At 43.9% G+C, this 144,179-nt stretch overlaps 1 protein-coding gene and 1 pseudogene across 13 annotated transcripts; both read right to left on the reverse strand.

The window, feature by feature from the left end:
• Positions 1-7,436: 7,436 nt before the first annotated feature.
• Positions 7,437-112,472, reverse strand: ZFP64 (ZFP64 zinc finger protein). 13 transcript variants are annotated; one of them, XM_003953776.5, is made up of 9 exons: positions 111,708-112,460; positions 106,940-107,179; positions 86,201-86,362; positions 85,020-85,082; positions 80,414-80,665; positions 21,854-22,003; positions 20,789-20,851; positions 11,817-12,068; positions 7,437-8,692 (listed from the first exon to the last, which is right to left on the reverse strand). In XM_003953776.5, exons 1-9 carry the CDS (start codon positions 111,751-111,753, stop codon positions 7,983-7,985), a joined length of 1,938 nt encoding a protein of 645 aa, XP_003953825.1. In that variant the 5' UTR covers positions 111,754-112,460; the 3' UTR covers positions 7,437-7,982. The 13 variants fall into 13 exon arrangements, with proteins under 13 accessions (XP_003953825.1, XP_054530628.1, XP_054530629.1 ...); XM_054674653.2 differs by having other exon boundaries at positions 106,940-107,173; positions 111,708-111,901; XM_054674654.2 differs by lacking the exon at positions 86,201-86,362 and having other exon boundaries at positions 111,708-111,896.
• LOC104003632 (endoplasmic reticulum resident protein 29-like) lies at positions 30,627-31,600 on the reverse strand (annotated as a pseudogene).
• Positions 112,473-144,179: the final 31,707 nt, after the last annotated feature.

Genomic DNA, 144,179 nt, shown 5'->3' on the forward strand with positions numbered 1-144,179 from the left:
GGGTTTTTATTTTTTTATAAAGATGAGGTCCCACTATGCTACCCAGGCTGGTCTCCAACTCCTGAGCTCAAGGGATCCTCTCACCTTGGCTTCCCAAAGTGCTGGGATTATAGGCATGAGCCACTGTACCCGGCCCAAAGGTTGTTTTTGTTTTTTTTTTAATGTGGGGGGAATAAGTATTCAAATGCTGGTTCTACTTGTTCTGGTTAAGACGGAAGCAATCGCAAGTCATTTTTTTTTTTTTTTCGGAGACAGAGTCTCGCTCTCTCACCCAGGCTGGAGTGCAGTGGCACGATCTCGGCTCACTGCAAGCTCCGCCTCCCGGGTTCACGCCATTCTCCTGCCTCAGCCTCCCGAATACCTGGGACTACGGGTGCCCGCCACTACGCCAGGCTAATTTTTTGTATTTTTAGTAGAGACAGGGTTTCATCATGTTAGCCAGGATGGTCTCGATCTCCTGACCTCGTGATCCGCCTGCCTCTGCCTCCCAAAGTGCTGGGATTACAGGCATCAGCCACCGCGCCCGGCCAAGTCAAAATTTTACTAAGAAAACTGGACCCCAGAAACTCCTTTAATATCAGACTTTTTTTTTTTTTTTTTTGAGACAGAGCCTTGCTCTGTCACCCAGGCTGGAGTGCAGTGGTGTGATCTCAGCTCACTGCAACCTCCAAGTCCTTGGTTCAAGCAATTCTCGTGCCTCAGCCTCCTGAGTAGCAGGGATTATAGGCACATGCCACTATGCCTGGCTAATTTTTGTATGTCTAGGAGAGACAGGGTTTCACCATGTTGGCCAGGCTGGTCTCGAACTCCTGGCCTCAAATGATCTGCCCTCCTCGGCCTCCTAAAGTACTGGGGTTATAGGTGTGAGTCACCGTGCCCAGCCTTAACATCAGAGATCTAATGTGAGGTGAGGGGGACAGTGTATGGAATTTTGCAAGTCCAGGAACTTAGGTGTGAAAATCTTTTATTTTTAAAAATTTTGTGTAGAGACAGGGTCTCACTCTGTTGCCTAGGATGGTCTCAAACTCCTGGCCTTCCGTGATCTGCCCACCTTGGCCTCCCAAAGTACTTAGGTTACAGGCACGAGCCACTGCACCTGGCCAGAAAATGAATCTTTAGTTTCACCAGCCTCTGAACGAAATCCAGTATTTCTGCCAATTTTGGATGTAGGCACCAAATCACAGTAGCATTAGACAACCTGTGCTTTAGTCAACAAAATAAATTGGATATTTTCGTATAACATCATGGCCATTGTAGATTGCTACTTCAAAATAAAAGTAGTTACTAGATCTGCTGATAGATCTTGTATTTAGTGTTAACAAAAACACACTTAACAATTTAAAAATATTTTGATAACTATTATTTTAATGGCAGTTTCCTTTTGCAAACCTATGTATTTTATTCTTTTAAACATCACTGAGCAGATTCACAGATTTCATCGAATTGCCAAAGGGGTCCATGACTCAGAATGCACTGTGTCTTAAAGCAGGTCCTCCTAAGCAAGGGGTATTGAAAGGGGATCCACCTCAGAGACCTAAGACGCAGGTTCTAATCCTGACAAGTTGCTTGACCTCAAACAGGCTTCTGTCTCTCATGCCTTCACTTTTATCTCTATTAAAATACAAGTGGGCCAGGTGCAGTGGCTCACAGCTGTAAAAAGCACTTAGGGAGGCCAAGGGGGGAGGATAGCTTGAGGCCAGGAGTTGAGACCAGCCTGGGCAACAAAGCAAGAACCCATCTCTACAAAAAAAAAAAAAAAAAAAAAAAAGCAGCATCTGAAGCAGCATGTGGGGAGCAAACGAGATACAATTGTGAATGTCTCCTGACAGCAGCTTCTCAAGCTCAGGTGGCCACTTAAACTCACATAAATCCATGTTTGGTTACCAAAGATAAGCATTTAAGCAACATTTATAATTTCGTAACCTGCCTATGTTGGGGGAATGCAACATTGGTCATTCCTGCAATACTTGCCCTAGCACACAGGCAGCCCAGGGACGTTTTTCCAACCTAATGATGCTCACATTTGAAATTTTTTCCCACCCTACTATAGACCTCACTATTCTTGCAAAGAAGACTTTGTTCTATCTCAACACTTAGAACTCATGATTCTGTTCCTGAGCTGCCCACCTCTGCCAGTGAGAGACACCCTAGACTAAGGTGAGAGGTTAAGGAAGCTAGTGGAAGGCTGGGCGTGGTGGCTCACACCTCTAATCCCAGCACTTTGGGAGGCCGAAGTGGGAGGATCACTTGAGGTCAGGAGTTCAAGACCAGCCTGGGCAACATGGTGAAACCGTCTCTACTGAAAATACAAAAATTAGCCAGGCATGGTGACATGTGCCTATAATCCCAGCTACTCGGGAGGCTGAGGTGGGATAATTGCTTGAACCTGGGGGGCAGAGGCTGCAGTGAGTACTGCTGCACTCCAGCCTGGGTGACAGAGCAAGACTCCGCCTCAAAAAAAAAAAAAAAAAAAAAAAAAAAAAGGAAGCTAGTGGAGAAAGACTGCAGGTGCCAGAGTTCAGCACAGCAGGTTTGACTCCCCTGTATCAGCTGCATGATGCTGAGCAAGTTAACATCTCTGAAGAGCAATTTTCCCTTGCAAAGATGAAGGCAAATGCCTTCCATTGTGAGGAACCATCAAAATAATGGAGGGGATACTAGTGAATGTTAGTGGGCGCCAGTGCTTGTTCCTCCCATCCAGAGACCTGGTCCCCCCTATCCAGGAGTCTTGATTTCAATGGTCGAAGGCCCTTCCCACAGCTTTCCAGTGATGCAGACAGGCTTAGGTATGCCCTTTTCTTCAGAAAACTGGCTGTTATTTGCAAAGCCCGATGCAAAATATTTTCAAAATTGCTATTAAAAAAATTAAGAATTTAAAGTCGATGACAGAACATGCAACCAAACAGGGGGCCTCCTGACTATGGGGCCCTTTGTGACAGCACAGCCTATGAAGATGGTCTGTCTCCAACTCACATGGCTCTTCCCACCCTGGTTCCACACTACAATCACCTGCAGAACTTTAGAAAGTAGAGATGCCCTTGTACCTCCCCCGAGAGATTTCAAACACCAAAGAGGCCCCCAGGGGACCGCAGCAGGCAGGCACGGTGGAGAGCTACTGGAGTAGAGCCTTAGGATGCCTTGGAAGACTGTCATGGCCCAACATCCACAAGCAGCAGGCAAAATTGTCCCCATAAAGCCCAGATAAGACAAATGCTTGCAAATGTAACACCTCAGGGTCTTTAGGACCCGTATCACGTGCCCCATGGAAAAAGCTATTAATACCTCCCACCCCTATGAGCCTGCCTTACTGTGCGGACAGCAGAGGATGCTCATGAGTTCAGCATCTCCCCTTCCAGGTTTTCACCGGCACAGCCCACTCCAGAGGAACCTGCTTCCCCGTGTCCTTTGTAGAGCTATGGTGTGTGACTAGGTTGGGGAGGCAAGCAGCAGCTTATGTGCGACTTCCCAGCGGTGTTAAGGACATGACCTTCTGTCCTAGTTGGCGCTTAAGGTGTCATCTGGGACTATGTGTTGAAGATGTGTGTGGCGGGGGGCATGGGAAGATAGAAATCATGATCCCTGCTGATCATAAGGCCACAGTACCTAGATCTTGGTTATTCCTCCTCCCCCTACAAAAGAAAAAAAGCAAGCAGGGCTCAGGGGGTGGGGGAGACAGAGGGAAGCCAACTTCTCTTAAGTCAGTAGATTGTATCATTAGGCCAAATGCCTGACATGACCCATTTTACAGAAGAGTAAAATAGACTCAGATGACATCCCTCTAGCTGAACGAGGCAGGGATTTCCCATCTTCAACTGCATTCGCTTATAACTAAAAAAAAGGTGGCTTCTCAGAGTAGAAGGATGGTTGCCAGGAGTTGGGGGAAACGGGGAGATGTTGATCAAAGGGCACAATCTTTGTCATGACATGAACAAATTTTGGGTTGTAAGGCACAGCATGAGTGGTGGCAGCTGTGTTAATCTGTGGTAGTCATTACACGATGCTTAGGTATTTCCAATCAACACATTATAGACACTGAATATATACAGTCTTTGTCTGTTAAATATTTAAAAGAGGCAGCTTTTGGCCAGGCACGGTGGCTCACACCTATAATCCCAGCACTTTGGGAGGCCGAGGCAGGTGGATCACGAGGTCAGGAGTTCGAGACCAGCCTGGCCAATATAGTGAAACCCTGTCTCTACTAAAAATACAAAAAATTAGCAGGTCATGATGGCAGGCGTATGTAATTCCAGTTACTTGGGAGGCTGAGGCAGGAGAATTGCTTGAACCCAGGAGGCAGAGGTTGCAGTGAGCTGAGATCGCGCCATTGGACTCCAGCCTGGGCGACAAGCGTGAAACTCCATCTCAAGGAAACAAGAGACAGCTTCTAGGATGTCACCACCCTGCCCCAATTTATTACTGGGTCATATTGTTTTAGGAAGTTTCTTCCCCTTATCCTTTAGTTTCTGCATTTGAAGAGGGACAGGGGCTAGGTGGGGTGGGAGAGGCCATGGCCTCAGGCACACATTTAAGGTGGTATCCCAAATCTCAGCTGATCAAGGTAAATACCATAACCCAACTTTTTAAAAACCAAAATGAATGCAAAAGAAACCTACAATGAACAGGATGTCAGAACTCTAAACACGGGATCCAACTCTGCTTGCACAGCCCTGACTTGCCCTAATCCCAGGCCAACTTTCCACAGAACTACGAAAACAAAGCAGATGACCTGTGGGGCCACCGTTTGCCAATCTGCATTAAAATATTTTTTGGCGACTGAGTTCTCGGCACTCCCTTAAGTCTCATGTCCCAGGCAAGTGCCTCACCCTATCCCAGCTCTGGGTAGCACCTGGGAGAAAAACACCTGCAGACAGGTAAAGTTCTTAGTGCAGTGCCTGGCTCAGTCATGATGGCAACTTGAATTGAGGCTCATCTGCTTTCTTAGAAGAGGTTAAATACAGGGAGACAAACAAGCTATTTGTGTTCTGTAGTGTCTAGAAGGCAGCAAGAAACCTTAAGCAGAGGGGCGGGAGATCGCCTTGATTTCTGTTCTTCAGTGGAGATTTTACAAGCTGATCTGAGTAAAGATCAAAAGGATCCAGTTTTCCCCAATACCTAACCGGAAACTCATCTGTCTGTGGCAGGGAGCAACACCTTCCTTAAAGTGGCCCCACGAAATTTTTCTAAAGATGGAGTCGCATTGCTACCCAGGCTCGACTTGAACTCTTGGGCTCAAATAGTTCTTCCTAGCTCAGTCTCCCAAGTAGCTGGGACCATAGACACTCATTACTGATGCTGGCTCAATTTCATGTTAACATTTCCCCCTTGCCTTTTATCCAAGGCCAATCACCCTGTTGCTTGTACTTAGGGGTTAACAGACTGGCCTTCCAAATCATGTCCTTTTTATAAATAAAGTTTTATTGGCCCACAGCTAAACTTATTTCCTTCCCTATTCTCTGTAGCTGCATTACAGTGGCCGAGTTGGAACCTCTGTGCTACAACAGCAGTGGCAACAGAGCTGATAACAAGTAGGACCAGCAAAGCTCAAAACATTTACTATCTGGCCCTTAACTGAAAAAGTTTGCGGATCCCTGGGGCTCAGGTGAAGTCAAACTGCAAACATTCTCAGTTTCCTCTTCCAGATCCAGAGGGCTCTGCAAATCAAGGCTGGTGTAAGAATTGCCATTCTGGTCTGTGCCATGTCAGCTGCTCCTTTCTATTAAGGCTGTTTTATTTGGTTATTACCTGTACATTTTAAGTCTCATTCTAGCAGGTTTAGCCAGTTCAGCCCCCAATTCCGAATGATTTAACCCCATCCACTGCCATCTTCTAATTTCCTAGAAATGGTAAGGTAAGACTATCCCTACTCCTACAAGTTTCCTGGTCCTAGACTTCCCTCTTAGCCTACTTTTCTCTGAATCTTGGAATTCTTATCAGTCTCAAAAATTCTTTTAAGTTACCCAAATTTTTTTTAATACTCATTCAGCCTTATTCTCTTGAACTACACTCTCAGCTTTGTGCAAATCCCATTTGTGTCTCTGCCAGAAAATTTGGTATCTTTTAGTGTGTTTTACAAGTCACACTTGCCAGTTCAGAGCAAAGTACTCTGCAGGAGGGCTTGCTACATTCTAAGACCATGGGCCAAATCTAGCCTGCCACCTGTTTTTGTAAAGTTTTATTGGAACACAGACACATTTGTTTTTTCTTGCAATCTATGGTTGCTTTTGCACTAAAACCATAGAGCTGAGTAGTTGCAAAAAACTTTATGGCCCCACCCACTGCCTGAAGTAAATATTGGGTTCACAGCTTTTTACTCACCTCTGCTCTATTGGGAATCCAAGTTTGCTGGGTGATACCAGCTTGGATATAAAATCCTTAAAGTCCATACAGCTGTTAAGAAAAAATGCCTTCTAAAAAGGCTGATATCTTTCCTCTTTGTCTAAAGAGCTATAACAAGAAGTACAAGGAACGTTTATGTGATTTCAATCTATGTGTTCCCACTTGAAAGGTTAACACCCTTCTAGAACAGAAACGCAGATCAGACTCACGACAAATAGCAGAAAGGTAACAATAGCAACTGTACAATAGCACCAGCATTCAGTAACCAAACACTTTTCTGATCAAAACGATCATCTCCAAAGAGACTAATTCTATCCTGGGTCTCTGTCATCATTTTAATCTTTTCTTCTTACAATAGAGATTCAGCAGTACACCATCACCTACCTGATGTAAAACTTAAACGGAGTCAGATTTGCGCAAACTACCACCATTCACAAAATAAACTAGGTACCTCTATTTCACAAGTGAAATAGTCCCTTCTACACAACCTATAAAATCTTACGTCCTTTTTTCTTAGTTTACCAGGAACAATGGATCTACTTAATCTGTTTCAATTCCAGAGATGTTCAGCTTGATGAGGGCACACAAGACTTTATATTTAAAAAGAGTATTTGAAGGAAAGATGCCAAAAGTAGAAACCAAGCAACTTTGGGTAAGTATTATATCCACTGAGATTTCATAACCTCCTAAGGGTCCATCTATGAGAAGAGGTTGGATTTTCAGTAGTTTGTGGGTTCAGCAAACACTAAATGCTTTCCGTGATGAAACAGATGCTGGTGTGAGGCTGTCCCACGTATCACATATCCCAGCACCCAGCACCAAGCTCAGGGCCCACTGGGCCCCTAGACTTTTCTCTCCAAATAGAATTAAACAGAATTTTGAATTCCACAACAGACAAGCACAGGCTGGGCTAGTTAGCTTGATCTTTGGCGCCACCTCCAGATCAAACTGCATTTCGTTTTACTACAGTAGGAACTCATTGAGAAATCCAATGTGCGTTTATAATTAAGTTACTGAATGGGGCGCGGGCTGGGGATGGAGAACCTTCTACCGTAACTGTCTGTGGAGGGCTGCAAAATTGAGTATTCCTTACATCATGCTACCATGAGTCTGCCTTTTTTATTGTAAGACAACAGGTAAAAGAAACCACACAAACATATAAGGCAAACACTCTTAGAACGATCACCCAGGTTATGAAATAGAAGTTTTCCAGCAACCCCAGACCCTTCATGTACACCTTCCTCACTTTAACCCTTTCCACTCTAGAGATTAGTTTTAGTTTTCTATATCGTCTAAGTTTAATAATTCCATCAGAGATGGATCAGTTTTAAAATTGGAATCCGTTACGTAGAAGCTATCCCCATTGGATAGAGCAGGGCTTGGCAGACCCCGCCTTTGAACGAACAAGTCGACTTGCTTAGATAATCCTTGGAGGGAAGAGACAAATGCGAGGAGTGTCTCCACAGCCCTGCTTTGCTTTGCTTTCGTCACTGTCGCCCAGCCATCTCCTCTGGAGGCCTGTGAAGTTGGAGCGGCCAGCCCCAGAAGTGGTGCCCAAAGCCTGTCTCTCAGTGGCCTCACCTCTGAAGGGCTGGGCAACAGCACTGGTCAGAAGTTCCGACAGCTGACCACCCTCTTCGGCTGAGCTAGAGGTCTTGGCTGGGCTCTAGGGGAGCCTCGAGCTGCCCCACGGAGACCAGGGTGCTGAGCTGTCCCGAGGCACCGCTTTCCGGTGGGAAGGTGACCAAGTCTGAGTTCTTGTTCTCACTCTGATCACTGTGCTGCTTCTTGTGGCATCTGAGAGAGTCATCCCTGACGAAGGAGGCGCCGCAGGTCTCACAGCGGAAGGCCCTCTGCGTCACGATCTTGGCCACGTGCTGGGAGCTGCCCTCTCTGAGCCCTTCCTTGCCCAGAGGGGCCCGGTTCTCCGTCTTGGCCTCGTCCCTGTGCACCTTGTCGACGTGCTTGGCCAGGCTGCTGGGCCGCTTCGTGTCGAAGCTGCAGAAGTCACACTTGAAGGGACGGTCCTTACAGTGGACTCTGCTGTGCACGCGCAGGGCGGCCGCGCTGGAGCAGGAGTAGCTGCACTCTGGACACTTCTCCGGGTGGTCGGCCTGGTGCAGCCGGCTGTGCTCCAGGAGGTCAGCCCGGTCCCGGCCCTGGAAGGCACAGTGCAGACATTTGAAGGTGTGCTTGATGCGGATGTGCGATTTGAGATTCGCCTTCATGGTGCAGCGGACGTCGCAGAACTCGCACTTGAAAGGCTTCTCCCCCGAGTGCACGATCATGTGCCTTTTCAAGTCCGAGCTGATTTTGAACTTGGCGCTACAGAGCCAGCACTGGAAGGGGGTATCCCCTAGCAATGGAAGGTGTGTTTCCATTAGAACAGGCAGGCAAAACAGACCCTCCCACCCCAACCTGCCTCAGCACACTTGGCCGCCATGAGATGGTTGGGTTTTGTGAACTCTAAACCCAACCTCCTAATGACAACACTTGTTGTGCATATTAATGCAATCCTCACAACAATCCTATGAGTCGGTACTATTACCCCCACTTTACAGATGGGACAACTGAGGCTCAGAGAGGTCAAGTTACTTGACTCAGGTCAAACAGCAGGGATTTGGAACCCAGGCACTATGGCACTCAAGTCCATACTCTTGATGACCCCTTCAGTTTCAAATCTAAACTCCCATTTAACTTGACATCCCAGAATTGAATGTGGAAGAAGAGGTGAGATTTAAATTACAAACAACTGCTTCAAATCAAGCTAAGACCTGTGAAGATGCTTACTATAGTGTTTAATCTATATGACATCAGTTATTGAGCTTGTATTTCAAGTTAAAGTTTCTTACTAACTACAGGCTAAATTTTATTTATAATATTAATGCATAATTATGGCAGCAGGGGACAAATAATAAAGAGCCATGGTCTTTAGAGTCCCATTCCCTGGAGACATTGCTAAGGGTTTCTAGTTGTTTTTGGAGGTTGCTGCTTTAAACGTCAGTTGAATATACACAAAGATAAGCATCTTATTCTACACACCCATCCTTTCCCTAACCTCTCCCCTGCATTCTGGTGGTTGTGACTTTTACACTTTTAAGCTGAGTAGTAGCCTCACATTTTAGTCCATCAGCTTCTGAGGTTTTTTGAGGATTCACTCCCCTTCTCCACACTTAACTCCTCACTCGTTAGAAGTAGCTTTCTTTTCACCTTTAAGTAAAAAAATATTTCCATTCTGTCTGGTGAATTCTCATACTTTAATCATTTTCAGATTTCAAGTTCAGAAGCCAACTATAAATAATTTAAATGGTGACTGGGAATGTGATATTCATCGGAGCCAAACACTGCACCAGGATTACAATCACTTCCTTATAAGTCTGCTGTCACACTCGGGCCAGTGGATGGCGTAACCACCCATCAATATAATTTTGTTTTCTTTTCTTATGTGTTGCTCATTTGGGGGCACATTTTAACTTGCTTCTTGATTAGACTGTGTTTCTTGAAAAAAGGAATCTCAGTTTCAGAAGTCATCCACTCTCATAATTTTGTAACTTTCACAAGGAATTTTTTTTTTTTTTTTGATACAGAGTCTCACTCTGTCGCCCAGGCTGGAGTGCAGTGATGCAATCTCAGCTCACTGCAAGCTCCGCCTCCCAGGTTCATGCCATTCTCCTGCCTCAGCCTCCCGAGTAGCTGGGACTACAGGTGCCCGCCACCACGCCCAGCTAATTTTTTTGTATTTTTAGTAGAGACGGGGTTTCACCATGTTAGCCAGGATGGCTTCGATCTCCTGACCTCGTGATCTGCCTGCCTCAGCCTCCCAAAGTGCTTGGATTACAGGCTTGAGCCACCGCGCCCGGCCCTTTCACAAGGAATTTTTAAAATGGATTTTTAAAACTTCTGATTTAGTTTCTCTTGACTTTCTATACAAGTATCAGCCTGATATTCTCTTTGCTGCAATCCCAGTTAGCCGTATTCAGGTATTCACATATCAAATATATCATGCCAGATGTTTCCTCCCTTCCTTTGCTAGAGTTTATCTTCTAGTAACTCCCACTAGCATGGTGGCTGGGAGTAAAATCTTGAGTCCTTGCACATCATTCTATTTTGCTCTCATACTTGAGATAGTTTGGCTGGGTATAGAATTCTAAGTTCAAAATCATTTCCCAACTCTTGAGGGCACTGTTCCATTGTCTCCTAGAAGCCAATACTACCCAGACATATTTCTAGATATAGACGTCCCCTGTCCACTCCCTTCCATCCTGATTGGAATCCTGTGAGCACTTTTACTCTCCTGGCCCCTTAGAATTGTGGACTTCATTTCTCATTTGATTTTCTATTTTCACTCTATTTTCTTCTCACTTCCATTTTCTTTTCTTCCTAGACCTGGTCAGAAACCAGACTTCAGGACTGGCTCTTATTCTCAGTTCACTCACCCAATTTTTTTCCCCGTAATCTCTGGGAAATTAATTTTATAGCTAGCAATCCTATAAAATCCTATACTTCTTTGTTCTCATTATCTCTTCATAGGTCTCTATTTGGATGCAACATTTCTGCCAGTGGGTAGACACCAATTAGAATGTGAAAATTACCCAAGTACTCTTACTTCCAGGATTAGTTATTGACTTGGCTCATTTTATTCCATTCATTTCCTATAAATGACTCATGATCCTTGGTGGACTATATTTGGGAAAGTAGACTGGTTTAATGATTAGACATGGATGCCAGAGGTTTCACCTGCTACTGGGTTGGTTGGGCAGTTTTGCCAGGCCTTGGCTAGTCCCCCAAGCTTTGTGGCCCTGGCTGTCTACATGCTTGTTCCAAGCCCAGAGCCCTCAGGGCACTTGGATATTGGCTGGAAACATTGGCTTCCAACTGTACAGCTGCCTCCCATTTGTCTGCTGGGACACAGCTTTCTATACTCAGTTTTAAACGTCACTATGTTCCTGTCTGCTCACCATTTTCCAGGAATTCATTGAAAATTTTCAACTTATGAGCATCTTTATGAATATCTCAAACCCCATTTTTCCATGCCACGATGAGTTGGTCCTATCATTATTTCAGTAGGGTCCCATAAAGGAAGTTCCTAAGATTAAAAGTTTGTGATTTTTAATTATACTTAATGGATCCTGCTACATTCCAAATTTAGCCATGCAATCAGTGTATACATTTACTGAAACATCTAGTTTATAGGTCTGACTTGAGATACATCCTTGGCTTCTTGGCAGTTATATAGTGTGTATCTACTCCCAGCTGGATTCTATATAGTCAAGATATAAAACCCAGCTGTCAGTCATATTTTACCAAAAGTTGTTGTTCCGGCAACAGAAAAATGACAAATCTCACAATTATCACAGAATTTCCAAATTCTTGTACTTCTACCATACCAAGTCATTTAAGTTGCTTGTGTTGTTAAGTAAATGAAGGTTAAGAAATTAGAGAAAAAGTAAGGGATTGAGGTTTCCTGGTCAGGGACTCACCCGTGTGAGATCGCAGGTGGACGGTGAGCTGGCTGGAGTTGCGGCTGGCATAGGGGCAGAGCTGGCATTTGTACGGCCGCTCATCAGAGTGGATCCGCAGGTGCTTCTTGAGGCTACTGCTGTCCACGGCAGCGTAGTCACACAGGTGACACTTGTGTGGCTTCACACTGGTGTGGCACCGCATGTGCATGGTCAGGTTGTCCTTCCGGCTGAAGCACTTGTCACAGAACTCACACTTGTGCGGTTTGTCTCCTTCAAACACATAAGGAGTCAAAGTTAAGGGTTTTTTGGTCAAGATGGCTACAAAGATTTGACCAAGATGATAGCCTGGGCATATGGGTGTGCCGCCTCCTCCTGTCCAAATACTGAGAGAGAAAGATACTGAAGTCTACATCAGCATATTGGGAAACAAGAATGTGTATCATTCATTGATAGTTCAGAAATCCTAAGGGAAAGATGACATAAAAATCTGATTGATGGAGAAAATTACAGGCCAAACCCTGTTTGGGAAAAATGGCAGTGGTTATAGAAGTACTCAGGATAAGAAGTGGCAGCTGTAGGGATCTTGGACAGCTTCATGAACCACATGGAGAATGGTCAGGTGGACCCCTTCCTCTCACTTCTTCCAAACAGCAAGCAGCACGGCATCTCCCCCTAGGCTGTTGGTCAAAGGGTGCTGAGGTCAGAAAAAGAATACAAGGGCCTGGTAGTTAGAGATGCCAGGGACAGCAGAAGACCACATACCCAGAACACTTCCATCCAGCCATGTTTCATCACTACCCCCTAGCCCAACCCTTCCAGGCTGATCATATCCAAATAAAATTAGTTTACCCAATAAACAAATGCTTGGGGAAAGCCAGAACCAGAAAGACACGCCCAAGTCAAGAACTTAGTTACTAAAGCAAAGGGAGGAAATGAAATTAGAGAAATGAAAACTATGGAAATCAAAATAAAAGTTCTAATAAGTTGACCAGCAAAAAGGGTGTCGAATGACAGCTATTGGTGGATGTAGGTCATCATACATTTGTCCACACCCACAGAATGTACAACATCAAGAGTGAACCTTGGCCAGGTGCGGTGGCTCACACCTGTAATTCCAGTGCTTTGGGGGGCTGAGGTGGGTGGATCGCTTGAGCCCAGGAGTTTGAGACCAGACTGGGCAACATGGCAAAACCCTGTCTCTACACAAAAAATACAAAATATTAGCTGGATGTGGTGGTGCATGCCTGTAGTTCCAGCTACTTGGGAGGCAGAGGTGGGAAGATCACCTGAGCCCAGGAGGTTGAGGTTGTGAGCACAGATCGTGCCACTGCACTCTAGCCTGGGTGACAGAGCAAGACACTGTCTCAAAAAAAAAAAAAAAAAAAAAAAAGAACCTTACTGTAAACTATGGTCTTTGGTTGAGAATGTTGTGTCAGTGCAGGTTCATCTATGGTAAAAATGCACTATTCAAATGTCATGTTGGTAATGGGGAAGGCTGTGCATGCGCAGGAGCAGGGAGCATGTGGGAAATATCTGTATCTTCTTGTCTTTAGGTTCACTTTTGCCGTGAACCTAAAACTGCTCTTATAAAAACAAAACAAAAAGAAAAAGCCACCTATTAAGAAAAATCTTAGAAATGGAAGATACAGCTAAATAATCTCCCAAAAGGACAAGGGGGAAAAGACGCCAAAAGGTAAGACACGAAAGCTCATTCTAGATGGTCCAGGATAGAACTGAGAAGAATTATTTCCCAACACTAAAGACAGCCATGCATCTTATTTAGAAGCAGGGTGGTCCAATTTCAGAACCCTAAGAAGGGTGAGATCTGGAAGCTTCCAGAAAGAAAACCACCAGCAAAATGCTCACATCAGCATAAAGCTCCTCAGAACAGTGGATGCTAGCAAGACAGGAACAGGATCTTCAACTTTCTAGAGAAACTGTTTTAATAGAATCTTATACTTGAATTAGCATTCAGTGAGAGAAGATAGTTGATATATGACTTGGTATCACACTTAAACACTGTACACCAGAATAAAAAATAAGGGTGATGGTGAAGGTAAGATGGGAATATGAGAAAATAGTACAATGGAAAAAGTATAGCTTTCAGACAAGAGAAAAACAACCATCAAAAGACTTGGTTGGGGCGACTGGGCATGGTGGCTCACACCTGTAATCCCAGCACTTTGGGGGGTCAAGGTGGGCAGATCATGAAGTCAGGAGTTCGAGACCAGCCTGGCCAACATGGTGAAATCCTGTCTCTACTAAAAATACAAAAATTAGCTGGGCTTGGTGATGCACACCTGTAATCCCAACTACTGGGGAGGCTGAGGCAGGAGAATGGCTTGAACCCAGGAGGAGGAGGTTGCAGTGAGCCGAGATCGTGCCACTGCACTCCAACCTGGGTGACAGAGCAAGATTTTTTTTTTTTTTTTTTTTTTTGAGACAGACTTGGTTGGGCACAATGGCTCACATCTGTAATCCCAACACTTTTGAGAGGATCACTTAAGTCCAGAAGTTCTAGACCAGCCTGGGCAACACAGTGAGACCCTGACTCTACCAATAAAAAAAAAAAAAAAAAAAAGGATTTGCTACGTGTGGTGGTATACCCTTGTAGTCCCAGCTACTTGGGAGGCTCAGGTGGGAGGATCACATGAGCCCAGAAGGTGAGCTCTGATCATACCACTGCACTCTAGCCTAGGTGGCAGAACAAGAACTCGTCTCTATGAAATGAAAAAACCAAACAGCACAAAATAAAAATCACATCAAATAACTAGATGTAAAAGTAAATATTATAAACAAAAACGTATTACATTTCCCTCTTAAAGATTTAAGTTATAGGTCAGGTGCTGTGGCTAACGCCAGTAATCCCAGCACACTGGGAGGCCAAGGCAGGAGGATTGCTTGAGGCCGGAAGGTTGAGACCAACCTGGGCAACACAGGGAGAACTCATCTCTACTTTAATAAAAGTTAAAAATATGTTTAAGTTAAATTAAGAAAAAAAGCCACTAAATGCTCTGAAGATACCTAAATCAAAGTGATAGGAACAGAATAGAAATTCTAGAAAGATGCTTAAAAAAAGTAGGAATATCAATTTTAGCATCAGGCAAAATAGAAATCATGGTGAAATCCATTAAAAATTTCATATGGATGAGAGAGTTCAGTATGTAGATAAAAGTCAAACTTTTATGAGTGTAACATGGCTTCACAAATGGTTTTTCAAAAATGTCATCTTGGAAGTTTTAGAATGTCTTTTAGGACAGTTTTTGTCAAAATTAGATTACAAACTCCAGAAACAGATAAGTTTCCTATTTCAAAACCTATGGCTGTGGCTGGGCGCGGTGGCTCACGTCTGTAATCCCAGCACTTTGGGAAGCCGAGGCAGGCAGATCACCTGAGCTTGGGAGTTCGAGACCAACCTGACCAACATGGAGAAACCCCGTCTCTACTAAAAATACAAAAAAATTAGCTAGACGTGGTGGCACATGCCTGTAATCCCAGCTACTTGGGAAGCTGAGGCAGGAGAATCGCTTGAACCCAGGAGGTGGAGGTTGCGGTGAGCCAAGATTGCACCATTGCATTCCAGCCTGGGCAACAAGAGCGAAACTCCGTCTCAAAACAGAACCAAACAAAAAACCTATAGTCTATAATGGCTTTAAAGTAGTTTGTAGATTTAAGTTCGCTTCTAACAAAATGCTGAAATCAAGTGCACAGTATGCAATTCAAGAAACCAAAAGAAAGAAGTGAGGCTACGTATAGCTCTTGATCAATAAAAGTAAAAATGGTGCTTAAGAAGGAAGGCTTAGCTCAAAAAGAGAGGATACCAACAGATCAGGGTTCTTCATCTCAACACTATTGGAAATTCTCTGCTGTTTGGTGCTTTCCTCTGCATTGTAAGATGTTTAGCGGCATCCCTGGCCTCCACCCACCAGATGCCAGGAGAACCCTTCCTTCTCCAGTTGTAACAATCGAAGATGTCTCCAGACAGTGTTCCCTTGGGGGGTGAAATCGTACCTAGTTGAAAACCATTCCAATAGACTTTGGAAAAGCAGAAGGGGACTACAGATACACAAAGTCAATCGTGACTATTAAGTAGAACTTTATACCCCAATAAACTTAGAAGACTCAATAAGATGGGTGATGGTCCAGGAAGATGTAAAATTGCGAAGTCTGGATTAAAAGATCGAAAACAGTCCGGGTGCAGTGGCTCACACCTGCAATCCCAACACTTTGGGAGGCCAAGGCAGGCGGATCCGCCTTGACTTGAGGTCAGGAGTTTGAGACCTGCCTGGCCAAGGTGAAACAGCATCTCCACTGTAAAAATACAAAAATTAGCCAGGCATGGTGGTGCACAGCTATAATCCCAGCTACTCAGGAGGCTGAGGCACGAGAATCACTTGAACCAGGGAGACATAAGTTGCAGTAAGCCAAGAGTGCACCACTGTACTCCAGCCTGGGTAAGAGGAAGACTGTCTCTCAAAAACAAAACAAAACAAAACAAAAAAACTGAAACAAAACAGATCGATAACAATGACAAATTATGCTAAAGATCTACTCTCTAAGGTAAACTGTTTATTGTTCACAAGTATTTGCTGTAACTTATGGGGAGAATTATGTTTCCCTGTCCCAATAGCCTCTGGTTTGGACATGACGTAGTCTGGCTAATGAAATATGACACAAAGTGACAAGAATTGTTGTCAAGGGCCACTGTGTGGTTCCTCACACTTGTTTCTCTTGCTCAAGATACACTGTTCCAAAATCAGGAGATTAAAAAAAAAATTTTTTTTTTTTTAATAGACAGAGCCTCACTCTGTCCCCAAGGCTGGAGTGCAGTGGCATGATTTTGGTTCACTGCAACCTGTGCCTCCCAGGTTCAAGCGATTCTCCTGCCTCAGCCTCCTAAGTAGCTGGGATTACAGGCAGCCACCACCACGCCTGGCTAATATTTGTATTTTTAGTAGAGATGGGTTTCACCATGTTGGCCAGGCTGGTCTTGAACTCCTGACCTCAGTTGATCTGCCTGCCTCAGCCTCTGAAAGTGCTGGGATTACAGGCGTGAGCCACTGCGCCCAGCCATCAGGAGATTTTTATCTGGGGTCTGTGTATAAAATTTCAGGAGTCTAACATCTTATATGGGAAATGATTACATTTTTATCTTCCCTACCTTAACTACTGTTTAGCATTGCCTTCAATTATGGATGTAGGCAATAAACCACACTAATAACAGTGCTGGAGACCCTCGTCAATGGACATGAAATGTGGTCGTACCACATTACACTCACTGTAGTTCTCCAAGTTATCACTTATGCTCACTTTTGCAATTAGGGTAGTTAATATGCTAGCCACTAGCTCCTGACATTAAATGCAGGGCTTCTCTGGGACTACTGTGCATATTAACCACCCGGGCTTGGGAGCATCTCATTAAGATGCAGATTCTGATTCAGTAGGTCTACGGTGCAGCCTGGGTTCCTGCATTTTGATCTACCAAGCTCCCAGCTGATGTGGACACTTCTGGTCTTTGTACCAGTTTGGGTAGCAAGGGCTTAAAGTATGAAAATTGCACATTTAACATTGATGATTATATCACAATATGATTTTTTTTAATGTGATATATCTTATTAGATTTAAAGACATCTTTTTGAGAAGAGTCCATCCAAATTGCCAAGAGTGCATAGCACAACAAAGGTCAAGAACGCCTTCATCTGGCTGTTCCGGACAGAGGCAGATCTACCAACTGGGTCCTGGAGAGAAGACCACAAGGAATGCAGCTGGGGTGACTGTGGGGGACAGTGGCATATATGGAGCAGTCATCAGTTGTCACTGAGGTTGACAGTGCTATCTCAGCCTAATCCATCCTCCTTCTATGCTCCTAAGGATTGGAGCAGAGAGGGGATTGTGTGCACGTTCTACCAAACTTTCAAGGAAAGTCGTTTCTGTAGTCAACTGTTTCAGAGCGTAGAGAAAGATTTTGCTTCAGTTCACTTTATAACAGCTACCTGATACCAATGCCAAATGAAGAAATACAAAGTGGGATAAAAATACAAACATAAATCAGTCTCCTTTACGAAGCTAAATAAATGCCACAGGACCATCTTAAACTAGCAATATAGGGCTAGGGGGGAAGGGTGGCTCACGCCTGTAATCCCAGCACTTTGGAAGGCCGAGGCAGGAAGATCACTTGAGGCCAGGAGTTTGAGACTAGCCTTGACAATAGTGAGACCTCGTCACTACAAAATAAAATAAAATTAGCTGGGCGAAATGGGGCATGCCTGCAGCCCCAGCTATTCGAGAAGCAGAGGCATGAGGATCACTTGAACCTGATTGCACTACTGCATTCCAGCCTGGGTGACAGAGCAAGAGAAGACCCTGTCTCAAAATAAATAAATAAATAAAAGGAAAATGCAATACATTTGAAATACAACCACTATTCCCAGTTAAACACACACCTCAGTATTCCTAGCCTTCTGAGCTTGGTTTTAACTTGAATGTGATAAGTGATCTCAACCAAAATCCCAGGGGTTCTAACCCTACAATGATGGTGACCTTGAAGCATGCCCAAAGCATGCCCATGACGGGGAATAAGACAGATGGTTTGAGTTGACTGCTACTCTTCAATTTGAACTGAAGCACCAAAGCCAAGACACACAAGGTCAAATACAAAGTCAGAAAGAGAAAACTTATTTGCATATGTTAATTTACTTAAGCAATCCAAAAGAACCACAGGTTAGAATCCCTGCCTCCCACTTACAACTGGGTCAGAGACACACCCTGACCTTTCCCCTCTCCTCTTGGTAACAGAACCTTCTTTGCAGCTGGGCACACAACCGCACAGGAGAAACTTCCTTTTCCCAGCCATTTCCACAGCTGGGGGTGGCCATGGGATTCAGTTCTGGCCAAACAGATGAGCTCGAGTGGTGTGCCTTTAAGGTGGCAGGAGGCCATTGTGGAGCAGGCTAATGAGAGCTGTACCCTTGGGATGACAACGCAAAGCAACAGCCTGGGTCCCTGAAACCACCGGGCCAGTGCCACACCAGCCTGATCACTTACACCTGGAACATCATGGTGCAGAAATACTTTGGCTTTAAACCACCATTACTTGAGTCCCAGAAGTGACAAAGGATGCTACTTCTGGGTCATGCCCCAAGGGAGGAATACCGTGAGGCCTCCATGCCTTTTCTCCTACTTTCCATTAGTTAAATTCAGAGAACTAAAGCAGTCACCTGGGGCCCAGAGAAGTGGCCTAAGTTTGCTTACACTAGGGAGGCGCGTCTGCTTACCTGACTCGAGAACAAGGCCTTATCTTATATGTCCTGGATCCCCAGCATGCTCTGCGGTACCTCAAGAAAACATTAATCCAGCCCCTGTACATCTCTTGGGGTCGAACCCAGCACTGTGGATGTTCCAGGCCTTTAATTCTTGTGAAGGTTATGTTGTGAATTTTAAGATTTTTGGCCTCCACCCACTGAATGGCAGTAGCCTAGCCCCAGTTGAGAACAAGCACTCAAGTTATTTTCAGGATAAAGTCACCCACTCTGAGATTCCTCAAACTGAGCTGCCTCGTCTTTCCTCAAAGGGCTCCTGAATCTGCATGCTTTCACTGACATCGTCATCCTGGTAGCCTGTCTTCCAAGGTGAAGATCAAACATTTCCTTGCTAACATGCTTGTCATGATCCACTGTCCCCAGGCAAAAGTGGCCCTCTATTATAGCACAGTGCCCATCTTTCTGGACAGAGACCACCATCTTTGTCCAGAAATCTCTGTCCTCTCAGTGAAGGGGCTCCAGAGGCTCATCTGGCCATGTGTTGCCCCTCTTAAAACCATCCCTCAGGCCCCCTTGATACTCGGTGTGGCCATGACTAAGTCCCGCTCATGTTCCCCTAGGTCACAAGGGCCGCTGCTTCTGGGTCACAGCCCAAGGGAGGCATGCCACGGGCTCCCTGGCCTGCTTCCATTGCCTGCTGGCTAAGCGATGCAGAGAACTACAGCAGCTGCCTCAGACCCAGAGGCTAAGCCACATGTTCAGGATGGCAGAGCCATTGGACCAGCTGTGGACTCTATGCCTCTGAAGATGTACTCAAGAAATAAACTGGATTACGTTTAAGCCACCGAGACTGGTTTCTGAAAGAACAAACCAATATTCTCGCTCAAACATGCAAGTATAGGATTTGTACCACAGATTAAGGGTTGGCAAAGTGTTTTGTAAAGGGCTAAGTAGTATTTTAGGCAGGATGGGCATGGTGGCTCATGCCTGTAATTCCAGCACTTTAGGGGGCCAAGGCAGGTGGATCACCTGAGGTCAGGAGTTCGAGACCAGCCTGGCCAACATGGCAAAACCCCGTCTCTACTAAAAATAGAAAAATTAGCTGGGCAAGGTGGCAGGCGCCTGTAATCCTAGCTATTCAGGAGGCTGGGGCAGGAGAATCACTTGAACCTGGGAGGCAGGGGTCGCAATGAACTGAGATTGCACCACTGCATTCTAGCCTGGGTGACAGAGCAGGACTCTGTCTCAGAGAAAAAAACAAAACAAAAAGATAGTATTTTAGGCTTTGTGCACCCTACAGTCCCTGTAACAACTACCTCTTGTAAGGCCAGAAAGCTGCAAGCAATAGGTAAATGAAGGAGCATGCCAACAGGCTGAGTTGCCCATGGGCTGCAGTTTGTAATCCTGGCATAGATTATGGCACTCCTTTGCTTCAGCATGTCTTATTTCTCTTCTCAGCAGCTGGCTGCCCTAAAAAAAAAAGCACCTTTAAGAAGCCACCTTATTGCTCTAAGATTACTATAGCCACAGGCTCTGTGTAGCTCCTCCTGGCAATCACTTCATCTTCATGTCACAGCCCTTTTGCTCCTTCTCCCAAGCCCACCCCACTAGACTGAGTTTCATGAGGCAGATGAGGCAGAGACTGTCCTGTTCATTACTGTGTCCCTAGCGCTTAATTCACATTCACGTCCCATCTTTCTTACTGAGCTGTTGAACAGGATGGATACCTACCCGTGTGGATTCTGAGATGGCGGTCCAAGTCTTTCATGCCATGGACAGTTTTGAAGTGGCAACCTAGAAAAGAAAAATAGATTTTTTTTTTTTTTTTTTGGAGACAGAGTTTTGCTCTGTCACCCAGGCTGGAGTACAGTGGCTCCATCTCGGCTCACTGCAACCTCCGCCTCCCGGGTTCAAGAGATGACCCTGTTTCAGCCTCCTGAGTAGCTGGGACTACAGGCACCTGCCACCACGCCTGGCTAATTTTTGTATTTTTGATAGAGATGGGGTTTCACCATGTTGGCCAGGCTGGTCTGGTCTCAAACTCCTGAACTCAGGTGATCTGCCCGCCCCGGCTTCCCAAAGTGCTGGGATTATAGGTGTGAGCCACCACGCCTGGCCTGAAGAATACAATTCTTAGAAGAACCTCAGTTGAGTGTGGTGGCCCACGCCTGCCATCCCCGAGCTTGGGAGACCAAGGTGGGAGGATCACTGGAGGCCAGAAGTTTGAGACCAGCCTGGGTAACATAGAGACCCCCGCCCCCTATTTAAAAAAAAAATTAGCCAGACATGGTGGTGCATGCCTGTAGTCCCAACTACTCAGGGGGCGGATGAGGGAAGATCACATGCACCTAGTGAGTTGAAGGCTGCAGTGAGTTATGATCACACCACTATACTCCAGCCTTAACAGAGCAAGACCTTGTCTTGGGAGGCTGAGGCAGGAGAATTGCTAGAACCCGAGAGGCGGAGGTTGCAGTGAGCCGAGATCACACCATTGCACTCCAGCCTGGGCAACAAGAGTGAAACTGTCTCCAAAAAAAAAAAAAAAAAAGGGTCCATATATGTATAACCTCAGGGTGGAAGCTACTATGAATCCAATGTTCTGGTGAGTCCCACGCTGAGCTCTGGATGCTACAGGACTCTTAGGCCCCCCAGGGAAGGCTGTTGTGTGCTGATGTAGATACTGGCGTGTTGTCAGCAAACAAGAGTAACATGAGCAGGCAGCTCAGAGATTCACGTAGGGCTTGCAGATCAGTGCTTGGCTCAGAAGCGGCTCAGCACGCCGGGTTTTATTCTTACCTGGGTAGCAACAGTTGAACGTCCTCTCTCCAAGGGTGGCCATTTGTTCCCTTGCCTCTGAGGGAAGAGTGATGACAGGGGCCTTCGGAGTGTCAGTGCTTTCAGTGGAGAGACAGTTTGCTTTTGGAACATCATCATCAAGTTCTGAAGCTGAAATTGAGGCATAGTTTTGCTTAGTTTCTCATTTATAACCACCATGCTAAGTCTTAGAATACAGTAGGTTTGGGCTTATTTCACCTCCCTTCACCTTTCCAGAAAAAATTTTAAAAAAATGAAAGCCATGTGACCAGGCGGGGTGGCTCATGCCTGTAATCCCAGCACTTTGGGAGGCTGAGGTTGGTGGAGCACGAGTTCAGGAGTTCGAGACCAGCCTGGCCAATATGGTGAAACCCTGTCTCTACTAAAAATACAAGAATCAGCCAGGCATGGTGGCATGTGCCTGTAGTCCCAACTACTCAGGAGACTGAGGCAGGAGAATCGCTTGAACCTGTGGGGCAGAGGTTGCAGTGAGCCCAGATTGTGCCACTGCACTCCAGCCTGGTGAGAGTAACTCCATCTCCAAAAAAAAAAAGCAGAGTCTCAGACCCTACTCCAGACTTACAGAACCAATCTGTACTTTAGCCAGATCCCCAGGTGATTCCTGAGCACAGCATATTACAATTTGAGAAGCACAGCTCACAGCCAGTGGTTCTCAGACGTCAGCGTGTATCAGAATTGCCTAGAAGGCTACTTAAAACACAGGTGGCAGGGGCTCCCATTTGGAGTTCCTGATTGAGTAGGTATGGGGTGGAGCCTGCGATTTTTCACTTCTAACAAGTTCCCAGTTGATGCCGATGCTGGTCTGGGAACCATACTTTTGAGTCTCTTGCTCTGTGAGCAAGAAACTGGCTCAGATGCTCAAGGTTGCAGGACTGGAAGTTTTCAGCTCATTGGAACCCACACTTGCCAGATCTGCAACCCATCCTATGTCCCTCAGGGACAGACACAAACAAAGCCTCATTACATAGCAACTCACATACTAGAAGAGAAAACCATTAAACTCTTGAGGGTTTTAATTCCACAGAAGTCAAGCAAGACTGAAAACAAATCTAAGTGAGGCACTGTATAACACAGTGGTTTGGGGAACAGACTGGGAAACCAGCTGATAAGTTTCAATTCCAGTTTTACCATTAGCTGTGTCCCACTGGATAAGCTACTCAACTTCCCCGTTCCTCAGTTTCCACATCTGTGAAATAGGTATTATGGCCGTCTCATTAGCTTAGATGAAGTTCTTCAGTATATGTAAGAGAACCTCATGTATTAGTCAATACTGTATAAATGCTATTAGTGTTATTCACTGATATACACACGTAAGATTCTACCAGATTCTCAGGGGGAGAAAGATGCATGTTTTCAACGCAAACTAGAAAAGTCAGAGAGAGGTGGGTTAAAGGATGACCCAGACAGAGCCTCTGATGGGGAGGTGTGAGGGGCCTCCGATTTCTTTCACGTTTAGACACCCAGGAAACCAAAGGAGGCCTGAAGCCCACTCTCCTGGGAAAGGTGCAGCTGGGGGAGACCCTCTGCCTCTGGAAGTGGGGGTGGGCCGCATTTGACTATTAGAAACCAGGTTAGCATGGCGAGGGTTTTAACTCCTGGGGAAACGGATGATGTTCCCTCACTAAGGTTCCTCCGGCCCCTCCGTCATTTTACTGGTGGTGACAGGAAGTCCACTAATTACTTTCCATTTTATTTTCCTCCAAAAGCTACTTGAGTTGCAAAGACACTTGCAAATTAAGAGTGGCCCAACCTTCGTAAAAAAATGAACCCCCTTGCCAGTGTCGCAGACCAAAGGTACCTAGGATAAAACGTCAGTTGGAAGACGGTTTTTTCTCCGAAGTGGTGGCTGAGGCTGAGGCACACTGCTGGGCCGGCAGAGTTTGCGTCCTGCTCCCACAGAAGGCACCTCAGTACTCCAGGACGCACGACACCCTCCCCATGCCCGAAACACTGGGTGCGGCTCCAGAAGGCGCCTCGCAGCGCTGGCTGCAGGAATCCAAAGTAGCTCAGTGCACAGACTTTCAACTCCAGCCTGGGGTTACTCAGCAATTCTCTTCTATAAACACCTCCCCCAAAAGACTCAGCATCCCCAGTACCTCCCCAACATCCCCAAGGCGCAGAGGTCAGCAAGAGCCCCGCCCCTCGACCCAGGGGACGGGATCCTGTAAGTCTCACCTGCCTATCTCCATCCCAGGCCTCGGGCACGAGGGTGGTTATACTATTCTGGTTATGGTAGCTCCACCCGAGCAAGCTTTATTTTAACATATAAGCTATTCGTTTAGTGGAGGCTTCATTAAACTACTCCCCTCCACCACCTCCTCGGGAAGTTGTGGTCAAAACCCACCAGACCGACTGTGGTGGAAGTTGATGCGGAAGCTGGAGAGCCCGCGCCTCTGGAGGGGTGAGCCGCCCCGGAGAGGGGACCCATCCTCCTTTCCGCGCCAGGAAAGAGCGGGGGAGAAGAGGAAGTCCAGTTACAACTCCTTTCCTCAGCCCCTTAAAGGAAAGGTATCGGCTAACCACGGGGAGCTGGCAGCCGAAGAGAAAGTAGGAACCTGCAATCTCTTAATCTAAGCACAAGATAAGCAAAAAGGGAAGCGCCTTAGAAATGCAGATTCCCCAACCCCACCCCTGAGATTCCAGTGGAGGCGGGGGATGGGGGGATCCCTAACTTGCAGGAAGAATTTGGCGAGCGAGAAAAGGTCCCCTCCCGCAGGCTCTTCTGAAGCGGAGGATCCCGGGACGAGAAATGCTGCCCAGGGGGCTTAAGGTAGCCGACGATCTCCTTGCTACATCCTGTGTCCACGTGGCAGCCGAGGATCGGGTGTGGGGGCCGCCTGTTAAGTGCGACAGCACCACTGCTCTATCCCCACCACGGCTCCCACTTCGCTCAGATAAAATACAGAACTCTTACCAAGGCTCACGGCCGTCCCCCGCCCCCCACCGTCTGCCTCCATCACCTCTCGGGCCTCCCGTGACCTCTCGGGCTACAGCAGCGCTGACGCCCTGGGTCCCTGCGCTTCTGTTCCCTCGGCCTGGAATGCTCTTCCCCCGGGTACCTGCACAGCTCGCTCCCTCCCATTCTTCGGGTCTTCGCTCGAACGTCCGCTCCTCGGTGAGGCCTTCCCTGGACAACGCATTTGAAACGTAACCCCAAGGCAAGAAGCCACCTTCCAGGCGCGCAGCCGAAGCCCAGTGCCAAGGAGGCCGGGGACTCGGGTGCCCGCGCACCCCGAAAACAGCCTCTGAGGGGTCCTCTGAGCATCCTTCCAGCGTGTTTGGGAAGCAAACTCGTTGACTAGCTCTTGAGAGGAGTGGCTAGAGGAATCCAGGCTGGGAAGGGGACGGTGGACTCCAGGAGAGTGTAATTTACAAAGGCGGGGGGCGGGGACGCCCAGGTCCGAGTCCCAGGACTCTGCGCCGGACGCTTCGCCCGCCCTTTCAGGTCCCCTGCCCGGTCCTCGTACCCGCGCGGGTCCGGAGAACCTCTGAGCACCAGCCCCCAGCCCCCGGGCGGGGCTCCAGCGGCGCTACTCACCCGGCTCCCCCGCCACCTGCGGGGCCACCTCCGCACACTCCCGGCGCGCAGGCCGCGGCTCCTCGGAGTTGAGGTGCTGGGGCTTGGCCTGCTTGCGCCGCGACATGGCGCGAGGACCGGGCTCCCCGCGCGTCCCTAGGAGTGGCCTACTTCACACAACGAATTCCCGGAGTTCGGAAATTACCCCCCTTCGGCCGGAACGCGCATGTCCCGGCAATTCTGCTCATCAGCCGAGCAGGGCGATTTATCAAGAGTCCTGACGGCTGATTGGCCTGGAGCCAAGACCCCAGGAGTCCCGCGGACTTGCGGTCCGCGCCCGGGCAGCCCGCGCCACCTGGGAGCTCGTTAGAAATGCAGACTCTCGGGCTCTACCCCAGACCCGCTGAATCAGAATCTGCATTTTAACGAGATCCCCAGGTGATTCGCATGCACATTAAAGTTTGAGAAACCGTGTCTGCATTTTAACGAGATCCCCAGGTGATTCGTTTGCCCATTAAAATTTCAGAAGCGCAGCTCTCCTCCAACTTTAATGTGCGCACGAGTCACTGGGGATCTCGTTAAAATGCAGATTCTGACTCAGTGGGTCTGGGGTGGGGCCTGAGCTCCTGTATTTCTAACGAGCTCCCAGGTGGCGCTGTGGCTGCCGCGCTGCACAGGCTGCGCTTTTAGATTCGGACTTAATTGGTCTGGGCTGGGACCGGGGCACTGGGATATTTTTTTTAAAAAGCCGTCTCCCTCCCTCACCATCCCCATCACACACACAGGTCATTCTGATGTGCATCCACGCTGAGAAGCACGACCTCCACTCCTGGTTCTCAACCCTGCTGCATACCGAAATTTAAATTTTAAATGAGGAGTGTCTCCAACTGCAGGGAGAAATGCACATTCCGAAAGTTCTGGATTCAGGTGGCCGAGGCCAGGAATGTGTGTTTTTATATAGCACGCGCCCGCTCCCGCCCCGTGACTCGGGCGCACCGGCTCTTGGACCACACAGGAGTGCTTTTGGGGCCAACCTGGCGCCGGCCCCGCCCAGCAGGTGACGGAGGCGTGGTCCTCGGGGGGTTGAGCTAATTAGCGTTCATGCTCAGACTGGCTGGGACCTCGATGAGACCCGAGGGAGACCCCTCCTTGCGCCGCGTAATTGACATCCAATGGGAAGCAAGAAAGCCACCTACATCCCCCAGGTGTTTACTTTCTTCAAATTGGGGAGTTACTTAAGACTGGGTTGTGCCCCAAGCTTGCCCGAACCTGAGAATCACGTGGGGGCCCTTGTTTCAAAAAGACCCAGCCAGGCTCATCTCCGAGTTTTTGGGGCGGGGCCTGAGAATCTGTATTTTTAACAGCGCCGCGTATGAGTTTTACGGGGTGGTCCTGTGGGGTTAGCAGCATCTGTAACGAGCCTTCTGTGAGGTTACCGTTGGCGAACCCCACGGCAGGGCCTGCGAGAACGGCATTTTTGCTTAATTGTTTCCATTTCTCAAAAGCTGACCTGTTTTCCTCAAACTTCCCCTTGATTTTCAGGTTGTGAATCGACTTGGGAATATTTGTGTAATGCCCGGTGAAGTCACGTCAGGTTAAATTTCCGAGACTTAAACTTCTTAAAAAACACAACGCTTCAAGTCTTCTTTGGGATGTATGTGTAGTTACACGGATCTGTAAAGACATTTGAAAATATATACACGTGGCCGGGTGCGGTAGCTCACTCCTGTAATCCCAGCACTTTGGGAGGCCGAGGTGGGCGGATCACATGAGGTTAGGAGTTCTAGACCAGCCTGGCCAACATGATGGAACCTTGTCTCTACTAAAAATACAAAAAATTAGCCGGGCATGGTGGCGGACGCCTGTAATCCCAGCTCCTGGGGAAGCTGAGGCAGGAGAATCACTTGAACCCGGGAGGTGGAGCCGAGATCGCGCCACTGCACTCCAGCCTGGGCGACAGAGTGAGACTCCATCTCACGCAAACAAACAAAAAGATATATATGTATATATACACACACATGTTTATCATGTCTCCTTTTGAGGATAAACAGTGGTTGCCTCTGGGGAAGTTGAAAGAGGGGTGCATGGGGGGATGGGAGACATCTGATACCCTCTTATACTGCTTGAGGTGTGTACATGTGTTTGCATTTGCTTTGTTGTTATTTCACCTCAGGTGTACACAATCAATTATTGGTACATGAGGCATTATTACTGGCCTATTGTTAGCCTACACTTGCCTACATTTTTTAGGCTGCTTGCTTGCACCTCTGTTTATTATGATATATTAAGTACTAGGGAACCTACTGCCCCAAAGTAGGACCTTAACCACAACCTACATCTCTCTTTATGTGGCCTCCTGATGTCCCCTCCCCTCCTCTGCCCTACAACTTAAGAATCATCAGCCTGACTCCTACAGATCTCATTCATTTGCTTTTTCTCTTTAGCAAGTTTTATTGTACCTACATGTATTCCTTAAAAAAACAATTTTAATATTTAAAGAATATAAAAAGGGTATGTAATCTTCCAAGAATAACTTTTTTCACTTAATATTATTTTGCTAAGATCATCCAAATTGCTGTCATTGTTTATTGATTTCGACTGCTCTGTAAATATTCCACTGTGTGAAAATGCCAGTTTCTTCACCTACTCTCCTGTTGATGGGCACTTGGGCCTTTGCCAGGTCTCTGCCATTGTGAACAGTGCTGCTATGATCTTTCTAAAAAGTGTCAGAGTTTCTCGTGAGTGAATGTGTACCTGGGGGTGGTATAAGAGATAATGCCAAAATGATTGTATTAACTTACACTTCCCTAGCAAGGTATAAGAAATAACGTAGGTCAGTCTCAGTGGCTCATGCCTGTAGTTCTGGCACTTTGGGAAGCTGAGGTTGGTGGATCACTTGAGCTCAGGAGTTTGAGACCAGCCTGGGCGACATGGCAAAACTCTGTTTCTACAAAAAATATACAAAAATTAGCTGGGCGGGTGACACACACCTATGCTCCCAGCTACTCTGGAAACTGAGGCAGGAGGAAGCTGACCCTTGGAGGCTGAGGCAGTGAGCCATGGTTGTGCCACTGCACTCCAGCCTGGGCAACAGAGTAAGAACCTGTCTTGAAAACAAACAAACAAAACCCAAAATGTGAAGCCCATTCTTTCTCACACTCAGGATTATAAAATGTCTTGATTTTTGCCAACTATATTGATATAAAATGGGATCTCGGTATAGTCTTTTCTTGCATTTTCCATGTAGGTATAATTGCAGCCAAAAACAAAGTGAAAATGATAAATGTGTTCCACAAATATAATGACAACTGATTAGTCTTATTTTTGAAAAAAATTGTTTTTACTCTTTTGCAAAACATCCAATCAGAGTTCTAGTCCTAAATTAAGTTTATTACCTTTTTTTTTTTTTTTCTTTTGAGACGAAGTTTCACTCTTGTTGCCCAGGCTGGAGTGCAATGGCACGATCTCAGCTCACTGCAACCTCCACCTCCTGGGTTCAAGCAATTCTCCTTTCTTAGCTTCCTGAGTAGCTGGGATTACAGACAGCCACCACCATGCCCGACAATTTTTTTTTATTTTTAGTAGAGATGGGTTTTCACCATGTCGGCCAGGCTGGTCTCGAACCCTGGCCTCAAGCAATCCACCTGCCTCAGCCTTCCAAAGTGCTGGGATTACAGGTGTGAGCCACTGCGCCCGGCCATCATGTTTGGTTTTAATGGCTTTATTTCAAGGCTCAAAATTGAAAATCTGAAAAAATAAATAAATACACACACACACACACACACACACACACAAACTTACAGGGTCTACAGATATAAATGAAAGCAAAGTATCATTGGCCATGCGTAATCAGTCATGATTCTCCTCTTTCAATCCCATTTGCCTATTACACAGGTTGACTATTCTGTTGAAATCCAGCTAGAAAATTTTAATCTTCCCTCATAATCAGGAGCTTCTGCAAATTAAGTGAAGAAGACACATTACTATATTGTACCTGGAACAAATGGATTTCAAACCCAGGGAAGCTCTTTTTTTTAGAAGATTTTTTTTTTTCTTTGAGACGAGTCTCACTTTGTCGCCCAGGCTGGAGTGCAGTGGCACGATCTTGGCTCACGATCTTGGCTCACTGCAAGCTCCGCCTCCCGGGTTCATGCAATTCTCCTGCCTCAGCCTCCCGAGTAGCTAGGACTACAGGCACCCACCACCATGCCTGACTAATTTTTGTATTTTTAGTAGAGACGGGGTTTCACCATATTAGCGAGGATGGTCTTGATCTCCTGACCTCGTGATCTGCCCGCCTCGGCCTCCCAAAGTGCTGGGATTACAGGTGTGAGCCACCGTGCCTGGCCAGAAGATGTTTAAACAGGCTACAAAAATCTGTTGCTGGCTGAGTGCGGTGGCTCATGCCTGTAACCCCAGAATTTGGGAGGCCAAGGCAGGTGGATCACCTGAGGTCAGGAGTTCGAGACCAGCTTCGCCAACATGTTGAAACCCCATCTCTACTAAAAATAAATAAAAATTAGCTGGGTGTGGTGGCACATGCCTGTAATCCTAGCTACATGGGAGGCTGAGGCTGTAGAACTGCTTGAACTCAGGAGGCGGAGGTTGCAGTGAGCTGAGATCATGCCACTGTACTCCAGCCTGGGTGACACAGCGAAATTCTACCTCAAAAAAAAAAAAAGAAAAAAAAAAAGAAAAAAATTTGTTGCTAATTTTAAACACGTAGACTGAGGTTCTTATAGGTGACAACTTTTGATTGTTTTCAGCAACAATATCACATAACAAGGGAATCATGGCCAAACATGCATTTAAAAGTACTTTCTGCATGGGATGTTTCTGTTGAAAACTAGTTACTTCTTCATTCTTCATATATTGCCTTTGTCCTGATTTTTTTTTTTTCCACTTAACCAAAATACTGAAACTTTAATTGAATCCAAATTACACCTGTCAAGGACCTGGGCCGTACACTCCTCAGTCTTCTCTATAGCACCAATTCCTTCTGAGGGGTCATTTCACCAGCCACCTGAGAAGTGCTCCAGCTATCCCCACGCCAGCTAGAGACATCCCAAGCATGGCTACATCGGCATCAACGTCCAGGCATACTCAGAGCTCAGAATTGTAGGTTAGTACCACTTTTCCCACCAACCCCTTATATTTCACAAAGGACTCACAGCCAGCAGGTTAACTCTCCCCTCCCCACCCCTACCAAACCCTGGAAAACCATAGAGAGCCTTTTTACAACTCCTCTTTCTCAGCCCCCTTCTTCTGGAAGGCAGTTAGGATGTTTAAGCTCTTCTGGAGCTCCTCCTTCTTCCCGTCATTCAACTTGTTCTCAATCAGCCTGGAGATCCATGTCATCTCTATGCTGGGAAGTCCTCTGCTTGGTCTAAGATCTTCCCTGTGATCTTCAGGTATTGCTCGGCCCAGTTCTTCTCAGTCTCCTTCACACTTGAGAGGTGGTCCTGCCGCTGCTTCCAGAGGGCCCAGCAGGCATCCACGCCAGAGGCCCTGATGAACTCCTGGCCAGGGTGTCCTATGCAGCTGGCCACCAGGCCACCTGGCACAGCTAGCTAGACCCCTTGCCCCTTCAGCCAGCGCTGGATGGCTCCAACCTTAACTGCCCCAGTACATGGGACTGGGTTCTCAAAGTCCCCCTCCCGGGAGAGGTAGAAGACTGGGTAGCTCTCTTTGAGCAGCTTGTATTTCTCACTCAGCTCCATGTTCAGCTTGTCACCATAATCTGAGATCCCCACCTCTGCCACCAAGAGATCATCGCTGGAAGCCGAGTTTTCAGCAAGACGCCTGAACTCATCCTGCTTCTCACCGTAGCGGTACTGGGTGTTGAACTTCACCAAGACGAACCTGCTTTTGGGAATGACCTTGTAGAAAGTGACCGTATCCAGGGGAAGGGCGCGCTTGGTGTGCAGGCCGCTGCCGCCATGCGGAGCGGAGAGGAGCAGGAAGCCCAGGAGAAGGGGAAGCAGCAGGGAGAGAGACGCGGAGCGGGGCACGGCGGCAGCCACATCCCCGGGTTCCGCGATGGGGAGGTGGGGAAGCCGTAGTGGAGAACGCCCCAAGTCAGTGGTCAATTTTTTTTTTTTTTTTGAGACGGAGTTTCGCTCTGAGTTTTGCTCTTGTTGCCCAGGCTGGAGTGCAATGGCGCGATCTCGGCTCATCGCAACCTCCACCTCCCGCGTTCAAGTGATTCTCCTGCCTCAGCCTCCCGAGTAGCTGGGATTATAAGTATGCACCACCACGCCCGGCTAATTTTGTATTTTTAGTAGAGACGGGTTTCTCCATGTTGGTCAGGCTGGTCTTGAACTCCCAACCTCAGGTGATCTGCCTGCTTCAGCCTCCCAAAGTGCTGGGATTACAGGCGTGAGCCACCTTGCCCAGCCTCCGATTTTTTTTTTAATAGTTGTTAGATAATCCCCTTTGTTCACACAGAAAGTTAATAAATTTTCAAACGTTGTCGCTTTGTAGAAGAAAAATAGAGAATATCTGTAATTCTCGCAACTCTTAAGTATTTTGCCAAGAGATAAACAGCATACTTCTGAATTATACAACAGATTCTCCTGGTTACTCTACCTCTCTTTACAAACATTATAAAGATGCCAGAGGCAGGATAATGTAGTAACTAAAAGCACAGTTTGGAGCCAACCTGAGTTAGAATCCTGGCTCTGGCTGGGCGCAGTGGCTTACACCTGTAATCCCAGCACTTTGGGAGGCCAAGGCGGGTGGATCACCTGAGGTCAGAAGTTTGAGACCAGCCTGGACAACGTGGTGAAACCCCATCTCCACTAAAAATACAAAAAATTAGCTGGGAGTGGTGGTGGGCACCTGTAATTCAGCTACTCAGAAGGCTGAGGCACGAGAATCGCTTGAACCCAGGAGGCAGAGGTTTCAGTGAGCCAAAATCGTGCCACTGCACTCCAGCCTGGGCAACAGAGCGAGACTCCATCTCCAAAAACAAAACAAAACAAAACAAAACAAAAAACCAAGAATCCCAGCTCCTGGCTCTGTTCACATCCCACCTGTGTGATCTCAAGAAAGGTGTTCTGTGTCCCATTTTTCTCATTAATAAAATGGCAATGCCAAGGGTGGCTTGAGGATTAGTGAATTTATATATGTAAACAGGTACAGAACAACATCTAGTACATAGATACTACTCTAAATATTAACAGTTATTTATGATAATGGAGTAAGAGTTATAGTTATCTACGAAAGTAGCACTCATCTGTAATTGGTTATTCCACTTAACTAGGCAGAGTTACTGTTTTACATGGAAATATATTTGAAGCAAACAAGCATGTGTGACCTTACTCAACTCTTCTGAGTTGCAGAATTCCCATGCTTTCATAGTTTCAATCCATATATTAAATGGGGAAAGCTTACTCTTCTTTTTAAAGAGAAAGAGACAAAAACAAAGTATCAACACAATGTTGTTTCTGATTGTCCTGGGCCTCTGGGGATGCGGGCACCCTGGTTGTGTTCTCCTTCCCTTTTTTTTTTCTTTGTTGGGACAGAGTCTTTCTCTGTTACCCAGGCTGGAGTGCAGTGGCGTGATCTTGGCTCACGCAGTCTCAACTTTCAGGTCTCAAGCGATCCTCCCATCTTAGCCTCCCGAGTGGCTGGGACTACAGGCACATGCCACCATACCCAGGCTAATTTTTGTATTTTTTTATAGAGAATGTGTTTCACCATGTTGCCCAGGCTGGTCTTGAACTCCTGGGCTCAAGTGATCCTCCCACCTCGGCCTCCCAAAGTACTGGGATTACAGGCATGAGCCACCGTGCCTGGCTGGGTTCTCCTTCCTAAGCATCCTCATTAAACTTGTATCATTAATACTACCATTCTCTACTATGAATACCAGAATGAACAAATAAATGTTTATCCAGGCACAAATGATTCCCCAAAGAGGTATAAAACTAGACAGGAGGCAGGGCGCGGTGGCTCACGCCTGTAATCCCAGCACTTTGGGAGGCTGAGGCAGGCAGATCACGAGGTCAAGAGATCCAGACCATCCTGGTTAACACGGTGAAACCCCATCTCTACTAAAAATACAAAAAATTAGCCAGGCGTGGTTGCGGGCGCCTGTAGTCCCAGCTACTCGGGAGGCTGAGGCAGGAGAATGACGTGAACCCGGGAGGCGGAGCTTGCAGTGAGCCGCGAATGCGCCACTGTACTCCAGCCTGGATGACAGAGCAAGACTCCGCCTCAAAAAAAAAAAAAAGAAAGAAAACTAGACAGGAACAAATCTTATTTATTGATCATTACCCTTGTACCCTTGCCAGGAATTCTTTTTTTTTTTTTTTTTTTTTGAGACCAAGTCTCGCTCTGGTGCCCTGGCTAGGGTGCAGTGGCACGATCTCGGCTCACTGCATCCTTTGTCTCCTGCGTTCAATCGATTTTCCTGCCCCAGCCTCCCAAGTAGCTGAGATTACAAGGCACCCGCCACCATACCTGGCTTTTTTTTTTTTTCTTTCATTTTTAGGAGAGACAGGGTTTTACCATGTTGGCCAGGCTGGTCTCGAACTCCTGAACTCAAGTGATCCACCTGCCTCGGCCTCCCAAAGTGCTGGGATTATAGGCATGAGCCACCATTAGTTCATCTGATAACAATTCTTTGAGCCCACTTTATTGCCTGGCTCTGTTCTAGGCTGGAGATAGAGTGATAAAGACAGGCAAGATCCAGAAGGGATTCAGAGAAGTAACCAGAGAATGTACAAGGTCACTTTAGAGGGCAATAGGTGCTGTGATGAACATACTGTGGTAGCGTGATCGGGAGTGACTGGGTGGTAGTGGTGGGTACCTGATTTTGGCTAGAAGTGACCTTTGAGCTAAAACACAAATGTAATAGCCAGCCATGGAAAGAACCAGGGAGACAGCGTTCCCGGGGGAGGGAGGAGCAACAGCAAAGACTCTTTTAAGCGCCCAACTTTGGTATGTTTGAAGCAAACTAAGGAGATTCAGGGACTAGGTAGCTCCCAGATAAGAAAAACATGATATGTAAAAATTTGAAAAAAAATGTTCAAGGTCACTTATGATTACAGAAATGTTAGTTCAAGTAAATGGAAACACTGATTTTCACCTGTCCCCATAGAAAAGATTAAACACACACACATGCTGAGCGTGAGCCAGCTATTCCATGCCTATGCTGTATTTGTGAAACTCACTGTGCAGAGAAGTCACCTGGGGATCTTGTTAAAATGCAGATTCTGATGCCAGTGTGTCTCAAAATGTAACATGTATACAGATCACCTGGGGACCTTGTTAAAAGTCAGATTCTGATTTCAGTGCTTCTCAAACTTTGATGTACAGAGGAATCACCCGGGGACCTTGTTAAATGCAGATTCAGGGCAACAAACATGGAAGGGATGTTCCATCTTACTAATTATAAGGGAATGGCTAGTAAAGCCCGTTCCCACTGTTCTTTTCACCTATCAGATCAATAAAAATTTAAAACACTCAGAACATCTACTGTTAGGAAGAGTACAGGGAAATTGGTTTTCTAATGCATTGCTAGTGAGAGCATGAATGTTTATAGCCACTTTTGAGGGCAATTTGGCAATACGTTTTTAAATATGTCCTGCCAATCTATCAATTCTGCTTTCCATCTTTTCTCCTCCAGAGAAACATTTGCACAGGCGCACAAGGGAGAATGTCCAAGAATGTTTGTTGCAAGTCATTGTTGTAGCAAAAAAAAAATGAAGAAACATCCTCAATGTCCAACAATAGGCAAGTGGCTACATTAAACTGAGGTTTAGCCAGATCATGAAATACCAGGCCAGGCCGGGCACGGTGGCTCATGCCTGTAATCCCAGCACTTTGGGAGGCCGAGGCAGGCGGATCATGAGGTCAGGAGATCAAGACCATCCTGGCTAACACTGTGAAACACTGTCTCTACTAAAAATACAAAAAAAAAAAAAAAAAATTAGCCGGGTATGGTGGTGGGCGCCTGTAGTCCCAGCTACTGGGAGGCTGAGGCAGGAGAATGGCATGAACCCGGGAGGCAGAGCTTGCAGTGAGCCAAGATCACGCCACTGCACTCCAGCCTGGGTAACAGAGTGAGTCTCAAAAAAAAAAAAAAAAAAAAAAAGAAATACCAGGCTGGATTTATGAATACTAGCATGCTTAGAGCTCTAAGATATATTGCATTAAAGAAAAAAAAGCAAGGACCACATAGATATATAGATCTAAACACATATTCAAATATATACATATTTTCAATGGTGAAATATATATTCACATAAATCCAGTGAAAAAAGTACTGGAAGAATACATGCTCGCTACAGCTTTTTTTTTTTTTTTTTTTTTTTGGAGACAGGGTCTCACTCTGTCACCCAGGCTGGAGTGCCGTGGCATGATCATGGCCCACTGAAACCTTGACTTCCCAGGCTCCAGTGATCCTCAAGCTTCAGCCTCCCGAGTAGCTGGGACTACAGGCACATGCTATCACACCTGGGTAATTTTTGTATTTTTAGTAGAGACGGGGTTTCACCATGTTGGCCAGGCCGGTCTTGAATTTCTGGGCTCAGGTGATGCGCTGACCTTGGCCTCCCAAAGTGCTGGGATTACAGGTGTGAGACACGGCACCCAGCCTGTACTGGCTACATCTTAAGCAAGAAAAGCGTAGAAGTTTGGAGGAAGGAAGATTGGAGAGCCTAAATTTCTCTCTCTCTCTCTGTGTGTGAACATTATGCATAGTAATATTTCTTTCTTTCTCTTTTTTAGATGGAGTTTTGCTCTTGCTGCCCAGGCTGGAATGCATTGGTGCGATCTTGGCTCACGGCAGCCTCCATCTCCCGGATTTAAGCGATTCTCCTGCTTCAGCCTCCCAGGTAGCTGGGATTACAGGCATGCGCCACCATGCCTGGCTAATATTGTACTTTTAGTAGAGACAGGGTTTCTCCATGTTGGTCAGTCTGGTCTCGAACTCCCGACCTCAGGTGATCTGCCCGCCTCATCCTCCCAAAGTGCTGGGATTATAGGCATGAGCCACAGCACCACGTCAATATTTCTTTTTTTTTTTTGAGATGGAGTCTCGCTCTGTCACCCAGGCTGGAGTGCAGTGGTGCGATCTTGGCTTACTGTAACTTCCGCCTCCCAGGTTGCAGCGATTCTCCTGCCTCAGCCTCCCGAGTAGCTGGGATTACAGGCATGCATCACCATGCACGGCTTATTTTTGTATTTTTAATAGAGACAGGGTTTCCCCATGTTGGCCAGGCTGGTCTCGAACTCCTGACCTCAGGTGATCCGCATGCCTCGGCCTCCCAAAGTGTTGGGATTACAGGCATGAGCCACCGCGCCTGGCCATATTTCTTTCTTTTTTTTTTTTTTTTTAAAGAAAATAAGGAATGTAGTCATATACTACTTTATAGTTAAGAATTAACTAAAATAAATAATGATATCATACTTTCATACAATAGAATTCTATTAAACTATAAAAAATAATGCATTTCTATGTGCATTCATATGGAATATTTTTTATGATATATTAAGTGAAACATCCAAAAGACAAAGTGTACAAATTATGCTGTTAGGCATATGTATACATACACATATATACACATACACATATATACACATATGCCCAATAACATAATTTGCATTATACATAATATGTATAACATAATTTGTATAACATCATCTCTATATACATTTTAACACGAGGCTGGGTGCAGTGGCTCACGCCTGTAATCCCAGCACTTTGGGAGGCTGAGGCGGGCAGATCACCTGAGGTCAAGAGATCGAGACCTTCCTGGCCAACAGGGTGAAACCCTGCCTCTACTAAAGATACAAAAATTAGCTGGGCATGGTGGTGCAGGCCGGTAGTCCCAGCTACTCAGGAGGCTGAGGCAGAAGAATCTCTTGAACCTGGGAGGCCGAGAGGTTGCAGTGAGCCGAGATCGTGCCATTGCACTCCAGCCTGGTGACAGAGCAAGACTCCGTCTCACACACACACGCGCGCACACACACACACACACAAATTATGAATGTTGTAGCTGTTAGCATTCTTGCTTGCACTGCTTTCCTGATTCACATGTGAAAGTTTCTGTATGTCTAGAACCTGTATTTAACAAGATCCTCAGGTGATTCTTCTATAGTTTAAAATGATCTGCTGAAATCAGAATGGGCTTTTAATAAGGTCCCCAGGTGATCCATATGCATGTTACCTTTGAGACACACTGGCATCAGAATCTGCATTTTGAAAAGATCCCCAGGTGAGCTGGGCATGGTGGCTCACACCTGTAGTCCCAGCACTTTGGGAGGCCAAGGCAGGAAGATCACCTGAGGTCAGGACTTTGCGATCTGCCTGCCCAACATGGTGAAACCTCCTCTCTACTAAAAACTAAAAAATCAGCTAGGCATGGTGGTGGGCACCTGTAATCCCAGCTACTCGGGAGGCTGAGGCAGGAGAATCACTTGAACCCAGGAGGTGGAGGTTGTGGTGAGCTGAGATCGCGCCATTGCACTCTAGCCTGGGCGACAGAGCGAAACTCTGTCTCAAAACAAAACAAAACAAAACACAAAAAAGAAGATTCCCATGTGACTTCTTCTATGAACAGTAAGTTTGAGAAGTGCAGCACGGGTGTGGACCAGCTGGGCCATAGAATAGGTTTGCATTCAACTTGCCTAGAAATGCCAAGCTATACCATCATCATAAATTACATTTTATGATTATTATTCTTTTTGAGATGGAGTCTCCCTCTGCTTGCTCTGTCACTCAGGCTGGAGTACAGTGGTGCGATCACAGCTCACTGCAGTCTCAACCCCCCAGCCTTAAGCCATCCTCCTGCCTCAGCTTCCTGCGTAGCTGGAACTACAAGTGCACACCACAGCACCCAGCATTTTTTTTTTTTGGTTTGGGAGAGACAAGGTCTCACTACATTGCCCAGGCTGGTCTTGAATTCCAGGGCTCAAGCAATCCTCCTGCCCAGACCTCCCAAAATGCTGGGATTACAGGCGTGAGGCACCATGCCTGGACTATATTATTTTTTAAATGAAAAAGAAACTAGTTAAGTTACTAGTGCACAAACTCAGTTGAAAAGGGAAATAACCCCTCTACAAATCTTAGCTTCTTCCTCCTCTTTCCCCTCTGCTCCCACACCCCACCCACCCCTTCACGGCTTAAAACTGGAAATGAAATGTTGGTGGAGGAGGATTCTGTTTGGGCAACAACATGGATCCAAGTCTTTATTTATAAAGAAAACAAACAGCCTCTAATTCACCTGCTGGCCCCTACTGGTTTGAAAGCTCCTGAGCTGTAGCAGATGTTCTTCAAGAATAAGAATTCTAAGCTTCCAGACTCCAGGGCAGGGTGTGGCAGGCCTGGAGTGGTCAGTGTCTTGCCTACTCCTGAGAAGAATGAATTCCCCATCCTTTGTGGCAGGAGTGAAATCACACCAATTGCTGTTTTCAGGTTCCACTAGTGTCTCCTTATCTTATGCCACAGTCGGCCTGCCTGACATTTTCTACTAGGGCATGTCCTGAAGCTATTCATTTGTTTAACAAACATTAATTGGGTTGCCACTGGGGGCAAGGCTTTGCTAACCTTTGGGAATATGAAAACAAGTCTTTAAAGAAGTTGCAGAGCAATCAGGAGGATAAATAAGTAAACAGCTATAGTACAGTGTGATAAATATATGATAAAGGTTCTCACAGAGTGGGCAGGTAAAGCTTCCTCAGACAGGTGGATTTGTAGCCCTGGCTATGTAGGATGAGATCTTGGGCAGGTAAAGAAGTGAAGTAGGTTGGGTGCAGTGGCTCGCGCCTGTAATGCCAACACATTGGGAGGCCAAAGTGAATGGACTGCTTCCGGCCAGGAGTTAGAGGCTGGCTGGGGCAACATAGTGAAACCCCGTCTCTACAAAAAATACAGTAATTAGCTGGGTGTGGTGGTGTGTGCCTGTGGTGGCAGCTATCAAAAAAGGTCGAGGGCAGGAGGATTGCTTGAGCCTGGGAGCTCGAGGCTGCAATGAACTATGATCATGCCATTGCATTCCAGCCTGGGTGACAGAGCAAGACCCTGTCTCAAAAATAAAGTAAAATAAATAAAAGTAAAAAAGAAGTGAGTTGAAGTGGGTTTCAGGTAGGGGGACAGCTTGTACAAAGACCAGGAGGGAAGCTGGGTTCGGTGGTTCACGCCTGTAATCCCAGCACTTTGCGAGGCTGAGGTGGGTGGATCACCTGAGGTCAGGAGTTCAAGATCAGCAGGCCAACATGTTGAAACCCCAACTCTACTAAAAATACAAAAATTAGCCAGGCATGGTGGTGCACAGCTGTAATCCCAGCTACTCAACTACTCAGGAGGCTGAGGCAGGAGAATCGCTTGAACCCAGGAGGCAGAGGTTGCAGTCAGCCAAGACTGTCACTTCACTCTAGCCTGGGAAACAGAGTGAGACTTCATCTAAAAAAAAAAAAAAAATATATATATATATATATATATATACACACACACACACACACACAACACACACACACATACATACACACACACACACACACATATACACACACAAAAATTAGTCGGGCATGGTGGTGTGCACCTGTAGTCCCAGCTACTCTGGAGGCTGAAGCAGGAGACTTGCTTGAACCTGGGAGGCGGAGGTTGCAGTGACAGAGAAAGACTCTGTCTCAAAACAAACAAAAAAATCAACCAAACAAAAAACAACCCCTCCCCACTCACTACAAAGACCAGGAGGCAAAGAGATGGCACTTTTGAGAAACCTTAGTCTGACTAGAGGTGCAGGGAGTACAGGAGATAAGGTGAAGGAGTTGGGTGGGGAGCAGGTGTGAAGGGTTTCATATGGCAAAAAGAATATGATTAAATAATTTCCTATTTTTCCTTTCCCCTGTGAATGTTTGTGCCTCCCCACAATTCATATGTTGAAATCCTAACCCCCACATGATGGTATTAAGAACACGGCTTTGGGCAGGTGTTTGGGTCACGGAGCTGGAACTCTCCTGGAAGGAATTAGTGCCCTTATAAAAGAGGCATCAGAGAGCTGCCTTCCCCTTCCACCATGTGTGGACACAGCTAGAAGGTGCCATTTATGAGAAAGTGGGGTCCTTGCCAGACACCGAATCTGTCAGTGCCTTGATCTTGGACTTTCCAGCCTCTAGAACTGCAAGAAATAAATTTTTGTTGTGTGTAAGCTACCCAGTCTACGGCACTTTGTTATAGCAGTTAGAGGGTGTCTGGGACACCCTCTTTCCCCTGTTAAACCTCAGGCACATCCAGAGGCAAATCTCAGGCCTGGTTTGGGAAGGTGCCTGAGAGCCAATGAAGGAGAATGATGATCCTCGTCGTGGTAATGACTATGAGGATGGAAAGAGGGCACCGATAGATGGCTCACCATGTGCGTATACGCCACTTTATCGCATGTCACAGACACTGTGTGTTTTTTTCTTTTTTTACAAGTTGAAGGTTTGTGTCAACCCTGCATCCAGCAAGTGTATCAGCTTCATTTTTCCAATGGCATGTGCTCACTTTGTGTTTCTGTGTCATGTTGAGATAATTCTTGCAATATTTCAAACTTTATCATTTATTATATCTGTTAATGTGATCAGTGATCTTTTTTTTTTTTTTTTTTTGAGACGGAGTCTTGCTCTGTCACCCAGGCTGGAGTGCAGTGGCGTGATCTCGGCTCACTGCAACCTCCATCTTCCAGGTTCAAGAGATTCTCCAGCCTCAGCCTCCCTAGTAGCTGGGATTACAGGCATGTGCCACCATGCCCAGATAATTCTTGTAATTTTAGTACAGATGGGGTTTCGCCATGTTGGCCAGGCTGGCCTCAAACTCCTGACATCAGGTGATCTGCCCGCCTTGGCCTCCTAAAGTGCTGGGATTGCAGGCATTAGCCACCTCACCCAGTCCATGATCAGTGATATTTGATGCTACCCTCGTAACTGTTTTAGGGTGCCATGAACTGTGCCCATGTAAGACGGGAACTTAATTGACAAGTGTTGTGTGTGTTCTGACTGCTCCACTGACCAGCCAGTCCCTTCTCTCTCCCTTTCTTCGAGCCTTTCTATTCCCTGAGACACAACATTGAAATTAGGCCAATTAATAACCCCACAGTGACCTATAAGTGTTCATGTGAAAGGGAGGGTGGTGCATCTCTCACTTTAAACCACAAGCTGGCAATGATTAAGCTTAGTGAGAAAGGCATGTCAAAAGCCAAGGCAGGCTGAAAGCTGGGCCTTTTGAGTCCAACAGCCAAGTCAAGGATGCAAAGGAAAAGTTCTTGGGGGAAGTTAAAAGTGCTACTCCAGTGAACACATGAGTGATAAAAAAGTGAACCAGCCTGATTTTTGATATGGTGAAACTTTTAGTCATCTGGACGGAGGGTCAAACCAGCTACAACATGCTTCTATGCCAAAGCCTAATTCAGAGCAGGGCCCTACCTCTACTTAAGTCTATGAAGGCTGAGAGAGGTGAGGAAGCTGCAGAGGAAAAGAGAAAAGTTGGAAGGTAAGAGGTTGGCTCTTGAGGTTTAAGGAAAGACACTGTCTTCATAACATAAAAGTGCAAGGTGAAGCAGCAGGTGCTGATGGAGAAGCTGCAGCAAGTTCTCCAGAAGATGCAGCTAAGATCACTGATGAAGGAGGCTACACTGAGCAACAGATTTCCAATGCAGATGAAACAGCCCCTACTGGAGGAAGATGCCATTTAGGACATTCATAGCTAGAGAGGAGAAGTCAATGTCTGGCTTCAAAGTTTCAAAGGACAGGCTGATTTTCTTGTTAGGGGCTAATGTAGCTGGTGACTTGAAGTTGAAGCCAGTGCTCATTTACCATTCCAAAAATCCTAAGGCCCTTAAGAATGATGCTACATCTACTCCACCTGTGCTCTAGAAATGGAACCATGAAGGCTGGATGACAGCACCTCTGTTTACAGCATGGTTTACTGAATATTTAAAGCCCACTGTTGAAACCTACTGCTCAGAAAACAAAATTTCTTTCAAAAGATTACTGCTCATTGACAATGCACCTAGTCACCCAAGAGCTCTGATGTAGATGTACAAGGAGATGAATGTTGTTTTCATGCCTGCTGACACAACCTCCATTCTACAGTACATGGACCAAGGAGTAATTTTAGTTTTCAAGTCTTATTATTTAAGAAATACATTTTACTCACGCCTGTAATCCTAGCACTTTGGGAGGCCGAGGCGGTTGGATCACGAGGTCAGGAGATCGAGACCATTCTGGCTAACACAGTGAAACCCCGTCTCTACTAAAAATACAAAAAATTAGCCGGGTGTGGTGGCCGGCGCCTGTAGTCCCAGCTACTCTGGAGGCTGAGGCAGGAGAATGGCGTGAACCCGGGAGGTGGAGCTTGCAGTGAGCCGAGATGGCGCCACTGCACTCCAGCCTGGGAGACAGTGAGACTCCGTCTCAAAAAAAAACAAACAAAGAAATACATTTTATAAGACTGTAGCTGCCATAGACAGTGATTCCTTTGATGAATTTGGGCAAAGTATATTAAAAACCTTCTGGAGAGGATTCGCCATTCCAGATGCCATAAAGAACATTCATGATTCATGGGAGGAGACCATCAACATGAACAGGAGTTTGTAAGAAGTTGATTCCAAATGTCATCGATGACTTTGAGGGGTTCAAGATTTAAATGTCAGAAGTAGCTGCAGATGTGGTAGAGATAGCAAGAGAACTGGAATCAGAAGTGGAGCCTGAACTGCTGCAATCTCATGACAAAACCTGAACAGATGAGGAGTTGCTACTTACAGCTGAGCAAAAAAAGTGGCTTCTTGAGATGAAATCTACTCATGGTGAAGATGCTGTGAATGTTGTTGAAATGACGACAAAGGGTTTAGAATATTGCGTAAACTTAGTTGATAAAGTAGCAGCAGGGTTTGAGGGGACTGACTCTTTTTTTTTCAGACAGAGTCTCACTCTGTCACCCAGGTTGGAGTGCAGTGGTGGTGCGATCTTGGCTCACTGCAACCTCCACCTCCTGGGTTCAGGTGATTCTCCTGCCTCAGCCTCCCGAGTAGCTAGGATTACAGGCATGCGCCACCATGCCCGACTAATTTTTGTAATTGTAGTAGGGATGGGGTTTCGCCATGTTAGCCAGGCGAACATGTTCGCCATGTTACCCAGTCTTGAACTCCTGACCTCAGGTGATCCACCTCAGCCTCCCAAACTGCTGGATTACAGGCATGAGCTACTGCGCCCAGCAGACTGACTCCAATTTTGAAAGAAGTTCTATTGCAGTTAAAATGCTATCAAACAGCATTGCATGCTACGGAGAAATCTTTTGTGACAGGAAGTGTTCATTGATGCAGAAAAACTTCATTGTTGTCTTATTTTAAGAAATTGGCACAGCCACCCCAACATTCAGCAACCACTCTGATCAGTCAGCAGCCATCGACCTCCAGGCAAGACCCTCCACCAGCAAAAGGATTATGACCCACTGAAGGCTAAGATGATCACTAGCATTCTTTAGCAATAAAATATTTTAAAATTAAGGCATGTACACTGTTTTTTATGACATAATGCTATTACTCACTTAATAGACTCCAGTATAGTGTAAATATAGCATATATTATTTGATCACAGATACCTTCATACTGTTTTGTTACTACCTGGGCCTCATAAACATTGGAGTCCTGGTTTCAAAGTCGCTTTAAGAATGAATGGGTTTCCCATGAGTTGACATGAGTGACTTCTGAATCTCCAGCCCCTAGAGGGTGGCATGTCTGTTACAGAGAAGTAGAAGTAAGAAGTGCTTAGTAAACTTTTCTTTTTTGGGGGGGGGAGGGGGCAGAGTCTCGCTCTGTCACCCAGGCTCAAGTGCAGTGGCCTTATCTCAGCTCACTGCAAGCTCCACCTCCTGGGTTCACGCCATTCTCCTGCCTCAGCCTCCCGAGTAGCTGGGACTACAGGCACCCGCCACAACGCCTGACTAATTTTTTTGTATTTTTAGTAGAGATGGGGTTTCACTGTGTTAGCCAGGATGGTCTGGATCTCCTGACCTTGCGATCCGCCCGCCTGGCCTCCCAAAGTGCTGGGCTAGTAAACTTTTCTTAAATGAATTCTGATTGAAAGATACATTGTTAAATGTAAAAAAAAAAAAAAAAAAAAAAAAGTCAGACTATTGGCCACTATGTAGAGTAAGAGCCCATTGAAAAGGATGGAGAAAAAAACTGAAACAAAAAAATAAGCATGTGTCTGGATGGAAGTTTTCTGAAAACACACAAAAGAAACCACTACAAGTGATTGCTTCTGGGGAGCGAAGTTGGAAATTCAGTGCGAAAAGGAGAATAATTTTTCACTGCATATCACATTGAAATCTTTGAATTTTTTTTACCCTGTGCATGTATTACTTTTCAATGAAAAATTTACTGTAATAGACAGACATATGATAAAGAATAATAGTAACATGTGAATGATAAAATTTTGTGGTATTGAGTGTTCACTAAAAAATTCAGCTTTGCTGTATGTTTGACACTTTTTACAAAAATATTGTAAAAAAGTAAACATTTTTTACTTTATTATTGTTTTTTTTTGAAACAGGGTCTTGCTCCATCACCCAGGCTGGAGTACAGTGGTGCAATCACTGCTCACTGCAGCCTTGACCTCCCAGGCTTGGTTGCTCCTGCCTCAGCCTCCCAAGTAGCTGGAACTACAGATACATCTGGCTAATTTTCGTTTTTTTTTTTTTTTTTTTTAGAGACAGGGTTTTTCCATGTTGCCCAGGCTGGTCTTGAACTTCTGGGCTCAGGCGATCCTCCTGCCTTTGCCTCCCAAAGTGCTGGGATTACAGGTATGAGCCACCACGCCCGGCCTAAACATTTTTGCTTAACAAAGTCCCACCACTATGATGAAATCAAAGGCCAGTCCTGAAGCACATGCAGCCGTCAGAGGGAACGAAGGCATTTGTGGTGTGCTGGGGCATCTTTCAGCATAAAAGCACCAAGCTTTGTTTGCATTGTTCATGTGAAACCATCTAAGCTGGTGTCCTTTACAAGGGCAAGGGCTGAGCTCACAGCAATGAATTCTACGTTGGTATGGCCACAAATTCTGCCCAACTGGACTCCTCACTTTTGGTGACAACAGATGCAACCAGAGCTTCTCTCTCTGGGAATGTACTAACTACAGTTTGTTGATTACACACACCAGAAACTGACACTGATCAATGAAACCAGGGTGGGAATTTATAGCAGCATGTGAAGGAGCTGAGATCATTGATGGGAGGAGTGGAGAGCCAGGCTCAGGTGATGGGCAGAACGTGAGGCAGGCCTGACAGCCATAACCATGACCAAGGCACTCTTCCAAGACTGCCTATGATGCTGCAGGTGGCATACTGGAACTGATGCACTGGGAAACCTTAAGCTGCACCCCACTGCCCAGAAACCCTGCAGCAGCCATCATACACTAGTTAAAGCTCTGCTGAAATGCTGCTACTGTGAACAAATATTAATCTCTTCCCATAGTTTTGTGTGCTTCCTTGGTCTTGGGTGGCAGCAGCTGCCTGGCCAAGCCTACGTTACGTGGTTGTCCAGCTGCTAGGGCATGGGAGGAGTAGCTGGTGCCTGCCAGCTTGTACCATGTGCGGTGGGTCACTATCTTCCACTGAGATGAACATAATAACTGGTGTCTCTGCACAGGGAGAGGTTGGACCTGAGCAGCCCTAATGATAACTATCAGCCACTGATGGCTTAACACAAGATACATTGGGAAAACAAATTATTAGAGCTGCCACTGAATATGGCTACACTAATTGACTGCCTACTGTGTGCGAGGTACTTAACAACTTAACATGGTTTTTTGTGTTTTTTTTGAGACAGATTCTCACTGTGTCACCCAGGCTGGAGTGCAGTAGTGCCATCTTGGCTCACTGCAACCTCCGCGCCCTGGGTTCAAGTGATTCTCCTGTGTTAGCGTCCTGAGTAGCTGGGATTACAGACACCTGCCACACCTGTCTAATTTTTGTATTTTTAGTAGAGATGGCGTTTTACCATGTTGGCCAGGCTGGTCTCGAACTCTTGACCTCAGGTGATGCGCCTGCCTCGGCCTCCCAAAGTGCTGGGATTTCAGGCATGAACCAGCGTGCCCGGCCCACAACATGTATTGTTTTATTTAATTCTTCCCTACAACATTATAAGGTAGGTACTTTTACTATCCCCTTTATAGAGAAGAAGAAACTGAAATTCAGGAAGTTATTTCACGCATCTGGGTCAGACACCTGGGAAGATGTGGAGCTGGAATTTCAACCCAGTTCTTTCTGACTTCAGAACCCTTTGCTTAACCATTACCCTCTACTGTCAATCATTCTAGTTCTCCATGGGCCTGTTTAAAACTACAACTCAGGCTTAAAAGGTCTTTGAATGACAGCACCTGCCTGCTTAAAGGTAATCTGGGTGCGTCTATGCTTTCTACACCAGACTAGGTTGAAAGATGCCCTATAAAGATGACTGTTGGTTGGGTGCAAGAAATTTTAATACTGAGAAAAATTTAAATTCTCATTGAGCATTCAACATATCAATCTTTCAAATTAATCTGAAGTCTGACTCTCCTTCTGGAGATACATGGTAACTTAGATTTGGCACAAAATGAATAGAATTCTCTTTAGGATTTTATGTAAAGTCTCATAAAAGCTTAGGCATCTCCAACATCTTATGCCTTTTATGCACCGTCTCCTGTGAGGTGCTAAGTCTTAGAGCCAATAGGGAAAATGGTGCCTTTAATGAAAGACACCCATATGGAGGCAAACAGGTGGTGGGCAAATTGGGTGGGGACTCTTATGGGCAGGTTTTCCGTCAGTGGAAAGAATTTTTTTTTTTTTTTTTTTTAAAGGAAGTGATATGGTTAGGCTTTGTCAGAATTTTTTTTTTTTTAAGACAGTCTTGCTCTGTCACTAGGCTGGAGTGCAGTGGTGTGATCTCAGCTCACTGCAACCTCCACTTCCCAGGTTCAAGCAATTCTCCTGCCTCAGCCTTCTGAGTAGCTGGGACTACAGGCGTGCGCCACCACACCCAGCTAATTTTTGTATTTTTAGTAGAGACGGGGTTTCACCATGTTGGCCAGGCTGGTCTCAATCTCCTGACCTCATGATCCGCCGGCCTCGGCCTCCCAAAGTGCTGGGATTACAGTTGTGAGCCACCGCGCCTGGCCCAGAATTTTGTTTTTAAAGGAAGTGATACGGTTAGAAATTTTTTCTTTTAAAGGGAAGACTTTTTTTTTTTTTTTTTAAAGGAAGTGATATGGTTAGGCTTTGTGTTCCCACCCAAATCTCATCTTGAATTATGATTCCCATAATCCCCACGTGTCAAGGGAGAGACCACGTAAAGGTAATTGGATCATGGGGGCGGCTGCTGTTCTCATGATAGTGAGTTCTCACAAGAGCTGACGGTTTTATCAGGGGCTCTTCCCCTTTCACTCAGCACTTCTCTTTCCTGCCTCCTTGGGAAGAAGGTGCCTTGCTTCCCCTTTGCCTTCTGCCATGACTGTAACTTTCCTGAGGCCTCCCCAGCCATGCTGAACTGTGAGTTGATTAAACCTTTTTCCATTATAAATTACTCAGTCTCACACAATTCTTTACAGCAGTATGAAAATGGATTAATACAGGAAGCAAGACAAGAAGACAGGATGGGAAGAAATTTTACAAAGACAAATCCTTTTTCTCACCATACTTGTGTTGAGAGTGACTTTAAAGCAGTATTGTAGTGAAAACGTGATTTTCACTTATCCAGATATTGAACACTGTCTACAGCAACTCAGTAGGAAATAATAAGTTGAGGATATTCACTGGTAGTCTACTACTGTGTAAGACAGTTTTTGCTATATAACAACCTCAAAATCTCAGTGGTTTTCCACACAAATGTTTATTTATTTTTTTCCCGGGTCTGTGGGTTCACTGTGGCTCTGTGGAGCTTGGCTCTGGGCTGTGGTTTGGATTGAGGTGTGTTCCATGTGTCTGTTCATTTCTGTTTAGGCCATCAGTTACACAGGATCTGTTCTAAGGCAGATCACTCCAGAGCAAGAGGTTGTGTCAAATTCTACAGCCACATTGAAAGCCCCTGTTCCTGGACTAGATGTGGTGGCTCACGCCTCTAATCACAGCACTTTGGGAGGCCAAGGCAGGAGGATTGTTTGAGGCCAGGAGTTTGAGACCAGCCTGGGCAACATAGCAACTCTCTCTATAAATAATAATAATAATACCCCTGTTCCCATCAGGTCCACTGATATTCCATTGGCCAAAGCAAGTCAAATGGCTTTGCCCCATTGTGGTGGTGCTCCACCCACCATAATGTCAATGGACAAGGTGGGTAAATATTCTGTAGCTGGAGAAAAGACAGAATTTGAGATCATTATCTAGCCTACCATAGCGACTAACATGAAAACAGGAATAAAATCATACAGCTGGGATGAGAACAGATTGATAAAGATGGACACATTTACAGTATTAATAAATGTATACCTAAACTGCTAGGTGGAAAAAGCAAACTGATCTGCTTTGTGGCACCTTACTTGTTATTCTTGGAAAACTGACCCGAGGGAGGTGAAATTCTATACTGCCTTGTGTTGAGTTGCTGCACTCCACCACTGGAGGGCAGCATTAGTCACCATTTTACAGCTTCTGAGCTTGGTCTTCCGTCAGTAACAAGGGCTGATTTCCACCTGGTCTCCCATAGTCTTTACCACTTTCAAAAGTGCCCCAGCTTGGATGATAAACTACACGATCGTCTTATATACATGGTATAACTGTGGCATTTCTTTTCCAGAAATGAACAAAATTTCCAGAAGCTAACACTCCACAAGGAGCTCCGACCTTTTTTTAACTTTTCTTTTTTTTTTCTGAGACGGAGTCTCATTCTGTCACCCAGGCTGGAGTGCAGTGGCACGATCTGGGCTCACTGCTACCTCCGCCTCCCGGGTTCAAGCCATTTTCCTGCCTCAGCCTCCCGAGTAGTTGGGATTACAGGCGCGCACCACCACTCTTGGCTAATTTTTTTTTTTTTTTTCTTGAGATGGAGTCTCGCTCTGTTAGCCCAGGCTGGAGTGCAGTGGCGCGATCTCGGCTCACTGCAAGCTCCGCCTCCCGGGTTCACGCCATTCTCCTGCCTCAGCCTGCCAAGTAGTTGGGACTACAGGTGCCCACCACCACGCCCGGTGAATTTTCTTTCTTTCTTTCTTTCTTTCTTTTTTTTTTTTTTGTATTTTTAGTAGAGATGGGGTTTCACCGTGTTAGCCAGGGTGGATTTTTTTTGTATTTTTAGTAGAGATGGGGTTTTGCTATGTTGCCCAGGCTGGTCTCTTAACTCCTGAGCTCAGGCAATCCGCCCGCCTGGGCCTCCCAAAATGCTAGGATTACAGGTGTGAGCCACCGTACCCAGCCGCTCCAGCCTTTTTTATTTGCCTTTTTCCTTCTAGCAAAAATGTTCCAATTACAAATACCCTCTGTCTTTCCAGACTGCCCTAACGTCCAGTGCATCTTAGAATGCTCATTTCCCTCACTCCTCTGTTCTTTGCCTTCAATTGTGTAACTCCTATGTAGCATTTTGACTCAGCTCAGGTGCTGGTCACCCCGGCCCTGGCCCATTTCAGCCTCTTGGACGTAAATCTGGGAAGGCCTGTTCCCAGATGCTCCTCATGGTGCCTGCTTCTGTTCCTCATGGTGCCTCTGTATCCCATTAAAGCACATATGTGTTGTGACAACTCGCCTGTCTGCCTAACTAGACTGTAATCTCCCAGGGGGCAGGGATCCTGCCTGCCCTGTGTCACCACCATGGTATGCCCCGGGGCAATTCATCTTTGCTGAATGAGTGCGATCATCATTGTTGTTTATTATTATTATAAAACATGTCAGACACACAAAAAACTCCTGCTGCCTGCTCCTCTTTCCCTTGCTCACTCTTCCCTGGCCACGTTCCTGCTTTAAGGTTTTTGCATTCCCTTTGCCTGGAACTCTGTTCCTCTTGAGATCCACATGGCTCCCTCACTCCCTCATTCCAGTCTTTGTTCCAATCTCAACTTCTTAGGGAGAACTACTCTGACCCGCAGGCTCCTCTCCCTCATCATACTCAGTCCCTCCACCCTGCCATGGCACTTACCAGCTTCTAAGACACTGTATATGGTGCCTACAATTGTGTTTTGTTTGTTTGTTTGTTTTTGGCAGGATCTTGCTCTATCACCTAGGCTGGAGTGCAGTGGCACAATCACGGCTCACTGCAGCCTCAAGTGCCCAGGCTCAAGTGATCCTCCCACCTCAGCCTCCAAAGTAGCTGAGACTACAGGAATGTTCCACCATACCCGACTAATCTTTTTATTTTTTGTAGAGAGGGGGGTCTCCTTATGTTGTCCACTCTGGTCTTGAACTCCTGGCCTCAAGCAATGCTCCTGCCTCGGCCTCCCAAAGTGCTGGGATTACAGGTATGAGCCACTGCACCCCATCCATTCTGCTTATTAATTATCTGTTTTCTCTTATGAGAAGGCGATTCCATAAGGGCATGATCACTTCCTTTTTGCTCATGGAAACTTCACATGTTTCCAGAACAACATCTAGCCTATAGTAGGTGTTCAGGAAACATTTATCAAACTTCTTAGGGCTGATGGCCATGTGACACCAGGCAGGCTCTTGCAGTCTCTAGCCTCTAGTTGTTTATCTTAGTATTTTCCACATTACTCAGATCAGAACACTCTCCAGGGTGCCAAATTTAAAATACAGATTCTCGGCCCAGTGTGGTGGCTCATGCCTGTAATCTCAGCACTTTGGGAGGCTGAGGCGGGTAGATCATGAGCTCAGGAGATTGAGACCATCCTGATGAAACACCATCTCTACTAAAAATACAAAAAATTAGCCAGGCGTTGTGGCGGGCGCCTGTAGTCCCAGCTACTCGGGAGGCTGAAGCAGGAGTATGGTGTGAACCCGGGAGGCAGAGCTTGCAGTGAGCCAAGATTGGGCCACTGCACTCCAGCCTGGGCGACAGAGCAAGACTCTGTCTCAAAAATAATAATAATAATAAAATAAAATACAGATTCTCATCTTCATTAAAGGAAGGGAGGAAGACAGGAAGAAAGGAAAACAGGAAGGAAGGAAAGGAAGGAAGGAAAGAAAAGAAAGGGAGGAGGGAAGGAAAGGAAAGAAGAAAAAGAAGAAAGGAAAAGAAGGAAGGACGGGAAGGAAGGAAGAAAACGAAAGAAAAAGGAAAAGAAAAGAGAGAGAAGAAAGAAAAGAAAGCAAGCAAGAAAAGAAGGAAGAAAGAAAAGCAGGCCACAAAACAAGCAGAAAACAAATAAAATGGCAGGAGCAAGTCCTTACTTAATATAACATTGAATGTAAATGAACTAAAGTCTCCAATCAAAAGACATGGACTGGTTGAATAGATTAAAAAACAAGACCCACTGATCTGCTGCCTACAAGAAACACACTTCACCTAAACACACATAGGCTAAAAATAAAGGGATGAAAAAGATATTCTATGCCAATGGAAACCAAAAAAGAGCAGGGGTAGCTATACTTAAATCAGACAAAATACATTTCAAGACAAAAACTATAAGAAGAGTCAAAGCAGGTCACTATATATAATGTTTATAAAGGGGTCAATTCAGCAAAAGGATATCACAGTTTTAAATATATATGCATCCAACTCTGGAGCACCCAGATATATAAAAGAAACATTATTACAGCTAAAGAGAGAGTTAGGCCCCAATACAATAATAGCTGGAGACTTCAACACCCCACTTTCGGCATTTGCCAGATCTTCCCGACAGAAAATCAACAAAGAAACATCGGCCTTAATCTGCACTATAGACTAAATGGATCTAGTAGATATTTACAGAACATTTCATCCAATGGCTGCAGAATACACATTCTTTTCCTCAGCACATGGATCATTCTCAAGTATAGACCATATGTTAGGTCACAAAACAAGTCTTAAAATGTTGAAAAAAAACTGATGTAATATCAATCATCTTCTCTGACCACAATGGGACAAAACTAGAAATTAATAACAAGAGGAATTTTGGAAACTATACAAATACCTGGAAATTAAACAACATGCTCCTGAATGACCAATGGGTCAATGAAGAAATTAAGAAGAAAATTTAAAATTTCTGAGACAAATGATAATGGAAATACAACATACCCAAATCTGTGGAATACAGCAAAAGCAGCATTAAAAGGAAAGTTTATAAGAGTTTACATAAAAAGGAGAAAAAACTTCAAATAAACAATCTAATAAGCAAAAACAAACCAAACCCAAAATTAGTAGAAGAAATAAGAAAGATCAGAGCAGAAATAGATGAAATTTAAATGAAAACATAATACAAAAGGTCAATGAAAAAAAGCTGTTTTTTTAAAAGTTAAACAAAATTTACAAACCTTTACCCAGACTAAGAAAAAAAAGAGAAGATACAAATAAATAAAATCGGACATGAAAAAAGGAGGTATTACAGCTGATTCTGCAGAAATTCAAAGGATCATTAGTGGCTACTATGAGCAACTGCATGCCAATAAATTGGAAAATCTAGATGAAATGGACAAATTCCTAGACACAAACAGCCTACCAAGATTGAATCATGAAGAAATCCAAAACCTGAACAGATCATTAACAAGTAACGAGATCAAAACCACAATAAAACGTTTCCCAGTAAAGAAACGCCTGGGACTCGATGGCTTCACTGCTGAATTCTGCTAAACATTGAAAGAAGAACTAATACCAATCCTACTTAAACTTTTCCAAAAAAGAGAGCAGGAGGGAATATTTCCAGACTCATTCTACAAGGGCAGTGTTACCCTGATACCAAAACCAGACAAAAACACATCAAAAAAAGAAAACTACAGGTCAATATCTCTGAAGAATATTGATGCAAAAATCCTCAACAAAATACTAGCAAACCAAATTCAACAATACATTAGAAAGATCATCATGACCAAGTGGGATTTATCTCTGGAATGCAAGGATGACTCAATATATACAAATCACTCAATGTAATACATCATATAAACAGAATGAAGGATAAAAATCATTTGATCATTTGAAATGATGCTGAAAGGGCATTTGATAAAATTCAGCATCCCTTCATGATAAAAACCCTCAAAAAATTGGGTGTCAAAGGAACATACCTCAACATAATAATAGCCATATACGACAGACCCACAGCTAGTATCATAATTAATAGGGAAAAACTGAAAGATTTTCCTCTAAGACCTGGAACATGACAAAGATGCCCACTTTCACCACTGTTATTCAACATAGCACTGGAAGTCCTAGCTAGAGCAATTGGACAAGAGAAAGATATAAAGGGCATCCAAATTGGAAAGGAAGAAGTCAAATTATCCTTGTTTGCAGATGATATGATCTTATATTTGGAAAAACCTAAGGACTCCACACAGAAAAATACTATTAGAACTGATAAACAATTTCAGTAAAGTTGTAGGATAGAAAATCAACATACAAAAATCAGTAGCATTTCTATACGCCAACAGTGAACAATCTGAAAAAGAAAATTTAAAAAGTAATATCATTTACAATAGCCACACACAAAATTAAATACCTAGGAATTAACCAAAGAACATACGACCTGGCTTCCTGATGGGCCCACTTCAGGGATTCCCCTTTGGTCCACTGTGCCTTGGGTAGTGGTTTCTGCCTTCTTCAAGAAGGGCTTTTTGTCTGGGCTGGTGACTCATGCCTGTAATTCCAGCACTCTGGCAGGCCGAGGTGGGTAGATCACTTGAGTCTAGGAGTTTGAGACCAGCCTGGGCAACATTGTAAGACCCTGTCTCTACAAAAAATACAAAAATTAGCTGGGCATGGTGGTGCATGCCTGTGAACCCAGCTACTCAGGAGGCTGAGGTGGGAGGATCACCGGAGCCCGGGAGGTGGAGGTTGCAGTGAGCCATGATCATGCCATTGCATTCCAGCCTGGGCAACAGAGTGAGATCCTGTCTCAGAAAAAAAAAAAAAAAAGAAGAAGGACTTTTCCCTATTGCAGGAAATCACACACTCACCCCACTGAGAACTAAATGCTAAGGCAGATTTACTGTGAGAATGCTGAAATTGAGGATCCCTCTGCTCCCCAAGGCCCTTTTTAAGTCCCTGTATTTGTAATTTTACATTTTTTAAAAAAAATACACTTCAGGCCCCATAAAAGCTAGATCTACTCCTGATTTAAAGTCAGATTTTATCCAGGCTGCCTCTCTGCTAAATTTCTCATCTACTCAGGAGAGAAGCTTGCCTGTTCTGTTTGTGGAAGCCAAGCCTTCCACAGTAAGCCACTGAAAACATGAACTCAAATTTGCAGGTGTTTTACAGCAGAGTCACTGATTTATATAAGCAGGGGGTTATTAAGATATCTCAGTTTGGTGGCAAGCACCCTGTTTATTTAATCAAGTGTCATTGTGACTTAAGCCAGAGCTGCTGGGGGATTGACAACTTTTCAGCCCAAAGCTGCTTCTTTGCGATGCTTTCAGGAAGGGTGGCATCAAGGTTCACAAACTGCCTTATGGCTTTTCAAGAGTTTATAGGCCATTCCCACCATAGGAAACACAGTGACTTGGAACATTCCAGGAAGGGGTTTCATATGTTTGTTTAATCACATGCCAATAACAAAAACAACAATAACAACAGTAAAAAATCCTACAGATGGTCTAATTTTTAAACAGAATTCTCCATTCCAACATAAAAAGAAGTCATAAAATAGAAATTCAATCTAATTTGAACTTATGGACCACTTTTTTTTGTATGGTCTGTGAGCTAGGAATGGTTTTCACATTTTTATTGTTATTTTTATATTTTTTTGAAATGGGGTCTCACTCTGTCACCCAGGTTGGAGGGCAGTGGCACAATCTCAGCTCACTGCAACCTCTGCCTCCTGGGCTCAAGTGATCCTCCCACCTCAGCCTCCCAAGTAACTGGGAGCAAAGGTGCACGCCACCACACCTGGCTACTTTTTTGTATGTTTGCTAGAGACAGGGTTTCACCATGTTGCCCAGGCTGGTCTCGAACTCCTGACCTCAAGTGATCTGTCTGCTTCGGCCTCCCATAGTGCTGGGATTACAGGTGTGAGCCACTGTGACTGGTCTGGTTTTCACATTTTTAACTGGTTAACAAAAATCAAAAGAAAATTAAATTTTGTGAGGTGAAAATTTTATGAAACTGAAATCTCAATGCCTATAAATGGAATTTTATCGAAGCACAGCCACGCCCACTGCCCTGAATATTGACTGTGGCTATTTCCCTGCTACCCTAGTGGGGCTGAATAGTTGGAACAGAGAAGATATGGCCCACAAAGCTGAAAACATTTACTATCTGGAGCTTTACAGAAAAAACACTGCTGATTCCTGCTCTATGGCAAAAGGTCTTCAAATTGGGAGTTTTGTACTATGGAAATACACAAAGATGCTTTTCTTTTCTTTGAGACAGGGTCTCGCTCTGTTGCTCAGTCTGGAGTGCAGTGGTGTGATCATGGCTTACGGCTCACTGCAGCATTGACGTCCTGGGCTCAAGTGATCCTCCCACCTCAGCCTCCCAAGAAGCCAGTACTACAGGCATGTGTCATCAAGCCCAGCTAATTTTTTGGTATTTTTTGTAGAGGCAGGGTTTCGACATGTTGCCCAGGCTGGTCTCAAACTCCTGGGCTTAAGTGATCCTCCTGCCTCAGCCTCCCAGAGTGCTGGAATTACAGGCATGAGCCACTGCGCCCTGCCAAGATTTTCAGTATATACAGGCATGATTGGCTGGGTTCGGTGGCTCACGCCTGTAATGCCAGCACTTTGGGAGGCCGAGGTGGGTGGATCATTTGAGGTCAGGAGTTCGAGACCAGCCTGGCCAACATGGTGAAACCCTGCCTTGACTAAAAATACAAAAATTAGCTGGGCATAGTGGTGTGTACCTGTAGTCCCAGCTACTCAGGAGACTGAGGCAGGAGAATTGCTTGAATCAGGGAGGTGGAGGTTGCAGTAAGCCGAAATCACACCACTGCACTCCAGCCTGGGCGATGGAGGGAGACTCTCTCAAAAAAAAAAAAAAAGAAAAAGAAACAAAAGAAAAAACCAAAAAAAAGAACAACAACAACAACAACAAAAAACAGGCATGATTAAGGACATCAATTCTCAGATCCTTAACTTCTAGGCATATCTTTTCCTAAAACTGATCACCTAAGAACGCGCAGAGAAAGTGACCCATTATTAATAAACCATACTGAACCAATGCATGGAGCCATAAAATCTGAGATATCACAGCATCAATGTTGAGAAGGCAAGTGATTCCATAATTGGGAAAGAAACCCCAGGTTCTTTTCAGTTCTTTGTTTTTAATAAAATTGACCCAATTAATGACAACTGATCAATATGTGATTTTCTGGCATAGAATTCAGAAAAAATTAAAATTGAGAAATATTGCTATAACAATACAACTTGTATTTCTATATTCTTATTTATGTGAATAAAACTCAGAGTTTACATAAATAAAAAAGAATTTGACACATAACTGAAAATAAACTGTATCTCATTCTAGCAACTGCTGAAAAACGGTTTTTTAAAAATTCATATTCATAAAGAATATATAAGCTAACTAAAAACCAGGCCTATCTACCTCATTAAAATAGAAAAACACCAGTACACTGCTTATATTTAATAACTGTTTTTCAAATTATATAATATATATATGTTGCTTTGGTCAAAAGTTCCTAATTATCTTGTTTTTTTGAGATGGAGTCTCACTCTGTCTCCCAGGCTGGAATATAGTGTCGTGATCTCGGCTCACTGCAACCTCTGCCTCCCGGGCAAGTGATTCTCCTGCCTCAGCCTCCTGAATAGCCGGGACTATAGGCATCCACCACCACACCCAGCTAATTTTTGTATTTTTAGCAGAGATGGGGTTTTGCCATGTTGGCCAGGCTGGTCTCAAACTCCTGACCTCAGGTGATCCACCCACCTTGGCCTCCCAAAATGCTGGGATTACAGGTGTGAGCCACCGTGCCTGGCCCTAATGGTAATTTGATATTGAAGAAATGTCTAAAGCTTGGAGCCCTGTGATCATAGAAAATAAAAGATGTGAATTTCAATTTATATAGCCATAATTTTGTTGCTGAGAAGTATGATGAAATAAATAATAATTTTTAAGATTAATAATATTTCCTATTTTAAAGCCCTGCTCTCTATCTGAGAAGTTTCAGAGATGGGTTCTCTCCACCTGACTGGCTAGAATGAGCCACTGCCTTGCTTTTTTTCCTGGTAACACCATCATTTTGTCTCAACTTTGCTGGGCTACAGGACCTAGGGCATCTAAGAAGTGGATCAGATTGGGATCCAACTTTTCATCTCCACCAGAACAGAGTTTAATGACTACTGAAGAAAAAAAGATCTTATGTCCAAGGGTATAATTCATCTGCCAGGACAAAAGAAGTCCCACCTATGTGCCCTTCTGAGGAATATGCTCCAGGAAGTACTCCAACCAAATGAAAATGAAATCAGAGTAAAGGCGCAACATAGGGAAGCTGAAGGGTGTAAGAAACTATGGTGAACAATGAATGCAGTAATTTTTGGTTAAATCTAAATGGAGATGGTCAATTGGGAATTTGAATGTAAGAGACATATCACAGGGCAAAACTTAACAAAGGCCTAGAAATAAACTTATAAGTCATCTCAGCAAAACTCAGAATTTGAGGATGGGGGCTGTAGAAGATGAAGTCCAAAAGCTTTCTCTCATCAGGGAAGAATTTCTTAATGGAAGATTGAGGCGCGGTTAATGTTTACTTTTTACACAGCAGTAGGCAAATATATATTTAACAATCATTGTTAAATATTGGAAAGCAGGCCCGGTGCACTGGCTCATGCCTCTAATCCCAGCACTCTGGGAGGCAAAAGCGAGCAGATTGCTTGAGCCCAGGAGTTCGAGACCAGCCTGGGAAACACGGAAAAACCCCATCTTTACAAAAATAAATAAATAAATAAGTAAATAAGTAAATAAATAAATAAATAAATTAGCCAGGCATGGAGGCACACATCTGGAGTCCCAACTACTTGGGAGGCTGAGGTGGGAGGATCACTTGGGTTGGGGAGGTAAAGGCTGCAGTGAGCCAAGATCACTCCACCGCACTCTAGCCTGGGAGACAGAGACCCTATCTCAAAAAAACAACACACAAAAAATTGGAATGTAACTGTCAGCAGGATGGAGATGAATATATAACTTTCTAGAGACAGGAAATAAAGTTAAAAAGGAAAAAGGAGAAAACCACAAACTTTAATAAATAGCAAATATTAAATAAGATGGAAGTGAATAATAGCACATATATATTACTGTAATAAATACAAATGATTTGAATTGTCCTATCAAAGACAAGGAGAGGCTGATAAAGAAAGATACTGAATAACAGAATGGGCAGATATGAACCAGGCAAATGAAAAAAAATATAAAATAAGACTTAGAATGTTATTATGAGATAAAGCATGATTTAAGGCCAAAAGCTATTATTACATAGAAGGAACAGGTACATGAGAATAAAAGGAAAAAATGACAAAGAACGTAGAACAGCTACAAACTTTATATGCATCAAATAACATATGGCAAAATATAATTAAAAAAAAGCACCCTGGTAATATAAGGAAAGCTTGGTTTTAAAAATGCAATCCTCGAGAGAGATTTTTTAAATATTTCTTTCAGAGTTTACCAAATAGATACTAACTAAGAAAGGATTAGAAGAATTGAATAATTCATAAAAATTTAAACTCTACAGAGACTGTGTATTCTTCTCTAATAGTCACCAAATACGTACAAAAATTGGTCATGTAAATGGCCATACAGAAAACTATTAAATTATAAGAAGACATACAAGCAGCCAACAAGCATATGAAAAAATGCTCAACATCCTAATCATGAGAGAAATATAAATCAAAACCACAGTGAGATAGCATCTCACACTAGTCAGAGTGGCTACCATGAAAAAGTCAGAAAACTAAAGATATTCACAAGGTTGAGGAGAAAAGGAAACATTTGTACACTGCTTGTGGGAATGTAACTTAGTTCGGCCACTGTGGAAAGCAGTTTGGAGATTTCTCAAAGAACTTAGAACTACCACTCGACTCAGCAATCCCATTAATACAAATCATTCTACCAAAGACACATGCACGCATACGTTCATCGCAGCACTATTCACAATAGCAACATGGAATCAACCTAGATGCCCATCAATGGTGGGCTGGATAAAGGAAATGTGGTACGTACAGCATGGAATACTTCACAACCATAACAACATGAAATCATGGACTTTGCAGCAACATAGATGCAGCTGGAGGTCATTATCCTAAGTGAATTAATGCAGGAACAGAAAACCGAACACCACATGTTCTCACTTATAAGCGGGAGCTAAACATTGAGTACCCATGGACACAAAGATGGGAACAACAGACACTGGGTTCTACTTGAAGGTGGAGGGTGGGAGGAGGGTGAGGGTTTAAAAACTTATTGGGTACTATGGTCACTAGCTGGGTGACCAAACCATTCATACCCCAAACCCCAGTGACATGCAATTTACCCAGGTAAAAAACCTGCACATGTACCCCCTAAACCTAAAATAAAAGTTGAAAAAACAAAACAAAATAAAGAAAATGGCATAATGAGAGAGAAAAACATTTATTTTACGGGTCACATTTTCAGACCAAAACCCAGTAACATCAGAAACCAAAAGCCAAAATATAGTTTCACAAATTGTAATACAGGCACACCTTGTTTGATTGTCCTTAGCTTTATTGTGCTTTGTGGGCGCTGAGTTGTTTTTTTTTTTTTTTTTTTTTTTTACAAATTGAAGTTTGTGGCAACCCCGCATCAAACAAGTCTTACGGGCACCATTTTTCCAACAGCGGGGGCTCACTTGGGGTCTCTGTGTCATATTCTGGTAATTCTCACATTTCAAGCTTTTTATTATTATTATATCTGTTATGGTGATCTGTGATTGGTGATCTTTGGTATTACTGTTGTAATTGCTCCAGGCTGCCGTGAACCATGTCCATATAAGATGACGAAATTAACTGATAAATGTAGTGTGTGTTCTGACTGCTCCACAGAACAGCCGTTCCCCATCTCTCTCCCTCTATTTGAGCCTCCCTATTCCCTGAGACCCAACAATGTTGAAATTAGGCCAATTAATAACCCTACAATGGCCTCTAAGTGTTCAAGTGAAAGAAAGAGTCCCATGTCTCTCACTTTAAATCAAAAGCTAGACAAGGTTAAGCTCGGTGAGGAAGGCATGTTGAAAGCCAAGACAGGCTGAAAGCTGGGCCTTTTGCACCAGTTAGCCAAGTTGTGAATGCAAAGGAAAAGTTCTGCAAAGAAATTAAAAGTGCTATTCCAGTGAACAAATGAATGATAAGAAAGTGAAACAGCCTTATTGCTGATGTGAAGAACGTTTGAGTGGTCTGAATAGATCAAACCAGCCACGACATTGTCTTCAGCCAAAGCCTAATCCAGAGCAAGGACCTAACTCCTTCAATTCTATGGAGACTGAGAGAAGTGAGGAAGCTGCAGAAGAAAATTGGAAGCTAGCAGAAGTTGGTTCAGGAGGTTTAAAGAAAGAAGCCATCTCCACATCGTAAAAGTGCAAAGTGAAGCAGCAGGTGCTGATGTAGAAGCTGCAGCAAGTTACCCAGAAGATCCAGCTAAGATCGTTGATGAAGGAGGCTACACTAAACAATAGATTTTTGTTTATAAAAATAGTAGATAAAACCGTCTCCTACTGGAAGAAGATACCATCTAGGATGTTCATAGCTAGAGGGGAGAAGTCAATGTCTGGCTTCAAAGCTTCAAAGGATAGGCTGACTTTCTTGTTAGGGGCTAATGTAGCTGGTAACTTGAAGTTGAAGCCAGTGCTCATTTACCATTCCAAAAATCCTAAGGCCCTTAAGAATGATGCTAAATCTACTGTCTAGGCTCTAGAAATGGAACCATGAAGGCTGGATGACAGCACCTCTGTTTACGGCATGGTTTACTGAATATTTAAAGCCCCATGTTGAGACCTACTGCTCAGAAAATAGGTTCCTTCCACAATATTACTGCTTATTGACAATACATCTGGTCACCCAAGAGCTCTGATGGAGATGTACAAGGAGACGAATGTTGTTTTCATGCCTGCTAACATAACCTCCATTCTGTAGCCCATGGATGAGGGGGTAATTTTGACCTTGAAGTCTTATTATTGAACTAATACATTTTGTAAGACTATAGCGGTGATAGTGATTCCTCTGATGCATCTGGGCAAAGTAAATTGGAAACCTTCTAAAAAGGATTCAATATTCATTTATTTTTTTCACCAGAACATCAAGATGAGGGATTCACCATTCTAAATGCCATGAAGATCGTTCATGATTCTTGGGGGAAGGTCAAAATATCAACCTTAGCAGGAGTTTGTAAGAAGTTGATTCCAACCATCATAAATGAACTTGAGGGGGTTCAAGACCTCAGTGGAGGAAGTAACTGCAGAGATGGTAGAGATTGCAAGAGAACTAGAATTAGAAGTGGAACCTGAAGATGTGGCTGAATTGCTGCAATCTTATGAGAGAACTTGAATGGATGAGGAGTTTCTTCTTATGGCTGAGCAAAGGAAGTGGTTCCTTGAGATAGAATCGACTCCCGGTAAAGATGTTCTGAACATTGTGAAAATGACAACAAACAACTTAAAATATTACATAACCTTAGTTGATTAGGCAGTGTCAGGGTTTGAGAGGATTGAGTCCAATTTTGAAAGCAGTCTTACTGTGAGTAGAATGATGTCCAACAGCATTGGATGCTGCAGAGAAATCTTTCATGAAAAGATTTAATTATGTCTTTTGCAGCAACACAGATGAAACTGGAGGCTATTATTTTACATGAAATAACTCAGAAACAGAGAGTCAAACACTGCATGGTCTCACTTATAAGTGGGAGCTCAATAATATTTATACATGGGCATACAGTGTGGAATAGTAGACATTACAGACTCAGAAGGATGGGAGGGAGGTAAGGGATAAGAAATTGCTTAATGGGCCTGGCGCGGTGGCTCACGCCTGTGATCCCAGCACTTTGGGAGGCCAAGGTGGGCGGATGACCTGAGGTCAGGAGTTCGAGACCAGTCTGGCCAACATGGTGAAACCCCATCTCTACTAAAAATACAAAAATTAGCTGGGCGTGATGGCACGTACCTGTGATCCCGGCCATATGGGAGACTGAAGCAGGAGAATTGCTTGAACTCGGGCTGCGGAGGTTGCAGTGAGCCGAGATTACGCCACTGCACTCCAGCCTAGGCAACACAGTGAGACTTCATCACACACACACAGACACACACACACACACACACAAATCGCTTAATGGGTAAAATGTACATTATTTGGGTGATAGTTACATTAAAAGCCCAGATTTCACCTCTATGCAATATATTCATGTAACAAAACTGCATGCACTTGTATCCCTTAAATTTATACCAAAAAAGGTAAAAAAGAGGCCAAGTGCGGTGGTGCACGCCTGTAATCCCAGCACTTTGGGAGGCTGAGGCGGGCTGATCACAAGGTTAGGAGTTTGAGACCAGCCTGACCAACATGGTGAAACCCTGTCTCTACTAAAAATATAAAAATTAGCTGGGTGTGGTGGGGTGCACCTGTAATCCCAGCTACTCAGGAGGCTGAGGCAGGAGAATTGCTTGAACCCAGGAGGCGGAGGTTGTAGTGAGCTGAGATCACACCATTGCACTCCACCCTGGGCGACAGAGTGAGACTCCATCTCAAAAAAAAAAAAAAAAAAAAGCAAAAAAGAGGAAGAGTCCATTGATGTGGCAAACTTTGTTGTTGTCTTATTTTAAGAAATTACTACAGCTACCCCAACCTTCAGCAACCACAACCCTGATCAGTCAGCAGCCATTAGCATTGAGGCCCTTTATCAGCAAAATGACTGCAACTTGCTGAAGGCTCATATGATTGTCAGCATTTTTTTAGCAACATAGTATTTTTAAATTAAAGTATGTACTTTTTAAAGTCATAATGCTATTGTGCCCTTAATAGACTATAGTATGGTATAAACATAACTTTTATATGCACTGGGAAATTTAAAAATACGTGTGACTCACTTTATTGTGATATTTGCTTTATTGTGGTGGTCTGGAACCAAACTCACAATATCTCTGAAACATGCCTGTACTTGAAAAATAGGAAACATACCTTTATATAACCCCTGGATTCTGGCCCTATCCCCTTCAAAGCAACCAACTAACCATCCCTAAAACTGAAATAACAAAGTCTAGAAGTTTATGGAAAGAAGGGCATGTCATATAAAAGTTTATAGGGATGGATATAAGGACAAGTTTTGAATGATTTTGTAGGCAATAAAGATTACAGGATATCCTGTCAGTTCCCAGTTCTGGATTATCTGCTTCTATAGAGGTTAGTGCTCTTTATTGTTGTTTTTGAGCTATTTTACGACTTAGTTTTTTTTTTTAGACACAGTCTCACTCTGTCACCAAGGCTAGAGTGCGGTGGCACATGATCACAGCTCACTGCAGCCTCAACCTCCCCAGCTCAAGTGATACTCTAATCTCAGCCTCTACAGTAGCTGGGACTACAGGTGCGCACCACCACACCCGGCCAATTTTTTAAAAAATTATTAATAGTATTTGTAGAGACAGGGTCTCCCCTATGCTGCTCAAGCTGGTCTGGAATCCTTGGGCTCATGTGATCCTTTTGCCTTGGCCTCCCAAAGTGCTGAGATTATAGGCGTGAACCACCATGCCTGGCCATTTTATAACTTTGCAAGTTACAGAAATAGTTAGTATTGCAAATAACTCATCTACAGGACTGCAAACAGATTTCGTTTGATGGAACACAGCTGATTACTACTCTGGAGATACTGACCAGTTTTGGATCTGTTGGTGAATTTATTTCAGCATTCCTGATTGTCTATGTAATCATGCATTTGTTAATCCTCCTTTGAGCCTGTTGTGATAGCTTACTGATTCCCCCTTTAATTAATGAATTAAATACTTGACATGTGTTAGTCTTATATTTGTATGACAGTCATGATTTTAACTTAAAAAATTATCTTTTAACACAGGTGAAGGCATAATGGAAAATATATAGCTTTAAATGTTTTTATTACTAAAGACTAAGTGAACTTAATACATGAAATTAGAATAACAAAATAAAATGAAAGAAAAGCAGGGGAAAGAAGTATTAAAATAAAAGCTGAGGCCAGGCATGGTGGCTCACACCTACAATCCCAGCACTTTGGGAGGCCAAGGCGGGCGGATCACGAGGTCAAGAGATCAAGACCATCCTGGTCAACATGGTGAAACCCCGTCTCTACAAAAAATACAAAAAAATTAGCTGGGTGTGGTAGCGTGCACCTGTAGTCCCAGCTATTCGGGAGGCTGAGGCAGGAGAATCGCTTGAATTCAAGAGGTAGAGGTTGCAGTGAGCCGAGATTGCGCCACTGCACTCCAGCCTGGTGACAGAGCGAGACTCCGTCTCAAAAAAAAAAAAAAAAAAAAAAAAAAAAGCTGAAAGCTGAAATGAATGAAATGGAGGAGGGGTAGAGAAATAAATAAAAGCAAAAGTGCTACTTTTACTTTAATACAAATGACTAAATGAGTAAACCCTTAGCATACTAAGTAGAAGACTCAAAATACAGCAATAAAAAAAGAAAACCCAAAACCAGTAGTAACAAGAAAGGTGGTGGACCCCCAAATGCTAAAGATATTAAAATATTTTAAAAAGAAAGTTAAATGGAATCATAGGGCCACATAATTGAAAATTTAGAGCAGAGTAAATGATGTTTTTTCTTTTGCTAAATATAAACTACTAAAATTGATCCAGATAAGGTATACAACCTGAACAGATCAGTAATTACAGAAAATAATTGGGAAATTTGTTAAGAATGTTACAATGAAAAAGGAGTATCAGCCAAGATAACAGAACAGATAATTTCTGAGATAGTCAAACTATTTCAGGTCACCGAAAAAGAAGAAAAGAGCTCCAGCTTATTTTTAGAGTTGCACAAGCTCCAATTTATTTTTAGAGTTGCATAAGAAACAAGCAAAAATCAGAGATAGCACTAAAAAAGAAAACTAGAGACCAGCTGCATGTATGTGTATACAGTCCTTGCCACTTATCAACAGGGATCCATTCTGAGAAATAGGGCGTAGCCTATGGCTCTTAGGCTAGAAATCCATACAGCATGTGAATGTGCTGAGTACTATAGGTAATGGTAACACAATGGTAAGTACTTGTCTATCTAAATATAACTAAACATAGAAAGGGTACTGTAGCCCAGGCATGGTGGCTCATGCCTGTAATCCCAGCACTTTGGGAGGCTTAGGTGGGTGGATCACTTGAGCCCAGGAGTTTGAGACCAGCCTGGGCAGCACGGCAACACCCCATCTCTACAAAAAATACGTGGTGGTACATGCCTGTGGTCCCAGCTACTTGGGAGGTTGAGGTGGGAGGATCACCTGAGCCTGGGGAGGTTGAGGCTGCAGTGAGCTGTGATTGTGCCACTGCACTCCAGCCTGGGTGACAGAGTAATACCCTTTCTCAAAAACAAAACAAAACAAAAGTACAGTAAAAATGTGGTATAAAAGATAAAAATATGGTGCACCTGTTTAGGACACTTATCATGAATGGAGCTTGCAGGACTGGAAGTTGCTCTGGGTGAGTCAGTGGGTGAGTGGTGAGTGAATGTGAAGGCCTAGGTCATGACTGTGTACTACTGCAGACCTTATAAACACTGTACACTTAGACTACTCTAAATTTATTTAAAAAGTCTTTCTTCAGTAGTAAATTAAGTATAGCTTATTGTAACTGTTTTACTTTATACATGTATTAATTATAAAGATTTTGACTTATCAAAATCTTTTGGAATAACACTCAGCTTAAAACACAAGCATTGTACAACTGTACAAAAATATTCTTTCTTTATATCCTTATTCTATAAGCCTTTTCTATTTTATTTTTTTCTTTTACTTTTTCAACTTAAAAAAAAAAACAAACTAAGACACAAACGTGCGCATTAGCCTCAGCCTATGCAGGGTCAGGATCATCAAGATATCAGTAGGCAATAGAAATGTTTCAGTTCCTCAGGGATCTAGAACTAGAAATACCATTTGACCCAGCCACCCCATTACTGGGTATATACCCAAAGGACTATAAATCATGCTGCTATAAAGACACATGCACATGTATGTTTATTGCGGCACTATTCACAATAGCAAAGACTTGGAACCAATCCAAATGTCCAACAATGATAGACTGGATTAAGAAAATGTGGCACATATACACCATGGAATACTATGCAGCCATAAAAAATGATGAGTTCATGTCCTTTGTAGGGACACGGATGAAATCGGAAATCATCATTCTCAGTAAACTATCGCAAGAACAAAAAACCAAACACCACATGTTCTCACTCATAGGTGGGAATTGAACAATGAGAACACATGGACACAGGAAGGGGAACATCACACTCCGGGGACTGTTGTGGGGTGGGGGGAGGGGAGAGGGATAGCATTAGGAGATATACCTAATGCTAAATGACGAGTTAATGGGCGCAGCACACCAGCATGGCACATGTATACATATGTAACTAACCTGCACAATGTGCACATGTACCCTAAAACTTAAAGTATAATTAAAAAAGAAATGTTTCAGCTCCATTATTCTTATGAGATCACCATTGTAACATGCAGTCTGTTGTTGACCAAAATGCCGTTATGCAGCACACGAACTAGAGTTGCAAAACTTCCAGATAAGATATTAGAAAACGAAATCCAGCAGTGTTTTGGAAGAATAATTCAACATGACCAAGAGGATTTCTTCCAGGAATGCAAGGTGACTTAACATACCAGGCTATATGCTACACAAATTCACTGTGTCAACATATTTAAGTGCAAAACCCAAATACTTACGGCTAACAATTTTAAGAAGATATTTGATAAAATTCAGCAATCTACCCTGATAAGTGAAATTGCATCAGTATTTTTTATGAACTTATCAAAAGAATGACTATGAAAATATTAAGTCTTCTACTGAAAAACCTTTATTTAACTCCATTGTAAACATTATTCAGTCAAATTATGTATTCTATTTTTATTATATAAGGTCTGTGTTTCTTTTTTTTTGAGATGGAGTTGCACTCTGTCACCCAGGCTGGAGTGCAGTGGCGCAATTTTGGCTCACTGCAGCCTCCACCTCCTGGATTCAAGCGATTTCACTCTAAGTGAAAACTGGAGTGGAAGAAAATGACCTAAGTACTATAAAAACCATTATCCAAAGGAGTGGTGTATATTACATTGGAAAATTCTAAAGTTAGAATTAGGGACACAGCAAGGATGCCAGCTGTATCAGCATTGTTTGGAGGTTCTGGCTAAAGCAACAGGACAAGAAAACAAAATAAGTAGTAAAAATATTCTAAGGGAAGAGATAAAACAATCTGAAAATAAAAGACTATATCAGATAATTATAAATCATATTTATCAGAGACCAAGAATTTCTAATAAATACCATTCATTTCTGAGAATTTTTCTTTAATATAGACAAATATACCCTATTTTGGCTTTTCTTGATGTTTGCAACAAATGCAAAAATTCCTATTCACAATTATGATAAAATTATGGAATGATAAGAAAACACAGGACCAGGCACAGTGGCTCACACCTGTAATCCCAGCACTTTGGGAGGCTGAGGCAGGCGGATCACTTGAGGCCAGGAGTGCAAGACCAGCCTGGTCCACATGGCGAAACCCCATCTCTACTAAAGATACACACACAAAAATTAGCCAGGCATGGTGGCAGGTGCCTGTAATCCCAGCTACTCAAGAGGCTGAAGTGGGAGAATCTCTTGAACCCAGGAGGTGGAGGCTGCAGTGAGCCAAAATTGGGTGGAAGACTTAATATTTTCATAGTCATGCTTTTGATAAGTTCATATAAAATACTGATGCAATTTCAATAAAAATCTCCAAAAGGTTTTCTTTTTTGGTGGGGGTGGTTTAGGTACTGGATAAAATAACAGTTTCTTTGGAAGAATAAATATCTAAGAATTGCTAAGAACATTTTGGAAAATAATAGCTGGGGGAAGCTTTGTAAGTCTGAAAGATTAAGCTTACCTTAATGCTAGTATAATCAAATATGTCATGTTGGCAAGCCAGATCTTCTTTGGGAATCTCAGATCTCTAATCTTCCAGAATAAAGAAGTTCTAGAAGTATATTTGTGAACTTTATCTACACGATGGCTTAAATTAGGATTTCAGTTTTCAGGAAAATAATATTTAACAAATGGTCCTGGCATAAGTGGACAGTCAAACATGTTCATCATAACATATAAATATGAGTTCTTGGCATGAGCTGTAATCCCAGCACTCTGAAAGGCCGAGGTGGGCAGATCACTGGAGGCCAGGAGTTCAAGACGAGCATGGCCAACATGGCGAAATCTCGTCTCTACTAAAAATACAAAAATTAGCCAGGTGTGGTGGCACACGCCTGTGATCCCAGCTACGTGGGAGGCTGAGGCAGGAGAATCACCTGAGCCTGGGAGGCAGAGCGCGCCACTGCACTCCAGGCTGGGTGACAGCCAGACTCTGTCTCAAAACAAGAAAAAAAAAAAAAAAAAAAAGAATTCTGGCTGCAGCAAGGAGCCATTGAAAAACAAATAAGCAAGCAGTAAAAACACTAAAGGGAAAACCAGTTTAATCTCAGGGGAAGGATGGACGTTCTTAGAAAACACACGTGCCACATATGAAGCGACAGAAGAATCTAACTACAGAAAAAGACAGTCATTTTTATATGGTGACAGCCCCACAGGTAAAGTCAAAAGACAATGACAGGAGGGGAAGAAACTCAGCAATGTGTGACTGATGTCGGGTTAATGTCCCCAACTTCCCAACAACCAAAAGGAGGGAGTAAGAGTTCTAAGTTCATAGAAGAGAGAAGCACACATGGTCAACCAGCCCTATGCAGAGACGTCTCAGAAAACGCAGACCACAGCACCAGCTAGGGGAGTGCACAAAGGCCAGATAACCATTTTCACGCAGCAGAGTGATAAAACTTCCAAAGGTAGTTGAGCTCACATCAGGGATGAGACTATCATTGTGAAAATTAATCTGTATTTATGCAAGTACAAACTATGGAAACTCCGTGAAACTTACACTTTTGAATCTACTTACAGAAAAAAAAAAAAAAAAAGAGCTGAATATGAGAGTTTACTGGGGCAGTCGTAATGGCAAAAATATTCCCCAAACAACCTGAATAATCATAATAGCAAGATGACGGACTAAAGCCTGGCATGTCTCTAACACTTATTTAAAAAAACTAGGTCTAGTTTTGTTGACCCACAGGACTGTCAATAAATGGAATAATCAAAGCAAGTTGCAGAGAAATGTACAGAGTATGATACAATTACTATAGAACTAGGAAAAACCTTTTCTATGTTATCTTTCGAGTCTATGTATATTGGTAAGAACACAGAGCACCTAACATTACTTACCTTGGGTGGGGTGAGAATACAGAGGGGCTGGAAGTTGTTGGCTTGGTGTTTGTACAATTCTGTGTATGATTTATTCCAAAGAGTAAGTTTTACTGTTTTGTTTGTAAAAAGACAAAACAACCAACAAATCAAATATGCATGTGTGTACATCTCTATGCATGCATGTGTATGTATGTATGTGTATGTATATATATATAGAAGGCAGCTGGTAGGTAGAGATCTAAGGATACAAAAGGAAATATAGAATATAAAAAATATTATGCTTAATTAAACTACAACTTTATAACTGGAGTAGAAAACATATATACGTAAGCATAAAAAAAGATTGATAGGGGCCAGGCACGGTGGCTCACGCCTGTAGTCCCAGCACTTTGGGAGACCGAGGTGGGTGGATCACAAGGTCAGGAGATCGAGACCATCCTGGCTACGGTGAAACCCTGTCTCTACTAAAAATACAAAAAATTAGCCGGACTTGGTTGCGGGTGCCTAGAGTCCCAGTTACTCAGGAGGCTGAGGCAGGAGAATGGTGTGAACCCGGGAGGCGGAGCTTGTAGTGAGCTGAGATTGCGCCACTGCACTCCAGCCTGGGCAACAGAGTGAGACTCCATCTCAAAAAAAAAAAAAGGACTGATAGGAAGTCCATCAAAATGGTTACAATCTGTATAGTTTATATCTGGACAGTAAGATTATTAGTAACTCCTATTTTTTTCCTAGTAATATTCTGTTTTTCATATTTTCTATCTTGAATACACATTATAATCAGGAAAAAATCCTTTATGGTTGAAAAAAGTGGGAAAAGAGAAAGACATAGGAAATAGGACCATGACAATGGAAGTTTCCCAGCTGAAATTCAAAAGCAGAACAGTTTTTCTAAAGGGCTGTAAGCAATAAGTTTAAAGTGACAAAATTATTTAAATCACTAACATTGTACACTGCAAGCCTTTTCTGTTTCTTACCAAAAACCATAGTTAATAACTCACTATTATCATTGATGATAGGAAAATAAAGAAATTATGGCAAATATAGCAAGTCATCAAAATTGTGTCCAACTATTACAGATCAAAGAAAGAAGAATAAAAGTGGTAGAAATGTATCTAAGTATTCTCATAATATTCTAAATATGCTTCTGTCCCAAGAGTAACCTCCCCTCCTCACCAATCCTTGCTGACAGCAGAAATGAGTGCTATTACAACCTTACAGAATGGCTTAAGGTACAAATATGGATGATTCTAGCTTGCTCTCTGGCACCACCTACTGATCAAACAGCATTTCAATGTAAAATAACACAATCTGAATTTTCCTCTTCTCAATACGACCTATGCTTTGGAAAAAATCTAGGTACTCTCTCAGTCCACTCATCTGGATTCTGCACAGATATTAACATCTCAAAAATGGTATTCTAGAAAATTCTGTCTTGTTAGTAGGAACTTTGATCATTTTTGTGTCTAAACAGAAATGCCAGGATTGTCAGTCTGAAGTTTCAAAATGAAAACAACAGTGGGATGGATCACTTTATCACTTTAGGTACCACATCTATTTAATGTGACTGTGGAGGAGGTAAGATGATTGTGTGACATTTTGTGTGACGTTTATGAAAGGACTAAAAACCTTTGCTGCTTCAGTTTGTTTTTGATTAATGACTCACGCCCCATCATTCCCAAATCCCACCTTGGCTCTAAAGAATCATTAACATTCAGTAATATTTTAATCAGATATCAATTTATTACGGAACCATTCATTTTCTGCTCATTAGCACTAAACATTTTTTTTTTGGGTCAAGTATCCATGTCATATTATGTAGAAAATGGTCCTTCATGCCAACAGACTTACATGTATAAAACATGAACACCCCCAAACTCTGGGGAGTATTCCAGAATGGGGCAAAAGAGAGGCTGGGAAGTACCATTTACTACACACATGTAATAAGATGGACAGAAACCTTTATGAGAGTTGGAAAATCAAGTTGGAAACAAACACATGTATTCACTACTTAATGGATTTAATTCCAACCCCTCATTGGAATCATCTTGGTAACATTTAAGATTCTACAACAGTTATAATGCGACGATTCAGAGGTGGTCTCAAAGTTGTTACAGTGTTAAAAAAATTATAGTAAGCAGTATAAAATTACAATTTATTATGGGGCCAGGGGGATTCACAACCATCCTTAAAAACATTAAGAGCAAACCACGGCCAGGCATGGTGGCTCACACCTGTAATCCCAGCACTTTGGGAGGCTGAGGTGGGCAGATCACTTGAGGTCAGGAGTTCAACATGATGAAACCCCGTCTCTACTAAATACACAAAAATTAGCCAGTCATGATGTCGTACACCTGTGGTCCCAGCTACTCGGGAGGCCGAGGCACGAGAATCGCTTGAACCTGGGAGGCGGACGTTGCAGTGAGCCAAGATCGCGCCACTGCACTCCAGCCTGGGAAACAGAGCGAGACTCCGTCTCAAAAACAAAACAAAACAAAGAAAACATTAAGAGCAAACCTTTTAGAGAATTCTACTTAAGATTTCTTTTTCTCAATTCCTTTCCCCCACTCCTTTTGTTTTTTAAGCACTAATCTGGAATGGAGTCGGCGGGACAGAGCAAAGCTGGATGGGCTGCCCCTTGAATGATGGAGTAGGTCTGCTTGGGTAGTTCTTGCTGGGAAGAGGAGGAGAAGACCGGTGGCGCTGTGGTGGCCACTGCGATGTTCTGGCCTCCATCGCTCACCACTGTCACTTCTGCTGTCCCCTCCTGAATCAAGGCGTTTAGGCCTTCAAAGTCAGTGCAAGTAATACCCGAACTGGTAATGAAAGTTTGATTGCCAGAGCCTTCCTGGGGGCCACCTGGGGCCGTGGGGATGAGAGTCTGGTGCAGAGTGGCTCCGTCCGTCTGGTCGTGGGTGGTCAGCAGGACAGCCGGCTGGGTCATTGCGCCCGCCTCGCTCGGACACCGCGAGGACTGAGGGGGGGCGATCAGACTGACCTGGCGCAGGATCTGCAGCCGGCTGTTCCCTGGGAGTTCCTCTGGGTTCTGGGCCACCAAGGCAGGCGGGACGATGTTCACTGCAGCGGCGGCAGCCTGGACGATGGTGTTCGCCTGGGGCACCTGATGCCCAACGATGATTTTGACTCTTCCCTCGCTGAACTGGGGCACTTGGCTGGGCTGGAGGGGCACCTGGAGGTGTCCCACAGTGAGGGGCGTGGCGGGCTGCTTGCTGGGGTCGATCTGAAACTGGAGGACGGTCACGTCCGAGTTCTTACTCTCATTGTACTCACTGTGCTGTCTCTTGTGGCTGCGGAGCGAGTCCTCCCGCATGAAGGAGGCATCGCATATATCGCAGTGGAAAGTCTTCTTGGCATCCAGCTTGGCCACCTGCCGGCTGCTCTGCCTGCCGGTGTCCTTCCTCTCTAGAGCCTCAGTCTTAACCATGTCCCCATGGAACTTCTTCATGTGCTTGCTCAGGTTGCTGGGCTGCTTGGTGTCGAAGCTGCAGTAGTTACACTTGAAAGGGCGGTCGGTGCAGTGGATACGCTCGTGGATGCGCAGGGCGGCCTTGCTGGAGCAGGAGTAGCTGCATTCCGAGCACTTCTCAGGATGCTCCGACTGGTGCACGCGGCTGTGCTTCCGGAGGGTGGCTTTGCTGTCACCCAGGAAGTCGCAATGCGGACACTTGAAGTTATTCCCGCTGTGCTTGATACGGATGTGCGACTTGAGGTTCCCCTTCATGGTGCAGCGGACATTGCAGAACTCGCACTTGAAAGGCTTCTCCCCCGAGTGCACCCGCATGTGCCTTTTCAAGTCCGAGCTGATTTTGAACTTGGCGCTACAGAGCCAGCACTGGAAGGGGGCGTCCCCTGTCAACACAAGGTGAGTTTCGATAAGAACAGGCAGGCAACAACCACAGCGGATCCCCCCGAAGCACACACCAGAAAATCGCTTATACAAGGTGGGTGGGTGCAGACCTCCTAACTGCAGCTTCTAGCAGCCCCTGGGAGTGGGGGAAGAGGGGCAGGGCGTCTTTATCTTTCCCCGGAACCCAAACCACCACCACCGGTATCAAACCCAGAAGAAAAATGGGAGATCGAAAAGAGCAATTTAATTGTCCCAGATAAAATAAGATTTACAAGTATACCTGTTATATTCTTTAAAACACTCAAACTATCTTTCATACAGTTAATGTGCCCACTCTGCTAGTTAATGGTTCACAGTTGAAAACTTTTGCACAACCCGTTGATTTTGATTGAGTTACGTGTTGTTAACAGATTCAACAGTATATTTTCGAATGGGTCAGCTCCGTGCTGCACTCATTGGAGTATGGTTTTACAATGACTGAAACACCCAGCTTATATTTCATGCAGATCTTTATTAATAAAGATGTGTTTCTTGCACAAAATTTATTTATCCCATATTGCCAGCTGCGTTCTTTACTTGTGAAGTTACAAAATCCAGCTGCTTGATTTTTTTTAAAAAAAATTCATATTCGCTGAAAGATGAGCAAGGCAAGTGAAATTGCAAACATCTGATTGGATACCATATTCCAAATTTACTTCCTCAATGAATGCCAAGTCCAAATTATCTGAGGCAATGACAATTCAAGCAAATTGGCGACCCCTCATTTCAACATTGTTTAAGTAAGCAAAATAGCAGCTAATATTCTTCGATGGCTTCCGGGATGGCAGGCGCTATGCTGAGCACTCCACAAGCATGGTCTCGCTTGATGCTGGGAAGATTGCCCTGTGGTGGGTGCTATTATTAATATTGTTTTTTAACACAGTTACACAGAGAAGAAGGCTGAGACCCAGACAGACTACATAACTTGTTCTTGGTCGCCCCGTAGTACAAAGAAGGGCTTGGATTCCAATCCAGGCTGACTCCACAACTGGTATCTTTAGATGCTAGGTAATTATCTGTGCATATAACTGATGTTTGCTTTCTTAGGTCATAAACCCACAAGACTGGGATGGTGTTCCAGCTTTTTGACATAGGATCTGCTACTTCACCATGAGCTGCTTAATGAATGCAAACAAAGATGGCAGGAGGCAATTGAACAAGCTTCTAGAACACTGAGAGGCCTAAACCTAAACTTGAAAAAAATGCTTTGTATGACTGAATACCACCAAGATCATGCATACTAAACTCTAGAACAAGGAAGAGTAAGCTACAGCCTATGGGCTAGATCCTGCCCACAGCCTGTTTCTATAAGTAAAGTTTTACTGAAACACAACCATGCATATTTGTTTACATATGGTTACTTGCCTGCCATAATGGTAGGGGTGAGTATTTGTGACAGATACTGCATGGCCCACAAAACCTAAAATATTCACTATCTGGCCCTTTTCAGAAAAAGGGCCGTTTGCTGCCTGAGAATGTTGTTCTTAACCTTTTTTATGCCATTACCCCTTTTTGGCAGTTTAGTGAAGTCCATGGAACCCTTCTTAGATAATGTTTTAAATGTACCAAATAAACTAAAATAAAAACCAATAGGAACATAAAAGAAACTAATTATATTAAAATAGTTATTAAAGAGAAAAAATTGTGATATGCCAATGTGTGTGTTTCATTAATGCATTCAAGAATCAGACCTAGCGGCCGCTCTGGTAACTACAGTCATTTCTAAATAAAGAAGAGTGTAAAAGATATTTGCTCCATCTGCAGCAATCATTATCAAGAGATTTTTGATTTCCGCTGGCGACGACTTTACATGCACTGTTATCAGATTGGTTGCCTGTTTTCATAATTGAAGGACATGTCAAATTTTAATACAGGCTAGTGAAGATGAAGACGCCTTTGTTTTCCCCACCCCCATTCAAGGACCTCCCTCCCAAATCTACGCATGGATTTCTCAGGGGCAGACGTCTGTAGACTCAAAGTCAGAATCCTTGCTCCAGAATGTTTTACTAGGTTTTCCAGTTATATCCCTGTCAAAATTATAGTGACAGTCTTTTTTCACTTTTTTAAAGCAAATCTGCAGAGGTGAGACCCAGAAAATCCAGAAAACCAAATCTCGCAGCTAAGTTGCAGAGCTTAACAACGTTTTTTGGCATGAAAGCAAAGGTTTTAAATTCCTTTGTCTTTTTTTTTTTTTTACTTTAACCATAAACATTTCTTTAATGAAGTATACTGGTCAAATAGTCCCACTGGACACTAAGGTCTTCAAAGCTAATGACTATGTTCATTCTTGCCTACTACCTGATTCCCACTGTGTCTGGCACATAGCGAGGTTTAAAGAATGTTGGATGAATGAGCGACATATATTTAAGCTGACAGGTCCTCCTTGAGTTTGGGTTGCTACTAGAACAAGTGTTGATGTAGTCTATCCAATCGCCGAAAGGGTAAAAACAAAATCCTATTAATTTACAGTTTTACCAGTGCCACAGATTTATAAAAGGGAAAATGAACATTCCACGAAGACCATGCATAAATGGCACACACTGAAATTTTTGAAAAACACACCTTTTCTAGACCAATTTTAAAGATGCTGCTATAAATAGTAACTTCATCCTTATCAATCAAAATGAACCATTTTCATAAATGAATTTTTCAGCTTCTCTAACTTAGGCTGGGGGAAATTTCTGAAGCAAATCAGTTGGGCGTCGATTATGCCAATGTCTGAACTTGCTGTAGATTATAAAAATGTTCCCAAATCTTCCCACCTCCCACCCCTCCTTTAGCACGGCCTCTGCCATGTATGTAGTTAGGCATGTTCTCCCGTGATCCATGACAAAAGCCTCAACCATGTCGTTGGGTTTGGCCAATGGTATGTTTAGTAACTTGAAACAAGGAATGGCTTGAAATGGGCTTGTGCACTGGGGCTTGCTTGCTTGCTTACACCTCGGTTATGACCATGCGGTCAATCCTGGCCTAACCTGCTGGTTTCAGAAGGCCAAGAGACATGTGGAGCAGAGCTGATTTCCTCAGCCAAGGCCAGTGGACAGCCAGCCCATAACCAGCAGATCCTCAGACTAATAAGAGAGCCCAGCCAAGGTCAGCTGGTTTGCCCAGCTGATCCCCGCATGGGAACCAGAAAAAGCATATTGCATCTATTGAGGTTTTGTGGGCTATTACGCTGCATCACTGTGACAACAGACAATGGATACAGATATTGGTATCTAGAAAAAGGGTGACGCTGTAACAGAAAACCATAATACAGAGTATTGGTTTTGAGATTCGGTTGCATGTGGAGGCTGGAAAAATGGCAATGCACACTACTTAATGGCAAACGTTTGATAAGACTGTCACTCGTGGTAGCTTAGAAGACAGAAAATGTACATCATGAGTTTTGGACTTGAATAAAGAGATAAATTCTAGGCAGAACAGTGAAAGTGTTTTATAAGCTGCATATGATAAAAGACTACAAGAAAGAGACAAACTCAAAAAAAGAACTGGACATTTTGTAAGCAGAATTTAGAGGGAATATAGAAAGTCAAAGATTACTGGATATAGTTTCTCATCTCCAGCCAGCTTCTCCAGCCAGCTTTCCCAAGTAAGACAAAAGCCTGGGACAAAGACCATATCTAAGAAACTAGTCGCAGAGTGAAGACCAAATGTGAAATAAGGGGTCTGAATGTAAGACTCTTTATTAAAATCTCCAAAAGAGAATTAAGAATGGTGAGAATTAAGTTGGTGCCAAGTATGTTCTCTCAGCTGGACAAAGGACTCCTAAAACCCACAGAAGGTTAAATGCCAAAAGTGCCTATAATTGAGTTTAGAAAAAGAGGCAAGATTCCAAAAGAACTGTGGGTATGGCTTTTGGCATATGGATGCATAGGAAACTCACACAGCTTTTAAAGACAGCTCTACCAGCAAAACTGTCACCAGCCTTACTAAAACAAAAGGTAAAAGACCTCCAGCTTTTGGTAGACAGGAAGCAAGCTGAGAAAGTTTCTCAAAGGTACATTTTGCATTCTTTTTCAGAAGTAGCTTAGGAAAGTGATGGAAAGGATGTTCCAATGGGCAGGGTTAAAACCAAAGAGCTGAGCCAAGGCCTAATCTAGAAACATTCCCTAACCCCTGAGTAGGGGGAACCTGTGCCCAGAAGAATTTCAGAAATGCTATGGACCAGGGACTGACAAATGCCTCCCGTTCTTCTATACTACTTTCTTTCTTTTTTAAAATTATACTTTAAGTTCTGGGATACATGTGCAGAACGTGCAGGTTTGTTACACAGGTACACACGTGCCATGGTGGTTTGCTGACCCATCAACCCGTCATCTACATTAGGTATTTCTCCTAATGCTATCCCTCCCCTAGCCTCCCACCCCTTGACAGGCCCCATTGTGTGATGTTCCCCTCCCTGTGTCCATGTGTTCTCATTGTTCAACTCCCACTTATGAGTGAGAACATGTAGTGTTTGGTTTTCTGTTCCTGTGTTAGTTTGCTAAGAATGATGGTTTCCAGCTTCATCCATGTCCCTGCAATGACATGAACTCAACCTTTTTTATGGCTGCATAGTATTCCATGGTGTATATGTGCCACATTTTCTTTATCCAGTCTATCATTGATGGGCATTTGGGTTGGTTCCAAGTCTTTGCTATTGTGAATACTGCTGCAATAAACATATGTGTGCATGTGTCTTACACTACTTTCAAATGGTAGAATTATGGTAATTATTTTGGCTTTTTGTTTTACACTGTATATTGGGTGTATCATGACAGACAACTTGTCTTTTATTTCAACCGTCTCTAAATGAAGAGAAACCATATCCAGACCCAAGGGAGATCACGCAATTGTGGTCTTTAAGGCTGATCCTATGATTGGATGAGACTTGTTAATGCATTTTGCCTGTCAGAGAGACGTGAATGACGGTGGGGATAAAGGCGGACTGTGGTTGTTTGCAAAAATGGTCCCAATTCAGCCCAGCGCGGTGGCTAACACCTGTAATCCTAGCACTTTGGGAGGTTGAGGCAGGTGGATTGCCTGAGCTCAGGAGTTCGAGACCAGGCTGGGCAACATGGTGAAATCCCATCTCTACTAAAATACAAAAAATTAGCCAGGCATGGCAGTGTGAGCCTGTAATCCAAGCTACTCAGGAGGCTGAGGCAGGAGAATCACTTGAACCCAGGAGGCAGAGGTTGCAGTGAGCTGAGATCACGCCACTGCACTCCAGCCTGGGCAACAGAGTGAGACTCCATCTCAAAAAAGAAAGAAAGAAAGAAAAAGTCCCAATTCTTCACCTTCCCTGCATCCCCGACCTTTGCCATGTAACACTGTGATGACCTCTCACTGTAGGTGAGCTCAGTCCCGCCCTTGACACCAGGATGAAACATGTGACTTGCTTTAGCCAATGTGATGCTTGACAACTTATAGAAGCAAAGACTTGAAATGGGCTTACACTGGGGCTTGCTTGCTTGCACCTCTGCCATCCTCATGGGAAGGACAAGCCTGGGTTAGTCCATGGTCCCAGGAGGAAGATGAGAGATGCACAGAACAGAACCAGATTGCCTCAGCCAAGGCCAGTGGACAGCCAGCCAGCCCATGGCCAGCAGATCCCCAGGCAAATCTGAAAGGCACCCAGCCTTCCCCACACATGTGGTTAAGCCAAGCCAAGATCAACAGAGTTGTCCAGTCAACTTCCTGCTGACCTAAAGTATGTTAGCAACAAATGTTTATTATACAACACTGAGATTTCATGGTTGTTACTGCAGCATGACTGAATCATTATCTAACTGATACACCGAAAGAAAAAAGTATGTAATTTGTTGAGTTACCTACTCTGCTAATTTTGCTGTATGTTTTTTGGTCAAGCTGTTCCATGCTGAACTAGAGTATGCTTCAAAAATGATTGGAATGCCTAACCATAATGCAGAATTTATCAAAGATACATGGCTTATACGTGTATTTCATTTCATGCAGCTCCTCAATTACATACTTTACAACTGAATAAGTTACAAAGTTATAGAAAGAGATATACATATGTATAAAGTTATAAACTTCATGATTTTCCCCTATTTTACTGAGAAAGGCTCTTCAAGGCAGCTGAAAAACAAAACTGCAAATGGGCCAGGCACGGTGGCTCATGCCTGTAATCCCAGCAGTTTGGGAGGCTGAGGTGGGCAGACCACTTGAGGTCAGGAGTTCAAGACCAGCCTGACCAATATGGCAAAACCCCACCTCTACTAAAAATAGAAAAAGTTAGCTGGGTGTGGTACAACATACCTGTAATCCCAGCACTTTGGGAGGCTGAGGTGGACAGACCACTTGAGGTCAATAGTTCAAGACCAGCCTGACCAATATGGCAAAACCCCATCTCTACTAAAAATACAAAAAATTAGCTGGACATGGTGCAACATGCTTCTTGGGAGGCTGAGGCACAAGAATTGCTTGAGCCTGGGAGGTGGAGGTTGCAGTGAGCTGAGATAGCGCCACTGCACTCCAGCCAGGGCAACAGAGCGAGACAAAACAACAACAACAAAAAACAAAACTGCAAACAACGGGATGAGCAAAGGTTCCAACTCGATTTCTTACATTGTGGCTGAATGCTTTAAGGTGCTTATGATTTATGCCATAGAAAGTGAGGAGCGTAGAGAGCAAATAACAGGCAGGACTCACCCGTGTGGGATCGCAGGTGGACAGTGAGCTGGCTGGAGTTGCGGCTGGCGTAGGGGCAGATCTGGCATTTGAAGGGCCGCTCGTCCGAGTGGATCCTCAGGTGCTTGTTGAGGCTGCTGCTGTCGGCAGCGGCGTAGTCACACGTCTTACACTTGTAGGGCTTCACGCCCGTGTGGCACCGCATGTGAGTTTTCAGCTTGTCTTTCCGGCTAAAGCACTTGCCACAGACTTCACACTTATGGGGTTTGTCTCCTTCAAACACATACACACACAGATGGCAGCAGGAAACAAGATTAAAAAAGGAAAAGGCTTATTTCCCACTGCCTTACAAAAAAAGTCATATACAACCACCGAAGAATATTCCGAAAACCCTGAAACACTGGAGGGATGATTGGCAAAGAGCTAACATCTTGGGAGAGGGGAAGTTTCTTCCATGTTCCTTATTGGTATTACTTGAATTTTTTAAATGATGAATATGAATTTCTTATAAATTTTTTATAAGTTAAAAATAGAAGGCAATTAAAATTTTAAAGTATAGGTACGTAAAATAGTAACAGTTTTGTTAATTTTCTCTTGTATTCACTCTCTCCTTTTTCCTTTTCACAACAGAGATGCACCGTAAAATTTAGAATACCTAAGTTTCAGCAGAGTTCATGGCTCACCAGGGAAAGATTACACTTCTCAGCCTCGCCTGCAGCTAGCTGTGATCTGTGACTAAGTTCCTATCAAAGCGATGGCAGAGAAAGTAAAGTGTGTCTCTTTCACAAGAGGAAACGGCTTGCCTTTTACATTTTCTCTTTTCCTGCTTCTAGCCAAGGCATGGGGGTAAGGCAGCAGGTGAGGGCAGGTGAGTGAGTCGGTGAGCGCAGGTGAGTGAGAGGGTGAGGGCAGGTGAGTGAGCGAGTGAGGGCAGGTGAGTGAGCGGGTGAGGGCAGGTGAGTGAGCAGGTGAGGGTGGCATACCTGCAGATGGTGGAGTCATGTAATAGAATGAGGTGGGAGGAACTTAAGTGCCTGGATGGTCCCTAGGACAGAGCTGCCCACCTGTCCTAGCCTGCCTGCTCACCTCTGGACAGTTACACGGGACAGACACAAACCCCTATCTTGTTTGAGCTGGTGTTTCAGTTTCATTCTTACAGCAGCTTAATCTGAACCTCACTAATGCATATGTCAACTTGACATCTGTGAACTACTGCTAACTTTTTGATGTATATTTTTCCAATCTGTGTGTGTGTATGTTTTTGGTACATAAAAACTCCTGGCTAACGTCAATTTAAATACTTTTTGAACGGCACTGTGCCTTTGAATTACTTTAGTTAATCCTTGCAACAGCTGGAATTAGAACCCAGGACCGTCTTGTGATTGCTTTTTTTTTTTTTTTTTGCCAAATACTGCACTGCCTCCCTATTGACTGCTTTCTTGCACTTACAGTAATTTCGATCAACTGTTTCATATCATTACATCCCCACAACATGTTTGTTAAGGCTGAAATATTTCACTGTATGGATGTGCATAAATTACTGAACCCATTCCTTACTTGGCCATGAAAAAGACTAAGTCGATATGACATACTGATGTGAAATGATGTGCAATAGTAAATGAAAAGAAGCAAGTTGCACTGATAGCGTGTATCATATTAACTTAGTAAGACATGGAAAAATTAAATGTGTGTGTTTTTAGACCTGGTCTAGGCATGCAAATATTTCAGAATGAGACATAGAGGTCTATTAGGAGAGCTGACTTTTGGTCATGGAAGGAGGTGGCTGTGAGTCAGGATTTTCTTTTTTTTACTTTATATATCAAATATGTATTTTGACCAAATCTTAACTAGCCAAGTGCTAAAATAGCCGAAGCCGATCACTGTCATCATAAATAAATATTTGGGATTTAAGAATACATCTAAAAGTTTATTAAAGATCAGCATTTTGGCTGGGCACAGTGGCTGTCGCCTGTAATTCCAGCACTTTGGGAGGCCGAGGCAGGCAGATCACTTGAGGTCAGGAGTTCGAGACCAGCCTGGCCAACATGGTGAAACCCTGTCTGAACTAAAAAAAACAAAAATTAGCTGGGCATCGTGGTGGGCACCTGTAATCCCTGCTACTCGGGAGGCTGAGGCAGGAGAATCACTTGAACTCGGAAGGCGGAGGTTGCAGTGTGCTGAGATTGTGCCACTGCGCTACAGCCTGGGTGACAGAGTGAGACTCCATCTCAAAAGGAAAAAAAAAAAAATTAGCATTTTTATTATTAAACATTTTAGTAGGCTGGGCGCAGTAGCTCACGTCTGTAATCCCAGCACTTTGGGAGGCCGAGGCGGGCGGATCACGAGGTCAGGAGATCGAGACCATCCTGGCTAACACAGTGAAATCCTGTCTCTACCAAAAATACAGAAAAACTAGCCGGGCGTGGTGGCAGGCGCCTGTAGTCCCAGCTACTGGGGAGAATGAGGCAGGAGAATGATATGAAACCGGGAGGCAGAGCTTGCAGTGAACCAAGATCGCGCCACTGTACTCCAGCCTGGGTGACAGAGCGAGACTCCGTCTCAAAAAAACAAAACAAAAACAAAAACACAAACAAACAAAAATTTTAGTCATCAAATTTAAAAATCCAGGAACAATAATTTACCAGCATTGTCAGTGGCTCAGTAGTTCCTGCGGTCACTACACTGTGTATTTGCAACACTGGGCAAATGCTGGATGTTGGCAGAGCTCACTGGTTTTTGGCCAGCTCTGCTGGTAAAGAGCCCTGTTGCTGTTGTTCCCCCAAACCCCAACTCCAGGGGTAATTAAGCATACCCCCACTCTCTGAAGGTAACTAAGGTGAGGATACATTTAAACTTGAAAATGTAGACAGAGACCACAGAAACTATCCTCCAAACACAAGGTGGGCTAACTGTGTAGAAGATATTTTCTGCGGATTTGTGGAAATAGACAAAGCTGTGGCCCTCACTTGTACTTTTACAACGCTTTCTCTATCATCATTAATAATTATAGTACTCAGCCGGATGCGGTAGCCCACGCTTGTAATCCCAGCACTTTGGGAGGCCAAGGGGGGGTGGATCACCCAATGTCGGGAGTTCGATACCAGCCTGACCAACATGGAGAAACCTCATCTCTACTAAAAATACAAAAATTAGCCGGGTGTGTTGGTGCATGCCTGTAATCCCAGCTACTCAGGAGGCTGAGGCAGGAGAATCGCTTGAACCTGGGAGGCGGAGGTTGCGGTGAGCCAAGATTGCACCATTGCACTCCAGCCTGGGCAACAAGAGCGAAACTCCATCTCAAAAAAACCAAAACCAAAACAAAACAAAAATTATAGTACTTTATTCTTTCAATAATAAATATGCTATGGCTTGATGGATGAAACTTCAAAATATGAAACCCACATGGAGAGTTTAATTGCTTATTACACTAGAACGCTTGCCAATCAATACTTGAAACTTAATATTTGGATAATTAGAACAAATCCAGATAGCATAACACTGTGAGGCTGATTAGATATGATGGTGACCCCAGTGCAATAAGGCACTTATTGGTCATGGCCAAGGAATGTAAGACTGTTGGTTACTCATCTTCCAAAGGCTGAGGCTAAATAGCAGGCTTTGGGCAATTAGTGAAGCCAAAGCCAAAGATGTGCATCTTATACACATTTATACTTTTAAAATTTAAATCTGTGCCATTTGAATACGAGCATATAACACTTTGTTAAAAAAAAAGTCTAAAGGCAATTCCTTTTCCATGCAGAAAATCTAGGAAACATAAAAATAATATATTAAAGAAAAATAAAATCACCAGAAATCATCACTTTTTTCTTTTCCCATGCATTGATCTTTTTCTCTTCTTTTAAAACAAGTATTTATTAAATTCTCCTTTCTAAATTACAAAAATAACACACACTCACTGTATTCAGTGATATAACGTAAAGATACATAAAATGAAAGTTTTGGCCAGGTGCAGTGGCTCACACCTGTAATCCTAGCACTTTGGGAGGCCAAGGTGTGTGGATCGCTTGAGTCCAGGCATTCGAGACCAGCCTGGGCAACATGGTGAGTCCCCACTCTCTACAAAAAATATACAACATTAGCCAGGTGTGGTGGCGTCTGCCCGTAGTCCCAGGTATTCCGGAGGCTGAGGTGGGCAGGTCGAGTGCCACCGCACTCCAGCCTGGGCGACAGAGTGAGACCCTGTCTCAAAATATAAAAGAAAAAGACAAAAAAAGAGACAGTTTCTTTTCTCTCCCCTTATTCCTCTCTTTACTAATCATTACACACACACACATGCACTCGTAGGGTCATCTCCTCAAAATGAGAATATGTGCGTTCAAATTTTAACTAATTTTGGCAGAATCATTTTCAAAATGGCTGTAACAGTTCACATTCCCACTTAGCTAGGTTTGCTCACATCCTCTCCAGAGCTGGATTTTATTATGTTAAAGATTTTTCTGCCAAAGTCATGTGTACAAATGGCACCTTATTTTTTAAAATCTGGACTTGTATTCCCGTAACAGCCAGTGACGTTTGGAGTGGTATCATTCGTCTGACCTATGTGGATCCCCAGCTCCTAGCACAGAGCAGGTGTTGAGGGCATATGCGCTAAAGAAATGCTACTTACCCGTGTGAATTTTTAAATGTCGCTCCATGTCCTTCATGCCATAAGCAGTCTTGAATTGGCAACCTAAAAAAAAAAAAAAAAAAAAAAAGGAAAGATTAATTACAAAGGAAAACTTAGTAACTTTTAGCATGGAGAAAACTGGCAGAAACATCCTTAACCAAGTGACAAGAGTTAACACCACGGTAATGGGAAAAAGAGATCTCATGTGCCTTCATATGTGATGACCGGTAAAAACACACCGTCATTTTGTGGTTCCTGCCAAAACTGCATAACCTGCATCTGATCATAAGGAAACATCAAATAAACCCAAACTGAGGCCCTTTTGACAAAAATCACTGGCCTATACTTTTCAAAAATGTCAAGCTTATGAAAGAGAAATGCTTAACTGTTCTAGATTAGAGGAAATGAAAGACATAAAATCTAAATGCAATTAGTGATCACTGGTTGGAGCCTGGATCAGAGGGGAAAAATGTCCTTCTTTTGATATTGGTAGAAAGGACATCAGTGGGACACTTGATGATGAAATCTGACTAAGGTCAGTAGGTTAGATAATAGTTCCTATAAATGTTAATTTTCTGATCTTGATGATTGTCCTGTGGTTATTTAAAAGAATAGTCTGACTTTTAGGAAATACACACTGAAGTATTTAGGAATAAAGGGGTATCACATTGTCAGCAACTTTCAAATGGTTTGGGGAAAACTACACTTGTATATATATTTGTATATATACAAAGAATGACAAAGCAAATATAATAAAATGGTAACATTTGGGGAATCTAGATGAAGGGCATACAGGGATTTTTTTGGTACAATTTTTGCAACTTTCCTGTACATCTGAAATTATTTCCGAATAAATTAAAACCAAAGTAAGGAAAGAAAATTCTTACTGGATATCTTCCTAAGCTATAGCATAGGAAAAAAATTTATAGCAACCTGAAATTTTCACGAGTTCCACTTCAAAGGCCTATGGCTAGAAAAGTCTTAGAACCCAGAGGCAGAATGACCACAGACAGTGGGAGATAGGTTGTATGTGCTGATGTAAATGCCAGGGGGCTCTGATTTTTATGCCAGGTAGTTTGGAGCACATCCATGAGCAGTTGTCAGGAACTCATGAGGAGGAGCCCTGGAGCCTGGTTAAATATCACACCCTCTACACAAGTAGGACATAATGCTGCCTTTACCTGGATAGCAACAGTTAAGCCTTTTCTGAGCAGGTGGTGTTGTGGGCTTTTTGGTGCGTGACTTGGCAGGGAGAGAGATGACAGTGGCTGTCTGGTTTTCATTACTTTCCGTGGGCAGGTAAGTTTGATAGCCATGTTCAAAAACAAATTCTGGAGCTGAAACTAAAAGATATGGTGATTATTAATTTTCTTAATATAAATGCCCTCTAGCTATGGTGTCTGCCTACTTTCCTTTGTAGAGAGAATGCATGTATTAGTTTGCTTTCCCAGCCTCCCTTGCGGCTTCAGAGTGATCATGTGACCCAGTTCTAGCTAATGAGACACTAGAGAGCATCCGCTGGGAGACTTCTGCAAAAGACTTTCCTCCCTGATTTAAAATAGCATGTGGGGGCAGGGTGGGCAGGGCAGATGGTAAAAGAAGCAGTTGAGAAAAGCTCATCTTGCTGCCCTGGCTGCCCTACTTCCTGTCTTTGTATATGCTGGAGTGATGATGTGATGCCTGGATCTGTGGCAGCCATTCTGTAACCATAAGGGTAAACATGAAAATCAGATGCTGAGTCAGAGCTCTGAAGCCACCCAAATCTATACTTTTTTCTTTTTTTTTTTTTTTCCTGAGATAGGGTTTCATTTTGTCACCCAGGCTGGAGTGCAGTGGCATGATCACAGCTCACTGCAGCCTTGACCTTCCAAGCTGCAGCAATCCTCCCACCTTAGCCTCACAATCAGCTGGGACTATAGGCATGCACCACCATGCCCGGCTAATTTTTGTATTTTTTGTAAAGACTGGGGTCTCGCCATGCTGCGCGGGCTGGTCTCAAACTCCTGAGCTCAAGTGATCTACCTGTCTCTGCCTCCCACATTGTTAACTACCATGCCTGCCCTAGACTTCTTAAATAAACAAGAAATGTCCCTATAATTTATGTCCCTATAATTTATGCCAGGTAAGATTTCTGTTAACTGCAGCCAAATGCATTAGGTGCTTTCATAAGCTATATGACAAAATCCTAATAAAACACCAAAAAGGAACGATAGAAGGGATTTGGGGCAAAAGTAGTCTAATTAACATTCTTCTCAGCATAAGTATTTCCCCCCTCAAAAAATTCCTTGTACTCTTACTGAGGTTCTGAAGCAAAAAGAAAAAAAAATAGCAAAACACAGACTAAATATAAAATATAATTGTAGGCTGGGCACTGTGGCTCACAGCTGTAATCCTAGCAGTTTGGGAGGCTGAGGCAAGTGGATCACCTGTGGTCAGGAGTTCGAGACTAGCCTGGCCAACATGGCGAAACCCCATCTCTACTAAAAATACAAAAATTAGCTGGGCATGGTGGTGGGCACCTGAAATCTCAGCTACTCTGGAGGCTGAGGCAAGAGAATTGCTTGAACCTGGGGGGCGGGGGTTGCAGTGAGCCGAGATCCTGCTGTTATACTCCAGCCTGGGCGACAAGAGCAAAACTCTGTCTCAAAAAAAAATAAATAAATAAAAATAAGTAAATAATAAATAAAATTGTAAAAGATAAGATAGGCAGTCTCAAATTTTTTTGTTGTAAAAAATTAAGTGACTACTTTGTTAACTACATTTATAGTCTGGGACTTAGGCATGTTTCCTCCCTCCCTTCCTCCCTCCCTTCCTTCCTTCCTCCCTTCTTCTCTCCCTCCCTTCCTCCCTCCCTCCCTCTTCCCTTCCCCTCCCTCCTTCTCCTCTTCCCCTTCCCTCCCTCCCTTCTTTCCTTCCTCTCCTCCTCTTTCTTTTTCTGGTTCTTTCTTAGAATGTAATTTGTCATATGAAGATTGGGTTTCAAATAAGAAGTAAATATGACCAATGGAGGCTTGTTCATTGGATGAACCTGTCAGGCTAAGAGGCCCTAATGATGATTTTGAGAGCCGCTGTAATATTCTGTTTCCCAAACTTCAGTCACTCAGACACCACCTTTGACATTTTTGACATTTTATTTACAGATTATTTAAGTCAACACAGGCCTAACATCACTGTTTATTTTAGCTTTGTCCAAAGCACTAATATCCATGCCACAGGCTCCAGGTGCTAGTTTGTTTTCTCTTAAACACTATATTTCTTTGAATCTAAGATGTTTTAGATTGTAAAATGCATCATAATTTCATATATGATTAAAATGCTGCCAATTAAACACATTATGACAACTCTTTCTTTTTTTAGGTATTTTATTTTATATTTATCGAATGGGCTTTTCCTGACTTCTTTGGACATTTGGCAGGAAACCCAAGTTCCTGATCTCCATCTCTTTGGCACCTTCAGTAGTGATCATATCACTCTGATACACGTCAAATGATACCTTGGTGCTGTCAGCATTTGGTATTTGAGTAAAGCCACAGTTTCCATTTTTCTCAATGGAAATATGTGTAGGGAAGTCAAGGGCTTTGGTTTAAAGTCAGCTGAAAGATTCAGACAAACTGATGTTTCCTGTTATCATGCCAAGTATCTCTGATGCATGAATCAGCTGCACCTGTCTCTTGTTGAAATGTTTTCATTTGCTCTGTGGGATCTGGCTATTTCTCCTGGTTTCTCTCGCTCTGCTTGGTTCTCAAAGCATGGTCCCCAGACAGCAGCATTGGAGCTGCCTGGGAACTTGTTACCAAAGCAAATTTTTTGGGCCCCATCTCAGACCTACTGAATCAGACATTCTGGGGGTACACCCAACAATCTGTGCTCTAACAAGCCCTCCAGGTGATCCTGATACATGCTCAAGTTTAAGAACCACTAGCAGAGACCATCCTTTTCCATCTATCTTGGCCGCAGAACTTAACCCAGCTCTGTCTATATGAGGAATTCCACCTCTCTCGGTTGTTGCTTTGCAAGAACGTGCAACTGCAGTCACTCCTCCAACATTGAAGATTTGCTTCATTAATATCAAATTTACCCCGTTACTGTTTTCAGGCATTTCTGGGTAAGCAATTACTTTTCATCTTCAACTTGCTTCATCATGCAATATCTTGGAAGACATTTTAAACAGCAATGAAACTCAATACATATAGTTCCAAAATTGCACACAATGCAGCTGAGGTAAGAAAAATGTGACCCACTGAAATCAAGTTTGTTCACATGCACAGCAAGGTAATGTTTTTGGACTGCCTGCTGGTTGACAGAAATCTCACTGATTCTAAAATGCATCGTTGTTTCAGATATGTTAAAATGTGTCTTCAGACTGATATAAGTTCAGGTTTGATCATTCACTATGGATGTGACCTCAGGCCAGTTATGTAACTTCATTGAACTTGTTTTCTCACTATAAATGGGGACAATCACCATGCCCACTTCATAAGGGTGTTGCAAAGTTTAACAAGAGAATTCAGTAGCACAGGATGTGGCCATGGTTGAATCTCAATAAATGTCAACGGGGATATATTACAGTTCAATAGAACCAGACTCTGGCACTTGTGCATCAAACTCTCAACTGAAATGCTCATGAGCTAGGATGATCAACCATCCCTGTTTGCCTTGTAGTGGAGTTTCTCAAGAATTTTGGTGCTAAAACCAGGGTGCTGGGCCATGGTCATACTCCATGGCCTCCCAACCTTCTGCTCTAAAACTTCCTGCACAAGTGACCCCCTGTGCTGGAAGGTGTTCACAGTGGGGTGAGTATGGGTGGCCAGGTCCTCCCTACAAGTCAGCTCGCGGGCTTCTCAGCACTCTCTTGAAAGGTAGGTGGTAGGCCCTTCACCCTCCTGCCACTTTCTGCTCTCTCCAGAGATTGGCTGGGCTCCATCTCTTAACTGTCCTCTACCATAAGCCTGGGTAAGTCACAGCAGAGGGAAACACAGGAGTATTTTGGATATCAACCCCTTCTCAGATGTATAATTTGCAAATATTTTCTCATTCCATAGGCTGTATTTTCATTTCTGCTGTTTCCTTTGATGCACACAAGTTTTAAAATTTAATGTAGTCCCAGCTGGGTGCAGTGGCTCACACCTGTAACACCAGCACTTTGGGAGCCCGAGGCAGGCGGATCACCCGAGGTCGGGAGTTCGAGACCAGCCTGACTAACATGAAGAAACCCCATATCGACTAAAAATACAAAATTAGCTGGGCATAGTGGCATATGCCTGTAATCCCAGCTACTTGGGAGGCTGAGGCAGGAGAATCGCTTGAACCTGGGAGGCAGAGGTTACGGTGAGCCCAGATCATGCCATTGCACTCCAGCCTGGGCAACAAGAGCAAAATTCCGTCTCAAAAAAAAAAAATTAATATAGTCCCATTTGTCTGTTTTCACTTTTGTTGCCTGTGCTTTGGTGTCTTGGAGAGGCAGCAGGAAGCATCATGAGTGGGCAGGTTAAACACAGCAAAGGGCCGGGCGTGGTGGCTCATGCGTGTAATCCCAGCACTTTGGGAGCCTGAGGCGGGCGGATCATTTGAGGTCAAGAGTTTGAGACCAGCCTGGCCAACATGGTGAGACCCTGTCTCTACTAAAAACACAAAAATTAGCCAGGCGTGGTGGTGCGCACCTGTAGTCCCAGCTACTCAGGAGGCTGAGGCAGGAGAATCGCTTGGACCCAGGAGACAGAGGTTGCAGTGAGCTGAGATCATGCCACTACACTCCAGTCTGGGTGACAGAGGGAGACTCCATCTCAAGGAAAAAAAAAAAAAAAAAAACCCAACAGCAAAGGGATTCAGGCACCCAGGTGCAGGGATCATTTTGGGGCAGGGCTAATCCCATGTAACCTGCGAGTCATCCCAAAGTAGATGGCTATAGACCAGAAAGGGTTTGCTCCAGAGCTTAGGCTGTGTCTTACCTCCTTGGTCCTCAGTTTCTTTACCTGGAGAATGGGGACAATTTCCATTCCTATCTCCTAGGGCTGCTGTGAGGATCAGAAACCAGGCATGTAAAGCTGCTGTTGCTGTTGACTTTATTCACTAATTTATTCAGCAAATATTTATTAGGTACTGTACTGACTGTGTGCCAGGAACTGTTCTAAGCACTAGAAACAGAGCAGTGACTCAGAGACAAAAATCCCTGCCCTCATGGAGCTGACACTCTAGTTAGGAGTGGTGCATGCAATAAGTATTTAAATATATAGTGTGCAAATCAAGTGGTGTAAATATTACAGAGAAAAATAAAGCAGGGAAGGGAACCAGGAAATGCTGGTGGGCATGCAATTTTAAGTAGGTCCAGGAAGGCCTCAGTGAGAAGGTAACATTTGAATATAAAACATGGAAGCATATAATTATTATATTAATAGTATTCTGTTGCAGGTGTCCAGAATTCAATAGCAACAAAGAGGCATTGGGTGCTGAAGACTCTCATCCAGATGGTCGGCTTGCTGGCGCCTTCTAGCTGGATTTATCAAGGGTATCCCTTCCCACACACGTGGCCTTTCTAGAATGTGCTGTGAACAGCAGGACCTGCAGAGACACCCCAGGGAAAGGCTTATGGTAATCACTGAGGGACTGCTGGCAACCAGAGGCCTCCCTCATTCCCTTTGGTTGTTTGCATGTGATTTGATGCCGGAGTCGCCACTCATCCCCAGGGGGTGTGTGTGCGTATGTGTATGTGTCTGTGTCTGTGTATGCGTATGAGTATGTATATGTGTATGCGTCTGTGTATGTGTATGTGTCTGTGTGTGCGTATGTGTGAGCATGCATGGTCAGACTGACCTTGGACCAATTTGGGTGTTTTATTTCATTTTTTTTTTAGATGGAGTCTTGCTCTGTTGCCCAGGCTGGAGTGCAACGGCGCCATCTTGGCTCACTGCAACCTCTGCCTCCCGGGTTCAAGTGATTCTCCTGCTTCAGCCTCCCTAGTGGCTGGGATTACAGGCACACACCACCACACCTGGCTAATTTTTGTATTTTTAGTAGAGACAGAGTTTCACCATGTTGGCCAGGCTGGTCTCAAACTTCTGACCTAAGGTGATCTGCCTGCCTCGGCCTCCCCAATTTCTTTTTTTTTTTTTGAGATGGAGTCTCACTCTGTCACCCAGGCTGGAGTGCAATGGCGTGATCTCAGCTCATTGCAATCTCTGCCTCCTGGGTTCAAGCGATTCTCCCGCCTCAACCTCCTGAGTAGCTGGGACTACAGGTGCCTGCCACAGTGCCCAGCTAGTTTTTGTATTTTTAGTAGAGATGGAATTTCACCATGTTGGCCAGGCTGGTCTCACACTCCTGACCTCAGGTGATCTGCCCGCCTCGGCCTCCCAAAGTGTTGGGATTACAGGCGTGAGCCACCGCGCCCGACCAACTGGGTGTTTGTATGCAATTTGATGCCAGAGTAGCCACTCATCCCCAGGTGAGTGTATGTGTGTGTGTGTAGTGGACCTTGGACCAACTTGGGTGTGTGCATGTGATTTGATGCTGCAGTCACCACTCATTGCCAGGGGTGTGTGTGTGTGTGTTTGTGTGTGTGTGTGTGTGTACAGTCAGATTGACCCTGGACCAACCTCTGTCTCCTCTCACTAGCTATAGGGCCTTGACCAAGTCACTTCTCTGCTCTTCAGTTCTTTTGTCGGTAAAATGGGGATATTGCAGTGATCTCAGAGCTTAGATCTTGTTGTTCTAGCAAAGATTCAAGGGAAGGATAAGGCATACTGCAAGTTGGGCACACTGCAAGTTCTTGAGAGTTCTCAGTGGACATTATGGTAACTATGCATAATAGGTTATTATTTATCTGTATTCAGGTTTGGCATAATGAGTGGCATGGGCCTCAGGGAATCTCAGAGCACCCTAGAAGAAGGTGAAACGCCCACATCTGCTGAGGCGGGATGACTCATAACCTTGGGGGGAAGTGCTTCCAGTAGAGGCGTGACTTGCCCACGCCCCAAGAATATTCTCTAGTCCCTCTTTTCACTGAGAATGCAGCACGGGCCACCTCTTTATGTGGGGGTCTTATGTCTAACTTTTTGCAAGAGCTCAGGGCTTCAGCCCCTACCTGGTGTGGCCATTAAAATAAAGCCTCCTGTTTAGTGAGATCAGACCCTGTCCCCGATACCCCAAGAAGCTCACAGCCTCACACACCTGCTGCGGCTTTCAGGTTTGTTTTCTGGCTCTAGGGGATTTCCCTTCTTTCCTGCGTGTTCAGGTGTGCATCTGAGAATTGCTTATTGTATTTAGTTCTGGTTTGTAGCAGGGGCATATTCAGTTATTTGATCATGATGTTGTTTAAAATGTATGACTGTTATATGAATTTCATGAAATAGATAATCCACATCTATTTCTCTGAAGTTTGTCTCTGTGGAGTCTTAGGGCTCACATGAACCAACCAGAGCTCCTTTTCTACCAAATTGCCTTTCAGACATCTCAAGACAGCTTTGATATCTCCCTATCTAATTTGCTTCCCCCTTCCCTTCTTCAACTTAAAAATTCCATTTAACAAATCCTTTTCTCTTTTTAAATGACAATGTTTATTTTTGCAAAATAAAAGTTAACATGAATATTAGGATTTTCTTCTCTACACAGAAAAGTTGAGAGAAGAAAAAACTAGGCTAAGTGTAGTGGCTCATGCCTGTAATCCCAGCAATTTGGGAGGCTGAGGCAGGATGATCACTTGAGACCAGGAGTTTGAGACCAGCCTGAGCAACACAAGGAGACGCCGTCTCCACAAAAACATACAAAAAATAGCTGGGTGTGATGCTGTGTGCCTGTAGTCCCAGCTAATTGTGGGGCTGAGGTGGAAGGATGGCTTAAGCTCAGGAGTTCCAGGCTGCAGTGCGCTATGATTGCACCACTGCACTTCAGCCTGGGTGACAGAGCAAGACTGTCTCTAGAAAAACAAAACAAAAAACTTCCCAATGCTGTCAAAACATGGCAATATACATCCTTGCTTTTTTTTTTTCTTTTTTTTTGAGACGGAGTCTGGCTCTGTTGCCAGGCTGAAGTGCAGTGGTGCAGTCTTGGCTCACAGCAACCTCCGCTACCCAGGTTCAAGTGATTCTCCTGCCTCAGCCTCCTGAGTGGCTGGGACTAAAGGTGTGCGCCACCACGCCCGGCTAATTTTTGTATTTTTAGCAGAGATGGGGGTTTCACCATGTTGGTCAGGCTCATCTTGAACTCCTGACCTCAAGTAATCTGCCTGCCTTGATCTCCAAAAGTGCTGGGATTACAGATGTGAGCCACCGGTGCCCAGCCTACATCCTTACTTTTTATACAAAGCTCCTATCGCTACTGTGATTAAATACTTATTTGAGAAATTATTAAATGACTATTCTCTCTTCTATTTGGTTGGAGGAGTTAAGTGAGGACAGACCCTTGTTTCTTTCCATTACTGTTCCCCCTGCACCCACCACAGAACCAGGTGAAGGGGAGGAGCTCAAAGAACATTTGTTTAATTAATGATCAGCTAAAGGGCTAACCTCTTTTATATATAGAAAATATATTTTAGGGCCGGGAGCGGTGGCTCACACCTGTAATCCCAACACTTTTGGTGGCCGAGGCAGGTGGATCACCTGAGGTCGGGAGTTCGAGACCAGCCTGGCCAACATGGCAAAACTTTGTCCCTACTAAAAATACAAAAATTAGCTGGGCGTGGTGGTGGGTACCTGTAATCCCAGCTACTCGGGAGGCTGAGGCAGAATTGCTTGAACCCGCGAGGCGGAGATTGCAGTGGGCCAAGATCGCGTCATTGCGCTCCAGCCTGGGCAACGGAGTGAGGCTCCATCTCAAAAAAAAAAAAAAAAAGTATATTTTAAAAGTATAAAACTAGGATCATGGCTTAAATCATTTAATATATATTTTTAATGAAACACTTTTGCCATGTTAAAACATCTTATCATGTTGTCATTCATCGAAAACACAACCTCTAATGGCCACATAATATTTCATCATTTTGGTTGCTGAATAGTTTAACCATTTCCCTTTCTTGGACATGGAGGAGATATCTAGGAATTGACTTTTATGAGTAAAACCTGTCCAGAAGTTTAAATTTATCCCTCATTTCTTTGGGTACATTCCTTGAAATTGAAGACTTGGGTTAAAATGGTACGGATGTTTTATTACTTGGTGATTATATAATTATAACATCCTTTCAGAAAACTGAAATCATTTGCATTTTCCCCTTAACCTTGGCTGTCACAGAGACGACTTGAGAGGACAAAGTGAGATCACTTGAGTTTAATTTGCATTTCCTTTACATGTAATTAGTGAGATTAAACTCCCTTTCAACATTTATTTTTCCAATGACATGCCTTATTTGGTGAACTTCCTGTTTATTCTATTAGCTCATTTTTTTCTATTGGAATTTTAATTTTTTTTCTTGATTTGTAAATGCTTTTTGCAGATTAAGGATACTGTCTTTTGTTTTGTTTTGTTTTGTTTTGTTTTTGAGACAGGGTCTGGCTCTATCTCCCAAGCTGGAGGGCAGTGGCACCGTCTCGGGTCACTGCAATATCTGCCTCCCGGGTTCAAGTGATTCTCCTGCCTCAGCTTCCTGAGTAGCTGGGATAACAGGTATGCACCACCAAGCCCAGCTAATTTTTGTATTTTTTGTAGAGACGGGGTTTCGCCATGTTGGCCAGCCTGGTCTTGAACTCCCAGACTCAAGCGATCCTCCCTCCTCGGCCTCCCAAAGTGCTGGGAGTCCAGGCAAGCGCCACCGTGCCCAGCAGGATATTATCATATATTCAGGTCTCTTGATTTTTTTGTGTATGTTGTTTTTTGCAGTGTCGTTTATGCTTAGGATTCTCATTTAGGGTTCTTGATCTCCAGGCAAGTATCCCAACTGTAAACTCAGAATTCACTGTCTGAGGCCGGGCATGGCGGCTCACGCCTGTAATCCCAGCACTTTGGGAGCCCGAGGAGGTCGGATCCCTTGAGGCCAGGAGTTTGAGACCAGCCTGGCCAACATGGTGAAACCCTGTCTCTGCTACAATACAAAAATTAGCCGGACGTGGTGGTGGGCGCCTGGAATCCCAGGCACGTGGGAGGCTGAGGCAGGAGAATCACTTGAACCCAGGAGGCAGAGGTTGCAGTGAGCCGAGATCGCACTACACTCCAGCCTGGGTGACAGAGTGAGACTCCGTCCCCTTCCCCCCGCACCCCCGTTGCCGCCCCCGCCCCCAAAATAATTCATTTTCTGAGAGAAAAGAGAAAATCCACCCCTTTCACTTACGCTGTTCCCAAACGGCCTTTACCGTCCACAGTGGGCGTTAGACCGGCCCAAATGTCCCTCCCCAGGGGTGAGTGGCCCTGCCCTGTTGGAAGCCCTGACCACGCCCCAGCTCTGCCTTCGCTGATTGGTGCAGTGGAAGACACCTGACAGCAACTGGGCCAATCGACTCTCTTGCTCTGAAATTGAATCCTGCAGCCAGGCGTATTGGCGGCTGCCGTTAAAGTCCCAACTATGACCCAGACTGAGGTGGGAGCATCTCTGGAGCCCAGGAGTCCGAGTCCAACCTGGGCGACGTAGTGAGACCTTCCCCCCACCCGCCCAATCTCTTAAAAAAACCCAAACAGAGACTAAGACGCTCAGGTTTGGTGTGGACTTTCCTTCTGAACAAAGAAGACATAAACTTTGGGAATGGTCACGGGGCAGCAGTGCTTATCCAACCACAGTCTCTCTAAACTGTGGATTCTGATCAGCAGTTCTGGGTGGGGCCGAGACTCTGCCTTCCCAGCATTTCCAACAAGCCCTTTGAGCTGTACAGTCTGGAAAACCCTAAAATATTTCTAGCTTCTGGTTCAATCTCTTTTTGAGATCCAGCTGCGTGCCTGCCTGTAATTCTCCCTTATGTCTATATCCTTCTAAACAAAGTCTCCCCTCTGGCTTGAATTATAGCCAAAGTAGGGGGTCCGTTCTAAGCAAACGAACAGTCCTATATAACAGAAAATTAACTTGCCCTATACTGGGACTTCACCAAACAGGAAAAATAAACCATGAATGGAACAGAGCTTCCTCCCACATCCCACCCTACCCTCCCTCCCACAGTGGGCCGTTCATTCATTCCTCAGATCTGTTGAGCACCTGTTGTGAACTAGACTCTAGTGCCAGTGGGTTTCCATCCCTTCAACCCCTTCTGGTTGAATGGTTCTCAAACTTGATCATGCATCACAGATTCTGATGCAGAGATTTGGGGTAAAGTTTAGATATCTTTATAGCTGTATTTTAAACACATTTTCCAGGTAATTTTTTGCACAGCAGCATTTGAGAACTGCCACTCTAGTCCCTTTAACGGGGCAGTGGTAGGAACGTGGCCTTGCGGAGGGGACTTGGGATTGGGTTCCACTGGTAGGCCCCTTCTCCTTGTCCCTTGGCAGCCTAGCTGCCTCCACTACAGTGCAACTGGGCAAAGCCATGTGTCCCAGTTTTGGCCAGCAGGATCTGGAGTTTTGGGAGTTCATCAAGGAGCATTTCCTCCCTGATACATTTAATTTGCTCCTTTCCCTGCTTGTGGGTGTGCCTGAGAGATTTGATGCCCAAGGCATTAGCCGCCACCATGCAACCATGCAGAGGACGCGAGGGCAAAGGATAAAAGCCCACCACCGAGAACAGGAGGAAGACGCAAAGAACTCCGCACCTTTGAGCTGCCGAACTGACCTTGCCTGTTCTGGCTATGAGAGATAATACGTGTCTTAACTGTTGTGCACACTTTTAGTTTGCTGTTGTTAAGAGCAACAGAGGCCGGGCGTGGTTGCTCAGGCCTGTAATCCCAACACTTTGGGAGGCTGAGGCGGGCAGATCACGAGGTCAGGAGTTGGAGACCAGCCTGACCAACATGGTGAAACCCATCACTACTAAAAAATACAAAAATTAGCTGGGTGTGGCAGTGGGTGCCTGTAATCCCAGCTACTGAGGAGGCTGAGGCAGGAGAATCACTTGAACCTAGGAGGCAGAGGTTGCAGTGAGCCGAGATTGCACCACTGCACTCCAGCCTGGGCGCCAGAGCAAGCCTCTGTCTCAAAAAAAATAAAAATAAAAAAAGAAAAAAGAAAAAAAAGAGCAACCGAAAGCATCTGACCTGACCCAACCACTCCCTGGCTGGTTCAGATTCCCCGGACCTTGCTCAGACCCCCTAATATATTATCCCCAGGAAGGGTATGGATATCTGCATTTTTCACGGAAGCTTCAGATGGTTCTTATGCACAAGCAAGTTTGAGAAACATTGCAATGAGGAATTTACTAAGTGGCAGTACTGATTAAGAGCACAGGTTTTGCAACCAGACAGCCTGGGTTTGAGACCCAGTTCTGCCACTTTCTGTCATCTGGACAAGTTATTTAACCCCTCTGTGCCTCAGTTTCATTACTGGTCAAATGGGGATAACAATTATTATTACCTAACTTTTGGTTACAAAAAACTACTTTATATAGAGTACTTAGAAAAGTGCATGGCATAGAATAAGCACTGTATAAGAATTTGCTATTATTGTTTCCAGATCCTTCTGGCAATCACCACATAGTTTGTCTTACTAAATCACTCATGTGTTCAAGAACTTTCAATGGATCCCCAGCTCCTTCAGAATAAAGGACAGAGCTGAAGCATGACTCCCACCATGTTCCCCTGTGCCATCTCTAGCCACTGTTTTCAAATCTTGCCCTGAGCTTCCCCCCCACCCTCCAAACCACCATTAGGAAATGCCCCCTTTCCCACCGTCTTTCTCCCAAAAGCCAATGGGTCTTTCAAAGCCGGTTATACATTTGCTTTCATTCACAGTTCTCCCCCTTGACTTTCCCAGTTGGAACCAACAGACTCTGTGAATTCTTCACACCTTTAAGACTACACTTGTCACAAACAGCTGGGCTTGAATGTCTTACAACTAAATCCTCCTCCCCTCCCCGAGGGGCTTGGAATTCTCCAAGGGCCAGCATCTCCATTATCTGAGTTCCATCATTTGCCACACAACAGCCCTAAAGTGACTGATATGGTTTGGCTGTGTCCCCACCCAAATCTCATCTTGAATTGTAAGTCCCACAATTCCCATGTATCATGGGAGGAACCTGGTGGGAGGTGACTGAATTATGGGGGTGGGTCTTTCCTGCACTGTTCCTTGTGATAGAGAATGAGTCTTATGAGAGCTGATGGTTTTAGAAAGGGGGGTGTCCCCGCACAAGCTCTTATCTCTTGTCTGCTGCTATTCAAGATGTGCCTTTCACCTTCTGCCATGACTGTGAGACCTCCCCAGCCATGTGCAACTGTGAGTCCAATAAACCTCTTTCTGTTGTAAACTGTTCAGTCTCTGGTATGTCTTCATCAGGAGCATGAAAACGGACTAACACAGCCACCGTCACTAAGCCCTCATGATGGGGCACATGCCATACACACCATGTGCTTCAGGCACATAAACACATTTAATCCTCACAGGCACCCTTTCCTGCCCTCGTTCAATAGCTGTTTTATTGAGTGCCTATGATGTGCCAGACCTGGTGTGTTGGGTGGTGGGAAAATAAGACTGATTAGGTCTCTGCATGCAGGGAGATTTACAGTCTAGTAAACTAGAAATTGAGCCACTAATTTGGGGCTCACAGGCCAAACTGAAACTTCAGATTCTTTTTTAAGGCTTTCAAAATCAATCAGGCGGGCAGGGCCTTCCCCATGTCATTGTCCTCTGGCCAAAGACCAATAGGGACACCCCTGTCACTGAATAAGTTTATTACTCATTGCAATAAGGAAAACCTCAGAGGGTGCTAGAAAGAACTTATTTTATTTTAGGTTTGGGCTCATGTTAGATGCTTTTGGAGGAGGTTCAAGAAAACCTCCATCAGAGGCACCAGCAAGTGGGGCTAATTCTATGATTTGTTATTTTAAAAAATATTATCAAGAGGGAAAGAAGGCTAGACAGAGCAAGACTCAAACTTTAATAGGCAAAGAAGTAATGTCACTCAGATTAACAGAGGGGAGGAGGATGTTTGGTATTTTGTGGCTTGGACAGTGTTCCCATTTTGTCTGGGCTCACACATGATGACAGATGTGGTATTGTTTTTGTCTTGCCCACCACGGTCAGAGTGGCCTTGTCTGATGTTGGTGTTTTATGAAACTGTGAACAACTGTGTATGTTCAACAGTAGAACAGCATGGCCTACCTGTGGGCCAGCCCAGTTCCTAGCAACACCAAGACCCAGCTAATCATGGCTGCTGGCTGTCAGGGGCTGCTTTCCTCTTTCTCTGCTAGTTGGCCACAGGCCCTCTCCCTCTCTATCATAATATGTGCTGCTGCAAACGCCACCCTTGGAATCGCATTGGAATTCACTTCTCTAATTGACTTCTTAATTTAATTCACTTCTCTAGTTCACTGCCCTTGGAATCGCATTGGAATTCACTTCTCTAATTAAAGACTAATTAGTTACAATTGTGATACATGCTAGCGGAGAAAACAGAAACAATTGTGGGAGTAGGGAGAAGGGGAAATCAGAGATGCCTTCTAGGTGGAGGTGACTTTTAACCTGGGACTTAAAGAGTAGGAATTAACCAGAAATGGCAAAAAAAAAAAAAAAAAAAAAAAAAATCAATCTTGGTCAAGTGATCGATTCAATGAATATTGACTGAGGGCTTGCTATGAGCTCTGTGCTAACAATCCATGGGCTGTTTTGTTTACTTTCACAGCCCCCTGATTATGTAATGAGAGCTAACAGTGACAGCTCGAAATGGCTTCCATGTAGGAGCCCACTGAAGCCCACTGAAGCCTGGCTGGAACCATCAGAGATGAGTTCTATCATCACTTTCATTTTACTATTGTGGAAATGGAAACACAGTGTAAGTAACCTGCCCAAGGTCACATGGTCAGCAAGTGGTACAGCCAGGATATGAACCCAAGCAGTCTGTCTCAGGACCCCAGACTCTTCATTACCAAACCCTGTCCCCTGTTTATTTTTTTATTTTTATTTATTTTTGAGATGGACTCTCGCTCTGTCGCCCAGGCTGGAATGCAATGGCGCGATCTCCACTCACTGCAGTCTCCGCTCACTGCAACCTCCACCTCCCAGGTTCAAGCGATTCTCCTGCCTCAGCCTCCCGAGTACCTGGGATTACAGGCACCTGCCACCATGCCCGGCTAATTTTTGTATTTTTAGTAGAGATGGGGGTTTCACCACATTGGCCAGGCTGGTCTCGAACTCCTGACCTTGTGATCAGCCCACTTCAGCCTCCCAAAGTGTTGGGATTACAGGCACGAGCCACCACACCCAGCCCCCTCTCTGTTTATTTTTATCCTCACTTTGAAATGAATGTAATGTAATTTGCCATGGTCATGGGGTTCCTGAGGCCTTATGCAGCCAAGATTCAAACTCAGGGACCTGACTCCAAAGCCCGGTGATTTGAAGCCATGAACTTAGAAAATGCACATGGGATATATTTCCACGAGCATCCACATGTAATTTTACAGCTCCCATATGAAAGTCCTTAACTCATATGCCAGAAAACGGGCAGCTTTCAAAGCTAGCAGGCAGATAATAAATTTTACTTTAAACCCAAGTATTATCAGGCAGAGGAGACATAGGAGAAGAGCAAGAAACGGTTTGGCTTAATCAAGGACAAACAAGTCTGGAAAATGTCCAGATGAGGATATCTGCAGAAATCCACCATTTGAGGGGTTGGACTGTGGTCTTGAGCAATGAATAATTCTCCAACCTGGCTGAGATCCGGAATCCCCCAGGAGCTTGTTAAAAATACAGATACCTGAGCCTCGGCTCCAGACATTCAGATTCAGGAGGTGGAGCCCGGGCACCGGTATCCTTAACAAGCTCCCAGGGGATCTTGGTCCATAGGCAGGTCTGGGAACTGCCAGTCAATGGAAACTTGAAGCACAATAGGAGGAAATGCACCCAGAAAACCAATCTAATAAGTGTAAAAAAGAAAAGAAAGCAGAATTCTGCTTGTTTAGTTGGCACACAGGCAGGAACCATCAGGAGGAGCAGCTGAATCAGACGGAGACAACGCAAGCTGCAGATCTCACCATCCTTTCGCCACCTGTTTATTAGTCTCTACATTAATAAAAGCAATCACTCATTGAACCCAATTTCTCCATCTCAGGCCCTTTATGTGGATTATCGCAGAATTCTCACAATAACGCAATGATGATTAGGTATTATAACCTCTTTTTACAGAAACCCAATGATGATTAGGTATTATAACCTCTTTTTACAGATGGGGACTGTTAAGTGAGAGGGAGAGTAAATGATTTGCTCACAGCCTAGGGCTGTTAGGTGGTGGATTGGGATGCGAGTCCAACAGTCTATCTCTGAGCTCGTGGCTCCCTTCAGCACTGTGCAGGGGAGGGCTCTGTGTGCCAGGCACAAACAGGACTCCAGGACTGGCCTGAGCATTCAGGACAGTCAACAAAACTCTGGCATGGCAAGATCCAATGGTCGCAGGGCCGTGTAAATGCTAAGAGGAGGGCGAACTTCTTTGAACAAAGAAATAGAAGTGCTGGGTGCAGTGGCTCATGCCTGTAATCCCAGCACTTTGGGAGCCCGAGATGGGAGGATCATTTCAGCCCAGGAGTTCAAGACCAGCCTATGCAACATAGCAAAACCCTATCTCTATAAATAATTTAAAAATTGGCTGGATGTGGTGGCGCAGGCCTGTAGTCCCAGCTACTTGGGAGGCTGAGGTGGGAGGATTGCTTGAGCACAGAAGATCAAGGCTGCAGTGAGCCATGACTACACTACTGAACTCCAGCCTGAGCAACAGAGCAAGACTCTGTCTCAAAAAACAAAACAAAGAAACAAACAAAAAAACTAGGAGGACAAAAAAGGGAGCTGCTATTTGGTTGTGAGGTCAGCTTTACTGATGTATATGAGATTTGAGCAGTTGTTCACACCCAAGAAATAATAAGTGCCTCGGTGCTGGGATCCAGTGGTGAATAGGAGAGGGGCTTACAGGTCAGTGATGGAGATACACCTTAAAGTCATTCCTCTATTAATCATTTAAATATGGGGCATGACCTGATCTGGGAAAAGAGTGAGAGGTCCAGGGAAGGGGTCTTTGAGAAAATGCCCTTAAGCCCAGCTCTGACGTAAGAATTAAGGCAGTTCCAGGCAGAAGGAACAATGCAGGCAAGGTCTGAGCCTGGAGGAAATGTGGCTCCTTCCAGAAACAGAAAGGAGTTCATCATGGCTGCTGCAATATAGAGGGGAGAGAAGGGGAGTGTCCCCAAAAAGAATGCAGACCCTTTTTTGTGAAGATTGTCATGAAACTTAAGGCCTTGAGGTTGAGTTGGCATCAGCCAGGCCAAGGTGGGAAAGGTATTTCAGGCAAAGGAAAAAGCATCCGCGAAGGCTCAGAGCCCAGAAAGAAGCAATGGCCCCAAGTAAGGGCCTGGAAGCCTCCCACACGCAGGGCATCCCTTTTTATATGGCTCCCATCCACCGTGAGAGGTACTGGGATTTTGGTTTTTGAGGACAAGAAAGCAAACACCGCCCTCACGAAGAAGACAACTAGGATAAGGGGCAAAACACATGTCCCAGGACTGTCCTGAAGTTCTGATGGGACCTTGGCCATGTCCCTTCCCCAAAGGCAACTTTGCTTGGTCCTGGTGCAAAATAATTAGGTCCTACCAGGCCAACCTTTAAGGGTTTTCTGGTTTTCACCTTTTCTTGGTGACTTCCTTTAAGATGGGAATGAAGATAAACTCAGGAGACAGTGGGAAGATCTCAACATACTTTTGTTAAGGTTTGTGAGGGGATCAGTTTTATTGTATTTCAAAATGTCTACTGTTTAAAAAACTCAGTAGAAACATTATTTTGGATGCATTAAGAAAAAAACCCACAAAACTTTGCTTATTGCCAAAAAAATTCAAACATCACCCTAGTAGATACCTCATAAGGGGAAAGTTGGTTTCCTTTTTTTTTTTTGAAATGGAATCTCACTCACTCTGTTGCCCAGTAGGGGAGTGCAGTGGCACTCTCACTGCAGCCTCCGCCTCCTGGGTTTAAGAGATTCTCGTGCCTTGGCCTCCAAAGTAGCACGGACTATAGGCGTGTGACACCATGCCTGGCCAATTTTTGTATTTTTCTAGAGATGAGTTTCACCATGTTGGCCAGGCTGGTCTTGAAATCCTGACCTCAAATGATCCACCTCGGTCTCCCAAAGTGCTGGGACTACAGGTGTGAGCCACTGCGCCTGGCCCTGATGTCTGATGCTCCTCACTCTTCAGCTCCAGACTATTGGGTAAACATTCTCAGAGAATAAGCTAGAAGAAACTTATGGACTCAGTCAGGCTCAGAGATGTATTGTTTGGCAACAAAGTTTTATATTTGGAAAATTTCACATTTTCAGCTTCTCGGAAAAACTGAAATATCTAACTGGCTGGATCCAAAGAACAGCTGCACTTTTGGATGAGGCATGTGTGATTTCTCTACTTCACCACAGTCCCCACCACTCTCTAACACCTCCCCCAAAGACAACTTCTCTCATTTACATTACCTGCCCCATCCCTGTTCTAGAAACTTCCCTGGAATATAAGACCATATAATATGTAGGCATATGTATTTTTTTTATACTTACCTTGAGAATCTTTCTGTGACTACACACAGATCCAACTTTCCTCCTTTCCAAAACTAAGTCATATTCCATTGTTGGAATCTTTGATATTTATTTGTTTAAATCCCTCTTTATTTTTATTTTTTTTAAGAAACAGGGTCTCACTTGTCACCCAGGCTGGAGTGCAGTGGTACGATCATAGCTCACTGCAGCCTCAAACTCCTGGGCTCAGGCGAGCCTCCGGCCTTAGCCTCCTGAGCAGCTAGGACTACAAGTGTGTGCTATCATGCCTGGCTAATTTTTAAAATTTAATGTAGAGGTGGGGTCTTGCTATGTTGACGAGGCTGGTCTTGAACTCCTGGCCTCAAGTGATCCTCCAGCCTTGCCCTCACAAAGGGCTGGGATTACAGGTGTGAGCCACTGCACCTGGCCATGCCTAACTCTCTCTTGACGTATACATACAAAGGCTCCACTTTCTCTATAGTACATGCTGTAAATGAATATCCTTGTACATTTGTTTATGAAGTTTTTTATTTTTATTTTTTTGAGACAGAGTCTCACTCTGTTGCCCAGGCTGGAGTGCAGTGGCACGATCTCAGCTCACTGCAACCTCTGCCTCCCAGGTCCAAGCAATTCTCCTGCCTTAGCCTTCCGAGTAGCTGGGATTACAGGCACGTGACACCACGCCGGGCTAGTTTTCATATTTTTCATAGAGAAGGTGTTTTGCCATATTGGCAAGGCTGGTCATGAACTCCTCACCTCAGGTGATCCACCCGCCTCGGCCTCCGAAAGTGCTGGGATTACAGGCGTGAGCCACCGTGCCTGGCCTGTTCATGAAGTTTTATAGAATGAATACCTAGCTGTAGACTTATTGGATAAATGTCTTTATGTATATTTTAAAACTAAGAAATTTTAAATATAAGATTTGAAAGCTATCACAAAATTGTCCTGGTTATAAGAATTTATATCCCCAGAAAATGAAATCAGTGTCCTTCCTCAAGCCTTGTTTTGATTTACATTTTTGTAATTACTAAGGTGACCAAACCTCCCTTTATGTCCAATTGTCCCCTGTAAATCATCCACTGACCTTTCCACTTTGCACTTTTTTTTTTTTTTTTTTTTTTGAGACGAAGTCTTGCCCTTGTCCCCCAGGCTGGAGTGCGATGGCACGATCTCGGCTCAATGCAACCTCTGCCTCCTGGGTTCAAGCGATTCTCCTGCCTTGGCCCCCCGAGTAGCTGGGATTACAGGCGCCTGCCACCACGCCCGGCTAATTTTTGTATTTTTAGTAGAGACAGGGTTTTACCATGTTGACCAGGCTGGTGTAGAACTCCTGACCTCAGGTGATCCACCCGCCTCAGCCTCCCAAAGTGCTGGGATTACAGGCATGAGCCACCGTGTCCAGGCTCCACTTTGCACTTTTTATCTCCTTTTACTGGTTTTAGCAGTTCTTTGTATAAGAGGGATTTAGGCCTTAATCATATATGCCACAAATTTTTCCCCAAGTTGATTGTCTTTAGACTTTGCATTTTACTTCGGAAAAAGTATAACTTCATTTGCAATCACACATATGATTCTTTTTCTTGGAGGGGGTGGTCCAAAACCTGCCTCCTTTGGTAGGCATATTAATACATTTTTTAGAATCAAATGCCTTTAGCTAAGGAATACATTTTCTGTTTCCCTACAGGATCCAGTACTATCCCATAGATGGGCTACTTCATAATTTTAAAGTTACCTTCCTGCCCCTTAAGACAGGGGTATAACTGTGTGTGTAGGTGTTTGTGGGTACATTTCCTCCAGAACTTTTATGGTTTTCTTATGCACATTTAAATTTTTGACCCATCTGTAGTTTATTTTTGGTGGAATGAGTGTACACAACAGAGAACAGGGATGTTTTCCTGATCAGCAGCACAAGGGGGAGGAGATACCAATGCCAGTTTATAGATTTTTTTTTTTTTTTTAAACAACAACATGCTTTTTGGCCCTTTACACAAGTAATGCAAACTCAAGGATTGTACCCATACTTCCACCACCCAAAACAACCACTTTTTTTTTTTTAATTGCAACGTATTTTCCGCTAGCCTTTTTTTTTCCTATAGTATATAGATTTTTGTTTCAGAAATCTCTTTTTTGTCTGTTTTTTTTGTAACGTGACAACATTTATCACTGCTAACAGTTAATGTTTTAACCTAGCAGCTTCCAAACCTGGCTGGGCAGCTGGCTTCCCGGTGGAGCTTGTTAAAAATAATGAATCAGCAACCCTAGGGGGTGGGCTCTGGGAATCTATATTTTTAACAAGTTCCATGGACGTGTTTGAGACACAGCCAGGCCAACTCTGGCCGACTCCCCCATGCTCCACCTGTACCTGTGATTGTCTGGGTCTCCGAGGTGATGGTTCTGGTGGTGGTCTGAGTCTGGGTGGCAGGCACTGTTTCCTCCGACACAAACTGGACCGTGCTGGGGGCTGCTGCGGACGTGCCTGTCAGCTGGCAGCCACTTTGCTTGTGAGCTACAAAGGCATCCAGGTTGTTAAACTGCTGCTTGCAGATGCCGCAGATATGGATGTCGGGAGTCAGCTCCACCAGCACCGTTGTGCCACCTGGAACTCCATGGGACAAAGGGAAAGTAACGGATTAATTCCAAACAGCTTTGAATTCTAATGCAAACCAGATTCATGGTAGGAAGAAAAGGCATGGTGGCAGACATGGCTGGGTAGTGGCCCAGTATCCACTCCACCTTCCTCTTCCTGCAAACAGTATCCTAATTGTGTCCTAGCAGCGAGGTATCATATTTCCACACAGAGATTTCTTGCCTTAGTTAAACTTGGGGAAAATTGGACATAATGTAAATATCTTAGAAATCTTCAGAAAATTGGCCAGGCGCGGTGGTTCATGACTGTAATCCTGGCACTTTGGGAGGCTGAGGCGGGCAGATCACCTGAGGTCAGGAGTTCGAGACCAGCCTGGCTAACATGGTGAAATCCCATCTCCACTAAAAATACAAAAATTAGCTGAGCATGGTGGTGTGTGCCTATAATCCTAGCTACTCAGGAGGCAAGAGAATCACTTGAACCCAGCAGGCGGAGGTTGCAGTGAGCTGAGATCACACCATTGCACTCCAGCCTGGGGCACAAGAGTGAAACTCTGTCTCAAAAAAAAAATTTTTTTTTTTCCAGAAAATTATGATGCATAATTTTATCCAACCATATATGCACAAAGGTAGTCTTGTATTATTTAACTTGGGGAAAATTGGAAATAATGTATAGCAACCATCCATGTGATGGTTCACGCTGCATTGTTACCCATGGGGCACTAGTGGCATTGTTTGCAAGAAAGTTCTTTTATCAAACATAGAAGGGATGTCCTGCACTTTGCAGAACCAGCAGCCACCTCCTATCCCAACTAAAAGGTGATTGTGAAAACTGATCCTCCTGCACATTTCCAAACATACTCACCCAAAACACATACTATGAGAACCAATAGTCTAAATAATCTTGGTCCCCTACATACTTGTGAACTTCTGCAGCACACAGCTGGAGGAGTTTCTGGGAAAAGTTTGGCATTTGTGATGAAAAGGGAGCAGATGTGGCTAGCAATGTGCCCCTTTTCTTCTGGCTTTGGATGCAAATGTGATGGTGGGGCTTCTGCAGCCATCTTGTAACTATGAGAAAAATGCCAAGATCCCTATGGGCTCTGCCCTTTACTTCACTGATTCCCCTGATTCAACACTGCAATCAATCAATTCCAGATTTCATTAGGCCAGTATAATTTGGGTTTCTGCTACTTGTAGCCAAAATTCATTCCTAACTGGCAGGGACATTATTTCTTTTTCTTTTCTTTTCTTTTTTTTTTTTTTTTTTTTTTTTTGAGACAGAGTCTTGCTCTGTCACCCAGGTTGGAGTGCAGTGGTGCGATCTCGGCTCATTGCAAGCTCTGCCTCCCGGGTTCACGCCATTTTCCTGCCCCAGCCTCCCAAGTAGCTGGGACTACAGGCACCCGCCACTACGCTCGACTAATTTTTTGTATTTTTAGTAGAGATGAGGTTTCACCTGTTAGCCAGGATGGTCTCGATCTCCTGACCTCGTGATCTGCCCGCCTCAGCCTCCCAAAGTGCTGGGATTACAGGAGTGAGCCACCGCACCCGGCCGACATTATCTCTTGATACTAATCATATCAAGAATTAATACTATATTAATACCTGCAAAGCACTTAGCGTAGTATTTGGCACTGTATTAGAAGCTACTATATAAATATTTGTTCAATAAAGACATAGCGGGTGGATCATGAGGTCAGGAGAGCGAGACCATCCTGGCTAACATGGTGAAACCCCATCTCTACTAAAAATATACAAAAAAAATTAGCCGGGCGTGGTGGCACACACCTGTAATCCCAGCTACTAGAGAGGCTGAGGCAAGAGAATTGCTTGAACCCGGAAGGCGCAGGTGGCAGTGAGCTGAGATTGTGCCACTGCACTCCAGCCTGGGCGACAGAGCAAGACTCCGTCTCACATAAAAAAAAAAAAAAAAAAAGATAACTCGTGTTTATAAGAAAATTTAGAAGAAACTTATAAAGAAGGGGAAAATCACTCAATATTTCCATCTCTGCCTACCATGAATATTATAAAATATTTTTTTCCATTCATTTTCTTTACACTTAAAAGTTGCATAAGATGGCTCACGCCTGTAATCCCAGCACTTTGGGAAGCCGAGATGGGTGGATCACAAGGTCAAGAGATCAAGACTATCCTGGCGAACATGGTGAAACCCCGTCTCTACTAAAAATACAAAAATTAGCTGGGTGTGGTGGCACGTGCCAGTAATCCCAGCTACTCAGAAGGCTGAGGCAGGAGAATTGCTTGAACCTGGGACGTGGAGGTTGCAGTGAGCCAAGATAATGCCACTGAACTTCCAGCCTGGTGACAGAGCGAGACTTCATCTCAAAAAAAAAAAGTTGCATAAGATCATAATATTATAAATATTCAGATCATAGTATTGTAAAACTAATCCTTTTCCTAATTTTTTTTCTTTTTTTTTGAGATGGAGTTTTGCTCTTGTTGCCCAGGCTGGAGTGCAAGGGCACGATCTCAGCTCACTGCAACCTCCGCCTCCTAGGTTCAAGCGATTCTCCTGCCTCAGCCTCCAGAGTATCTGGGATTACAAGCGCCACCACCACGCCAGGCTAATTTTGAATTTTTAGTAGAAATGGGGTTTCTTCATGTTGGTCGGGCTGGTCTTGAACTCCCGACCTCATGTGATCCGCCCGCCTCAGCCTCCCAAAGTGCTAGGATTACAGGCGTGAGCCACTGTGCCTGGCCCTTTTTCCTAAACATTGCATAAACATTGTGCTATATCATTAAAATCTCTTCATATATATATGATTATTTAATGGCAATACATTATTCCATGGTGTCCATGCGTCATAATCTTCTCAGCAACAACAAGGTATTTACATAATTTCCAATTTTTCCCAAGTTAAATGATACAAGACTACCTTTGTGCATATATGGTTAGATAAAATTATGCCTCATAATTTTCTGAAAATTTCTAAGATATTTACATTATGTCCAATTTCCCCCAGGTCTAGCTAAGACAAGAAATCTCTGTTCAGAAATACAGTTTGGTTGACTTGCTAAGGAGACTGGGCTGAGCACTGTGATAAGCCATCTTGCAGGGATACACTTAAGCACTTTGCAATCAATGCATGGAAGGAAGGAAACCTTTTCTTCTCTGGCAGATACTGAGATACCCATGGAACTAACAAGGAAACAAGGAAGTGAGACATGAAGTAGCTTGCATTGCTGACGATTCCTTACTGATGGAACAGGACTGACACCCAGAATGAAAGGATTTTCATAACAAATAATGTCACTGGTATGTGGAAAGTGCAAAAGTAACGACATAGACCTTCGTTAGAATCTTGACACTATCGCTTAACAACAGTGACTTTAAGCGTGGGTTTTCTCATCTGAAAAATGGGAGAAGAGAGGTTTCTAATCCATGGTTTTTGTTTGTTTTTAATTTCTCCAAGAAAAAACACGGGCTTGTTATGAGAATTAAATGGGATGGTGCTCGTACCAGCACAGTCCCCCCTCCCCGCCAGTCCTCCAGCATGTTACCTGCTGGGGTTCTTACTGAGGTACACTATTTAAACATGGACATATCTGAGCCCCACCTAGGAGATACTGAGTCATAACAGGGTGGGGTGGGGAGGATGGTGTTTAGGAAAATCTGTGCTTTTCACAGTAATGCAAGGAATACCCCGCCAAGTTTGGGACCCAGTGTCTCCCAAACTGTTAACAGTAGCAGCTAACAAGCTGGGAGCTTACTATGTGCCAGATTTTCTGCAAACCCCTGGTAGACGGGTTCTCAAACTTCATGTGCTTCAGAGTTGCCCAGGCAGCTACGAAGGACAGCGGATCCCCAGCCCCACCCCCGAGATTGAATGGGTGGGGCCCAGAAAGCTGTTTTAAAATACACGCTCTCGCTCCCAGGTGGCTGGTTGCACTCAGTCTCTGGACCACACTTTGGGAAACAATGCACCGGGACAAACCAGGGACTTGAAAAACGATGATGTCCTCCTCGGTTAAATAAAAACTGAACCCCAAACCCAAATAAAGCGACCACGGCCCCGTTTTCCATTCAGATCTCCACCCTTAATGAGGAAACGGCTTTGCAATGAGCCGGCAGGACCTCGTGAGACCTGGTGATTCCCCCAATCTCCAGGCTCTAATTTTGAGCCACTGAGGCAGAAGTTTTCCCATCAGTGTTGCCCCGTTTACCCCAGATTCCTCCCTTTCTCCTGCCCGCCCCAAACTCCGCCTGATGGGGCGGGAATGCCCTTAGGGGGTGGCGATTGTCTGAACGGCGTGCCCTCCCCCACCGTTCCCTTCCAAGGGGTCTCGCAAGGCTGGAGAACGCCCCCGGTCTTGCGCCAGGTCGGATGCGCCCCCACCCCAAGCCCACTCCGGCGCCCCCTGCACCGCACGCCCGCCGCGGTCCCCGAGACGCGGCTCCGAGCCGTCACCCCGATTTCGGGGCCCCGGGCCTGCTGGCTGCGTCGCAGACGTGCTTGGGCCCGGGCCCCAGAGCGCGCACTGGGCCCCGGAGCGCGCACTGCGCCCGGAAAAGCACTTACTTTGCACCGAGCCCGCGAAGCTCTCGCCCTCGCTGCTCGCGTTCATCGCCGCAGACTGGGAGGTCCCCGGCCGGCCGGGATGCCAAAGTGGGGGACCCTGATCTACATGGTGCAAGGACTTTCCCTTTTATTTTTCCACACCCCCCACCCTGCCTTCTCCCAACTCTGCGAGGCGGGGAGGACGGATGTAAAGCAAGCTGCACTTCCGCTGCCTAGAGGGCGCTGGCCGGGCCCGGCGCCCCAACCTGGCTTTGCAGCAGCGGCTCCCCGGGGAAGCGGCGGGCGAATCCCGAGGCCCAGGCCCGCGGAGCCCCCCAACGCCCCCGGGGAGCTGGATGGCCACGCGCGTCCCGGCGTGCTGGGCGACCGCAGGTGGCGAGGGATGCGCCCCTGCCCGCACTCTGCGTTCTCCGCGGACGCGATTGGCCTCCCCGGCTCGGGGCGCCTTTTGCACCTGCAGCCCCAGGCGTTGGGCCCCCAGCGCGGCGGTGCAGCAGCGCTGCTCCCGGGACGCCTGGGTGGTTTGCGGGGAGACCCACGTGCGGCTGCCGTTGCGGGGTGGGTGCGCGGGGCGCGGCGGGCTCCGGAGAAACCCAGGTTGGGCGTGAGCGCTGGGCAAATCAGCAAAGCGCTGGGCGGGTCCCCTGCCCCGCTAGGGAGACTGAGAGGACCGCGAAGAGGTGGGGTCGTAGCGCGAAGGGACCCCTGCTCCAGGAGCTGCCAACTTTATCGTGCATCGCAGTCGCCTGAAAGGCTTGTTAGAACACACGCTGTTGGGCCCACGCTAGCGTTTCTGCTTCAGTAGGTCTGGGGCGAGGCCTGAGAACGAGCATTTCTAAGTTCCCAGGTGATGCCCCTAGTGTTGGCCGGCGTCCACACTCTGAGGACAGTGACCTCTCTGCTCTGTCCCTGCTCTGTCCCTCATGTCTTACTACTACTGTCTCCCCCGGGCTCCTGCGTCAGACCTATTGTCTCTCTGCCGACCCTCCCAAGCCTCAGACCTCTCCCAGCCTCGAGGGATTTGCACATAGAGTCTGCCCTGCTTCTGAAGGTCAGCATTCAAATTCACACTCAGGGAGGCCATGCTTGGCCTAATCTAATCATTCTAAGATTGCAGCCCCCTCCTCCTCCCCCAACCACTCCCTGTCTCCTTCCTGTTTTTTTCTTTTTTTCTTTTCTTTTCTTTTCTTTCTTTCTCTCTCTCTGCCTCTCTCTCTTTCTTTCTCCCTTTCTTTTTTTAGAGAGGGGGTCTTGCTCTGTCTCTCAGGCTGGAACAGTGGTCGGATCCTAGCTCATTGCAGCCTCCAACTCCTGGGCTCAAGCAATCCCCCCTACCGGCGTGGGCCACCACCCTGGCTCACTTTTTAATTTTTATTTTTGTAGAGATGTTGCCCAGGCTGGTCTCGAATTCCTGGCCTCAAGCGATCCTCCTTCATCAGCCTCCCAAAGTGCTGGGGTTACAGGTGTAAGCCACCATGCCTGGCCTGCTTTGTCCTTAAAAGGTGTTACATGGAACATATTATGTATCTCGAGTATATCTGCTTAGATATAATTTAGTTGTATATTATCTGTGTTCTCCTCCCCCTTATTTTCAGTAAGTCCCTGTAAAAATGGGGATTAAAAAAATCTCTTTGCTTCACTGATGTAGTCCAGTGACTTGGCTGGTGCCTGACACATAGTAGGCTTAGTAAATATGGCTTGTATAACGAATGGGATTTCCCCTGCTGCTGCCTCTAAGGCTTGATTTCTGCGGGCAGCAGCTGTTTATTCTCAAGTGTTTGTGATGTGCCAGGCACTGGGCTAGCCACTGGAGGTAGACCAGGGAGGCCGTCAACATGAAATAATCAAATCAGTACTGTATATATATATATATATTTATATATATTAAATATATAATATTAATATTTATATATAAATATATATTTATATATAATATATAAATTTATATATAAATGTATATTTATAAATATATATAATATAGATAAATATATTTATATATAATATATAAATTTATATATAAATGTATATTTATAAATATATAATTATATATAAATATATATTTATATATAATATACATTTATATATAATGTATATTTATATATAATATATGAATTTATATATAAATGTATATTTATAAATATATATAATTATATATAATATATATTTATATATAATATATATTATATATAATATATATTATATATAATATATATTATATATAAATATATAATATATAAATAATATAATATATATAATATATATTATATATATATATTTATATATAATATATATTATATATATAATATATATTTATATATAATATATATATTTATATATAATTATATAATATATATTTATATATAATTATATAAATATATATATATAAAATATATATATATCTATAAAACTTCCTTTTTTTTTTTTAACCTTAAGTTCTGGGATACATGTGCAGAACGTGCAGGTTTGTTACATAAGTATACATGTGCCATGGTGGTTTGCTGCACCTATCAACCCACCACCTAGGTTTTAAGCCCCACATGCATTAGGTATTTTTCCTAATGCTCTCCCTCCCGTTGCCCCCCACCCCCTGACAGGCCCCGGTGTGTGATGTTCCCCTCCTGTGTCCATGTGTTCTCAGTATTTTGCTAGTGATAAGGGCTCCAAAGACCATAAAATGGGGCTGTAATAGTGGCTGTAGAACTAGTCATAGCAGGCCTTTCTGAGCAGGTAGTATCTGAACAAGGAGCCGGGGAGGATGCAGCCATGTGAGGATGAGGGGGGAGCAATTCCAGCCTGAGGAACTGGTGGGAGCAAAAGCCCTGGGGCAGGAATGAGCTAGATGTAACTGGCTGTGGCCTGCCAGTCCCACTGCAGATCACACCACTCTCACCCTGCATTGCCCAGGCAGCTCCACCAGGATCCTTGCTGTTGTTCAAACAAGCCCAACCCAGGGACTCTGCATCTGCTCCTCCCTCTGCCTGGATTGCTTTCCTGGTCTTTGCAGGACTGGCTATTTTAGGTCATCCAGCATCAAATGAAATGTCGCCTTCCCAGAGAGACCTTTCCTATGTCTTACCTAAAGTATTCACTCTCCCTGCGACTCTACGACATCACCTTCATGATACCTGTCTAGCTAACGTGACCCAGCAGAGCACCGCAGCTTATGGCAATATTTATTTTTTATTGCTTGATGAATGTTTACATATGTGCACACCTGGGAAGTCCCCTTCCAAGACACACATTTCCAGCCCTGGTCGGCTCCCTCATGCAGCTTCCCAGCCAATAATACTATTCTGGCCGCGCAAGGTGGTTCATGTCTGTAATCCCAGCACTTTGGGAGGCCGAGGTGGGCAGATCACCTGAGGTCAGGAGTTCGAGACCAGCCTGGCCAATATAGTGAAACCCCATTTTCTTCAGTACAAAAATTAGCCAGGCTTGGTGGCGCATACCTGTAATCCCAGATACTCCAGAGGCTGAAGCAGGAAAATTGTTTGAACCTAGGAGGCGGAGGTTGCAATGAGCTGAGAGGGAGCCACTGCACTCCAGCCTGGGTGACGGAGCGAGACTGTCTCAAATAAAATAAAATAAAATAAAATAATACTATTCCTACTATCCAATCTTGCAGAGGTCACCGTTCTAACTTTTATTGTCACGATTCCTTTTGTTGAGAGCAATATATCTCACATTTGCCTGAAGAGAAGCATCATCTGGAAGGCTCACTAAAGAATGAGTTCTTGGGTTCCAAGCCATGCTTACTGCATCAGAATTTTCTGGGGTAAGACCTGGTAATCTGCAAATATCTCAAAAGTGCCCCGGGTAATTCTTATCATGATGTAAGTCTGGGCCTTACTGGTTTGGTGGTTAAGTGTGTAGGCCGTAGAGTTAGGCTATTCCACTGCCATGCAAATCCTGGAGTTGCTGAACTAGAATTAGTTGCTTAACCTTGAATAGGAAATTCAACTGCTCTGTGTCCCGGTTTTCTGTAGCTTGGAGATAATAGTAGCACCTAGTTCATTAAGTTGTTTTGTAGGAGGAACCAATCAATATCTGTAAAGTGCTTAGAATAGTGCCTGACTCATATAACTCGGCATAAATCCTAGCTATTATTATCTTTTATTTATTTTTGGTTATTATCTGTCTCCCTACCATGTAAGCTCCAGGAGGGCATAGACCTGGCCTATTTTATTTACCTTGTATCCTCTGGGGCCTAGAACAGAGCCTGGCACACAGGCATCCTCAGTTCATTTTTTATTGTGAAATGATTTCATGCATGTTTCCAAGAGCTCCATTTTAACCTTTTGCTACTATGTCCAGCCAACCTTCTCTATTACACATCTTGACCACTGCAACAGTCTTTTTCTGGTCTGAAAATGTCCTATTTTCATTTCTTATTTTTCTTTCTATACTTTTAAAAAATGTTATTTTTCAACATAAGCTCCATCAAGATCAACACACTCTTATTTATTTATTTATTTATTTATTTATTTATTTAGAGACAGAGTCTCGCTCTGTCACCCAGGCTGGAGTGCAGTGGTGCGATCTTGGCTCACTGCAACCTCCACTTCCCAGGTTCAAGCGATCCTCCCACCTCAGCCTCCTGAGTAGCTGGGATTACAGGTGTGTGCCACCACGCCCAGCTAATTTCTTTGTATTTTTGGTAGAGACGGGGTTTCATCCTGTTGGCCAGGCTGGTCTCAAACTCCTGGCCTCAAGGGATCTGCCTACCTTGGCCTCCCAAAGTGCTGGAATTACAGGTGTGAACCACTGCACTTGCCCTATACTTGTTTTTCTTATTGCAAAAGTATTAGAAATTGTTGGTTAGAATTTGAAAAAAAATACAGGAAAACATAAGAAAATAAAACCCACTTATAATTCACTATGCAGAAATAACATTTTGATTGATGAATTTTTGTGTGTGTGTTGTATGTGTGCATACACACACATATAAATCATATTCATATATTTTATAAAAATGTAATTACAGCTTACATGTTTTTCACTTCCACATGAAATATACATGGCTGAGATCTCACCAACCAGAGATATATACTTATATCTTTATGTACTGCATGTCTATACCTTTATAGGCTTTTTTCTGTAGAAATGTAATAGAATGAACCATATGAATTGCTGATATATTTATTTTTTACTTAAAAATGGTAATTTTCTATGGTTCAAACCAATATGTACTCATAACATTAATATTATACTTCTTTCTTTTTTTTTCTTGAGATGGAGTCTCACTCTGTCACCCAGGCTGTGTGTAGCTAGGATTACAGGTGCCTGCCACCAGCCTGGCTAATTTTTTGTTTTTAGTAGAGATGGGGTTTCACCATGTTGCCTAGGCTGGTCTTGAACTCCTGACCTCAAGTGATCCGCCTGCCTCAGCCTCCCAAAGTGCTGAGATTACAGGCGTGAGCCACCACGCTCGGCCAAGTTTTGTATTTCTATTAGAGACAGGGTTTGTTATGTTGGCCAGGCTGGTCTCGAACACCTGACCTCGTGATCCGCCTGCCTCGGCCTCCTAAAGTGCTGGGATTACAGGCGTGAGCCACCATGCCTGGCCTCAAATTTTTTTAATAATACAATTCCTAATTTATAGCTCAGCACATGGCCTCCTGAAAAGAGACTTTTCCCAGCTTCCTTTGTAGCTACGCATAGCTATATGACTAAATTCTGACAACGTAAATGAAATGTGATGCAGCTTCTGGGAAATATCCTAAAATAGCAGTTGGCATATGCTGTTTGTCCCTTCTTCTTTAGCTCTTCCTCTTTTCCTTGCTTGGGATGAGGATATGATGGCTGGAGCTCCAGCTGCCATTTTGGACTATGAGAATGAGGCGATACTCTAGGTATGGCAGAATAGAGAGCTGGAAGGAGCCCAGGCCCCTAACTTCTTTGTGGAACTTCCAACTGGATTGCCTATTTCCAGACATCATATATGAGAAATGCACTTTTTTCAGCTATTGTTATTTGGGGTGGGGGAATGTTTCTTTCACATGCACTTGAATCAAATCTTATTCTAACACAATGCTATGCAAACTATTCCACAATTGGCTTTTGATCTTGATTTGGTGGGTTGCATTAGAATCACCTGAGAAATTATTAAATATACTAACCCCTCTCCTTCAGAAGGATTGGGATGAGGCCTGGGTATCTGTATGCTTGACAGTCTTTTTGGGTTGTTCAATCAGCACTTGGTGCTTGCAAACCTCTGCTCCCTACCATTAGTTTTAATGGTCACATAATATTTCATTATAGGGTTGCATCATAATTTATTTGCTATGTTACTGGATGTTTGTTAATGATTTTTTTTTTTGCACTCTGTCACCCAGGCTAGAGTGCAGCAGCATGATCTTAGCTGACTGAAACCTCCGCCTCCCAGGTTCAAACAATTCTCCTGCCTCAGCCTCCCAAGTAGCTGGGACTACAGGCATGTGCCACCACGCTCCGCTAATTTTTTATATTTTTAGCAAAGATGGGGTTTCACCATGTTGGCCAGGCTGGTCTCGAACTCCTGACCTTGTGATCTACCCGCCTCGGCCTCCCAAAGTACTGAGATTACAGGCGTCAGCCACAGCCCTGCTGTTAATGATTTTTTAGATATCATAAGTAATACACCATAGTAGCTTTTTTAATTGGCCCGTGCGAACACATTATTTCTCTATGCCAGCCATCCTGAAGAGCTGCCAGAATAACTTGTTTCAACACCATGTGGAAGGGCTTTTTCTTCCTTTTTTCAGATTATTTATTTCAATGTGGATTCTATCCAGATCTATTTCTCAGTAAGAATCACAGTTCTTGAAAAGTTAACAGCCTTTGTTTGACTAGAAAGCTCACGATTTCTTCTGTTCTCAAGTTTTTGACCACTTCTCATTTAATAGATAAAATATAATATAGAAATGGCAAATGTCTTGCAGGGTGCAGACATACTGGTAATCCTACTCCATGTTCTAAATCTGGCAACTAAAATAAATTTGAATTTGTTACCAGTGCTTAAAAGTTGATGTATTTCTCATAAGAATTGGGATTTATAGCTTTTTGCAAAAATGGAAGGATCTGGCAAATCTGGGCCTGGCCTGTCAAATGGTAACCCTTGGCTGGGCCGGAGAAGCTCCTGTGGATGAAGCCCAGCCTCTCTGATTTACCCCAGTCCCCACTCCTCCCTGTTATTCTTGATAACAAGGCTGAGAATCAGTTTCCATCATTCGTTGCCTCTGTGAGCCATGTTGAATTTAACCAAAATTTGTAACATGTTTCTGATAGAAAAAAAGAACTTCTCCGTCTCCATGGTTTCAATGTTTCTGTTAACTAAAAGACTTCACTAAGTTACTTACATTACCTCCACTATGTCCAAATAAATAAAATAAAAAAATAAAAAAGCCTATTTTATAACAAAGTGTTGGATACCTATTTTATAACAAAGTGTTGGATGCCTGATGTAATTTATTATTCTTGACTGTCAGAACAAGTCAAGAGGTAGACACTATTATCACTATTTCATAGATGCAGAAACTGAGTCTCATAAAGCCTAAATAAATTTTCTTCAGGTAAAAGACCAATAAAAGTACGTTAGTTAAGAATCTTTGGTCAGGCATGGTGGTTCATGCCTGTAATCCCAGCACTTCGAGAAGCAGGCGAGGAGTTCAAGACGAGCCTGTGCAACATGGCAAGACCCTGTCTCTACAAAAAATATCAAAATTAGCTGGGCGTGGTGGCATGCACCTGTAGTCCCTGCTACACAAGAGGCTGAGATGGGAGGATTCCTTTAGCCCAGAAGATTGAGGCTGCAGTGAGCTGTGATGGCACCACTGCACTCCAGCCTGGATGACAGAGCAAGACCCTGTCTCTAAATTTAAATAAATAAATAAATAAATAAATAAATAAATAAATAAGAATCACTGTTGGCAAGTAACAGAAACTGTAGAACAGATTTTCACAGTATTTTAAAATCAATCTATTAGAATTATTCACTTGCTTAAATTATTTCTGGCAAGAGATATTCAGATACTTTCTTAAAGTATTAAGAGAACACGCAGGTTTTTTTGGAGGGGGGGTCTGGTAATGTTGATAACAAGAATAATGAGGACATATTAACTGAATTAATTACTGTAAGTTTTCAAGCAAATATATCCTTCTCCTAACAATATACAGATGCTGTTCAGCATATGTATGATTTGCTACATCCTGATAAACTCATTGTAAGCTGGAAATGTTGTAAGTTGAAAATTCATTTAATAGACCTAACCTACCAAATGCCCTATCTTAGTCTAGCCCAAATTAAACATGCCCAGAACACTTACATTCGCCTATGGTTGGGCAAAATCATCTAAAAAAGCCTATTTTGGCCAAGCGTGGTGGCTCATGCCTATAATCTCAGTATTTTGGGAGGCTGAAGCAGGTGGATCACCTGAGGTCAGGAGTTTGAGACCATCCTGGCCAGCATGGTGAAACCCCGTCTCTACTAAAAATATGAAAGATTAGCTGAGCATGGTGGCACACACCTGTAGTCCCAGCTACTCAGGAGGCTGAGGCACAAGAATCACTTGAACCCGGAAGGCAGAGGTTGCAGTGAGCTGAGATCGTGCCACTGCACTCCAGCCTGAGCGACAGAGTGAGACTCCACCTCAAAAATAAATACATACATACATCCATACATACATAAAATAAAAAAGCCTATTTTATAACAAAGGGTTGGATGCCTCAGGTAATTTATCTGATACTGTACTGAAAGTGAAAAACAGAATGGCTCACTGGTGCTGCCCAGCAGCATGAGAGAGTATCACACTGAATATCGCTATCCCAGGAAAATATAAAAAATCAAAATGGAAAGTATGGGTTTCTACTGAATGGGTATCACTTTCACACCCATTGTAAAGTTGAACAATCATCAACTGTACTATTTTACATTAGGAATCGTCTGTAGTTTTTAATTTCAAGTGACCAAAATTTTTTCAACAGTATTTTAACATACATAGTTTCCTATAGTAATCATTCGTAGTTAGTAAAATGTCAGTTCTCAAGGCAGGAAATTTTATTTTCTTCTTTGTATACCAGCACCTATAACAATGCATGGTATTTAGAAAAGGTTGGACGGATATATTGATGAATGAATGAATGTGCCTTTTGTCAAGATGGCTTCAGAATATAACTATTAAAGCAAACATTTAACTATTACAGGAAAACATTTTTTTCCTTTTTAGTAAACACACGGAGAAAAATGTGACATAATAACAGAATACAGCAAATTATAGATTCCATTTAGACTTTATGATAACTGGTATTTTTAAACCTCCTTTATTTTTCTAGACAAGGGCTAACAACAATGGGTATCCTGGGGCTTGGCATTTTCAAAAGTACTTATGTCGACAACCTCTCCGCTTAGAAAGTACTACAGAAAATTGTGGCTAAGGTTTCAATGATAAATTTATCAAAGGCTGGTAGGCTGGTCCAGAGGCTGTTGCTCTGTGATTCTTCCTTGATTCCGCTATTTGTCAGGGACGCTGACCCTTGTTTCTTGTATCCAGGGTTCTGGGGGCTTCTAGCTTCCTATAGGGTTTGGCTGAGGGGTGGAAGGGAGAAGACAGAGTATTTCTCCTCTTCCCCCTCTATCTTGGTGGCAGTGGCTGTGTCTCCTCCATGGCCCTAGATCCTATAGGATGGGCCCACTGTGGCCTCACCTTCTGCCAGGTGACTGTGGTCCCTGAAAACACCACCTCCTCCCTTTGTCTCTTTCCCTGCCACCTTCCCTGGAGAGAAAAGGCAGTGGCTTCCAGGTGTTGCTAATCTCTGGGTTGCCTAACCATTCCCATTTGGTTTCTCAGCTCTTGCATCACTTGGATATCAAATTCCCTGTGTTACATTTACTGAAATTGTTAGATTTGCTTCTCTTTCTCTGGTTGGTCCCTGACTGACATAGCTGTATTAAAGTTTGCAAGGATTATACTTTTATTCTTGCTTTTCTGGACACTCCACGGGTGATTCTTACCTGGAGTGTGCCTCAGACTTTTAAGGGAACTTGTTGAGGACACATATGCTTGGGCACCATCTAGGGGGCCTGGGACAGAATCTTGGGGCCTCTGGTCCAGACATGCACAGCACGGAGAGATGCCTCAGGTGACTCCAGCGAGCTCCTCCTGATGTCACTGTCACTGAATCCTGATCCCAAATATTGGAAGGGGACTAAGGGAAATTTCTCTTCCAAAAATTGATTCACTAACAATATTTAGCAACTGCCTGCAATCCTTTATGTAAACATAAATGACAATGAAGAAACCCTTGAAATTTAACTTAAGTGCTAAACTCTCTGTAATGAGATATGATCCAGACTAAACCTGCTGGGCATTAAGTGGTAGTTACACAATCAATCATTTTGATGAGAGCTGGTTTTGAGTCTTGCCTGGCACATAACTGAGTGTGCACACCTGTGTTTTAATAATATACTTGCTCGGATAATTTCACACAAGCAAGCATGCACAGGCCTGATTTTTTTGTTGTTCTTTCATATAGTTAATGCATCAACACAGAAATTCTCAAACAGCACGAAAGTGTATATAGTGAAAAGTGGATGTCTCTTCAACCTTCCCCAGCCCCCTAATTTCTTTCTTTTTCTTTTCTTTTTTTTTTTCTGAGACGGAGTCTCACTCTGTCGCCCAGGCTGGAGTGCAGTGGTGTGATCTCAGCTCACTGCAAGCTCTGCCTCCCGGGTTCACGCCATTCTCCTGCTTCAGCCTCCCAAGTAGCTGGGGCTACAGGCGCTCGCCACCATGCCCGGCTAATTTTTTTTTGTATTTTTAATAGAGACGGAGTTTCACCGTGTTAGCCAGGATGGTCTTGATCTCCTGACCTCGTGATCTGCCCGCCTCCTCCTCCCAAAGTGCTGGGATTACAGGCGTGAGCCACCGCGCCCGGCCCCTAATTTCTTTCAGAAAGCAACATTGTTACCAGTTTCTTGGTTGTTCTTCAGAACTTTCTGACATATATACAAAAAGACATACACATATTCATTGCCCGCACTTTAAAAAAAAAAACAAAAAAACAAATTATACTCTAATGCAAATAGCATTCTATAGCCTGCTTTTTTGCACAACAATGTATCTTGAAAAATATTGCTTATCACTGCATCTAGATTTGCCTCATTGCTTTAGGAAAAATTCAGTTTTTCACTGTACATGTGAAAATATACGTATATACGTATACATATATACGTATATTATACATGTAAAATATACATATATGTATATATAGTACATGTACACATATACTAAAATTTAAGCAACTCATTTGTAGACACTTTGTTTCTAGTTTTTTGTTACTATAAACACAACTGTAATGAATATCTATATTTGTATCTGTACATGAAAGAGTCTATCTGTAGACTAACTTGCTAAAATAGAATTGCTACGTCAAAGGTGCATTTAACATTTTGACACTTTCAGTGGGGTTGTACTGCATAGAACTCCTACCAAGAACTTATGAGAGCACCTGTTTCCTACAGCCTCACTCACACAAAGTGCTATCAAGCCTCTGATTTGTTTTTTATCAATCTGATGAGTAAAATATGGTTTTCCATAGGGTTAATTTGCATATCTGAATTTAAATAAACAAAATCACATACTTAACACCCACCTCCAACAAATTACTAACAATTTGTAATTATTGACTCAGAAGAGGTGCAAATACCATGCAGAGATGGCAAAGGGGACACTTTGTTACAAAGTTTGAATGCCAAAGAGCACATCTGAAAGTTCAAGTGAACTTGTTGGGAGCCCCCATGTGTTAGAAGTTAGAATGTAACACTTGTGGGTATGAGTTTACAATTGTATTGATACAATTGTGTTTGATTTTCATTAAAATGTCCTAAGAAGGATTTTAGTAAGGGTCACACTGGCTACCAAGAATCAATAGTCCCCTAAATAGAAAGGCTCAAAGTCATAGAAATGTATTTCTCATTCTCAACAGTCTGAGCTAGGTGTTACCGTCAGTAGGAGGTTCTCCTTCAAAGGCCCGGACCTTTCAAATGGTTTTAATTACAGTTTAAAGATGAAATTCAAATCAGACTTTTGCTGAACCGTTGAAACACCTTCTGATACTGTGGTTTGAAAACCACTAATCTAATTCTCATTTTACAGAGGGGAAACAGAGGCCCTTTCCTTCTTACAGGAGTCCAAAGCTATTGATAGAAATTTTTAAAATTTTTTAAAAAAATGTTTGAGTACTTTTAAAAAATATCTTTTCATTTTGAAACAGTTTTAAGACTCACAAGAAGTTGCAAATATAGTTTAGTTTTCTCATATACCCTTCACCCAGCACGCTCCAATGAAAACATTGGATTCTTTTAGGGTTTAGGGTTGGAAAAAATCTTGAAATGATGATTAGTTTTAAATGCTCATTATTCATGCAAACGCTTAGCCTATTCAGAAAGTATCTGATACTTTCTTTTTTTGAGATGGAGTTTCTTGCTCTTGTTGCCCAGGCTGGAGTGCAATGGTGCGATCTCGGCTCGCTGCAACCTCTGCCTCATGGGTTCAAGCCATTCTCCTGCCTCAGCCTCCCGAGTAGCTGGGATTATAGGCGCCCACCACCATGCCCGGTTAATTTTTGTATTTTTAGTAGAGATGGGGTTTCACCATGTTGGCCAGGCTGGTCTTGATCTCCTGACCTCCTGATCCGCCCACCTTGGCCTTCCAAAGCGTTGGAATTACAGGCATGAGCCACTGCCCCTGGCCGTATCTGATACTTTCTGATACAACGTATCTGATACAAATAGTATCAGATATCAAATACTTTCAGATAAGTATTTGATACAATTGTGTTTGTTTTTCATTAAGATGTCCTAAGAAGGATTTTAGTAAGGGCCACACTGGCTACTAAAAATCAATAGTCCCCGAAGTAGAAAGGCTCAAAGTCATAGAAACGTATTTCTCATTCTCAACAGTCTGAGAGAGATGTTACCGTCAGTAGGAGGTTCTCCATCAAAGGCCCGGACCCCTTCTGTCTTATGGCTCTGTCATCCCTTGGGGCTTGGCTTGGAGAAGGCCACTCACTTCCTACAGGCTTTGTCTGCCGCACATCTATTTCCTGCTTAAGTGCCATTGGCAGAATCCAGTCACATGGTCCATCATGGAAGCAAGTGGGCAGGGCTGGGAAATGTAGCCCCTGGAGGGGAAGCAGCTTCTCAGCTACAAAACTACGCTAAAGGTGTGGCAAATTTTGATAGATAATTGTCTCTGCCACAGAAAGGGTTTTCTACTTTTGCACATATAGAGATGGGTGGAGCTAGGTTTTAATTCAGAGAATTGTTATTTAGCTAACTCTAGTGGACTTTTTTTTCTTTTCTTTCTTTTTTTCTATTTTTTTTTTTTTTTTTTTTGAGACAGAGTCTTGCTCTGTTGCCCAGGCTGGAGTGCAGTGTTGTGATTTTGGCTCACTGCAACCTCTGCCTCCTGAGTTCAAGTGATTCTCATGCTTCAGCCTCCCAGGTAGCTGGAATTACAGGCATCCGCTACCATGCCTGGCTAATTTTTGTATTTTTAGTACAGACTGGGTTTTACCATGTTGGCCAGGCTGGTCTTGAACTCCTGAGCTCAAGTGATCCATCTGCCTTGGCCTCCCAAAGTGCTGGGATTACAGGTGTGAGCCACCACATCCAGCCTCTAGTGGACTTTTTTTTTGTTTTTTTTATTTGGTCAGTCTGGCATCCCCTTCCTACTTCTGATAACAGGATTTTTGTTCTATGATTTCCTTTGCGGGAAATAGTTTCCCACTATTTCACATAATATTAATCACAATCTCCCATCACAGGGGTCACAAATGTGGTCATGTCACCCAGACATAGCCATTATCTCCTATTGTACTGAATTATTTTGAAGCTCCTCCCAGCTTCTGTACCATGTAGTTTGTTCTATTTCTCATCTGAAATTCTGTTTCCCATTTGATTTCCTGGGATCATGTCTACTGCTTCCATTTGAGCTGAAGAACTGCCTTATATGGAACCTCTTTGAGGATCGCCTAGACTGATTTGGGATCCCCTCCCTAGATCCCTAAGTGTGGCTACACTCCAGCACTCACCACAGTGTATCGTATTGGTTGATTTGTTGGTCTATACTTACCACAGTGTATTGTATTGGTTGATTTGTTGGTCTGTTTCAGTTAAGACACCTTTGGCAGCAAGCATCTTACCTGAAGCTTTTCTTGGGTATGCCTCAAGATGCATATGCCATCAGTCCTTCCAGTAGCTGGAGAGGACTGGGTTTATTGGAGCTCTTAGACTGGTTACATTGGTCAGGACTAGCTTTTGGCTGGGGCTGTGCCCAGCCCCAGTGTAAACTATACATGACAATCTCATTTCCTTTGGCCAGTGATTGGGCTCCCAGTGGGCCAAGTTCTGCTCAATAAGACATAGAGGAAATCTCCTGATGGCTTTTGAGAATGATTTTCCTTCCTGGAAAGAAAGAGGCATGTGAGAAGAAAGCCCTTGCCTGCCCTCCTCCCCACCTCCATCCTTTCTGGTCTGGTCATTGCCATGGTAGACCTGGTTTACAAGGCGGCAGCAGCCATGTGGTAGACATCCTCTGCAGGACTTGGGAGGAAGCTGGGACGCTGAGGTCGGTGGAGTAGAAGGATGAAAAGAAACTGGGTTCTTGCTGACAGTGCTGAGCCACTGAATTCACTCTAGGACCACCTACCTTCTGATTTTTCATTAAATATTGTAATAAATGGCCTTAGAATTTAAGACAGTTCTCCCCAAACTTATTCCCACTGGGACACATAATTAAAATGATAACAATTGTATAGCACACTGGGGTAAATGGCAGAAAATTTGGGACTTTGATATGGACATTGTTCACAGAAATTAATCATACTTCTGTATGTTGTTTTCTTAAAACATAAAAAATACAAAAAATAAAATAGGAATTTTTAGAAAGAAGTAATGCATTTTTACAAAAACATTGTTTTTTTTTTTTTTTATTTTACATGAGAAACTTGAATTTGCTTTCATGGATAGAACTTTCCTGTGTCAGATTTTATGCTTAAAGCAACTACATGCAATTTCTGTTCAGGCCTTTTTAATGATGACCTGGCCACATATTTGATAGGCACTATCTACGAAAAGCTTTATTAGTACAAAGAAGCTACACAAACATATAAAACTTTTTTTTTTTTTTTTTTTGAGATGGAGTTTCACTCTTGTTGCCCAGGCTGGAGTACAGTGGTACAATCTTGGCTCACTGCAACCTCCACTTCCTGGGTTCAAGCAATTCTCCTGCCTCAGCCTCCCGAGTAGCTGGGATTACAGGCACCCACCACCACATCCGGCTAATTTTTTGTATTTTTAGTAGAGATGGGGTTTCATCATGTTGGCCAGGCTGGTCTCGAACTCCTGACCTCAGATGATCCACCTGTCTCAGCCTCCCAAAGTGTAAGGATTACAGGTGTGAGCCACCATGCCTGGCCGAGACAGGTTCTTGATGTGTTACCCAGGCTAGAGTACAGTAGTGCCACCATTGCTTACTGTAGCTTTGAATCCTTGGGCTCAAGCAATCCTCCCACCTTGGCCTTCTAAGTAGCTGGGATTACAGATGTATGCCACCATGCCTGGCTAATTTTTAATTTTTTTTTTTTAATAGAGGTAGTATCTTGCCCAGGCTGGACTCAAACTTCTGGACTGAAGTGATCCTCTCATCTTGGCCTCTCAAAGTGCTAGGATTACAGGCATGAGTCTTTGCACCTCGCCAAAACTAATTTTTGAAACATCTTTTCAGAAACTCCCAATGCTAACATTTTATTTAAAGGCTTTACAAGCAAGCATCTTCTTTTCTTTCTTTGAAAAATGTTGGTATTTGGGATGTCTTGTGATAATGCAGATGGCTTGCAAGTCCAGTGAAATTTTTATAGATGGAATACTATCTATTTCACAATAGTGTAAAGTGCCCACTGGCAGAACACACAAGCCTGGTTAGATCAATTCCCTGCTGCTAGCTTGGATTCACTAAAAGGGCACAGATGAGAAAGTACAGGAGTAACTAGGTTATATAAAGACAGAAATCAGAACAACTACCTGGTAATGAACTCAGCGGGAGTTCTGGCCAGACCTCCAACCAATGCCGTGTTAGCTTGGACCTCATGTTCCTTGGCATTTGGAACACAAATCCCCCCAGCAGTTCCATTGCCCCTTAGGCACTGTACACAGCAGCAAGCCTTGCAACTGGCCACTAAGGCAGATGTCTGGCTGGTGGAACACCTTTTGACCACACTGCATGCATCAAGCACTGTCAGCACTGTTCAGTGGAGGACCTAATTGAAGACCGGTACTGCTTTTTGGCATGGAAGGTCCATACCTATTGTATTTGTCAGGATGCATCTGGTTGCTAATAGAAAAAACCCAAATTTGAACTGGCTTTAAACAAAGGAGGGAACATGACTTTAGCTTCAGAGATGGCTTCTGGGAATACATCATCAGGGATGGCTCTCTCTCTTTCTTAGCCATGATTTAGAAAAAAAAATTGTTTTTGCTTCATCATGTGAAATTAAAACTTTTTTCTTTTTGAGATAGTCTTGCTCTGTCACCCAGGCTGGAGTCCAGTGGCGCGATCTTGGTTCACTGCAACCTCTGTCTCCCAGGTTCAAGCCATTCTCCTGTCTTAGCCTCCCGAGTAGCTGGGATTACAAGCGCCCACCACCACAGCTGGCTAATTTTTGTATTTTTAATAGGGACGGGGTTTCACCATGTTGGCCAGGCTGGTCTCGAACTCCTGACCTCGAGTGATCCACCCACCTCGGCCTCCCAAAGTGCTGGGATTACAGGCGTGAGCCACTGAGCCCGGCCTAGTTTCAACTTTTATCTACATTATAAAGGCACATAGTTTAAAGAGTTAAATACTCTACCAGGCTTGTTATGAAAAAGATCTTCTCATGCCTATTTCCCAGGCCTCAAAGGAATTATGGTGTAATTATGTTTAGACAAATATTCAATGTTTACATTATGTAAATAGTAGTCACAGCTGAGCCATAGTACATTCTGATTACTTTTCCTTTTCTGCACAACTTTTTGTTTTCATTAGAGTTAAAAAAAATTCTTTTCTGTTTGTTTGGTTACTTTTCTATGCACTAAATCATCTGAATTATTCACCACTGGTTGTGTAAATTTCCCCTAAATGTACTCAAACACATTACAATCTCTATCAATTTGGTCTTTCTGAAGAGGATTCTTCAATCTGGATTGGGGCAGCTGAGCAGTGGTTGTCTTAGGATATTTTCTTCATGGTTATCCTGGAATTTCTTACATTTCTTCCTAATGAGAGATCCTCTGGTTTTATAGACTTTATGTGTTCACTTTTTCAGTTTTTTGCCTTTTTTTTGGTGTATTAGACTTCTGTGACAATGTACAAGTGAGGTACATTTTAAGATTTAACGTGTATATTTTCATACTTTATTGATAATTTGCTTTTAAAATTCTATGCTAGTTAGAATATTACTCAGCGGTGAAAAGGAGCAAACTATTGATACGTGTAAAAACTTGGATGAATCTCGAAGACATTACATTGATAAGAAGAGCCAGTTTCAAAAGGTTACATACTGTTTGATTCCATTTATATGAGGTTCTCTAAAAGACAAAACAGTGGTGATGGAGAAGAGATCAGTAGTTGTCAGGGTTTAAGGGTGAAGGGAGGGTCTCACTACAAATGGACCACAGGAGTTTTTTGGGGTGATGGAAATGTTCTGTATTCTGATCTTGGGGTGGTTATGATACAGCTCTGATGAGTGCAGGAACACCAGGGCTCTTGTCTCACGCGAATTGGATAAAACGACACAGACACACGTGAAGTGGTTTTAAGGAACGGAGAGTTTAACAGGCAAGAAAGAAGGGAGAAGAAAGAAGGAGGAAGCTCCCCTGTACAGAGACAGAGGGAGGGGGGCTCCAAAGCCAAGAGAGGAGATACCAAGTGTGGCAGATACCAGCCAGTTATAGGAGGAGGCTAGAGGAGATGGAGTCTGATTTGCATAGGGCTCAGGGGATTGGTTTGACCAGGCATGTCATTATGTGGCCCACGAAAAAACTGGCCCTCCCACCCTAGTCTTTTAATATGCAAATGAAGGTCGTCATGATGTTCTATACATGTTGGGATATGTGGGGGTGGCCAAGTTGCCAGGCACATGTAGGGCAAGGGCAAGAGGACAACTGTGGGAATTGCCATGTTTGGGCGGACCCGGTTTCTAATGGCCTGCATTTGCATATCAAAGGTTGCCAACCTGGCTCTAAGAGATGGGGCTTTCCTGCTATCAGAAACGTTTTTGGAGCTGCTTTAAAAGAAACGAAAACTTCCCAAAGACCCCTTTTCCTCTCTATCTGCCTAAAATAATTTCTTAATAACTCTTATAGCAGTTAAACAAATCTATATATGTTAAAAATTGTAGCACTGTACACTGAAAAGTCATTATAAGTTTAAAAATAAAACAAAGAATTATGCATTATAAAGGTACAGTTGATTCTTACATTCTATAAAGTCATCATGAACACTGAATTTGTGAATACTGAACCATTGCTCCTAGGGGAAGTATAAGGTTAGGTTCTTGTGAACCCCAGGTACAACATCTGCATCAGCCAATCAATACATAACTTTATTTTATGTGTGTTTCTAAAGACACCTTAATGTACAGTGTGATCCATTATCATTAAACTCACAGCCAACAGCACTGTAATGCATGCCTGAAGGAAGTTCATCTAACCCACTGATACTCTCTGAGGCACATTGCAGCCTTCTTGCACTTAGGAACACTAGACCACACTTCCTTTCTAAGCTTGGGGGGTGTTTCAAACAGTGAACTCACCAACAAAAGGCACGAAAATGCAAAAGAAGATGCAGCACAGCATTAAATAGACTGTAAAGAGGACCCTTGCTTGCAGTACGGGATGTGGTCCAAGAATGCAGACCTTCAACCTCAGCTGGGACTGTGTGCATTGGGCAAGTCAAATTTTTTGTTGCTCTGTGCATGTCCATGAAAGCACCGGGAGCATTGATTTTTAGATTGCAAACTAATTTTAGTGGGTCATGCAAGGCACTTGTATTGGTTCGAACCCCGAGCGCACGCCAACAGACAACACGAGGCGGCGTGGCGCAACACGCTGTTTTAATAAGCGCCTGCGCGCCGGCAGGCTGAGGCCTAAAATGGCGTCAGCCCGAAACGAGCACGGGGCAGGGGTTTTATAGTCTCCTGTTAACAGTACGTGTCTGACGTAACTGCTACGCTTACCCAGACGGCCTCTCTCTTGGTCTTCAGCGGGTACGCGTCTTCCGGCCAGCTCTCTTCCGCTTCTGCTGTCTTGATGACGCACGGTGCTGGCGCAAGTCGTCTTGCGTCGGGGGACTGGGTCTGAGGAGGCAGGAGTTATTCATTCCCTTAAGCTTTCAGGCCGGGGGGAGAATCTTTCAGGTAAGCAAATTTGCATATATTGAACTCACAAGTAATGAGAACTGACTGTAATTGACCCTTAGAAATTTGAAGGTAGGGCCGGGCACGGTGGCTCGTACCTGTAATCCCAGCAGTTTGGGAGGCCGAGGTGGGAGGATCTCTTGAGCCCAGGAATTCAAGACCAGCTTGGGCAACATAGTGAAACCCGTTTCTACAAAAAAATTAAAAAATTAGCCGGTGTGGTGGGGCACACCTTTAATCCCAGCTACTCAGGAGGCTGAGGTGAGTGGATCGCTTGAGCCTGGGAGGAGGAGGTGGCAGTGAGCCGAGATTGCACCGTTACACTCCAGCCTGGACGACTGAGTGAAACTTGGTCTCCAAAAAAAAAAAAAAAAAAAAAAAAAAAAAAAGAAATTCGAAGGTATTACCCTGTTGTCCTTGAGTTTCTCATGTTGCTGGTGATATAACTCTGATGCTATTCTGATTGTTACATCTCTCAATGGAAACTTCATTTTTTTCACCAGCTTTTAGCTACTTTCCTTGCTGCTTAGTAATCTAAAACTTGATGATAGTATTTATTGGTTGGATCTATTTCCACATATTGCATGTGATACTCACGCCTACCATCTAATAAATCCTGTTCTCTGCGGGTTCTGGGACAATTTATTAACATTTTTTCTGCTCTTCTGGTTTTTTTGTTCTCTGTCTGGAACTCCTGGTGTTTGGAATAGGAACTCCTTCACTAGTACTGTCATTTTTAAATTTTTCTCCCCGTTTTGCATGTCTTGGTCTTTCTGCTCAGCTTTCTGGAATCTTTCCTTAACTTTATTTTTCAAGCTTTCTATTAAATTTTTCATTTCTGCTGTCATATTTTTAATTTCTCAGAACCTTTTCTATTATTTGAATGAAAACAAATTGGCATCTTATTCTTATTTCGTGAGTGTGGTATTTTCTCTTACCTCTCTGAGGATGTTAATGTTTTGAGGGAGGAACCTTTTTCCTTCTCCCAGTTTTGGTTTCACCCATGTGGCCTGTCTTTTTTCTGTTTGGTTGTTTTGGCCTTTGGCTCTCAGGTTTGCTCAAAGGTCTTGTGCTCCTTGGCTGTCTTATCTTATTTATTTAGTTATTATTTTTTGAGATGTAGTCTCACTGTTGCCCAGGCTGGAGTGCAGTGGTGCCATCTCAGCTCACTGCAACGTCTGCCTCTCGGGTTTCAGGGAGGTTCCTGCCTCAGCCTCCTGAGTAGATGGGATTACAGGCACCCACCATGCCTGACTAATGTTTGCATTTTTAGTAGAGACGGGTTTCACTGTGTTGGCCAGGCTGGTCTCGAACTCCTGACCTCAGGTGGTCTGCCTACCTCGGCCTCCCAAAGTGCTAGGAGTCTGATCTTATTTTAGAAGGAGGTGCTGAAGAGCTGATTGATAATTCTGAGAACACAGGGTAGGGGTGGGTGGCTTGTCAAGCTTAAGTATCAGTGCAGGGTGACCTGGCTGGGGTGTGTCCTACCTGCTCCAAAATATCAGTGTATTTCGTTTTCCTTTTTCTGCACTGGGTGCATTTCTCAGAGCAGACTGGATCACTCTCCTGCCTAGAGGATACAATCCCTCCTGTCAGTGCTTTTGGGACATGCTAGGGAAGGAAGGTTGCAGAGGTCTCAGCAATCCGTATATAAGCTTCCCCCTGTACCCCCTGCTTAGTCCCTGTACCTGAAGCTCCCTGTCCAGAGACTCTCTCTTTTATCCTCTCAAAAGAATAAAGTGCAGTTGTCTGAACAGGACAGAGGCTGTCAGATGCCCGTGTCATGGGAGAGGAAACCAGGGATCTAACTCTTTCTTTGATTTTCAAACACTCTTTCTATTTTTTGCCCCACTTATGCCTCCAACCTGCAGAGGTATCTGGTGCTACTAATTCCTGAATGTTTCAAGGCCCTGCAGGACACTTGGGTTCTTTCTCTTTTTCTTTTTTTTTTTGGTTTTTGTTTTGCCTTTTTCCCACTGACAGCTTGGGATTCAGTTTTCCTGAGTCTGCTAATCCAGTTATCACTTGTTCATCTACTTTCCAGTGTTAAAAGCTAGTTTTTAAAAAAAAGGTAAAATCGTAACTCTCAGGAAAAAAAATGAACACACAGGAAAGCTTTTATTGAACTCATGAATGAGGAAGCTGGTGAGGTGTTACAACCAGCTCAAAGGAGAACGCAAAGAGCAGATCAGAAATTTCAAATTCACTGATCAGAAATTTGAAATGAATTTGCAAATAGAGGAGTATCAGTTTCCTACTGCTGCTGTTACAAATTGCTTCAAATTTAGTGGCTTAAAATACTAAGTGGCTGTGAACCCCAAATATCTGAGACAAGTCTCAGTCAATTTAGAAAGTTTATTTTTTGAAGGTTAAGGACACACCTGTGACACAGCTTCAGGAGGTCCTGACGTCATGCACCCAAGGGGGTTGGGGTACAGCTTGCTTTTGTACATTTTAGCGAGACATGAAATATCAATCAATATGTGAAAGATTACATTGGTTCTGTCCGGTAAGGTGGGTCAACTAGAGGTGGGGGCTTCCAGGTCATAAGTAGGAAAGAGACAAAAGGTTGCATTCTTTTGAGTCCTTGATCAGCCTTCCACTAAATACACAATTTAGTCTGGCTCATTAAATCTGCATTTTTACACAAACATAAGGCAGAAGAAGCAATCATATATGCATTTGTCTCTGGTGAGCCTGAGAGGGATGACTGAGTTCTGTCTGTCCTTTGTCCACAAGGAATTTCCTTGTGGGCAAATTGTGAGGGAGGTATATAGCTTTTTATCTTTGTAACTATCCTATTTAGGAATAAAATGGGAGGCAGATTTGCCTGACATAATTCCCAGCTTGACTTTTCCCTTGTCTTAGTGATTTTGGAGTCCGAAGATTTATTTTCCATTGCTTCTCAGCCTTTTGGCTAAGATCAAGATTTATTTTCCTTTCATATGGCTTATTAGCTTACAGTTCTGGTGGTAAAAAAATCCTAAAACCGAAGACTGCTTTCCTTCTGGAGGCTCTAGAGAAGAATCCATTTCCTTGCCTTTTCCAGCTTCTGGAGGCCGCCTGCATTCCCTGGCTTGTGGCCCCTTCCATCTTCAAAGCCAACAGCATAGCATCTGCAAATCTCTCTGACCACTGCTTCCATTGTCACATCAACTCTGACTCTGACACACCGGCTTCTCCCTTCTAGAGACTCCTCTGACTACAGTGGACCTACCCAGATAACCCAGGATGATTTCTCCATCTCAAGATCATTAACTTCTTCACATTTGCAAGGTCCTTTTTGCCATGTTAGGTAGCATACTCACGGTTTCTGTGGATATGATGTGCAGCGGGTGGGAGCATTATTCTATCTACCATAGAAGGCAAACTGATTTTTCCATGAATGGATGTGGGAGCAGGAGATAGGCGGAGAATTGCCCCTTCACTGGACAGAATCCATTTGCAAGTCTACAGACAAGAATTATTTTGCATTGCTAGTAGATCTACAGCTTACAGAGTTGTAAAAGCTCCCATAAAATCAGAATGGGATTGTGTGGAGGGTGTCTTATGGTCAGTGGGTAGTTTTCCTTTGAAACATACATTTCTTGCCATGCCAGATTTCACCATTTCATTGCTTTTGCTTCTACTCCCATTTCCTTTAACCTAGTGAGTTTATACCTTGAGAAAAGACTGTTTCTGATGTTTAGTGGTATTGGGGAAAAAGGAACAGATCATCAATGCATTCAGGGTCTAGCTTTCTCCCAGCTCTGCTTTCCTTTCTGTGGGCTTTGTTCTAGGCAGATTTTCTCCGCATGAACTTTACACCTAAAGATCATGTTATCTGTATTCTAAATTAAAAAATAAAATAAAAAACATTTAAAGATACTACAATTTTAAAAGACTTTTTTTTTTTTTTTTTAATGAGACTGAGTCTCACTCTGTTGCCCAGGCTGGAGTGCAGTGGCATGATCTTAGCTCACTGCAACCTCCACCTCCAGGGTTCGAATGATTCCCCTGCCTCAGCCTCCTGAGTAGCTGGGATTACAGGCATGCACCACCATGCCCAGTTAACTTTTGTATTTTTCGTAGAGACGGGGTTTCACCATGTTGGCTAGGCTGGTCTTGAACTCCTGACCTCAGGTGATCCGCCTCAGCCCCCCAAAGTGTTGGGATTACAGGTATGAGCCACTGCGCCTGGCCTTAAAAGGCTTTAAACTTGGAAAAGTGTATAATTGAACCCCTCCCCCCGCCGCCCCATAGCTGAGCTCTATGGAGGAGGTGAGATCCGCAGGTCAGGGAAGGAAGGAAATATGTTAGTGGAGATATATACACACCTTCCTCTCTGGCACTGTGGTTGAGGTGACTTGGTTTCCTATTTCCCATCTCCCTTCGTTGGAATAATCCCCTCTGGCCAAGAGGTCCACCTCCTAATTCTGGGAACCTGTGAATATGTTACCTTACAGGGCAAAAGGAACTTTGCAGATGTGATAAAAAGGAGGTTCTTGAAATGGGGAGAGTATCCTGGACCATCTAGATGGGTCCAATGTAATCACAAAGGCCCTTATAAATAAAAAAGGGAGGCAGGAGTGTCCTAATTGAAGAAGGAGATACGAGGACAAGGCAGAAGCAGAGGGGCTGGGGAGAGAGAAACTTGAGGATGCCGCACTGCTGAGGAAGGGAGCCATGAACCAAGGAATGCAGGCAGCCCCTAGAACCTGGAAAAGCCAATGAAACCGATTCCCCCAGAGCCTCCAGAACGATTCCCCCTCAGAGCCTCCAGAACGATTCCCCCCAGAGCCTCCAGAACGATACCCCCCAGAGCCTCCAGAACGATTCCCCCCAGAGCCTCCAGAAGGAACGCCGCCCAGTGAACACCTTGGTTTTAGGACTTCTGACCTCTGGAACTGTAAGGTAACGAGCTACTTAGTGCTTTAAGCTATTAAATTTGTGATTATTTGTTACAGCAACAGTTAGAAATACACACACACACACACACTTATTTGCACATTCGTTTCGCTATTCCTGATCTGTGGAGGTGTCTGTTCCTGGATTCTCCTCTGAACTGGTTCTAACACCTCTAGAATGAACCAGCCCTGCTAACACCAGCCCAGTGAGACTGATTTTGGACCTCTGACCTCCAGGGCTGTAAGATCATAAATTTGTGTTGTGTCGATCCACTAAGTTTTTTTCCCCCATGTGATAGTGTTTTTTTTTTTTTTTCCGAGATGGAATCTTGCTCTGTCACCCAGGCTGGAGTGCAGTGGTGCAATCTCAGCTGGCTGCAACCTCTGCCTCCTGGGTTCAAGCCATTCTCCTGCCTCGGCCTCCCAAGTAGCTGGGACTATGGGCACCCACAACCACAGCTGGCTAATTTTTGTATTTTTAGTAAAGACAGGGTTTCACCATGTTGGTCAGGCTGGTCTTGAACTCCTGACCTCAAGTGATCCACCCACCTTGGCCTCCCAAAGTGCTGGGATTACAGGCATGAGCCACTGCTCCCAGCCTTAACTTTAATTGCATATACAAACTCTACTTTATGCCCCCCTCAATTTATATTCTCAATTTCACAAATAAATCTTTTTATAATTTGTATCCATTAGCATAGTTTTATAGTTATAGTTTTTTAATGGTTTTATCTTCTAAATTCTATACCACAATTAAAACTGACTCACATACCACCATTACAGGATTACATGATTCTGTAATTGTCTATATATTTACCTTTACCAGTGAGTTTTATATTTTCATGTGCTTTTGTGTTGCTGTCTAGCCATTCTTTCATTTCAGCTTGAAAAATTCCCTTTAGCAATTCTTATAAGGTAGGTTACTGGTGATGAACTCTGTCAGCTTTTATTTATCTGGGAATATCTTAATTTCTCCCTCACCTTTGAATAACAGTTTACCTGGATACAGTATTCTTTTTTTTTTTGAGATGGAGTCTGGCTCTCTTGCTCAGGCTAGAGTGCATTGGCACGATCTTGGCTCACGGCAGCCTCCGCCTTGCATGATCAAGTGATTCTCCTACCTCAGCTTCCTGAGTAGCTGGGATTACAGGCGTGTGCCACCACACCTGGCTAATTTTTGTATTTTTGGTAGAGATGGGGTTTCACCATCAGGCTGATCTCAAACTCCTGACCTCAAGTGATCTGCCCAACTCAGCCTCCCAAAGTGCTGGGATTACAGGCATGAACCACCGCTCCTGGCCCTGGATATAGTATTCTTGATTGACAGTTTTTTTCCTTTCAGCACTTTGGAAATACTACCCTACTCTGTCTTGGCCTGCAGTGTTTCTGCTGAGAAATCCATTGATAATCTTATAGAAGCTCCTTTGTACATGACTAATTATTTTTCTCTTGCTTCTTTCGAGGGTCTCTTCTTGTCTCTAACTTTTGACGTCTTCATCATGATACATCTCAGAGTAGGCCTTTTGGGTTCATCCTAGTTGGAATCTTCTGAGCTTCTGGAATTTGGATACCCATTTCCTTCCTCAGATTTGGAAGGTTTTAGCCATTATTTTTTCAGATAAGCTCTGTGAATGCCCCTTTCTGTTTCTATTCTCCTTCTGAGACTCCTGCAATACCTATATTGGTCCACCTAATGGTGTCTCATAAGTTACTTAGGCTTTCTTCACTTTTCTTCATTCTTTTTTGTTTTGTTCTTCTGACTTGATAATTTAAAATGAGCTTCTTGAGTTTGCTGGTTCTTTCTCCTGCTTGGTCAAATCTGCTGTTGACCCCTCTAGTGAATTTTCAGATTCAGTTATTATATTATGCTGCTCCAGAATTGTTTGGTTCTTTTTAAAAATGCTTTTTCTGTCCTTGTGGATATTCTTTTGTTGTTGAGGTGTCATTTTCTTGATTTCATTTAATTGTCTAGTTCTCATGTTGTGCACTGAGTCTTTTTAAGACAATTATTTTGAATTAATTATCAAGTCATTCACAGATGAATGTTTTTTTTTTTTAGAGTTGGTTTCTGGATACTTCTTTTGTTTCAATGATTAGACCACATTACCTTGTTTCTTCATGTGCCTTGTTATTTTTCTTTGTGATTTGTGCACTTGAAAAAAAGCCACCACTCCCACTCTTTATGAATTGGCCACATGTAGTGAAAGACCTTGACCGATCAACCCAGCTGCCTCACAGACTTTTTCTGGGATATGTCTTTTCTAGGCATGTGAATGCAGTTTACCAGTTAGAGAGGTCTGTGGGTTTCTGTTTCAGTACTTTGTCTTGCTCAGTCTGGTGTCTGCCTGTGATACTGCAGGTTCTCTATTGCTACAAAAAGCCATTGAGCCCTCCTTTGTTTTCAGTGGCACTCAGAGAACCCAAGTATGCTGATTCCCCATCAGTACTCTGAATCAGGTGAGACAGAAACCAGTCCCTGTGGCATCCCCTCCAAAAGCCAGAATGTTGGATTATGTTCCACTCTTTTTTTCCTCTCAAGGGAGAAGTCAGAATTGGGCTTTTCCTCCCAGTTGTATGGAGCTGTGCCAGCTTGGGGAAAGGGTAACCACAGGTGACATGAAGTGGCCGTTCTTACTTGTTTCAGTGTGGCTATTCTTGGCTTTGAGCTTGTCTGGGGTACTGTGACATCTGGATTGGTTTCTAGATTTCTCATAAAGGTATTGTTGACTGTATATTGTTGTTGAGTCAGTATCTTGTAGGGAATAAAGTTTAGGGCTTCCTAATCTGCCATCTTGCTGATATCATTAAAAAACGACTGTGAATTTAAATGTGGTTATTTTTGCTCTTCATGAATATTAAGGACAAATTTCTGGGTTATAAGTATACTTTAAAGTTGACTGTGCTAAAACAACCCACAGAATTGTTTCACCTAGCTGTGGTAAATGTTTACACAAATGGAAGCTGATAATTATTAGAGTTTTATCCTGAGGTTTTATGAAGTGTCAGACTCTGAAATAATTTCTTTGAATATGGAACTGACAAGTTGGACTTCAAAGTTCAGAGTGTGTTCAATACCTTTTCTTCATGACCTGTCACTGACTTGCTGCGGACCTTTAGGCAAGTTGCCCAACTTCTCCAAACCACTGTAAAATGGGGAAAATGATGCTACCTCTCTTCCCAGTTTAAAGTGGCAATTAAAAAGATAACATAATGGAAGTGTTTATCTGAGAGCCTGGCTCAAGGTGAAGACACAGTGAGTTTTAGGTATTGTTATATGCACTTTAGAGAGTCTGAATAACTTTGAATGAAAATTCAAGCCCAGGGGCTGTGCCTCCAGCCCTCTCTCATAATGGCAACTCTATCCTTCTCTACAATGTCAGACTTGATGCAGGAGTGCATCCTTAGCTCTGAGGCCAAAAATTAAATATACAAAGCTTGGGAGGGCGGCCCAGTTGATCTGGTTTTAAAATGAAAAGTTCCATGTCCAGGAAACCTCTTGAGTCCTGGGCAAACCAGGACATGCGGGAAACCCTACTAGTTTCTACAACTCTGTGTATGTGCATACTCTTTTAATGGGAATAGAATGAGAATGTTATCTATATTGGATGACAGTGATGATGGAGATTAACAGTGATGATGACAACAGCGATGATGATGATGATGATGATATGCAACAGTGAAGTAATTGCACCACTGTTTTTATTTTTTTATTTTTTTGAGGTGGAGTCTCAGTCTGTCACCCAGGCTGGAGTGCAATGGCACGATCTCAGCTCACTGCAACCTCTGCCTCCCGGCTTCGAGTGATTCTCTTGCCTCAGCCTCCCAAGTAGCTGGGATTACAGGTGCCTGCCACCATGCCCAGCTAATTTTTGTATTTTTAGTAGAGACGGGGTATTGCCATGTTGGCCATGCTGGTCTTTAACTCCTGACTTCAGGTGATCTGCCCGCCTCGGCCTCCCAAAGTGCTGGGATTATAGGCATGAGCCACTGCACCTGGCCCGCACCACTGTTATAAGTGTTTTGTATACATTGACTCATTTAATCGTCACAGCAAAAACAAATAGCCCCACCCAGTGGCGATAGGAAAGACCTTTCCCCAGACTGTGAACTAGAAAGGCACAGTGTGCTTTTGAGTCTCTCCAGAGCAGCCCACAAGCCACCTGCATCAGGGCTCCTGGCCAGCTCCTCTTACTTTTGATTATCGTTTTTTTTTTTCTTTTTGTTGGTTTTTGACACGGAGTCTCGCTCTGTCACCCAGGCTGGAGTGCAATGGCACGATCTTGGCTCACTGCAACCTCTATCTCCTGGGTTCAAGCAATTCTCCTGCCTCAGTCAAGCGATTCTCCTGCCTCAGAGCTCCTCTTGAAGTTTGATTGAGAAGGTCAGAGTGGGCCAAGGATTCTGCCTTTTAAATACACACCCAAAGTGATCCTGACCAGGCACAATGAAACAGTTCTGGGATAGTGTGTGGGAGATGATTTGGGGAGAATGAGGGTGACAGTTTAGGCCAGACGATTTTTGTGTGCAGCCAAAGGTTTTTGCTTTGGAAACTACATTCTTCTCCAGGTCTCAGGGAGGCTTACTTAGATCTGATTCTATCATTTGGGTATTGTATTAGTCCATTTTCACACTGTTATAAAACTACTACCTGAGACTAGGTAATTTATAAAGGAAAGAGGTTTAATTGACTCACAGTTCCCCATGGCTAGGGAGGCCTCAGGAAACTTACAATCACGGCAGAAGGAGAAGCAAGTACCTTCTTCATAAAGTGGCAGGAAAGAGTGTGAGCTAAGCAAGAACTTGCCAAACACTTATAAAACCATCAGGTCTTGTGAAAACTCACTCACTGTCACGAGAACAGCATGGGGGAAACTGCTCCAATGATCCAGTCACCTCCCACTGCCTTCCTCCCTTGACATATGGGGATGATGGGGATTACAATTCAAGATGAGATTTAGGTGGGGACACAGCCAACTCATGTCGTTTTGCCCTGGCTCCTCCCAAATCTCATGTCCTCACATTTCAAAACATAATCATGCCTTCCCAACAGTCCCCCAAAGTCTCATCCAAAGTCCCCCAAGTCCAAAGTCTCATCTGAGACAAGGCAAGTCCCTTTCACCTTGGAGCCTGCAAAATCAAAAGGAAGTTTAGTTACTTGCAGGAACAATGGGAGTACAGGCATTGGATAAATGCTCCCATTCCAAAGGGGAGAAATTGGCCAAAACAAAGGGGCTACAGGCCACATGCAAGTCCGAAATCTGGCAGGAAAGTCATTAAATCTTAAAGCTCCCATGGTCTTGGGCAGCTCCGCCTCTGTGGCTTTGCAGAGTACTGTCCCCCTCCCAGCTGCTTTCATGGGCTGACATTGAGTTTCTGTGACTTTTCCAGGTGCATGATGCAAGCTGTCAGTGGATCTGCCATTCTAGGGTCTGTAGGACAGTGACCCTCTTCTCACAGCTCCACTAGGCAGTACTCCAGTGGGGACTCTGTGTGGGGGCTCCAACCCCACATTTCCCTTCCTCACTGCCCTAGCAGAGGTTCTCCATGAGGGCTCCACCCCTGCAGCAAACTTCTGCCTGGACATCCAGGCATTTCCATACATCCTCTGAAATCTAAGAGGTTCCCAAACCTTAATTCTTGACTTCTGTGCACCCACAGGCCCAACACCATGTGGAGGCCAGCAAGGCTTGGGGTTTGCACCCTCTGAAGCAATGGCCTGAACTGTATATTGGCCCTTTTAGCCATAGCTGGGATGCAGGGCACCAAGTCCTGAGACTGCTCAAAGCAGCAAGGCCCTGGGCCTGGCCCACGAAACCATTTTTTCCTCCTAGACGTTAGGCCTGTGATGGGAGGGTCTGCCATGAAGACCTCTGACATGCCTTGAAGACATTTTCTCCATTGTATTGGTGAGTAATATTTGGCTCCTTGTTATTTTTGCAAATTTCTGCAGCCAGCTTGAATTTCTCCCCAGAAAATGGGTTTTTCTTTTCTATTGCATCATCAGGCAAATTTTCCAAACTTTTATGCTCTGCTTCCATTTTAAACATAAGTTCCAATCTCAGATCATTTCTCTCAAGTTCAAAGTTCCACAGATCTCTAGGGCAGGGGCAAAATGCCACCAGTCTCTTTGCTAAAGCATAGCAAGAGTGACCTTTACTCCAGTTCCTAACAACTTCCTCATCTCCATCTGAGACCACCTCAGCCTGGACTTCATTGTCCATGTCACTAACAGCATTTTGATCAAAACCATTCAACAAGCCTCTAGGAAATCCCAAACTTTCCCACATCTTTCTATCTTCTTCTGAGCCCTCCAAACTGTTGTACCCTCTGCCTGTTACCCAGTTCCAAAGTCACTTCCACATTTTTGGGTATCTGTATGGCAGTGCCCCACTCCCAGTACCAATTTACTATATTAGTCTGTTCTCACATTGCTATAAAAATACTACCTGAAGGCCGGGTGCAGTGGCTCATGCCTGTAATCCCAGCACTTTGGGAGGCTGAGGTGGGCGGATCACCTGAGGTCAGAAGTTCGAGACCAGCCTGGCCAACATGGCAAAAACCCGTCTCTATTAAAAATACAAAAAAATTAGCTGGATGTGGTGGCATGTGCCTGTAATCCCAGCTACTTGGGACGCTGAGGCAGGAGAATCGCTTGAGCCCAGGAGGTGGAGGTTGCAGTGAACCACCACTGTACTCCAGCCTGGGTGACAGAGCAAGACTCCATCTCAAAAAAAAAAAAAAAAATACTACCGGAGACTGGGTGGTTTGTAAAGGAAAGAGGTTTAATTGACTCACAGTTCCACATGGCTGCAGAGGCCTCAGGAAACTTACAATCACGGCTGAAGGAGAAGCAAGTACCTCATTCACAAGGCAGCAGGAAAGAGTGTGAGCAAAGGAAGAACTTGCCGAACACTTGTAAAACCATCAGCTCTCATGAGAACTTACTCACTGTCATGAGAACAGCATGGGAGAATCCTCATACACCCCCCACCCCTTGCCCACTTCCTCTCTGGAATGCTGATTTAAAAGTAGACTTTTGACTTATAGATATTAATAAACATGCCCTGATTCAATAAACCCAGCAGATGTTACCATACATAGTCTCCTTGGGTGATTTTGGGGTGAGCAAATCTACCAAGGTGATAAATGATTTTGCTTATGATTGAAGTAGCGACATTAGGGATATGGATTTTATATTACATGTCCACATTAATATTAAATATAAACATCCATAATAATAAATATTAATATTAATATGTAAATATAGAATATTTAAGAGCTGTCACTGCAGAAACTGTTTTCATGCACTGGGATTCATATATTCAACAAAATAATGTTTTCGGGGTTGTTCTAAGGGCTTTCTATATTTCCCTTATTTAATTCTCAAACCTATGATGTAGTTACTTCTATTATTTCCGTGTTACAGATGAAAAATTGAGGCACAAAAAGGTTGAGTAACTTGTTGTAGTTATATAATTAGTAAATAGTGGAGTTTAAAGGACACTAAAATGTAGTAGTTAAAAAGCAAGTCTGCAAATTCTTCGACATTCTTCCCGTAGATTTTTTTTCAGTCAATCTAAAAATCTGGCCAGTTCAAAGAGATGTTGAGAAAGTGCTGGAGACCAGTGCTTTCCAAACTGTACTGAATATATAAATCATTTGGGGATCATGTTCAAGTGTAGATTCTGATTTAGTAGCTGTGGGGTCCTGCATTTCTAACAAGCTCCCAACAGATGCTGATGCTGTGGGTCATGGAGTGCATAGAGAAGCGAGGCTGTCACTTTATTTATAAAAAAACAAGGCCAAGGAAAGTAACTTCTCCAAGGCCAATAGCTGGTTTAGGGACAGAGCCCGAGTAAGTAATTCTAATTATAGGTGAAATTCAAAGATACACATGATGAAAGATTTGAGTCCGATGCCAATGAAACCACTAAATTCTGAGGTCACTTTTTTTTTTTTTTTTTTTTTTGGAGACAGGATCTCACTTTGTTGCCCAGGCTGGAGTGCAGTGGTGCAGTCACAGCTCACTACAGTCTTGATCTCCCAGGCTTAATTGATCCTCCCACCTTAGCCTCCTGAGCAGCTGGGACTACAGGCACATGTCACCATGCCTGGCTAATTTTTGTATTTTTTGTAGATACAGGGTATCACC

This window comes from Pan troglodytes, chromosome 21 (assembly GCF_028858775.2).
Source record: "Pan troglodytes isolate AG18354 chromosome 21, NHGRI_mPanTro3-v2.0_pri, whole genome shotgun sequence".
NCBI lineage: Eukaryota > Metazoa > Chordata > Mammalia > Primates > Hominidae > Pan > Pan troglodytes.

Bases quoted from the DNA above. Each gene is read 5' to 3' on its own strand.
- ZFP64 (XM_009437423.4), bottom strand. From the start codon at position 111,753: ATGAACGCGAGCAGCGAGGGCGAGAGCTTCGCGGGCTCGGTGCAAA. The intron at 107,180-111,707 runs GTAAGTGCTTTT...TGTCCCATGGAG, and splicing joins CTTCGCGGGCTCGGTGCAAA to TTCCAGGTGGCACAACGGTG. The intron at 85,083-86,200 runs GTAAAGGCAGCA...TTTTTTTTTTAG, and splicing joins GCTTAACTGTTGCTATCCAG to GTTGCCAATTCAAGACTGCT.